This window comes from Dendrobates tinctorius, unplaced genomic scaffold, assembly GCF_039654945.1.
Source record: "Dendrobates tinctorius isolate UK_male_01 unplaced genomic scaffold, ASM3965494v1 ptg000163l, whole genome shotgun sequence".
Taxonomy (NCBI): domain Eukaryota; kingdom Metazoa; phylum Chordata; class Amphibia; order Anura; family Dendrobatidae; genus Dendrobates; species Dendrobates tinctorius.
In genome coordinates, this window is record NW_027361830.1 from 3,594,031 (window position 1) to 3,738,209 (window position 144,179).

A 144,179-nucleotide genomic window follows, 5' to 3' on the forward strand; every position below is an offset into this window, starting at 1 on the left:
GTTTAGGCTTGTTACTCGGTGACTGTGCTATACCAGTGATCTGCATGGGTTCCACGGATTCACCAGCGGCAACCTCACCGACCACTCCCCCACCTCCCAGAGGCAACGAAACCAGCACCCCCTGACGGAGACGTCGGTCTATGCGTACTACAAGTGCCATCGCAGCCTCCAGAGAGGCGGGAGTCTCGTACATTAGGAGAGTCTGTTTAACCCTTCCAGAAACCCCATGCAAAAATTGACTTCTAAGCGCAGGGTCATTCCACTGTGTGTCCACCGCCCAGCGCCGGAATTCCGTGCAGTAATCCTCAGCTGGTCAATCACCCTGTAGCAGTGAGCGTATTTTAGACTCTGCTAAGTTTAATCTATCCGGATCGTCATAGATCAAACCCAGAGCAGAGAAAAAAAAAATCTACAGATTCGAATGCCGGTGAGTCAGAAGGGAGTGAAAAGGCCCAAGCCTGTGGATCACCACTCAGCAAAGAAATCACCAAGCCCACGCGTTGAGCCTCATTACCTGAGGAATGTGGATGCATACGGAAATACAATTTGCATGACTCACGAAACACCGTGAACTTACCACGATCACCAGCAAATCGTTCAGGAAGGGGAAACTTGGGCTCAGCTGCCCTGGCTGCAGCCTCAGCAGGTACTGCAGGAGCTGACAGGCCTTGTTGCTGGACCGCCCCCCTAAGTTCAGTGACCTGTATGGAAAGAGCCTCCAGCTGCTTGGTTAGGGAAAGTATAGGATCCATAGTAAGTAACCCCTATATTCCCTATCTATACCTTTTTTTTTTTTTTTCTCTCTCACTTTATTATTTGGGCCGACTATAATGTCATGGTATGCCTAGGTTACTTTAGGCAAAAACCCCGGGACCACTGCGATGTCCCTCAGACTAGGGGAACCCTGTCTGTCCCTCTACCCAGGGTTTACACTGAAGGTGTGCCTGCCTGAGCCTCCACCCTGTCCCTGTCTCCTGTCCAGCCTTAAGCTGAACCCACCACCCTCCACCCAGTGAGGGGACCAGACACCAGACCCCACAAATACGTATGGACAGGGGTAAAAGAAACACCACACAGTTAATACACAAGGGAATACAATAATGTGCAAGGGCAACCAAATATATATATATAACAGATTGGAGAAAGAACCACTGAGGGATATACTGCACCAGATATCAGACGCTCCAACACCACCACTGCTGACCGGTGTTGCTAGCACTAGGCAAAAGCTATAGTCGGCGACGCCCATAGTCAGGACGAACTATTTAAAGACCAAGGGCGTGGCCCAGCCCTCAGCCAGCATGACAACCTGGTTAACCCTATCCCGACTGGAACAGAATACCCAACAGGGTATTACCGCTGTCTGCCGGACACCCTGGTGTGAACAGTGTCCGACATGACAGCACAACTGCGCATGATGTCATTGCAGAACCCTGACATGGACTTTGCTAAGTTTAAGTTCTGGGTTGTATCCTGGTCACAAACGGAGCGCAAGGAAGGGAGAAGGTGAATTAAAATCTTCTTTTTATTAGTGCATAATCCACAACGCGTTTCAACAGAATCATCTGTCTTCCTCAGGTGGCAGTTAAACATCCAGCAGTTACATACCACCAGGGGGCAGTATCCTCACCCCAGGTGCCTGCAGTACAGCACATGCAGAATCCAGCTGATGATTGTATTGCAGATTTACGGCTGCAAGTACAGGAACTGACTAAAAATATGGCTGGTCTAAGTAAAACTGTTCAGACTCTCCAGACTTATTCCCCCACAGAGAGGATCCAGCTAGCATCAAGCCCTGATGATCTCCCATCGCGATGGCCAAAGAGGATGCCACAACAGCGACGACTGACTCGCTCCAGCAGGAGAACAAAGGATCGATTTGACTCTTCTGGGAGACCCATCTGCAGATGGTGCCATAAGGTTGATCATATTGAAAGGGATTGTCCTTTAAATGGGCTACCCCTGGGGGCGAGGACCACCCCCCAGGAGTAAGACAATCTGGTCCAACTAACTGGAGAGACAGGTATGTTGGAGGACGTCCACTTATACCCGTGGTAGTGGATGGTATCCCCTTCACCGCCCTCATGGACACTGGATTGCAGGTAGCCACAATGCCTCACACACTGTACCAGAGATATTGGACGGATACTGATTTCACCCAACTTCCTGATGGTAACTTGTCATTAATAGCAAGTAATGGTCAACCTCTCACACAGGTGGGGTACAAAGAGGTTGTCATTAAAGTGGGGAAGGTGGAGCTCAAAGCTCAAAGTCTCGTGGTGGTAGAGGTGGACAGAGCAGAGTGTCAACCTATCATAACATTGGGCACAAATGTGATTGAAAATTGTTTAAGTGAGGTCATAACCATTTTGAAAGACATAGCCAAGTCGGCCCCGTACAAAGAACAGCATGCCCTCAATAAAGATGTCAAGGCCCTTGTGCAGCAACAGCAGGTGGTGTTACAGTAACTGTTGGAGAGATTGGTAGCATAAGGGTGAGTGATCCCTACTCCATTATGCTTCCGCCTAGGCGTGAGACCCTCATCTGGTGCAGAGCAGCCATAGGCATCAGAGGACGGGACTACCAAGCTCTCCTTGAACCAGTCTATTCAGATAGCAGACCTACTGTGCTGACAGCCAGGGGAATTGTTGATGTTAAAAGGGGCAGGGTCCCGGTACGTGTTCTGAACTGTGGAGAGGAGCAGGCTTGCTTGCCCCGTTATGCAACAGTAGCCAAACTATTCACAGTCAGCAACAATGATATTCAGGCTGTAGGACCCTTGGATCCATCAGAAGCGACGGATGGCAATGGCTCTTCTGTTCAGACAGAGAAATGGTTCCAAAAGATACATGTTGGCACCGACTCCACTCCTGTACATCAGAAAAATGGAGTGCAGCGGGTGGTGCAAGAATACGAGAGGGTTTTCGGTAAGCATACCTTAGATTTTGGGCAGGTAAAAGGGTTTCAACATAACATCCCCACAGGAGATCACCCACCTATCAAAGAAAGGTATCGTCCTGTACCTCCAGCTCATTATCAGTGGGCAAAAGTTATGCTAAGAGAAATGAAACAAGCAGGGGTAATCAGGGATAGCTACAGTCCTTGGGCAGCTCCCCTGGTGTTAGTCAGAAAGAAAGAAAGATGGTACAATGCTCATGTGTGTAGATTACAGACAACTTAACAAAATTACTCACAAAGATGCATACCCCTTACCCCGCATAGAGGAGTCTCTCCAGCAGCGTTAAAATCAGCTAGGTACTTCTCTACTTTGGACTTAACCAGTGGGTACTGGCAGGTTCCTGTTGCTGAGGCAGACAAAGAAAAAACTGCGTTCACTACCCCTATGGGGCTATGTGAATTTAACTACATGCCGTTTGGATTGAGCAGTGCTCCTGGAACCTTTCAGAGAATTATGGAATGTTGCCTGGGACATATGAACTTTGAGACAGTGCTATTGTACTTGGATGATGTGATTGTATGTGGGAAGAAGGGCCCCCGCTGAGTGTCCGGGCCGGAACCAAAGGGACCGTCACCTAGGTTCCGGGGGAAACTGTTCCCGGGGGACAGAGTCCAGGGACGGACCGTTGAGATGGTCAGATGTGCTGGGGGAGGAGCCAGTATAAAAGGGGCGGGTAACGCTAATCACGGTGAGTCAGCAGACCAGGACAGAAGCAGCAGGAGACCGTGAGAGCCGAAGCGACTTACCAGAGCCAGGAGAGACGTTCACCTAGGACATCAGAGGGACGGCGCCCAGATGACCGTCCGAGAGCCGCTGCCCCACTTCAACCCACGGCTGCTGTCCTGCTTCAACTCGCGGCCGTTGCTGCCTCATCCCAGCCTGCGGCTGCGGCCTGCGGCTGCGGCCTGCCCTCGGTCACTCGCGGCCGTTGCTGCCTCATCCCAGCCTGGGGCTGCGGCCTGTCCGCGGTCGCTCGCGGCCGTTGTCGCCTCGCTCCAGCCCGTGGCTGCGGCCTGTCTCCTGCCACCCGCAGCCGCTCTGCTCTCACCCGTGGCCATGGAAAGTCCAGTGCCTTCAGCGGCCACCACTGTCCCGCTCCAGTCCGTGGCAAGGGCTGGGCCGTTGCTCGGCGCTTATTCCATGTCGCAGCTGTTAGCTGCACAGGTGGCCTGCCTATCGCCACCCCGCATCGCTGCCACTTGCCCCAGTCCGGGGGCTACGGCCCATCCATCCAAGGACTCCTCTGGGGCCTGTGGTGCCCCAGTGTCACCGGAGCATCCGAACGCTCGAAGACTACGTCAACTCTTCAGCAGCTGGGCCCAGCGGCTGCTACGCCGAAGAACCACCGTCCAGAACGCCGAGGGACGTCAGGTGACTATATAGTTAAGGACCCATAGTCGGCCATACCGCGGCCCTATAGTGATCGGCTTTTGCCAGATGTAGTCGTGTTCTACTCTGTTCGTGTTTGCTTGTATTGAGCCCCTGCGAGGGCAACTCTTGTTACCCCTTTGGTTGGTCAGGCTACGACTGAGGACAGTTTCCTCTAGGCCTATAAACGTTATTACTAAAAGCACTAAACCGTCTCGAGCCTCGTCACTGCGTCCTGCGCACCTGCTAGTACCACATTTGGCGTAGTCGGCAGGATGCAGTCTCCGAGCGCAGATGGCGGTGTGCCCGACCAGAGTGGGGCTGCGGGTGCTGCCGACAATGGGGGCCCCCATTCCAGCATCTCTCTGGGGGCTATGCTAAGTAACTTGCCCCAGTTTTCTGGCTCCAATACACTGCTGTGGAGCTGGACGGAGTGCATGCGGGGCCTCTTCTGCATGCATCCGATGACCCCCGATTTAGGAGCTGAGGAAGCCCTCATGGCGCTAGATGGGGAAGCCCGGAGGTCAGTAATGTTGAGACCCCCAGGACACCGCAACACCTTTGCAAGGGTCCTGGAAGAAACCCACGGGGATCCAACAAACGTCAGAGAGTTGAGGACCCGGTTGTTCATTCGGATGCAGGGGGAGAGATAGACCATCACCCAGTATATGAACGCTCTCCAGGAGCTAAACACAGCCATAGAGCAGAAGGACGGAGTAGGGGTAGGGCCCATCGATATTACCCTGCATGACCTGTTAGTGACTGGACTCCGGGACCCGTTAATCAAGCAGGCATTGCGGGAGCAGATCCGAGTGAACCCATGCATAGCTTTCTGTGAGGTGGGGAGTCAGGCCCGGGTACGAGAGCAGGAGCAGGGGGTGTCGGTTCCCATGGGGAAGTCCCGGAGCATGGAGTCTTCCATGGACATTGTCGGAGAACCTCAGTGGATTGAGGAAATGAGACAAGAGCTGAAGAGTATCCGGGGCAAGCTGGCTGAAGTGAAGAAGAGAACGGAACCCGCGCCTGGCCGGTTTGGCTACAATCCCAGGCCCTGGGGGCCTCACAATACCCAGGGTGGCCGGGCCTCACTGCCCCTTTGTTATGAGTGCGGAGAACTGGGCCACTTCGCATGTGGGAGATACCCACCCCGGCGGACATTAAACTAGAGGGCTCCGGGCATGGGGGATGCCGCTCGGAGCCGAAAGCCACAACAAGGGGTGGTGGAAGTCCTGAAGATCTGGTTGCTAAGTGCCCAATAGTGTGGGCCGAAGTCGAGGGTCGTGCTGTATGGTGCCTAGTTGATACGGGGTCACAAGTAACGACCATGCCTGCAACTTACTTTCAGCAGCATTTCCCGGAAGTGGCAAGGCCCCAGTGGGGGCCCATGATGATACGACTAGTAGCCGCGATCCAACTGCCAGTACCTGTCGCCGGAGTGGTGTGGCTCCAGATGACGCTGTGTGGTAAATCCCTCGGCCACCGGGGAGTGGTCCTAACCCAAGGAGAAACTAATGACCACCATCCAGTTATCTTGGGCATGAACATACTACGGGAGTTTGGCAATCTACTCCTCAACGATCCCACGCAGGAGACCCTGAGCCAGTGGGGTTCTCGCTCGGCCCAAGGGCAGGTCTTCCAGCGGTTGGTGTGGGAGGCGCGAGTGCTCCAGGAGTGCCAGGAGGGTGAGGCACTAGGCAAAGTCATCACGCCGGCGGTTCCCCCACTTGTGCTTCCTCCAGGGCAGAAGGTAGTGGCTCTGCCGATCCGTGCCCCGATGCCACTGGAGGGCGTGGAGGTGCAGGTGGAACCATGCTACTTAGAGCGCCTGCACCCTGGCATACTGGTAGCCCGCTCCCTGGCCACGGTGCAGGAAGGAACCGTCCTGGTGCCTTGTGTCAACCTGGAAGACCAAGATATCACTATGAAGCCCTGTGCCGAAATGGACAAACTAGTAAGGCCTTTGGAGGAGATGTTGCCAGACCCCGCGGTCCAGTTGAAGGTGCAGCCTGAAGATCCTTGGGCGGTAACGGTACGAACCCTACAGACTGCCGTTTCCTCGACCCAGGAGAAAGGTCGAGCCATCCTGGAGAGAATGCGGGCTGAACTTTCCGGCCTAGCGCCAGCCCAACTTCTCCAGGTAGAGACACTTCTCGGACAATATTACGGTGTCTTCTCCAGTCATGAGGATGACTTTGGATGTACCACGGCCATCACGCATGGGATCCCAACGGCAGGAGCGGCCCCCATCCGGGAGCGATATCGGCAAATACCACCGCAGCTATACCAGGAAGTGAAAACCCTATTAGCTCAAATGCTTCGGAAGGGGGTCATACGAGAGAGCCAAAGCCCCTGGGCGGCCCCCATTGTACTGGTTCACAAAAAAAGATGACACTCTGTGTTTTTGTGTGGATTACCGAAAGTTGAACTCCTGCACCATCAAGGACTCGTATCCACTGCCCCGCATAGAAGAGTCTCTGTCCGCCTTGGGGAATGCAACGTACTTCTCGACTATTGACCTGGCCAGTGGGTACTGGCAAGTGCCGATGTCGGAGGAAGACAGAGCCAAGACAGCATTTATCCTTCCCATGGGACTGTTTGAGTTAAATCGGATGCCGTTCGGGCTGACCAACGCCCCAGGAACCTTCCAGCGGTTGATGCAGCGGTGTCTGGGAGACCTCAACTTTGAAGCCACGTTGATATACCTGGACGATATCATCATCTATTCCGCCACGTTCGAGGACCACCTGCGGCGGTTGAGGCAGGTGCTCAGCCGGCTGCAGAAGTAGGGGTTGAAGGTAAAGCCCCAGAAATGCCACCTGTTCCACACCCAGATCGAATATCTGGGGCATACAGTCTCGGCGGAGGGGATCAGACCATCCCGGGAAAAGGTTGCTGCCATCCAGGGGTGGCCTATCCCCGAGACAGTGAAAGATGTGCGGGCCTTCCTGGGGTTGTGGCCGGCTACTACCATCGGTTCGTGAAGAATTTTGCACACCGAGCCCGAGCCCTGCAGGACCTGCTGAAGGAGACTCCAGCTGGGGCGAATGGATGGAAGGTCCAGTGGCAGTAACCGCAAGAGGATGCGTTTGAAGATCTCAAAGCTGCACTCTCGTAAGCCCCGGTATTGGCGTATGCAGATTTCTCGCAACCGTTCATCCTGCATACTGACAGGAGCCTCCAGGGGCTAGGAGCTGTGTTGTCACAGGTGCAGGACGGCCAAGAGAAAGTGATCGCCTATGGTAGCCGGTCGCTGCATGACTCCGAACGCAACCTGGACAATTACAGCTCCTTTAAGCTCGAGCTCCTCACGGTAGTGTGGGCAATGATGGAGCGGTTCGCAGAGTACCTGGTGGGCTCCGAGGTGGTGGTGCAGACTGACAACAACCCACTAGCCCATTTGGAGAATGCCAAGCTGGGGGCCCTGGAGCAGCGGTGGGTGGCTCGGATGGCCAAGTTCAACTACAAGATCATCTACAAAAGAGGGGCTGAAAACGTGCACGCTGATGCACTCTCCAGAATCCGACACACCACCCCAGGGAGGAATCTAGACGATGAATTAGAAGGAGAAGCGATGCCGTTTGCCCTTACCACCGCCACGCTTACAGCCAACGCACAAGAAGCGCCTCATCCGGGACCCCTAGGGGGAATGCTGGAACAGCCACGCGACAAGTGGATCCAGCAACAACAGGAAGATGGAGAAATTGGAATCCTGTGCCGATGGGTGGCCACCGGCAAATTGCCCACTGGCTCACAGAGACAGACTTTGACCCAGAACATGATGCTGATGTTGCGCCAGTGGGAGAAACTGGTCATCAAAAAGGGACTTTTATATCGGAAAGCCGTGTCACGAACAACGTCTGCTACAATATGGCAAATGATCGTGCCCGGAACCCATCTCAGCCAACTGGCTCGGGAAGCCCATGAAAAAGGGGCTCACTTTGGTGCTCAAAAGACTTTTCAATGGTTGCAGCAGATAGTGTACCATCCACACTTGCACGCTGCTGTGGAAGAAGCTTGCCGAACCTGCCGCCCGTGCAAGCTCGCTAAACCTCCCGCGCAACGAGCCCCGGTGCAGACAATTGTAGCATCAGCTCCCCTTGAGCTCCTCACGGTGGACTACCTGACCGTAGGTCTTGCCTACCAGGGGTATGAACATTGTCTCATTATGGTGGATCATTTCACCAAGTTCGCCGTGGTCACCCCCACCCGATACCAGACAGCGGAGTCGGCCGCCTATGCGATTTGTAAAAACTTTATCCAAGTGTACGGCTGCCCGCAACGAATACATTCGGAGCAAGGAGCGTGCTTCCTAGGAAGAGTCATGGAAGAACTACATCATCTCTATGGTATCGATAAGTCTCGGACTACACCATACCACCCTCAGGGAAACGGGGCCTGCGAACGATTCAATCGGACACTAATCCAAATGCTGCGTACCCTGGAGAGCGACCGAAAGGCCCGCTTGCCTGAATACATCTCTGAGCTGCTGTGGGTATATAATAACCAGGTGCACCGGGTGACTGGTTACACCCCCTACTCATTGCTGTTCGGACGGGAAGGTAAAGGAATCACGGAGGTGGAGTTAAACCCGGAGGAACCCCAACCCTGGACCGGAGTATCCTCGTGGGTCCAAAACCACCGGCACCGGCTGCAGACCCTCCACCGAATCGTCCATACAAAGCTCCAGGATCTAGAACACCTGGGGGGAGCGCTGCCCCCACCAATTGACTTCCAGACTGGGGATCGGGTACTCGTACTAGATCAGCGCTCCCAAAACAAGTTAGAACCACGGTGGGAGGAGAACCCGTATCGAGTGTGGCGCCGGATAAGCCCCGACGGGCCTGTGTATGAAATACAATCCGAGGGAAATGACACGCCTCTTACTCGTGTTGTGCACGGTAACATGTTACGGCCTTGTGCGTCCACTGATCTTATGTGACCCGAGTCGATCCCTCGGGTCCCCGATCCCCCGCCCATGGTCTGGGACCTGGATGATGAGGAGAACTCCCCAACTGCCTCTGCAGGTCACCCAAGTAATGACACCAAAGTAGACCCGGGCATCCCACCAGAATCGACTGTCCTACCACCGTCCACCATACCTGAACTCAAACACTCAGAGCGATCAACAGCTGGCAAACCCCCTGAACATTATGAACAGGACCAGTTCGTTTGGCAACAAGGACTGTCATCTTGAAAGACTAACCCGAGTCTACCAAAACCCTCACCCGAGGACTGGCGAGCATACAGGATGGGGGAGTGTGGGAAGAAGGGCCCCCGCCGAGTGTCCTGGCCGGAACCAAGGGGACTGTCACCTAGGTTCCAGGGGAAACGGTTCCCGGGGTACAGAGTTCAGGGACGGACTGCTGAGATGGACAGATGGGCTGGGGGAGGAGCCAGTATAAAAGGGGCGGAGAACGCTAATCACGGTGAGTCAGCAGACCAGGACAGAAGCAGCAGGAGACCGTGGAAGCGACTGAGAGCCGAAGTGACTTACCAGAGCCAGGAGAGACGTTCACCTAGGACATCAGAGGGACGGCGCCCAGACGACCATCCGAGAGCCGCTGCCCCGCTTCAAACCGCGGCCGCTGCCCCGCTTCAACTCGCAGCCATTGCCGCCTCATCCCAGCCCGCGGCTGCGGCCTGCCCGTGGTCCCTCGCGGCCGTTGCCGCTTCGCTCCAGCCCACGGCTGCGGCCTGTCTCCTGCCACCCTCAGCTGCCCTGCTCTCACCCATGGCCGCGGCAAGTCCAGTGCCGTCGGCGGCCACCACTGTCCCTCTCTGGTCCGCGGCAAGGGCTGGGCCGTTGCTCGCCGCGGATTCCCCATCGCAGCTGTTAGCTGCACAGGTTGCCTGCCTATCGCCACACCGCATCGCTGCCGCTTGCCCCAGTCTGGGGGCTACAGCCCTTCCATCCAAGGACTCCTCCGGGGCCTGTGGTGCCCCAGTGTCACCGGAGTGTCAGAATGCTCGAAGACTACATCAACTCTTCAACAGCTGGGCCCAGCGGCTGCTACACAGAAGAACCACCGTCCAGAATGCCGAGGGACGTCAGGAAGGCTAAATGGACTATATAGTTAAGGACCCGTAGTTGGCCATACCACGGCCCTATAGTGACCGGCTTTCACCGGATGTAGTCGTGTTCTACTCTGTTCGTGTTTGCTTGTATTGAGCCCCTGCGAGGGCAACTCTTGTTTCCCCTTTTGGTTGGTCAGGCTACGACTGAGGACAGTTTCCTCTAGGCCTATAAACGTTATTACTAAAAGCATTAAACCGTCTCGCGCCTCGTCACTGCATCCTGCGTACCTGCTAGTACCACATGTATATTCCAGGACCTATGAAGAACATCTGCAACACAGAGGTCTTGGAGGCGTTGTCCAACTTTTGGCTTAAAGATAAAACCATCTAAATGTCATCTCCTAAAGCCCAAAGTGCAGTATTTATGCTATGTCGTGAGTTCAGAAGTAGTAGCACCCGATCCAGACAAAATGACTGTCATCAGAGACTGGCAAGTACCCACCAACATCCAAGAGGTCAGACAATTCCTAGGCCTAGTGGGATACTACAGACGCTTTATTAAAGACTTTACTAAATTGGCAGCCCCTCATCAAGATCTCCTAGTTGGCCAACTCATAAAGGCCAGAGGCAAGAGTCCCCTGATCAAGTGGAATGCTAGGTTGGATGCAGGGGCGGACCTACCACCTGTGCAGCCGGTTCATTGAACGGGGTCCTGGGGGAGAGGGGGGCCCCTCCAGCCTCCTGCACCGCATGGCTAATTATTCAATTTTCAAATTAGCCATGTGGAGCGCAGGAGGAGAGGAGAGCAGCGAGGAAGCGTTGGAGGATCTATGGTGACGTCATCGTCATGTGATCAGGGAGCGGAGCTTCCAGCAGGAGCGCCAGGTAAGAAGAAAGTTTTTTATTTTTTAATTTAATTGTTATGTTTGCCCGCAGGATGGAGACACATGGACCATGTGTCTCCATCCTGCCAGGGCAGATTGGAGACAGGGGGGAGGCAAGATGGAGATGGGCAGGATTGGAGACGGGGGCAGGATTGGAGACATTGGGGTCAGGATGCAGATAGGGCAGGATGGAGATGGGGCAGGATTGGAGGCAGGGGCAGGATGGAGACGGGGCAGGATTGGAGACGGGTCATGATTGGAGACATTTGGGGCAGGATGGAGATGGGGGCAGGATGGAGATGGGGGCAGGGTGGAGATGGGGCAGGATGGAGATGGGGCAGGATTGGAGACGGGGCATGATTGGAGACATTGGTGGCAGGATGGAGATAGGGGCAGGATGGAGATGGGCCAAGATGGAGATGGGGCAGGATGGAGAAATTGGGGGCAAGATGGAGACATTGGGGGCAGGATTGGAGACTCCTCTGAACTGCACCTGAACTACAGTAAATGATAGTGACTTTTCTTGTCTCCTGCCTTATTACTCCGTGCCTTCTACTTGCATCACAATCTCTGGGGGTCTCCCCTGGTTGGAGAGGGTTTAACATCTGCGCTGCCAACACCATCTACTCCCCCAGGGATCATCTGCAGTGTCGGCTATACTACAGTTGAACACTCCAACTGGCATCACGAATCACTACATAAACTTTATCCCCATTCTACTCTACCCCTTTTACATGACCGCCTGGGGCCACGGACCGGGTCACCGCCACTGTGACATCTCCCATTGAAGTTAACGGGCTCAGTACCGAGTATCCCATGGCCCCTCAGGCACATCACACACATTCATTCTGACCAGATCTCTAATCTTCTGAACTTGTCTAACAGGCAAAATATTGTGCAAAGACATCCGTACAATATCCCTTTGCTTATTAGATCCCCCATGCATTCCCAAACTCTTCCACTAACACTTCATTCCATTTCAACACAATATTACTCTCCACCTCATTCTTATATATTTTTTTCATCACATTGTTAACCATTCTAAAATCATTCATTGGCACACTCAGTAAATCATGCTTCCTCACAAACCTATCAATCACCTCATACCAGACTGGACACTTGAAAGCAACAAGCACTCTAGCACCTAGGAGGTCTCTTCCAACTCTACCATTCTATGATTCTATCCCTCTTTCTCCAGCATAAGCCATACAACATCCAGCCAGCTGAAAAACTTGAAATATACGCTCTTTTTTCTTTTTATTCAACAACATAACCACCCTTTTAATATACTGAAGCCTCCCAAAAATCTCAATCTTTGGAATGCGCTGCACCATTATGTAGTAGATTGTCAGACTCAGGAAGTGGTAAAATGGAGTGAGTTTTGTCAAGGACACTGCTTAAGTGCCCGGCTTGCTAGGGCGGATACCCGTTCTGTGCCGAAATACGTGTCTGATTTTTGGGATGTGTTCTCGGAGCAGGAGTGCCAAGAATTCCTTCCCCATCGTCCTTATGACAGCGCCATTAATCTTGTACCTGGTGCCAAGCTGCCTAAGAGCAGACTGTATAATATCTCCGGTCCAGAAAAGCAGGCCATGAAGGACTATATCGCTGAAAGCTTGGCATAGGGTTATATCAGACCATCCTCATCCCTCATTGCCACAGGGTTCATTTTTATAAAGAAAAAAGATGGGGGGTTACACCAATGCCTAGATTTCCGCAAACTCAATCAGATCACAGATCGGGATCCATATCCACTCCCTTTCATCCCGGACCTCTTTAATCAGATTGTAGGAGCAAAATGGTTTTCAAAACTGGATCTCAGGGGGGCGTATAATCTCATTCACATTAAAGATGGATATAAGTGGAAAACATCATTCAATACGCCTGAGGGACACTATGAGAACCTCGTGAAGCCTTTTGGGTTGACGAACGCACCAGCCATCCCTCAACACTTTGTAAATGCCATCTTTAGTCACCTGGTAGACAGATTTGTGGTTATCTATCTGAATGACATATTAATTTATTAATATTAATTTATTCACATGACCTTGAGACACATCAGATAATGTCAGGCAGGTCTTACATATAATCAGAAACAATAAATTATATGTCAAACCAGAAAAGTGTATGTTCTCAATTGAGGAGATCCCTTTCTTAGGATGTGTGTTGTCATCCACCAGTTTTAGCATGGATCCGGCGAAAGTCCAGGCAGTATTGGATTGTGATTGTCCTGAGGATTTGAAGGCTATACAAAGGTTTTTAGGTTTCACCAACTACTGCCATCAAAAACTTTTCAGTAGTAGCCAAACCTCTGACGGATATGAACAGGAAGGGGACAGACTTCTCCAAGTGGTCCTGTCCCGCCAAGGAGGTATTTGATATTTTGAAGAGGTGTTTTTCATCTGCGCCAATCCTCATTCAACCTTATGTCTCTCAGTATTTTATTGTTGAGGTCAGTGCGTCTGAGGTGGAAGTGGGGGAAATATTGTCGCAGGGTGCGTCTCCTTGTAATTGGCGACCATGTACTTATTTTTTTTTAAAAACTGTTATCTGGTGAGAAATATTATGACATCAGTAAAGGCCCCGTCACACATAGCAATCTCGCTAGCGAGATTGCTGCTGGGACACAACTTTTGTGACACAACAGCGATCTCACCAGCGAGTTCTCTGTGTGTGACAGCGATCAGCGACCGGCCCCCCGCCGGTATCGCTGATCACTGCAAGAAACCTCTAGACATTTTTTTCGTCACTGATCTCCCGCTGGTCAGCACGCATCGCTGCGTGTGACAGGCGGGAGACCAGCGATCAGCTGTAAAATAATTAAAAAAATTAAAAATATTGTTATTCTCACCTTCAGGCGTCCCGCGCAGTCTTCCCGCCTCTCTCCACGCTCCCGGTCCCAGTAATCCTTTGCAAGAATGACCACGAGACTTCGTGATCCCGTGGGAACGGACGTCATTGCGGTCATTCTCGCAAAGGATTACTGGGACCGGAGCGTGGAGAGAGGCGGGAATGCTGCGCCGGACATCGGAAGGTGAGAATAACAATATTTTTTAATTAATTCTATATTTTACATGGATCCATGGTATCAGCGCTAACGAACACAGCGATGCCGCACGCTCGGCATCGCTGTGCTAATCGCTGGTGAAGCTGTCTGTTTGACAGCTCACCAGCGATCACATAGCGACTTACAAGCGATCCTGACACGTTGATATCGTTGTCGGGATCGCTGGTAAGTTGCTATGTGTGACTCCAGCTTTACAGCGAACTCTTGGAAATCAAGTGGGCATCTGAAGAGTGGTGTCATTTTTTGGAGGGATCAGTTCATCCGATTATGGTAATCACGGATCATAAGAACCTGGTATATTTGGAATCTGCAATATGAGCATTGTTCTTTACGAGGTTTAACTTTTTTGCCACATATAGGCCAGGGAAAAAAAACATTAAGACATATGCCTTATCACATTGTTTTCCTGGGAGAGGAAATAATTATGAACCGGTACCTATTCTTCAAAAAGGGGTGGTTATAGCGTTTATATGCTCCGATCTGGAAATAAAGGTTGTTGACGCTCAGGGAGACGCCCCTGCTGCCTGTCCACTTGGTAAAACACAAGTGCTTCTCAAGTAATTAGAATATCATCAAAAAGTTAATTTATTTCAGTTCTTCAATACAAAAAGTGAAACTCATATATTATATAGAGTCATTAGGGTATGTTTCCACGGTCAGTAACAGCAGCGCTTTGGACGCAGCTCTGCTATGAATGGGTCACCGAGGAGAAAAAAGCAAAACAAGCTAAGTCACAGAAAACCAGAGAGGTTGGTAACTATGCAGATTGCAGATCCCTGATCTTACCACACAACTAGCAGTAGCCGTGGAGCGTGCCTACGATGTTGCTAGATGCCTCGTCATGGACGGAGAACTAAATAAGCCTAAAGCAAGAAAAGGGAAAACTAACTGCCCCAGAGCAGACCCCAAAGGAATAGATAGCCCCCACACATGTATTGACGGTGAAACAAGATGAAGGCACAAACACAGGCAGGTAAATAGGCTGAGCAAATGATGGGGCCCAAGCTAACTAGACAGGAAAGGAAAGGAGAGACACTGTCTACAACCTGCAAAAAACCCTACAAAAATCATGTCCAACATTTCTGAGAGCAAAATTAACCCTGAAGTCACTAGACTTCTCCCACTATATCAGCACTCTGAAATATTCTGAGACAGAGCAAAAGAGACCGAACTAGTAAGGGACAAAAAGCCAATTGGCAAAATACTGATAAACAAGAGTGGAAATTCACACAACCCCCAGCAGGGCCTGGCTGACCACACCAAAAAACTGAATAGACCAACAAAACCAAGTGTGAACATTAGCAGAAAAACTTAGCTTTAGATGACTGGAACAGAGCTGAAAACCAAGAGCTGACAAGCCAAAAGGAATCACCAGCAACTGAATAGGGCGTCGGCTGTCTTAAATCCAATCTGAGACTCCTGAGATCCAATCGTCATCCTCATTCTCAGGTGGCAGATCTCCACTGATCAAATCAGCCTCTCTACCTCCTGTTACCACCAGAAGGAGTCTGGAAGGAGAACTCACAACTGGTGAACCAGAGAATGAACTCACAACAGTACCCCCCCTTTGAGGAGGGGTCACGAACCCTCATCCACGCCAACAGGCCGATCAGGATGGGCCCGGTGAAAAGCACGAACCAATCTATTGGCATGAATATCAGAGGCAGAGACCCAAGAATTATCCTCCTGACCATAACCCTTCCATTTGACCAAATACTGGAGTCTCCGTCTAACCAAACGAGAATCCAATATTTTCTCTACCTCATATTCCACATTGCCTTCAACCAACACAGGGTCAGGAGGTGCTGCCATAGGAACTACTGGCTCAACAAACCTCTTCAACAGAGATTTGTGAAATACGTTATGGATCTTGAACGTAACTGGAAGAGCCAATCAAAACGAAACAGGATTAAGAATTTCCAAAATCTTATAAGGATCAATAAATCTTGGCTTAAATTTAGGAGATGCGACCTTCATAGGAATATTCTTTGATGACAACCAAACCATATCACCCACTTTAAACCGGGGACCAATGGTCCTATGCCGGTTGGAAAATCGCTGGGCCTTTTCCTGAGAGAGTGACAACTTATCCACCACTTGGTCCTATATCTGCTGCATTCTCTTAACCACAGTGTCCACACCTGGGCAGGACGAAGATTCCACTTGCCCTGAAGAGAATCAAGGATGAAACCCAAAATTACAGAAAAAGGGTGACATCAAAGTGGCAGAACTAGCTCTATTGTTCAGTGCGAATTCGGCCAAGGGCAAAAATTAGACCCAATCATCCTGATCAGCAGATGTAAAACATCTCAAATAAGACTCCAAGGTCTGGTTTGTTCTCTCAGTCTGTCCATTGGTCTGGGGATGAAATGCAGAGGAAAAGGATAACTGAATTCCCAGATTGGAACAGAAGGCTTCCAGAATCTGGAAACAAACTGGACTCCTCTGTCGGACACAATATTCTCAGGAATCCCATGTAACCGAACCACCTGTTGTAAAAACAAGGGCACCAAGTCAGCGGAAGATGGCAACTTTGGGAGTGGTACAAGAAAATCTATCACAAATCACCCAGATAACAGTCATTCTCTGAGAGACAGGAAGATAAGAAATAAAATTCATTGAGATATGGGTCCATGGCCTCTTGGGCACTGGCAAGGGCATCAGCAACCCACTAGAACGAGAACAGGGTTTAGACCGAGAACAAGTCCCACAGGACTGTACAAAATTCCTGACGTCACGAGATAAGGCAGGCCACCAAAAGGACCGACTCACCAAATCTCTGGTACCAAAAATACCTGGATGACCAGCCAATGCGGAGCAATGAATTTCAGACATCACTCTCTTTCTCCACTGGTCAGGAACATACAATTTTCCCACAGGGCAACGCTCAGGTTTATCCTCCTGAAATTTCTCCAGGGCGCGTCTCAAATCGGGCGAAATGGCAGAAAGAACTACCCCCTCACCTAGGATGGTAGTAGGCTCGTCACACTAAGAGAATCGGCAAAGAAACTCCTAGAAAGGGCATCTGCCTTAACATTCTTAGTGCCCGGAAGAAAAGAGACCACAAAATTAAAACGCGTGAAAAACAAGGCCCATCTAGCCTGTCTAGGATTCAAGCGTTTGGCCGACTCCAGATAAATCAAATTCTTGTGATCGGTGAGGACCACAACTTGATGTCTAGCTCCCTCCAACCAATGTCTCCACTCGTCAAATGCCCACTTCATGGCCAACAATTCCCGATTCCCCACGTCATAGTTGCGTTCAGATGGGGAGAACTTTCGAGAAAAGAAGGCACAGGGATTCATGTTAGAAGTCACAGGGTCTTTTTGGGACAAAACAGCTCCTGCACCAATCTCAGAAGCATCTACCTCCACCTGAAATGGAAGTGAGACATCAGGTTGCCGTAAAACTGGAGCTGAAGTAAATCTCTGCTTAAGCTCCTGAAATGCTGAGATAGCCTCAGGAGACCAATTCAGCACATCAGCGCCCTTCTTGGTCAGATCAGTCAGTGGTTTGACAATACCAGAAAAATTACCTATAAATTTACGATAGAAATTAGCAAAACCCAAAAACTTCTGGAGGGCCTTCAAAGAAGTAGGCTGAACCCAATCATAAATGGCCTGTACCTTGGCCGGGTCCATTTCAATAGTCCATGGAGATAAGATAAATCCCAAAAATGAAATCCTCTGTACACCAAAGAGGCATTTCGATCCCTTAACAAACAGAGAATTCTCCCTCAAAATCCGGAACACAGTCCGGACGTGTTCCACATAAGAATCCCAATCACTAGAAAAGATCAAAATATCATCCAGATAGATGATCAAAAACTTATCCACAAGGTCACGGAAAATATCATTCATAAAGGACTGGAAGACAGAAGGGGCATTAGTGAGCCCAAAAGGCATCACCAGGTACTCAAAATGTCCCTCTGGAGTATTAAACGCCGTCTTCCATTCATCCCCGTGCTTGATGTGAATAAGATTATATGCCCCCCTGAGATCAAGCTTAGTAAACCAGGAGGCACTCTTAACTCTGGAGAATAAATCAGACATCAGAGGTAACGAGTACTGATATTTAACCGTCATCTTTTTAAGGGAACGATAATCAATACACGGTCTTAATGAACCATCTTTCTTGGCCACAAAAAAAAAGCCCAGCACCTAAAGGTGACGAGGATGGTCTAATAAGACCCTTCTCCAATGACTCCTTAATATAGGATCGCATAGCATCATGTTCGGGTACTGATAAGTTGAAAAGCCGACCCTTGGGAAATTTACACCCAGGCATCAACTCAATTGCACAGTCATAACTCCTATGAGGAGGCAAAGAAGCAGACTTGCTCTCACTAAATACATCAGAAAAATCGGCTAGATAATCAGGAATATCATGAGACTGAGGAGAGGTGGAGAAAACAGGAGCGTCCCTAAGAACACACTGACAACCCCAACTCACCACAGACCCAGATTTCCAAACCAAAACTGGTGTTAGGAATCTGGGTCAGTCTATGCTTATGCAGCAACCCAGATTCTCACATTTGTCTCCAGAGGCTAAGTCCTTTTTCCCTGCTACTGAGCATGCTCACGGGACGAGCTCTCACTGGAGCTCAGGAGTCAGGTGCTCAGGTCCTGCTCCTGATTTGATTGGTTATGCTCGGGGCTCTGGAGATTTCCGGCAGGTCCCGTACGCTATAAAATGTGCGCATGGCCGCTATGCCATGCGCTAGTATTTTCTATACTTGCTGCTGTGTGCTTGGTGATGGATGCTTGGTCTGGTGTATGACTTATTATGAAACCCCTTCCCTCGGATATTACGTTTGTGTGAGTGATTGGGACAGCCAGTATTGCGCTAGCACCAGCGCACTCAAGCATCATTCGTTACAGCAGCCAGCGTTCTGCATTGCACCTGCTAAATTCGCGCTTGCAGTCGTTTTTGGCGTCCGCAGTTGCGACGCCGTGCACACGGTCTGCCACGGTAAGTCTATCCGGTTGTAGTGTTGTCTTGAACTACTCCGATCCCTGGCTACCGCACGTGTGCCGCTGATGGTCTGTGAAGCTGATACAGACTCAGCGTTCTTTGTATTTTTGTTTTGCTTGCAGCTCTGTCTGTGAAACAGCCTGCTTCTGCATTACTTTTCATGTGCAGCTCTGTGACCTCAACAGAGCTACTTTTGTGTACCAGGTGCAGTTAAACCTTGTGCACATTATCGTCCCTGTGTTCTGCCATTTTAGCAGCGGTTATTTCACCTGCCGCACAGTGGACCCCGGGCGGCTAACACGTTTATTTATATTTTTTTAAGCGTGTTCCGCCGTCGTAACAACTGGATTATGAGTTTGCAACCAAGGAAAACCCAGAACAATAGTATCATGCAGATTATGCAGCACCAAAAATTTCCAATTTTCTTGGTGGTCTGGGGCAACTCACATTGTCACCTAGGTCCAAAACTGAGGTTTATTCTCCGCCAAAGGAGTAGCATCAATACCCCTCAAAGGAATAGGCGTCCGCAGAGGTGTCATGGAAAAACCACAACGTTTAGCAGAGTCCAAATCCATCAGATTCAACGCTGCTCCTGAATCCACAAAAGCCTTCTTGGAAAATGTGGATAAGGAGCAGATCAGAGTAATTGCCAAAAGAAACTTAGGTTGTATACTGCCCACAGCAAATGTGTGTGCAAAACGTTTCTCTCGTTTTGAGCAGACAGAAATAATATGGGAGGCGTTTCCACAGAAAAAACACAGCTTATTATGCCTTCTAAACTCCTGACGTTGCGCCCCAGACAAAACCCCATCACATTGCATAGGTTCAGACGTTTGTTCAAAAGGTGGCAGCGCCTCCCGTGTAGTTTTACGTTCACGTAAACGCTGATCAACTTGAATGGCTAATGACATAGAATCATCCAGACCAGAGGGAACAGGAAATCCCACCATAACATCTTTTACGGTCTCTTATAAACCCTTCCGAAAGAGAGCTGCCAATGCATTCCATGTAGTAAGGACCGCCCACTTTTGGAATTTTTGACAGTATAACTCTGCAGAATCCTGACCATGGTTTAATGCCAACAGGGTTCTCTCAGCTTGATCAACAGCATTAGGTTCATCATACAACAACCCCAAGGCTTGAAAAAATGCATCCACATTAGTCAGAATAGGATTTTCAGGTGTCAGAGAAAAAGCCCAATCCTGGGGATCGCCGCGCAGCAAGGAGATGACAATTTTAACCTGCTGCACAGAGCTACCCGATGACTTAGGCTTCAAGGCCAGAAATAATTTACAATTATTCTTAAAATTCAGAAATTTAGACCGATCCCCAGAAAACACATCAGGAGTAGGGATCTTAGGTTCAGCAGCATGTGACTGAATGAGGTAGGTGGAAATTCCCTGCACTTCAGCAGCCAGCTGCTACACACGATCAGACAATTGCTTAATCTCCATTAGGAAAAAGAAAAAAAAATCCTCCTATGGCCCCAGAGAAAAAAAAGAGGAAAAAATATATAAAAAAAAAAATTCTGACACTTTTTTTTTAACAACTTTTTCTTGCTTTTGAGTACCCTAGAATCTGTGGTATGGCTGGTGATTCTGTTATGAATGGGTCACCGTGGAGAAAAAAGCAAAACAAGCTAAGTCACAGAAAACCAGAGAGGTTGGTAACTATGCAGATTGCAGATCCCTGATCTTACCACACAACTAGCAGTAGCCGTGGAGCGTGCCTACGATGTTCCTAGACGCCTCGTCACGGCCGGAGAACTAAATAAGCCTAAAGCAAGAAAAGGGGAAAACTAACTGCCCCAGAGCAGACCCCAAAGGAATAGATAGCCCCCACACATGTAATGACGGTGAAACAAGATGAAGGCACAAACACAGGCAGGAAAATAGGCTGAGCAAATGATGGGGCCCAAACTAACTAGACAGGAAAGGAAAGGAGAGACACTGTCTGCAACCTACAAAAAACCCTACAAAAATCATGTCCAACACTTCTGATAGCAAAAAAAAAATATTCTGAGACAGAGCAAAAGAGACCGAACTAGTAAGGGACAAAAAGCCAATTGGCAAAATACTGATAAATAAGAGTGAAAATTCAGCACAGCCCCCAGCAGGGGCTGGCTGACCACACCAAAAACTAAATAGACCAACAAAACCAAGTGTGAACATTAGCAGAAAAACTTAGCTTTAGATGACTGGAACAGAGCTGAAAACCAAGAGCTGACAATCCAGAAGGAATCACCAGCAACTGAATAGGGCGTTGGCTGAGACTCCTGAGATCCTATCGTCATCCTCATTCTCAGGTGGCAGATCTCCACCAATCAAATCAGCCTCTCTACCTCCTGTTACCACCAGAGGGAGTCTGGAAGGAGAACTCACAACTGGTGAACCAGAGAATGAACTCACAACACAGCTCCGTCCAAAGTCCAAAGCGCTGCCGGCTTTTCTATGCGTGTGATTCCGCTTGTGTTCATTGAACCATCCGGAATCACTGCATCCTATACATAGACTGTGATATTTATCTTGCGGAGACTGAGCATCTCTGTAAGGGCTCATACTCACTTGCGATTCTCGTGCGAGTCTCTCGCTTGAATACCCGGCACTGCAGCCGGCACAGGGACCGGAGCATGCGGCTGCATAGAAATACATGTAGCTGCACACTTTGGTCCCAGTGCCGGCGGCAGTGCCAGGTTTTCATGCAAGAGACTTGCACGAGAATCGTGCGAGTCTCTCGCAAGTGAGTATGAGCCCTAAGATAAATAGACATGCTGCAGTCTAGAAAGAGACGCCGCATGTCCGGTTACGCAGAGAAGCCGAGGGTGTCTCTGCACGCAGAGTGGAGATGGGATTTCATAAAATCCCATCTACTTTGCTGTAACATCTGGCTGCTGCGGATTGGACGCTGTGGCTGTATGCAGCATCCAATCCGCAGTGTTTACTGATCGTGGAAACATACCCTTACAAACAGAGTGATCTATTTCAAGTGTTTATTTTTGGTTATGATAATGATTATGACTTACAGCCAATGAAAATCCAAAAGTCACTATCTGAGTAAATTAGAATATTTTATAACACCAACTTGAAAAATGATTTTAAAATCCAAAATGTTGGCCTACTGAAATATATGTTTAGCAAATGCACTCAATACTTGGTTGAGGCTCCTTTTTCATCAATTACTGCATCAATGTGGGGTAGCATGGAGACGATTAGCCTGTGGCACGGCTGAGGTGCTATGGAAGCCCAGGTTGCTTTGATAGCAGCGTTCTTCTTTGTTGGGTCTGATGTCTTTCATTTTCATCTTGACAATACCCCATAGATTCTCTATGGGGTTAAGGTCTGGCAAGTTTGCTGGCCAATCAAGCACAGTGATACTGTTGTTTTTAAACCAGGTATTGGTACTTTTGGCATTGTGGACACGTGCCAAGTCCAGCTGGAGAATGAAATTTCCAACTCCAAAAAGCTTGTCAGCAGAGGGAAGCATGAAGTGCTCTAAAATTTCCTGATAGACAGCCGTGAGGCCTTTGGTCTTGATAAAGCACAGTGGACCTACACCAGCAGATGACATGGCTCCCCAAACCATCACTGATTGTGGATTGTGTGCCTCTCTACTCCATCTCCAGACTCTGGGACTTTGATTTCAAAATGAAATTCAAATTTTACTTTAATCTGAAAATAACACATTGGACCACTGAGCAACAGTACAGTTCTTTTTCTCCTTGGCTCAGGTAAGACGCTTCTGGCATTGTCTATTGGTCATGGGTGGCTTGACTCAAGGAAGGCGCCACTTGTAGCCCATGTCCTGGATACGTCTGTGTATGGTGGCTCTTGAAGCAATGACTCAATGACTCCAGCAGCAGTCCACACCTTGTGAATATCCCACAAATTTTTGATTGGCTTTTTCTTAACAATCCTTTCAAGGCTACGGTTATCTCGGTTGCTTGTGCACCTTTTTCTACCACACTTTTTCCTTCCACTCAACTTTCCATTAATATGCTTGGATACAGCACTCTGTAGACAGCCAGCTTCTTTAGCAATGACCTTTTGTGGCTTACCCTCCTTGTGGAATGTGTCAATGACTGCCTTCTGGACATCTGTCAAGTCAGCAAGTCTTCTTCCCCATGATTGTGGAGCCTATTGAAACAGACTAAGGGACCTTTTTAAGTGCTTATGAAGCCTTTGCAGGTGTTTTTTGTTAATTATTCTAGTTTACTGAGAAAATGATTTTTGAGTTTTCATTGGCTATAAGCCATAATCATCAGCATAACCAGAAATAAACACTTGAAATAGCTCACTCTGTTTATAATGACTCTATATAATATATGAGTTTCACTTTTTGTATTGAAGAACTGAAATAAATAAATTTTTGTGATGATATTCTAATTTAGTGAGAAGCAATTGTATTTGTTCCTGTTAATCTTAGCCTTAGAGTCCATAGTGAACATCACGATTCGGTCTTGGACAGACATCCTGGTAACAAAGCCACCACTTATCTTCTTGCTCTGCGTTTTTAGTGGCCAGGGGTACATCGGGATGTCCAGGAGTATGTAGCCGCCTGCAATGTCTGTGCGCATTCAAAGACCTCTCATACTAGTCCGTCAGGGCTCTCCAACCATTGGAGATTCCCAGCAGACCTTGGACTCAGTTGTTTGATCTATTTTATCACGGACCTACCCATGTCGGTGGGGAATACTGTAGTTCTGGTGGTGGTAGATAGATTCAGTAAGATGTCTCATTTTATCGCTTTACTAGCTTTACCGAACACCAAGTCCTTGACGCAAATTTTCGTCATGGAAATTGTAAGATTATATGTGATCCCGACCAATATTGTTTCTGACCAGGTGGTACAGTTTGTTTCCAAGTTTTGGATGGCATTTTGCACCTGTCTGAGGATCCATCTGTCATTTTATTCTGCATTTCATCTGTAGCCTAATGGGCAGACTGAATGAGTTAACCAGAATCTGGAGACATATCTTAAGTGTTTTGTGTCTGAAAATCAGAAGGATTGGGTTACCTACTTACCGCTAGCCGAATTCGCTGTAAATAATCGTTGTCATGAATCTACTGGTAAGTTCCCATTTTTAAGGGCATATGGGTTCCATCCACAGTTCAGCTCATTTAATAAAAATCATCCTTCTGGATTACCTGAAGAGGAACGGTTTTCCTCATCTATTGCGTCCATATGGCAGGGAGCTACTAATAATTTGAGGATAATGGGATCCAAATATAAGAGTATGGCTGATCAGAGACGTTTGGTGGGTCCGGACCTGTGTGTTGGTGACTTGGTGTGTTTGTCCTCTAGGAACATTAAGTTGAAGGATCCATCTTGGAAACTGGATCCCAGGTTTATCGGTCCTTACAAAAAATGCATTACATCTTAGATACCATAAAAACTACCACTATCTCCTGTCATTGTCGATGGAAAGTTTGAGTTACAGATAGCGAAAATTATGGATTCTCGTTTAGTTCGTCTGGTACATTGGAGGGGTCCTGAGGAGAGCATGTGGGTAGCAGCATCTGATGTTCATGTGGTCAGACTGATCCGGTCTTTTCACATGGCACACCTTGATTAACCCAGTCTGAGGTTCCGGAGGTCCCTCGTACAAGGGGATACTGTCACGACATTACCGCAACAGAGAGGAGCCAGAAGTCCGCAGCATCTGATTGCTCCTACTCCTGCTCTGAGAAGAAGCATTTCTCCTTCTTTTTAATGGTGTTTATTTCGTTTGGCAGAACAGGGGTTAATGGGCCATGTTGGAAACTCTGAGCTCTCAGCTGAGTTCAGTAAGCCACTCCCATCCCCTTTATAATCTTAGCCCTGATTCAAGCCCATGTCAAAGCTAGCTTTTGCTGCATGGCTTAGGAGTAGAGATGTTCATATGAGAGGGAGTTTGGAGGAGTTATATGTGACTGTTGCGTGGTTTGTAAGTGTGGTAATTCCCTTCCCTTCTCCTACTTTGCTTTTTCCCCATCATCCACTACCCAATGCATTCCTCTGTTATATGTGAGTGAATATTTGTATGCTTGGTATTTTCAGTTGCCCTTGTTTGTGTTGCCTTATTTGTCGGGTTGGTGTACAGAGGCACACTCTAGCGCCCCTCTTCTCTTGGTGGGGGAAGAAAACATCCAAAATCACATCCTAATTCAGATTACAAAGATATACATCTTTCCTGTATCCTAATTCAGAATATCACATTCAACATCCAACTTATTCTCTAACCTATTCAGCACTTCTGTAACAAGACATTCAATCAAAATTTTTATCATATAACTTTCTATAGAACCCATTCACTTCCTTTATCACTCTCACCTGACACATATAAACCATTCCTATCCAGGAGTTGATTCATATCAGCGTTCCTCCCATTCATTTTCTTAATACAGAACCTCTTGCACCTCTCATTTTTCTCAAGATGTTCTATTTTGGTATGATAAATGTTTTCTTTCCCTTTTTCATCAAAAAACACTTTAATTAATTATTTGTCTTAACCAGAAAGTCAGACACATCTATCCCACTTGATTCACACAGTCTATCCACCTGTTTAAATCATTAAATCTGCTCCGATAAATAGCACCTTCTTCAAAGTTCCATTTTTTTAATGAATTTTTTGCAACACGCCTTAACCCAGTCCCACCATTCAAGCATACATGCAAAATTCCTTGTATATGTACTCTCTCCACTCTTTATACTTTATTTTTAATTAAGTCATCAGATGCTCATCTTCTAACAATCTTTCATTCAACTTCCATATCCCACCCCCATACACACGGTCATCAATTGCACTGAACGCACCTCTCAAACTCTCATGATCAGAAAATGGTACATTTTGTTCAAAATACATACACAACATATTTTTGAAAAATAACATTTTATCGATTCTGGTTACAATACCATCCCTATTAGCATGGTATGTTGGTGGTGGTGGGTTGCCAGATTCAAGAAAAGCAGCATCTAGAAGGGAGAAATCAGAAATAAGGTTGGATAACTTTTTACCAGTTATGACACAATTCCCTTTTGTGATGCAATTAAAGTCCACAACTAAAACTGTGGGCATTTTGCCCAGGAGAAACAGACTTAGTTTTTCCAAATGAGCCAGTTGTCCCTTTTTTTGTCCTTACCTTATGGAAAGTACACATTAATAATCCTAATTCACCACCCCCTATAGCTATTATGTTCAATTATTCATCTACACAACTCTAGCTACTATCTAAACTAATCTCTCTGTTAACCATTAATATCACTCTAACCATCATTTCTACTAACACATGAGCCGGAGCAGACATCATATCCGTAAGGCCATTCCTTATTATTTAGAGAGTCCACATTCCCACATTCCTGAAGACAGAAGATATCAGCATTCATCTGTGTGATATAATAAAGTACAGTTGCCCTCCTGGATTTGGATCTAATTTGCCTTTCATTCAGGAACGCAATGCCTCAATCAGTTTGGGGAGCTATAACATGATGGTATTAGATACATAACGACAAACAGGCCACTTCCTCTTCAACCGTTTTCATTTTTCGTCTAGAACTGCAACTCCCCTAATCTGTTTACGTCTGTGAGAATGCCTAAAAAAGCATTGGTGTCAGGAGAAAAAACATTCTGGGGGTAACTACATTCACTCAGTGAACTTGCATAATCTTCACCCACATCTGCCCAATCTCTTCTGGGCTTCTTACAGGAAGTTACGGGCTCCTCATCCTCAGAGGACCGTGCCAAAGTGAAGTCATCTTGACCTCCAAAACTGGCCAACTCTTTCTCAGTAGCTATCCAAGATACACTGCTGGACTTACCAAGAGAACTGTCTAAAGGGGTTCTACACATAGCGATATCGCTAGCAATATCGCTAAAACGTCACTGGTTTTGTGACGTTATAGCGATATCGCTAGCAATATCGCAATGTGTGATACTTACCTCCGACCGGCTCCCTCGCTGTCCATCGCTAATCGTGCGAGATCGGGCGGCTCCATTTCTCGTCGTCTGCTTCCTGCTGGGCTTCCTGCTGTGTGCGACGAGCGACGCTGGAAGCGGACGGGAGGACGTTAGGATCACTGTGTGTGAAAGGTGAGTATCGTGCGCTGCATCGCTGTGAGATCTTTCTGTATGAAAGCTCACTAGCGATCATTTAGCGATGCACCAGCGATCCTGACTGGGTCGGATCGCCAGTCGGATCGCTGGTGCATCGCTAAATGTAAAAGGGCCTTAACTCCCCCTCCCCACAGACAACAGTCTGCTGAGGTAGCTCACATTCGACTTCAGCAAGTTCCAAACTTGCCACCTGTAGGCTGGATTATTTTTGGAAGGACCTCCTCATGTTCATCCATATTTTCAGGAGGCTCAGGTTCCTCATTAAAATCTGATTAAGATCTGAGACTGTAGCCTATGGAATGTCAACAACAGTAGCAGGGGGCGCTGGCACCCCATCTGAGATGTCAGCATAAGACCTAGAACAGATCCTGACCTTTCAGTCCCAATACTTATTGCCCTCCACACCACAAGCATTGAACCATTGCAATTCCTTCAAGTTGGCATCTCCCCGCAACTATACTGGGTATGACCAAAATTCTTACACCCAAGGGCGTGGCCAGCTCTGAGAGAGAACGGATGTGGTTGACAGGAGCTCCTGCTAGAAACAAGTATAACTAAAGACAGAGCAGACTTATCTACGTGAATACATTCTCAGAATTGTGACAAGACTATCTTGCTCATCCTAGGAGTGAAGCTGGGACTGAGAAAAAACCTCCTGCTGGTCCTTGCTGGGAGCCTGGACTGAAGAGGGAGGCCTGAGAAAAGAAGCGGCCGCCATTTTCATACCCCTGGAGCCGCGGCCGTCAGGTACCCTCAATCATCTTTTCACAAGGACCTCCAAGGTGGTATTTTCGGAAATACTTTCTGTACCACGTGCCACACCAGAGAGGCAACGGGAGATTAGGGAGGTTAATAAGTGGCTCAGGAATTGGTGTAGGAAGGAGGGGTTTGGGTTCCTGCAGAACTGGGCCGACTTCTCAGTTGGCTGCAGGTTCTACGCTAGGGACTGGCTGCACCTCAATGGGGAGGGTGCAGATGTGCTGGGGGAGAAAATGGCTAGAAGGTTGGAGGAGTGTTTAAACTAGGGACGGGGGGGAGGGTATTCCTTTTACAGGAGGGGAAGACAGTGCAGATAGAGACCTGGGCACAAATAATGACATTGGGGGTGGGGGTGGCATGGGGGGGTGGGGTTAGAACAGTTAATAATTTAAGAAAGAATAGAGGTACAGAGAGATACATAAAGTGCATGTATACTAATGCCAGAAGTCTTGCCAACAAAATGGAGGAATTGGAGTTAATGTTGTTGGAGCATAATTATGACATGGTGGGGATAACTGAGACATGGCTGGACGAGAGCCACGACTGGGCGGTTAATTTACAGGGCTATAGTCTGTTCAGAAATGACCGAACAAATAAGCGAGGGGGAGGTGTGTGTTTATATGTAAAATCATCCTTAAAACCCATCCTTCGTGATAATATATATGAATGAGTCCCTGTGGGTAGAGATAAGGGGAGGGGGGAAAAATAATAAATTACTGATAGGGGTTTGTTATAAGTCTCCAAAAATAATGGAAGCAACAGAGAATATCCTCATAAAGCAAATAGATGAAGCTGCGACTCAAGGAGAAGTCATTATTATGGGGGACTTCAACTACCCTGAAATACATTGGGGAACCGAAACCTGCAGTTCCAGCAAAGGTAATAGGTTTTTGACTACTATGAGAGACAATTATCTTTCACAACTGGTTCAGGACCCAACAAGAGGGGGGGGCACTGCTAGACCTAATATTAACCAACAGGCCAGACCGCATATCAAATGTAAGGGTTGAGGGTCACTTGGGTAATAGTGATCACAAATTAATAAGTTTTCATGTATCCTTTAATAAGATGTGTAGTAGAGGGGTTACAAGGACACTAAACTTCAGGAAGGCAAATTTCCAACGGATGAGAGATGATCTTGGTGCAATTAACTGGGACGATATCCTGAGACATAAAAATACACAAAGAAAATGGGAGACGTTTATTAGCATCCTGAATAGGACCTGTGCACAATATATACCATATGGGAATAAACATGCTAGAAATAGGAGGAAACCACTATGGCTAAATAGAGCTGTAAGGGACGCAATAAGAGATAAAAATAAAGTATTTAGAGAATTAAAGCAAGTAGGTAGTGATGAGGCATTAAATAAATACAGAAAATTAAATAAATTCTGTAAAAAGCAAATCAAGACTGCAAAGATTGAGACAGAGAGACTCATTGCCAGAGAAAGTAAAAATAATCCCAAAATATTCTTTAACTACATAAATAGTAAGAAGCTAAAAAATGATAGTGTTGGTCCCCTTAAAAATAGTCTGGGTGAAATGGTGGATGAGGATGAGGAAAAAACCAATATGCTAAATGACTTTGTTTCAACAGTATTTACACAAGAAAATCCCATGACGGATAACGTGATCAGGGATAAAAAATTCTACGTTAAATGTCACCTGCTTAACCCAGCAGGAAGTACAGCGGCGTCTAAAAATCACTAAAATTGACAAATCCCCGGGCCCGGATGGGATACACCCCCGAGTACTGCAGGAATTAAGCACAGTCATAGATAGACCATTATTTTTAATCTTTAAAGATTCCATAATAACAGGGTCTGTACCACAGGACTGGCGTATAGCAAATGTGGTGCCAATATTCAAAAAGGGGACAAAAACTGGACTTGGAAATTATAGGCCAGTAAGTTTAACCTCAACTGTGGGTAAAATCCTGGAGGGTTTTCTAAGAGATACTATACTGGAGTATCTGGAGAAGAATAACCTTATGACCCAATATCAACATGGGTTTACAACGGACCGTTCCTGTCAGACTAATCTGATAAGCTTTTATGAAGAGGTAAGTTCCGGACTGGACCAAGGGAATGCAGTGGACATGGTGTACATGGACTTTTCAAAAGCTTTTGATACGGTGCCACACAAAAGGTTGATACATAAAATGAGAACAATGGGGATAGGGGAAAATATGTGTAGGTGGGTTAAGAGCTGGCTCAGGGATAGGAAACAAAGGGTGGTTATTAATGGAGCACACTCGGACTGGGTCACAGTTAGCAGTGGGGTACCACAGGGGTCAGTTTTGGGCCCGCTTCTTTTTAACATATTTATTAAAGACCTTGTAGGGGGCATAGAGAGTAGAATTTCAATATTTGCAGATGACACTAAACTCTGCAGGGTAATCAATACAGAGGAGGACAATTTTATATTACAGGAGGATTTATGTAAACTAGAAGCTTGGGCTGATAAATGGCAAATGAGCTTTAATGGGGATAAATGTAAGGTCATGCACTTGGGTAGAACAAACAAGATGTATAATTATGTGCTTAATTGTAAAACACTGGGCAAAACAGTCACTGAAAAAGACCTGGGTGTATGGGTGGACGACAAACTCACATTTAGTGGCCAGTGTCATGCAGCTGCTGCAAAGGCAAATAAAATAATGGGATGCATTAAAAGAGGCTTAGATGCTCATGAGGAGAACATAATTTTACCTCTATATAAGTCACTAGTGCGACCACACTTAGAATACTGTGTACAGTTCTGGTCTCCGATGTATAACAAAGACATAGCTGAACTGGAGCGGGTGCAGAGAAGAGCGACCAAGGTTATTAGGGAACTAGGGGGTCTGCAATACCAAGACAGGTTATTACACTTGGGGTTATTTAGTTTGGAGAATCGAAGGCTTAGGGGTGATCTTATTACAATGTATAAATATATGCGGGGACATTACCAAGACCTTTCTAATGATCTTTTTACTCTTAGACCTGTGACGGGGACAAGGGGGCATCCTCTACATCTGGAGGAAAGAAGGTTTAAGCATACTCACAGATGCAGATTCTTTACTGTAAGAGCAGTGAGACTATGGAACTCTCTGCCATATGATGTTGTAATGAGTGATTCCCTACTAATATTTAAGAAGGGACTGGATGCCTTTCTTGGAACGTATAATATTACAGGGTATATACACTAGTTTCCTTAATATTATGTTGATCCAGGGAGCTAGTCTGATTGCCGTATGTGGAGTCGGGAAGGATTTTTTTTCCCCAATGTGAAGCTTACTTTTGCCACATGGGTTTTTTTGCCTTCCTCTGGATCAACATGTTAGGGCAAGTTAGGATAGGATATGGGTTGAACTAGATGGACTTAAAGTCTCCCTTCAACCTTGATAACTATGTTACTATGTTACTATGTTACACCACGTGGGTACAACCAAATTGTCTCATCGGATCCCCTCGCTCCTTCCTCTCCTCCCTGCTCACCTTGATACCGGTGCTGCTCGCGGCTGCCCCCTGCTATTCCGCGGGTAACACAGGTGGCGGAGGATTCCACCGGTCCCACTTCTTGCTCCCCCTTCGGCTCCCTACCCTCCTGGGTGGACAGAGGGGCCCTGCGGGAAAGCTGTGAGCGGTGATCGTCTCCCGCTGCAGCCACGGTGCCTCCTCACCGCTCTCCACTCGGCGGCTTCCTGTAGTATCTGGGACGCTGGACCCCTGGCTCAGTCAATGGAAGAAGAGCCTGGGAGTTTCCCGCCTTTAGCTGCCGCCATTATAGGCAGCATATAGAGGAGTGAGAAGGACCTTGTGATAGTAGTGGAGGGGGATACATAACTGGGGAGTGTACCCTGCCCGGGACCTTGCTGGACAGAAAGCCACTTGAGCTCCCTCATCCAACTATTTGAAGGGGGATAAAAAGAGGCCATTCTGGATTAAATACAAGAATAGAGCACACATTAAAAGTTATTCTGAAGCGCTCTACTGACACCTGCTGTTGACTGAGGAGAAGTGCTACTCCAACATGCTATAGAAATATACTAAATGCCACTATTAATCTCCTCTAATCCTAACTGCCTCTTACAACTCTTAGTCAAGTTGAAAGCTCTTAAAAACCCTCTTTCTCCTACACAAGACCCTGTGTTTGGAGCTATTGTGAGACTTGGCCTCTGCCCTCAATGGTTAATTAAATGACTTTGAAACATGGAAGGGGTTTGCTGATGGGGGACGGGAACTGATGGTTTAATTACTTTTACCCCTCCCGGTCCCCCCAGATATATGTGTTAATGACAGATGTGATCACCTATGGGAAAAACCAGACGGACAGTCAGGCAGAGCGAAACAAAACGTAAGGAGTCTTCCTCAGAGGATATGAAACGTTTTTTCAATTCAGCCCCACAGGCCAGGAGGACACGATCCTCATCTTCGCAAGCCATGTCCCGAGACAGCTGTCCCCTAACAGACTCCTCGAGCTCACACGGTTCTCCCACGAAATCTATGGGAGACTGCGACGAAGACCATGTTGTCAATGATGAAATTAGCATAATTGAGCTGAGTAAATATATAAAGGCTCTGCCTACCAAATCCGACTTGGAGGGGTTTGCTTGCAGACTGGAAAAATCATATAAAAAAGAGATAAATAACTTGAAGGCAGAATTTACTTCTCGAATTGAAGATGCAGAGAAAGCTCAGGATGATGTTAACCACGACTTTCAGGCCCACAGAGAAGTTATAACTGAGCATACCCTCAAAATAGAGGAGCTTACATCCGGCTTGGAGGACTTGGAAAATCGTAATAGGAAAAACAACATCCGTATTCGTGGTCTTCATGAATCAATTGGTTTCTCTGACCTAGACAACATGGTGCAAAAGATTTTCTTGGAGACTCTTGATGATACTGGGGACGGTTCAGTCGAATTTGACAGACTCCATAGGTCCTTAGGGCCCAAACCCACCTCTGAAGCCCATCCTTGTGATGTCATTTGTAGAGTGCACTACTACAGAGTTAAAGAGGCCATAATGGCCGCTGTAAGGAAAAAAGGGAACTTTAACGTTGAAGGCCACCATATCCTGATTCTTTCAGATTTATCCAGACATACTTTGTCACTACGCAGAGCTCTCAGACCCTTACTAACTGAATTAAAAGAAAGAGACATTGCATACAGATGAATTGATGGCTTTTAAAGGAGGCAAAACGGCCATCTTCCGCCGCACTGGAGATCTATCTAATTTTCTGGGAACTTTTGACCTACCAACGATCGATCTTCCGGATTGGCCTCAGACTCCTGCTCTCCCTGAGGCTCCACCCAGATGGCTCACAGTTCGACATTCCAAGAAGAGAAGTAGTGGTGGAAACTATTCACGCATCACCTGATAGCTCAATAGTTTTTTTTTGTGCATTTTTTTCCACAGGGTACAGGACTGTTCCCGATTGGAAGTTTCACCTGACTGTCCTTATTATGTTTAATGTCTTTTGTTTCACGTTTGTCTTAAAGCTATTACCAGGTCTTGATTGATGTTCTCTTTCATCTTTGGATAGGTGGAATTTAGATGAGATACCCTTGTGTTCACAATTAGAAGTATTATGTAATCTCACCCATTACTTTCATGCAATGTTTTATATCGACCTGGGAAATGATCACGTTCATACTCTACATAGAATGATTTCACATTGGGACTCACCCCCATGTTTGGGGGAAGTTTTAAGTTTTAATGAGTATTCGACCTGTTAATTTGGGGGGACCCCTAGAGGGGGGGTTCCTGTCCGGCTTCGGCTTTCTCCCTCCTGGAGTGATGCATGGGTAGTAGACTACCAATGCTGGCACCGGTAGTTAACACTGTAAGAAATGTTTATTTCTGTAAACTGCTTTTTTCTTCTGCTCTGTTTCTAACCTCTTTGATCTTCATCTATCTCTCTCCCTTCCCTTCCCTTCCCTATGTTCCCTCTCACTCGACCATCCATCCTGGATGGAGATACTTAACAAACGTAGACATTTAGAGGTGGTTGGTGTAAGTGAGAATTTAGACCATGGATAAAATCAGGTTCTGTTCTTTCAACGCTAGAGGACTTAATGTTCTGGAAAAAAGGAGGCAAATAATGTACTCTAACCATAAGCAATGAGTCTCGGTTCTCTTGTTACAGGAGAGCCACTTCAAATCTGGATCCATACCTCAGTGTTCGTCTAAGTACTACCCCAAATGGGTCCATGGTCCGAACCCGCACTTCAAATCCAGGGGGGTCTCTATAGCTTTTCATAGCTCTTTTTTGCCAGAGATTGTCGACTCAGTAATAGACTCTGAAGGTAGATTTATCTTCCTGATGATCACATGGGGATCCCGTAAACTTGTGATAGCTAATGTGTATTTCCCGAATCAGGGCCAACAGAAATTTGGAGCAGAGTGCAAAAGACGTTATGCGGAGTTCGCTGGCTCCTCTCCTGTAATCCTGGGGGGAACTCATCAATACTCCCATGAATCCCACTGTCGATGCTTCTGCGGGTAAGTCTTCCTACTCCTCTTCTTCCATTACCCAAATAAAAAAACAGTTGTTCAGTTTGAGATTGGTGGATGTGTGGAGGGCTCTTCACCCTGATTCCAGAGATTTCAGGTTTTTCTCGCGGGTCCACAATACTTACAGCAGAATTGATTATTTTTTTATTTCACATAGTTTACTGGACTTGCCAATTGAGGCTGATATAGGGTCAATATTATGGTCGGATCACATGCCAATCTACTTCTCGATTGTCCTCCATACTCCAGTAAAATCAGGTTTCTCCTGGCGTTTAAATGAGAACCTTCTTCAGGACCCCTTGTGTAGGTCTGATTTGGAACGTGTAATCATCAACTTTAACGCAGACCATGCTACAGACCGCACTTCCCCTTCGGTTAAATGGGAGACATTAAAAAGTGTCTTGAGGGGGGTTTTTTTTCTCATGGGGCGCGTCTTAAGAAAGCCAGAGCTGCCGAAATAGTGTAGTTATCTAGGCAAATTCAAAAACTAGAAAACAAATATAAATAGGATCTAGAAGCCGATACCCTAGCTCACCTATCTACATTGAGGAAGAAACTATTAGCTATAATTGACGAGAAATCACGGCAATTCAGAGAACGTCTCAAAAACCGTTTTTATCAATATGGCAATAAGAGTAGTAAATTAACGGCGAGAATCATTAACCCCCATTTATCAAACACTTACATCTCATACATCAAAAATAAAGAGGGGAAAAGGTTCATAGCATGAAGGACATATTATCAAGCTTTAGCGACTATTATAAAGAGCTTCATAACATTGGTGGCCACTACAAAGATTTACCAATCAATCTACTCTGGGATAAAATTAAATTATATCTGCAACAAGCCAATATTCCTGTAATACCGGAGGACAGATTGTTGGATTTAGAGAGAGATTTTTCATTGGAGGAGATATCTGAGACCATCAAAGAATTGAAACAGGGGAAGAGCCCAGGTCCTGACAGATACACTGCAGGATTCTATAAACATTTCTCTGCCCTATTGAGTCCAATACTTCTCAGCATGTGCAATTACATCTCATCAGGAGGATCTTTTCCTTTACACTCCCTGGCTGCTCATATTACTGTTAAGGGCCTGTCACACTAAGCGATATCGCTAGCAATATCGCTATAACGTCACTGGTTTTTGTGACGTTATAGCGATATTGCTAGCGATATCGCTATTTCTGATACTTACCTCCGACCGCTCCCCCGCTGGTTATCGCTGATCGCGTGAGAACGTCCTGGACCGTTTCTCGTCGTCAGCTTCCTGCTGGGCTTCCGGTGGAGAGACGAGCGACGAGCGTGGACGCGGGCGGGAGGACGTCAGGATCGCCTAGTGTGACAGGTAAGTAGCGACCCCCGTCCTCTGCTATGTCGCTGGTGAGATCTGCCTGTGTGGCAGCTCAATAGCGACCACTTAGCGATGCACCAGCGATCCTGACCGCGCCATATCGCTGGTCGGGATCGCTGGTGCATCGCTAAGTGTGACAGTACCTTTATTCCTAAACCTGGGAAGGACCCATCCTTGTGCAGCAGCTACCGCCCAATCTCACTGATAAATCTAGATATTAAATTGTATGCAAAAATGATTGCAAAGAGGTTTGCCCACTGTTGTCGAGCCTGATCAATCAGGACCAGGTGGGGTTTGTTCCAGGTTGAGAAGCCAGGGACAACACCATATGAACTATCTCTCTGATAGACAGGGCCACTAGGGAGGGGGATCCCATGTGCATACTGTCGATTGACGCTGAGAAGGCTTTCGACAGGCTGCACTGGGAGTTCTTGTTCCAGACATTGGAAGGACCGGGTCTGAAAGAAAACATGCTCTGTAGAATATCCGCCTTGTATACATCCCCAAGTGCATAAGTTAAAACCAACGGCACATTATCAAATAATTTCCCTATTTGCAATGGCACAAGGCAGGGCTGCCCCCTTTCGCCCTCACTCTATATACTTACGATGGAGCATTTAGCAGCCGCAATTCGTCAATTAAAGACCCAAAATTACAATCTGGTGAACACAAAATTGCACTCTTTGCTGATGATGTTCTTCTATATATCTCCTCCCTGGTTATAAGTCTTCCAAATATTACTCAAGAGCTACATAGATTTGGTCGCCTAAATAACTTTAAAATCAATTCTCATAAATCCGAGATCTTAAATATTTCCCTGAACCCACCTATGATAGAGCAGTTAAGTGCCTCTTTTCCTTTTCGCTGGCGCTTTGACTCTCTCACATATTTGGGAGTTAAAATTACAGCCAAGACGTCGCAATTATATGATGCCAACTTTAAGGTTGCCTTATATAAAGCTGAATTAGACTTAGAAATTTGGCATAGACTACAGCTTTCATGGTTGGGCCGGGTCAACGTGATTAAGATGGACTTACTGCCCCGTCTCCTGTACTATTTCCAAACAATCCCTATGTGTCTACCTGCCTCCTTCTTTTCACAGCTTAAAAAAGCGATTACTAGATTCTTATGGTCACATAACCGAGCTCGCATTTCCTATTTTCTGTTGAGCAGGCCAAAGTCGAGCGGGGGAGTGGGTTTGCCGGATTTTTCTTTGCATAGTCACGCATCGATTGAAACATGCATTTTGGATCTTTTCCATAGCAAAGGACACAAAAAGTGGGTAAGATTAGAAAATGACCTCAATGGCCGTGACTCCCAAATAATCATTTGGTCCCCAAAAAAGGATGGTGAGTGCAACATATCTATACCTTTTCTTACCAGGAATATTCTTTTCTCAATCGAGGAGGCCGAATACTAGAGATCTCCTCATCTCCTGGTCCTTTTACTCCCATTTAAGATAACCCGCTTTTTCCGGCAGGACTACATAAGAGAAAATTTCTAAATAAAGATAAAAGCTCCCACCCCATAGTCAATGATTATATGTGACTCGATCGGGGATGAATTCGCTTCAAGATATTTTCTCTGGTGGTGAACTCTCCGGCGACTCCTGGTTCTTTTTTGAACAAATGAGAAGTTTCATAACAAAATTGGCTAATTGGTCTAATCTTTTTAGAGCATTAACACCATTTATTATTATTATTATGCATTTATATAGCGCCATTTGTTCCATGGCGCTTTACATGTGAAAAGGGGAAATATAGACAAGTATAATAAACATGTGTAAGACAAGGGACACACAAGTACATAAGGAGAAGGGACCCTGCCCGCGAGGGCTCACAGTCTACAGGGATGGGTGAGGATACAGTAGGAGAGGGTAGAGCAGGTCGTGCGGTGGTTCAGTAGACCGAGGATCATTGCAGGCTGTAGTCTTGTCGGAACAGGTGGATCTTCAGGTTCTTCTACTTTGAGACCCTTTGCTTGTCTAAGAGCCCTCCGAATCATACTGTATCTCTGCTGTACAAAATCTTTCAAGAGGGACAAACCTATCTTCATGACTTTCCTCCATTGTTCTCTAAATGGGAGGCTGACCTGGGAAGATCTTTGTCGACCGAAGACAGATCAAAGATCCTTCGCTTTACATTTAGATCTTCACTATGTTTTACTTCACAGGAGAGGAGCTACAAGATTCTTGCAAGATGGTACAGATGCCCTTCAGCTGTACACTCTATATTCCCAGTAGTCCCGGATACCTGTTGGAGATCTCTACAGGAGGAGGGCACATTTATTCATATATGGTGGCACTGCACGCCTATCAAAAAATTGTGGACAGCAATTTTTGATTTACACAATAGATTGACCATTACCAATATTAGACTCACATTGGAAGCGGCATTATTGTCCTTGAGCGAAATTTCAGTCTCTAAATTGAAAAAAGGCCTTTTTAGGCATTTTCTAACAGCCACCAGGAACTTGATCCCTAGGTATTGGAAACAGGTAAAGTCACCTTCTCGCTCTGAGTTTGTCGCTGAGCTTAACATGATTCATAGAATGGAGCAAATAATAGGCCAAATAGTTGGAGATACAGACAGAGTCTGCAACACTTGGGCTCCCAGGTTTGCTTTTAGGGAGACCTCTCGGTTGGAGGAGTGGATATTGGGACACTGATGATACCTTTCTATACACAAACACCCCTTTGATTTGACTGGATGGTTTTCAGGACGCCCTAGATGCCTGGATTGTCATCCCAAATCCTGACTCCTTTTGAAATGGTCGAGGGATTTATGGCCTTCCTGGTCTGGGGAATGCTCGGATTCCATTTTCAATTAGTACATTCTACTACACATGATTTTTTACCTCCCTCCCTTTCCCCCTCTTTTCTTCTCTTCTCCCCTTTCTTTCTTCTTTCCTTTCTCTTTTCTTTTCCTCCTTCTGCTAAGGTTACATAAATAACTTCACTTCACAAGCTTCTTTACATGTTATTACTCTTTTATTGATTGCTCCGTAAACCCATCAGCTCTGCAAGCTTATTTACAACAGAATCGACGCAGTTCTCTTCTATATCCAACAGTTGATAGCTTCATGATGGTATGGCTTATGTGTTTGCTCATATACCTTATAATTTGCTTGAATTTTATATTGTATTGTATCATTTCAATAAACTTGATTTACACAAAATTCTTACACCCACTGCAGTACATTGGGGCATCCATGAAAAACAAAAAACACTATTCTTTCCAAATGAAAAATTAAGAGGGTGGTAATGGACTTTGGGCATCCATCCCAAATCTCACAAAAAATCTGTACTTCCCAGTCCAGAGCCCTTCTCTATTCAGGACCATGTGGGAGTACTGAACATAAATGAATGTCTCTTTAAAAATAAAGTAATGTCATCCAGGGAAACAAAAGGGTTGCGCATAAGAACTACAAGTGGGGCATCCACCTTAGAGTAAAGCACAGTAAAGGTAAGCTCTTCCAGCAATGGATTTGCAACTCCATTTTTCAGGGCAGTAAACAAATTCTGGCAAGCAGCCATAGAAGATAGCACCTATCTTCTCCCCTGAACTCCTGCAGGCATATTGTCACAGACTTCAGAATCTTCTCAATGTCATAAAACACTATCTTGTGAAGTATAGCGTGGCACTACCGTGAGGTGCTCAAGTAGGATACCAAAACCAATGTGCAATAAAATACAGAACTTGGCACTCAACTTAGTATGTCATTGCAAAAGGATTTTTTATTGTTGCAGTCTGTAAACGTTTCGGTCTTATCTAGGCCTTCATCAGTCCGACTGCTTGTCACAGGTTGATTAAGGTGTAAAATTGTATACACGGGATTGGAGTAATGGGCTCCTCAAAATGTTTATGAAGTTCGGTAAAGGAGTTGCTCCTATCAGAATTCACGTGTAGAAAATAGATATAACTATAGCTTGATAGCATATAGTAGACCTTATTGGGTTGCAGTCTTAGTACTGGCATAGAATGTGCCTATAATAGGATTACAGTCCTGGTGCCACAGGGGCTTAATGTGCTCCGTATAGAGGGTCCCTTCTGTGGAAATAGGGTGAGGGCACAGTCGACCTATAAATATATGTCTGTCCTCCAGAGGCTGCAGTGGTGGTCAGGGGTAAATGTGTGCCAAAGAGACGCAGTATCCGCCGCAGTTGAAGGTCTAGATAAGACCGAAACATTTACAGACTGCAACAATAAAAAATCCTTTTGCAATGACATACTAAGTTGAGTGCCAAGTTCTTTATTTTATAAAACACCATCTTGACCAAAGATTCCAGAGAAAAATGCATCTTGTTATCTTCAGCTATGTCAATCCTGAATCCATTTCTGACCTGGGTATCACCCGCCCCAGAGAATTGAAGCTGGACTCCCATCATCCACAGCTTCCAGGATCTCCCTCCTGATTCCTCCTGGCTGTCCCCAAAAGCAGCAACCGGCTTAAGCCCCTGTAGTGGCAATGCCGGAAGGCCAAGAGACAGCACTCAAGATGTTTCGGAGTCTTTGCTCTTCGTCATTGCAGAGAAAGAGAACTGATTTTGCTAGGTGAGAGCCCCTGGACTGAGGTCTAAGAGGTAACATTTCTCTTTGCAGAGACTGACATAATAACTCTGGCATGCCAAGGTAAGGAGCCTTATTTGCCATGTAATGCTCCTCTGGGAAACTTAATATGCAATTGCCTCTTCATAGAGGAAGAGGACTACTTCCAACCGGTGGTCCTATAGAGTTCAAGTCCTCTGAAGAGGCAGTTTGCATATTAAGTTTCCCAGAGAAGCATTGCATGGCGAAAAAACCTCCTTACCTTGGCATGCGAGATTAGACAATTTAAAAAGACAGTTTTGATGTCCAAATGTCTGACAAGCATCTTTTGTACAGCAGATATTGCCATTAGAGTCATGAATGTGGTCTGCTTAGCAACTGGAGAAAATGTGGCTTCATAATCTTCACCATTTTTCTGAGGATATCATTTTGCGACTAATCTTGTTTTAAATCTGTGAACCTTGCCTTCATAGTCATACTTTGACTTAAAAAACCTATTTACATTTGATTGCTTTCTTGCCTTGTGGTAGTTTGGTGAGTTTCCAAGTTTGAAGTTGATGAAGGGACTTAATTTCCTCATTAGCAGGATTAATCCACTTCAGTTTTTCATGGACAAGAAGTTGTTCCATCTCACCCATGACAGCGGCTCTGACTCAGGTATTGTTTTGTCAAAGTAGGACAGACATTTAGCGGGTACAATGTTATTTGATCTTGACGGTCTCCTGACTTCAGAATCCCCTGATTTTTCTGTTGCTTCTTCAGTGATTGAAGAATCTAACCAAACTTCTACATCCTTTTCCTTATAATTTTGAAATTGTGACTGAGATTGTTGTTGCTTTAGCTGGACTACTGGTATGATGTCATGAAACTTGAGCAACATGAAGTTCTCATCAATCATTACATCTTTGCTTATTGTGACATTGTTTGTTTCTGTGTGCAGGATTCTGTATCCTTTCTTGGTTTCAGTGTATTGCATGAGATTCCCACTTGGTACGATTTTTGTAGGGAAAATGTACAAATACTTTTCTTCCAAATATTCTTATGTGTTGTTCCATTGCTCAAATGGGAGTTTTCTCAGTTGCTTTACCTTGTAGTCTGTTTTGAAAATAGCAAGATTGCTTTGCCCCAATGTGTGGTTGCCAAATCTGTGTGAAATGGCATACTTCTTCCACTTTCACAAAGTGGCCGGTACCTTCTTTCCGCTGCACCATTTTGTTCAGGATTGTGTGGTACAGTGGTTTGAAACATGATTCAATTTTTCCTTAAAATACTTTGTGTCTCATTACCTTTATCTCCAGGTCCATTATCTGCACGCAAAAATTTTGGCATTCTCCCAAATTTGTTATCTACTTCAGCAAGACATATTTCATGCTTTCCTGAAACTTCATCTTTGCTGTGAAGCAGATAGTCAACTGTATCTCTTGAATAATGATTAATAAATGTGAGAAAATCTCTCTTCTTTCCAGGAGTTTGTACTCATTGTACCACAAACATCTGTGTGAATTAAGTCCAGAAGCTGTTCTGATTTTGTAGTACTGTTTTTTAGGAAAAGATATTCTTGACATTTTCCCTTTAACCCCTTTCTGAAATCCGGCGTACTATCCCATCCACGGCACCCGGGCCAGTATGACCGTGGACGGCATAGTACATCAAGCCCTTTGATGCGATACCGCGAAGTCGCAGTGATCGCATTAAAATTCAGACACCATCTCACCTTAGGGAAGCTGGCGTCGGCCTCCCGGTCTGTGATCCTGCCCCCCCGCATCCAGAGCAGTGTGATTGGCTGTTCAATTCTGAACAGCCAACTGCAGGGTTTCTCATTGTTTCAGCCAATCAGATTGCCTGAAACAATGAGGTCCTAGGCTAGGATCGGTGTACCGATGTACTCGATCCTAGCCCCGGTGCCTGGCAATGACAGGTAACAGTAGGGATGTGACCGCTCTGTGACCTGTCTCTGGCCTGCAGGTGACCTGTCTGACGTTTCTGCAGGGTTCCTCACTCTAGCTGAGGATTCCTGCAGAGAGGTCAGATGCAGCAAGAGCTCCTGTGCTGGGTATTGAGGTGCCACAGCAACCTGTAGCATCACAATCCCTGCAGAAGAAAGAAGAGAGAAGAAAGAACACTGCAACTGTAAGTGTTAACTGATTTGTGATCCCTGATCCCTTGCCCAATCTATCTTCACCCCCAATCTATCTTCATCCACACATCCCCCCTTCCCCCTCTTTTTACCCCCCTCCACCCCCCCTATTGCGCCGCCTCCATGCGCAGCCGCTGAGCGTTGATCGGTGACGCAGTTCACCGATCAAAACTCGTGCTCGCTTTTTTTCCTTAGCCCCCTTTGCGCCACCTACAGTACGTACACACATCCCGCAGCCGCAAAACTTTGATAAGTGACACAAGTCTTTTTCTCTGAGGATTTTATTAACCTCATGGTTGAGCAAACTAATTTGTACGCTCGTCAATTTTTGGAGTAAAACCCGCGTTCATCATTTTCAAACTGGTCTCCTGTAGACGCAGTTGAAATGACGCAGTATTGGGGCCTGGTCCTCCTTATGGGGATCCTGAAGAAGCCTGAACTTCGGCAATATTGGAGTGTTGATATTTTATATAACACTCCAGGGTTCCGAATGGTCATAGCCCGGATGCGTTTTGAGGCCATCCGCAAATTTCTGCATTATACTGATAATGCACAGTGTCCTGCACGAGATGACTCCAACTTTGACCGTCTTTTCAAAGTTCGGCCGGTCATCGAACACTTCAACAAAAAGTTTGCTGAAGTATACGTGCCCAAAAGGGACATCTGCGTTGATGAGTCCTTGGTTCATTTCAAGGGAAGGCTGCGATTCCGTCAATACCTGCCCAGTAAGAGGGCCAGGTGCGGAATCAAACTCTATAAGCTGAGAGTACCTCAGGGCACACCCACAGGTTTAGAGTGTACGAAGGGAAGGACACCAGAATTGAACCCCCCGAGTGTCCTCCTTTCCTGGGAGTGAGTGGGAAAATTGTGTGGGATTTGGTGCAGCCACTGCTGGATAAAGGTTATCACCTCTACACTGATAACTTTTATACCAGCGTCCCACTCTACAAATCCCTCTCTGAGCGAGGTACCACAACCTGCGGTACTGTCCACAAAAATAAGAGGCCTTTCGAAGATGCTACTTGGGCAGATGCTCCGAAAAGGTGAGAGCAGAGCCCAATGTAGCGACCACCTGCTGGTGGTCAAGTACAAGGACAAGAGGGATGTTGTTCTGTCCTCTTTATGTGTAAGGCGTACATAAATCGACATAAAGCTAACTCCCTTCACGCAACTCATTGATTGGAGAAGTTTCCGTATTCAACTTTTATTGCAATGAAGCAGAGTGAAACTGTGAAACAACAATAGGAGCATTTAGTACATGGTACATACATAGCAAAGTAATACATGAACTGAAATCACAGGTATGTACATAAGTAGTTCCTATTTGAACGGAAACGAGATCTAACTAATGCTGACAACAAAGGAGAAACACAGAAGCGCTGACGTATAGATAGTCCTAAGTCAAAACCTGAATCTCCTTACCGACGGTGCTTCTGTAAGCCGGGAGGCAGAGAGATGCTTCAGTACCACATGGAATGAAAAACTAAAATGGCTCCTGGAGAATAAGGTTATATGATGTCTCCCAGGGGTTAAAGGTAGAGACTACGGTGGCCGGATAGATCAAACAAGAGAAGTAGACTAGAATGAACTCCAAAGCTGTTTGTACAGACAGCCAGTAGGTGGCGCTGTTGCATTATAAATGACAAGCATAAGAAATCACAGAAGGACAATAAATAAACAATTATGAAGAAAGCTGTTAAAGGCTTTACACTCCCCGTCTGATGTCTTGAAGATATCACTTTAACACACTTTAGGGGAAACTAACAGGATCAATTCAGTAACGGGTCTAGCTATGTGACATAGATGGGTTATAGCTCTACACAATGAAAAAGAAAAAGTTCCAGCTTTGCAAATTCAAGTCCAATTTATTGTTAAAAACAAGTCCAAAACAGAGCAAAAAATGGTGTGTTCACATGAGTAACAAGTAGTAGATTACGCGTTTCGAACAATAGCTTGTTCTTTCTCAAAACTACTTCCCTTGGGTGTTCCTGCAATATATACTCTTTACACCCAGTAAATTACAAACACATGGTGTGAAGGGAGAAAAAAAAAAAAAAAAAAAAAAAAAGGGGAGAGGGAAACATGTGTGAGATATAAAAAAAAACAACATTACAAAGTAAAACACATTTTTTGTGAAAAGAGGGGGGAGCCAAAAAAGAAAACAAAAAAGAATAAAAAAAACAAACAATTTTTTTAAAAGTTTTTTTGTGCATATATATATATAAATACAATTATAATAACATCAATAATGAAACATAATTTCTCTTCTGGCATTCAATCCATTTGGAAAGCATGTATTTAGATAGAAAATCCAATATGCTTCGCGTGTTAGAAGACGTTTTTTCAGATCTCCACCTCTTATATGTGGTGTTATTCTCTCAATGCCCATGACACGAAAAAATTCAGTACTTCTTTGGTGTTCATTAATGAAGTGTCTGGATGCAGATGAGATGGAGCGATTAATACTGGAAGGAGATAAGATGTCAGTTATATGTTCAGATATGCGAGTCTTGAGCATGCGAGATGTGCAGCCCACATATCTCAAGTTGCATTTGGAGCAAACAATCACATATACTACATTTTTACTATTGCAATTAATATATTGTTTTATTTTATGTTCATTACACTTAGTACCATCAAAAAAGGAATGAACATTATTAGAATGTGCACATGTTCTGCATCTGGATGTACCGCAGCGGTAAAAACCGCAGCAGTGTAGCCATGTCCGAGATCCAGTTTTAGAGCTAAAAAAGCTAGGAGACACTATGTCTGATAAGGTGTTGGCTTTTTTAGCAACCACTCTGCAGCCGTTAGATAAAATGCTAGACAAAACCTCATCTTCAAACAGAATAGGTAGATGTTTCAAGAAGAGTGCTTTAATGGTGTTAAACTGAGAACTATATTGGATAGAGCAAACCATCTTATCTGGATTTTTATCATTATTATATACCTTTGGCAATAACAAATCATGTCTTTTTTTCTTTTGTACAATTTTCTTTGCTCTATCAAGACACCAATTAGAGTAACCCCTCTTGCTCAGCTTGTTGCAGCATTACTCAATTTCTCCTTTCAGGGCATTGTCATCACTGCAATTTCTAGTGATTCTAGTGAGCTCCCCCACTGGTATAGATTTAATAGTGTGCCCGGGATGGCTACTAGATGCATGTAAAATGGTGTTACCAGAAAGTGGCTTGCAGAATGTAGCAGTGCTGATGACAGCACCTGCAATACCTTTTAGTTTAAGATCCAGAAACGAAATTACATGTGGATCCGTCATAAATGTAAATTTGAGATTGAAATCATGAAAGTTGAAATATTCTATTAGTTCTGGTATGGCAGATACATCACCACTCCAAATAAGGAGTGTATCATCAATGAATCTGCCATACCAAAAAATACTAGACAAAAATGGATTATTGTCAGAATACAAAATTACCTTCTCCCAGTGCGACATAACAAGTTTAGCCACCGATGGCGAATGTTTGCCGCCCATTGATACTCCTCTGCATTGTAGAAAAAAATCTCCATCAAAAAAGAAATAATTGTGAAGCATTAGGAAATAAATAACCTGCATGATATAATCACACAATTCATTAGTATAGTTACTATATTTATGCAGGTGAAATTCCAATGCTCTGATTGCAACATCTTGAGGAATAGAGGTGTAAAGAGCAGTAACGTCACAGCTAATCCACTGAAAATCACTATTCCAAACTACATTAGAAAATTGATGCAATATGGCTTTTGAGTCCCTCAGGAACCCCGGCACTCGTGTAACCAGAGGCTGTAGCAAAGAATCTACCCACTGGCTGAGGTGTTCCGTGAGAGACCCAATGCCTGAAACAATTGGGCGCATAGGAGGTGGTGATATATTTTTATGAACCTTAGGAAGCCCATAGATTGTAGGAATAGTTGGAGAATCAATTTTTAAAAAATCTACCTGAGCCTTTGTCAGAACACCCAATGCTGCCCCCTCTTCAATTAGTTTGAAAATTTTTCTTTGAAAATCCTTTGTAGGATCATGAGGCAATTTTCTATATGTAGAACTGTCACTCAGTAGAACATTCATTTGGTCTCTATATTGCGCAGTGTCCATGATCACAATCAAGCCGCCCTTGTCTGCACTTTTGACTGTTATTTCAGTAGTTTTCTTAATTTCATCAATAGCTTTTTGTTGTTTGTAGCTCAAGTTGTTATTTTGTTGTTGAATTTTAATTGAAGCATCCAATTTTCTAAGTTCACGCTCCATAACGCTCTGAAACTTATCCATGCATTCTGCTCTGGATTGGATGGGATAAAAACTCGGATTTTTTATGCATAAATTTTCTGCTTGAAAAATATCCTTAGACACAATGTTAGTAGAGTCTAGTTCATTCAAATTTTTCAATGCCATTTGCTCAGAAAAATTAAGACCATTGTATTCATTTTGTGCAGGGATTTTCATAGCAATAGAGTCAGATTCGTGTGCAAAAAAATGCTTTTTAACGGTTAGATTTCGTACAAATTTATTTATGTCCAAAAGTGTATTAAAAAGATTGAAATATTGATCTGGTGCAAAACTTAATCCCAATGTCAATACCTGAAGTTGTTCCGTTGTAAGATTGTAGCCAGAGATGTTTAAAATATTAGAAAAATCATTTTGAGAGGTTGAAGCTATTTTTTGTTCTTGCGGGTTGTCATCCGTGTATTTATTGCGGTGCTTCCGGCCCCCCCGCCTTTTGCGTTTTTTTGAAAAATACCTTTTAGGTTTTCTATAGTAAGAATTGTTGTTACTCATGCCATTCATGCTGGTGTCACTCTGAATATCATTTGAGCTAATATCAGTGGATTCCACATCTGAGGAGCTAAAGGAAACCCGTCGTTCAGGTGTGTTAGAAAAAACATAGCTGCGTTTTAAAATTGACCTGGGAGTTTTTTGAGGTTTCTGCCATCTTCCCCATTCATAAACTTGATTCATCTGATAATCATCCAAGTCACGCTGGAACTTATTCCGCTTACGTTTTATAATAATTTCTTCCAACTTGGAGATAGATTTTTTTATGTTGGCAAGTTCTTCCTCAAACTTAGCATTATTATTCAACTCCAACTTTGACTTAATTTGGTCAATTTCAGTTTGAAAATCCTTTAGCTTGGTGTACTCATATTTCATGATTAATTGCATGAGCTGTATAGAGCAATTGCTGAGAATCAGATTCCATTCTTTGACAAAGTCTTGGGAGTACACAGTAGTTGGAACCTTTTTTATGCGTAAACCCCTTGGAATCATATTTTTATGGACATAGTTCTCAAGGGTTGTATAGTCCCACCATACTTTGGTTTCATTAATCATTGTTTTCTCTAACTTGCTAATATCTGTCACAAATGGATCAGATTCCAAGCAACCTGCAAATGTGGATCCATCTGAAATAAATAATTGAGCCGCTTTGCGCACTCTTTCTGGACTTGCATTCATTATGATTTATTCAAAAAATAGGACTTTAACACATACACAATGCCTTGTAGCTATTAATTATTATAGAGCATTCCTTAAAAATATAGCTATTGGTGTGCACGGCCAAAAAACTGTAAACATTCAAAAAGAGAAAAAGAAGCCAGCTCACCTGAAGGCATGTGTAGTGGATAGCCCGGACCACGTGCAGTCTTCACGCAGTAACCAAGGAAAAAGAAAAAAGGTCCAGCTTTGCAAATTCAAGTCCAATTTATTGTTAAAAACAAGTCCAAAACAGAGCAAAAAATGGTGTGTTCACATGAGTAACAAGTAGTAGATTACGCGTTTCGAACAATAGCTTGTTCTTTCTCAAAACTACTTCCCTTGGGTGTTACTGCAATATATACTCTTTACACCCAGTAAATTACAAACACATGGTGTGAAGGGAGAAAAAAAAAAAAAAGGGGAGAGGGAAACATGTGTGAGATATAAAAAAAAATAACATTACAAAGTAAAACACATTTTTTGTGAAAAGAGGGGGGAGCCAAAAAAGAAAACAAAAAAGAATAAAAAAAAAAAAAAAAAAAAAAATTTTTTTAAAAGTTTTTTTGTGCATATATATATATATAAATACAATTATAATAACATCAATAATGAAACATAATTTCTCTTCTGGCATTCAATCCATTTGGAAAGCATGTATTTAGATAGAAAATCCAATATGCTTCGCGTGTTAGAAGACGTTTTTTCAGATCTCCACCTCTTATATGTGGTGTTATTCTCTCAATGCCCATGACACGAAAAAATTCAGTACTTCTTTGGTGTTCATTAATGAAGTGTCTGGATGCAGATGAGATGGAGCGATTAATACTGGAAGGAGATAAGATGTCAGTTATATGTTCAGATATGCGAGTCTTGAGCATGCGAGATGTGCAGCCCACATATCTCAAGTTGCATTTGGAGCAAACAATCACATATACTACATTTTTACTATTGCAATTAATATATTGTTTTATTTTATGTTCATTACACTTAGTACCATCAAAAAAGGAATGAACATTATTAGAATGTGCACATGTTCTGCATCTGGATGTACCGCAGCGGTAAAAACCGCAGCAGTGTAGCCATGTCCGAGATCCAGTTTTAGAGCTAAAAAAAGCTAGGAGACACTATGTCTGATAAGGTGTTGGCTTTTTTAGCAACCACTCTGCAGCCGTTAGATAAAACGCTAGACAAAACCTCATCTTCAAACAGAATAGGTAGATGTTTTTTTTTTTATATCTCACACATGTTTCCCTCTCCCCTTTTTTTTTTTTTTCTCCCTTCACACCATGTGTTTGTAATTTACTGGGTGTAAAGAGTATATATTGCAGTAACACCCAAGGGAAGTAGTTTTGAGAAAGAACAAGCTATTGTTCGAAACGCGTAATCTACTACTTGTTACTCATGTGAACACCATTTTTTGCTCTGTTTTGGACTTGTTTTTAACAATAAATTGGACTTGAATTTGCAAAGCTGGACCTTTTTTCTTTTTCCTTGGTTACTGCGTGAAGACTGCACGTGGTCCGGGCTATCCACTACACATGCCTTCAGGTGAGCTGGCTTTTTTTTTTCTTTTTTTTCTCTTTTTGAAAGCTCTACACAATGACCGCCAGGTAGAAAACTTGTTGAAACGTCCAATACCGAGTTGCTTGTCTGAAACAACTGTATCAAGTGTAGAGACTCGAGGACGAATCTCTATGTCAGATTCTGGTTCTAGCAACTCAAATGAATTTCTTTCCAGAGTTTCAGGTTTTGTCTCGTATAACGATACTGGTCCTGTGAGCCACATAGTGTCTCTGAGGCGAGACGCTGCTACACCTCTCGTGGCGCAGTCTGCTGGGTTTAGGTTAGTTGACACATAGTGCCACTGGGTAGGTTGTGTTGACTTTCTGATCCTCTGGACCCTATTACTTACGTAGACGTAAAACCTCCTGGTCTCATTGTGAATGTAGCCTAACACTACTTTACTGTCTGTATAAAACATTGTATCTTCGAGATCTACGTCTATTTCTGCTGAAATCAGTTCAGATAGTTCTACTGCAAGGACGGCAGCACAAAGCTCTAGTCTCGGTATCGTGAGTTCCAGACGTGGTGCCAACTTCGTCTTGCCCATTACAAAGCCGATATGAGCTTGATTTCCAATGTCTGTAGTTTTGAGGTAACCTACCGCAGCAATTGCCTTTTCGGAAGCATCGCAGAAGATGTGTAGTCTCTTAGACTGGACCTCATCAAGAGGGACAAGTGCGTATGGTCTGGGTATGCGCAAGCTCGACAATACCTCTAGAGAATCTCTCCACACTATCCACAACAGTTCCTTTTCAAGAGGGAGTGGAGTGTCCCAGTCACACGTATCTGTAATTAGCTCTCTGAGCAGAGCCTTACCTTGGATCGTCACTGGTGCTGCAAACCCAAGCGGATCGTATAAGCTGTTTATCATGGATAAGACGCCACGTCTTGTGAATGGTTTTTGATCACGGACAACCTGAAAAATAAAGGTGTCAGTATTGAGGTCCCAATTGAGCCCCAGACTCCGTTGAACAGGGATGGAATCTGTAGGCAAGTCTAGATCTTTCAGATCGTTAGCGCGATCTTGCTTGGGGAAAGCTTGCACAACAATTTCGCTATTTGAAGCAATCTTATGTAGTCTGAGATTTGAATGGGCTAACACGTCCTGGGTCCTTTTGAGCAAATTGATAGCGGCTTCTGCTGATGGAAAAAACTTTAGGGCATCGTCCACGTAAAAGTCTCTTTCTACGAAGCGCCTGACGTCTTCCTCTCCTTTCTGTGCAGACAGTTTGAGTCCATAAATAGCAACTGAAGGGGAAGGGCTGTTGCCGAAAACATGTACTTTCATACGATGCTCTATGACGTCTTTGGTAGGATCGTTCTCTCGGAACCAGAAGAATCTTAGGAAGTTCCGATGCTCTGATTTCACTAAGAAACAATGGAACATCTGCTGTATGTCGGCGACGACGGCAACTGCTTCTTTACGGAATCGGATGAGGACCCCAAGGAGGGTGTTGTTAAGATCTGGCCCCGTTAAGAGAACATCATTAAGGCAGACGCCTTCATAACGGGAACTAGAATCAAAGACTACCCGAATCTGTCCTGGTTTCTTAGGGTGGTAGACTCCGAAGATTGGTAGGTACCAGCATTCTTCCTTTTCCTTTAAAGGTGGAGCTACTTCTGCATGCCCTCTCTCAAATATATTTTTCATGAACAGTAAAAAATGTTCTTTCATGTCTGGTCTCCTCTGAAAGTTGTGTCTGAGAGAAGTAAAGCGTTTTAGTGCTTGACTCTTGTTGTCAGGGAGGCGACGCCTCTTTGTCTTGAAAGGGAGTGGTGCGACCCAGCTTCCTGTCTCATCCTGGAGAAACTCATGCTCCATTATCTTTAGGAAGGCTTTATCCTCGATTGAAGGGGCTATCTTGTTATCTTCCTTTGTTCTGTGGAAGACTGTACATCCTAGATGGTCGTTGACTGTACCACCAGAGTAGTCTTCTCGCTCGTTAAAGGTAAGATGCACAGGGCCACTAAGATTCTCTTTAAATAGGAACTTGTTAGGGCAGGGTGGCAAAAAGGATGGGCGTCCACTCTCTAGCGAGTTTGTGTACAGAGAGCTCACGGTGGTTGGTTTGTGAAAATCCCTTAGGCAGACGTCGCCTATAATGACCCAGCCTAGGTCGAGCTTCTGCGCATATGGCGAATTATGAGGGCCGTTTACTTGCTGCCTCACCTTGTGTAATCTTATAATGTCTCTTCCTAGCAGAAGCATAATCTGAGCTTTTGGGTCTAGTGCAGGAATGTGGTCGGCTATGGCTCTCAGGTGTCTGTGATGTAATGCCGCCTCAGGAGTAGGGATCTCTTCTCTGTTGTTTGGGATTTGATTGCACTCAATCAGCGTAGGCAGAGGTAGAGATAGTTCTCTATCTATAGATTCAATTTGATAGCCTGTTGCTCTTCTCCCCGCCGTCTCACTCACACCTGTGCACGTCTTGAGCAGATACGTAAAGGTGTTTCCTTCAACTTTGAACATGTCGAAGAAAGCTGAGCTAGCAAGAGACCTGTTGCTCTGATCATCGAGGATGACGTATATTCTTACCGCTTTTTCTCTCTGTCCAACGGTATAGACTATAGCAAGACAGATCTTGGAGCATGATTTGTTACTGAGGCCTTCTCCACAAACCTGGGTACATTGGGGCGTCACTTCGGGAGATGCTGTGGCGTCTTCCTCCCCGCCGTGGTCCGTAGCCTGGTCTAGAGGAGTAAGGAACTTAGGAGCTGATCCTGGATGTAATACTGTGTTGTGCTCTCTGCTATCACATTCGGCACACTTGACTTCTGTTGTACAGTCCTTTGCCAAATGAGCAGTTGTTATACAGCACCTGAAGCAAATGCGGTTTTCTCTAAGAAATATCTTGCGGTCTTTCAGGGGTTTGCTCCTGAATTCTCGGCACTTTAGTAGTGAGTGGGGTTTGTTGTGTAGAGGGCACTCTTTGTTTAAGTCTCTTGCATGGGGCTTCTCTGGGTCCTCTAAGGGTAGAGGATTGTGTAAAGAGTCTGATGAGGATACACTAGTTTTGTGGACAGCTATTGGCATGCCCTTCCCGCTGCGAAGTAATGTGGGTTTACCTACTTTAAGACAAGCAGCGTCAAGCGGAGACAGATCAAAGCTAGGATCGTTTCGGGTTTTTGCTTGTTGATTCACAAACTCTACGAAGAAGACAAAGGGGGGAAACAAAACACCATGTCGTTGTTTGTACTTTGAGCCTTGGGTTATCCACCTCTCCTGTAAATTATAAGGTAACTTTTGCACTAGGAGGTTGACCCCACGTGAAGTGTCTAACAGCGCGAGACCTGGTAGGTCACCTTCAGATTTGGCGACTTGGAGCTCCATTAACAGGTCCCCTAGTTCTCTCAGCTTCTGGTACCCTTTGTTAGAAATCTTAGGGAAGTCTTCAACCCTTTTGAAGAGAGTGTTCTCTATCACTTCTGGTGATCCAAAACATTCATCGAGTCTTTCCCATATAAGGGCTCGCCCTCTACTAGGGTGGTTGATGCAAATGTCTCTAATTCGCTTTGCGTGCTCTGCGGAGTCTTTACCTAGCCATTTGATTAGGAGATCAACTTCTTCACTTGCTGACAGCTCGAGATCTCTGATAGCGTTCTTAAATGAAGAACGCCAAGCTCTATAACCTTCTGGACGGTCGTCAAATTTTAGGAGGCTCTTGGTTATAAGCTCTCGTCGTGCGTAAAACTTAAGAAAGTCAGGCATACCTTGATCTCTACTTATTGAGTTGTCATTTGTCAGGGCTGGTCGACCGTAGTAATCTTTACATTCATCTGCATAGTAAACATCATCTTTCTCTTTCTCGAAACCTGTGCTCATGTTGTGGAAGTTTGTTGATCTAGGTGACGTCCGCATTGTGGGTTCACGGTATACGGGATGATCATATTGGTCCATATAAGGAGTTTGGGTCATAAGAGTTGCGTTCAGTGCAATAGGTTTCTGTGTGAATTCATCGGCAGGAATTGGTGTAGTTCTTGGGTGCAAGTTGTCGTCTATCTTAACGTGTTGCGTTACATAGTCTAGAACGCGCTGTGAGTGACAGGATATGCTTTCACGTTCTTTCTCTGATGCATCTGCGGCCTCTTGTAAGGCCTCTGCTTCAGCAATGGCGGCTGCAACTTCTTTCTCGGCTGCTAGTTTGTCTAATGCCATTTCTAGATGTGCTTTTTCTAATTTCAATCGTCTTTCCTCTTCTGAAAAGGTCGCTCGTGCCTTTGCGGCTTCGACTCTCGCGCGAGCTCTGGCGACTGCGGAGCTGGTCACTGACCTAGTCGAGCTTCCGGAGTTGACAGAGACGTGTGACCGTGTCACACATTGGCTTCCCTCTGCTGCTGACATGTTGGTTCTAACGTCACTGATCTATAGTACTGATTGGGTTCGATGCACTGCGTAGCTTCTAGAAGCGTCGTTTCACTGTTCTGTCCTCTTTATATGTAAGGCGTACATAAATCGACATAAAGCTAACTCCCTTCACGCAACTCATTGATTGGAGAAGTTTCCGTATTCAACTTTTATTGCAATGAAGCAGAGTGAAACTGTGAAACAACAATAGGAGCATTTAGTACATCGTACATACATAGCAAAGTAATACATGAACTGAAATCACAGGTATGTACATAAGTAGTTCCTATTTGAATGGAAACGAGATCTAACTAATGCTGACTACAAAGGAGAAACACAGAAGCGCTGACGTATAGATAGTCCTAAGTCAAAACCTGAATCTCCTTACCGACGGTGCTTCTGTAAGCCGGGAGGCAGAGAGATGCTTCAGTACCACATGGAATGAAAAACTAAAATGGCTCCTGGAGAATAAGGTTATATGATGTCTCCCAGGGGTCAAAGGTAGAGACTACGGTGGCCGGATAGATCAAACAAGAGAAGTAGACTAGAATGAACTCCAAAGCTGTTTGTACAGACAGCCAGTAGGTGGCGCTGTTGCATTATAAATGACAAGCATAAGAAATCACAGAAGGACAATAAATAAACAATTATGAAGAAAGCTGTTAAAGGCTTCACAGATGTCCTTCTCATGACCGCCATACACGGTGATGGCAGCACCCTCTGCACTGTACGGGGTACCTCTACACAGGTCAGCAGACCTGACTATGTACTGGGATACAATAAAAACATGGGAGGCATTGATCTCTCCGATCAACTCCTCAAACCGTACAATGTTTTGAGGAAGGCCAAGGTGTGGTATAAAAAGCTGGCCATGCACATCGTCCAAATGGCAATGCTCAACGCATTCCTGCTGTCACGATGTGCACGCCACACCGATATGTCGTACCTTCAGTACCAGGAGGTAGTGGTTAAGGCCCTGATGTTTGACACTCAGGAATGGAGCGTGCCCCAGTACTTCTGGAACTGAAGGTGCTCGTATTGTACCAGGTCAGCATTTTCCAGGGTTGGTCCCACCAACCCAAAGAAAAGGTAAGCCGCAAAAAAGGTGTCAAGTGTGTTACAAAAAGGGAATACGCAGGGACACCATTTATCACTGCGACTCCTTCCCCGAAAAACCTGGCCTGTGTATGAAGGATTGCTTCAAATTGTACCACACCTCCATGCACTAATAATTTACTTTACTGGAAACATTAGATTAGTTGGGGGCACATCTAGATTTGTTCTTTGAGGGTCTAGTATCCAAAATGATGTCACATGTGGGTTTTCTCCTGTTTAGGCACATCAGGGGTTCTGCAAACGGAACATGATGCCCGCAGACCATCAAAGCCTGCATTCCAAAACGTCACTACTTCCCTTTCGAGCCCCGACGTGTGCCTAAACAGTTTTTTCCCACATGTGGGGTACCAGCGTACTCAGGACAAATTGGACAACAACTTTTGGGCTCAAATTTCTCCTGTTACCCTTGGGAAAAATAAAAATTGGGAACTAAGAAATCATTTTTGTGGAAAAAAAATTATTTTTTTTTAGGCCCAGGCATTATAAACTTTAGCAAAACACTTGGGGGGTCAAAGTGCTCACTACACATCTAGATAAGTTCCTTAGGGGGTCTAGTTTCCAAAATGGGGTCACTTGTGTGGTGTTTCTACTGTTTAGGCACATCAGGGGCTCTGCAAACGAAACATGACGCCCACAGACCATTCCATCAAAATCTGCCTTCCAAAACGTCACTACTTCCCTTTCGAGCCCCGACGTGTGCCCAAACAGTAGTTTTCTCCCACATGTGGGGTATGAGCGTACTCAGGACAAATTGAACAACAACTTTTGGGGTCCAATTTCTCCTGTTACCCTTGGGAAAATTAAAAATTGGGGACTAAGAAATCATTTTTGTGGAAAAAAAAATTATTATATTTTTTTCACACCTGGGCATTATAAACTTTAGCGAAACACTTGGATGTTCAAAGTGCTCATCACACAACTAGATAAGTTCCTTAGGGGGTCTAGTTTACAAAATGGGGTCACTTATGGGGGATTTCTAGTGTTTAGGCACATCAGGCGCTCATCAAACACGACATGGCGTCCAATCTCAATTCTAACCAATTTTAGGTTGAAAAAGTCAAACGGCGCTCCTTCCTTTCTGAGTCCTGCCATGTGCCCAAACAGTGGTTCCCCCCACATATTGGGTATCAGCGTACTCAGGACAAATTGGACAACTTTTGGGGTCCAATTTCTCCTGTTGCCTTTGGGAAAACAAAATATTGGGGACTAAATGATCATGTTTGTGGAAAAAATATGATTTTTTATTTTCATGCCCGGGCGTTATAAACTTCTGTGAAGCCCTGGGGGGTTCAAAGTGCTCACCACACATCTAGATAAGTTCCTTAAGGGGTCTAGTCTCCAAAATGGGGTCACTTGTAGGGGGTTTACACTGTTTAGGCCCATCAGGCGCTCGTCAAATGCAACATGGTGTCCGATCTCAATTCCAGCCAATTTTAGGTTGAAAAAGTCAAATGGCGCTTCTTCCCTTCTGAGCCCTGCCACGTGCCCAAGCAGTGGTTCCCCATCACATATTGGGTATCAGTGTACTCATGACAAATTGGACAACTTTTGGGGTCCAATTTCACCTGTTACCCTTGGGAAATCAAAATACTGGGGACTAAATGATCACGTATGTGGAAAAAATATGATTTTTTATTTTCACACCTGGGCGTTATAAACTTCTGTGAAGCACTTGGGGGTTCAAAGTGCTCACCACACATCTAGATAAGTTCCTTAGGGGGTCTAGTTTCCAAAATGGGGTCACTTATGGGGGGTTTCCACTGTTTAGGCACATCAGGCGCTCGTCAAACGCGACATGGCGTCCAATCTTAATTCCAGTCAATTTTAGGTTGAAAAAGTCAAACAGCGCTATTTCCCTTCTGAGCCATGCCATGTGCCCAAACAGTGGTTGCCCCCCCACTTATTGAGTATCAACGTACTCAGGACAAATTGGACAACAACTTTTGGGGTCCAATTTCTCCTGTTACCCTTGGGAAAACAAAATATTGGGGACTGTTCCACAGGACTGGCGCATAGCAAATGTGATACCAATATTCAAAAAAGGCTCTAAAAGTCAACCTGGAAATTATAGGCCTGTAAGTCTAACCTCTATTGTTGGTAAAATATTTGAAGGGTTTCTGAGGGATGTTATTCTGGATTATCTCAATGAGAATAACTGTTTAACGCAATATCAGCATGGGTTTATGAGGAATCGCTCCTGTCAAACCAATCTAATCAGTTTTTATGAAGAGGTAAGCTGTAGACTGGACCAAGGTGAGTCATTGGATGTGGTATATCTTGATATTTCCAAAGCATTTGATACTGTGCCTCACAAGAGGTTGGTACACAAAATGAGAATGCTTGGTCTGGGGGAAAATGTGTGTAAATGGGGAAGTAACTGGCTTAGTGATAGAAAGCAGAGGGTGATTATAAATGGTATATTCTCTAACTGGGTCGCTGTGACCAGTGGGGTACCGCAGGGGTCGGTGTTGGGACCTTTTCTCTTCAACATATTTATTAACGATCTGGTAGAAGGTTTGCACAGTAAAATATCGATATTTGCAGATGATACAAAACTATGCAAAGCAGTCAATAAAAGAGAAAATAGTATTCTGCTACAGATGGATCTGGATAAGTTGGGAACTTGGGCCGAAAGGTGGCAGATGCAGTTTAACAATGATAAATGTAAGGTTATACACATGGGAAGAAGGAATCAATATCACCATTACACACTGAACGCTAAACCACTGGGTAAATCTGACATGGAGAAGGACTTGGGGATCCTAGTTAATGATAAACTTACCTGGAAGAGCCAGTGCCAGGCAGCGGCTGCCAAGGCAAACAGGATTATGGGGTGCATTAAAAGAGGTCTGGATACACATGATGAGAGCATTATACTGCCTCTGTACAAATCTCTGGTTATACCGCACATGGAGTACTGTGTACAGTTTTGGGCACCGGTGCTCAGGAAGGATATAATGGAGCTAGAGCGGGTACAAAGGAGGGCAACAAAATTAATAAAGGGGATGGGGGAACTACAATACCCAGAGAGATTAGCAAAATTAGGATTATTTAGTCTAGAAAAAAGACGACTGAGGGGCGATCTAATAACCATGTATAAGTATATAAGGGGACAATACAAATATCTCTCCGAGGATCTGTTTATACCTAGGAAGGTGACGGTCACAAGGGGGCATTCTCTGCGTCTGGAGGAGAAAAGGTTTTTCCACCAACATAGAAGAGGATTCTTTACAGTTAGGGCAGTGAGAATCTGGAATTCCCTGCCTGAGGAGGTTTTGATTGGCCAACTCAGTCGAAGGGTTCAAGAGAGGCCTGGATGTCTTCCTGGAGCTTAACAATATTGTATCTTACAGTTATTGTTAGGTTCTTTAGAAGGACGTAGATCGGGGGATTTATTCTGACAGAATTTTATAGGCTGAACTGGATGGACTATTGTCTTTTTTCGGCCTTACTAACTATGTTACTATGTTACTATGTTTGGGGAAAAAATATGATTTTTTATTTTCACGCCCGAGCGTTATAAACTTCTGTGAAGCCCTTGGGGGTTCAAAGTGCTCACCGCACATCTAGATAAGTTCCTTAGGGGGTCTAGTTTCCAAATTGGGGTCACTTGTGAGGGGTTTCCACTGTTTAGGCACATTAGGCGCTCGTCAAACGCAACATGGTGTCCGATCTCAATTGCAGCCAATTTTAGGTTGAAAAAGTCAAATGGCGCTCCTTCCCTTCTGAGCCCTGCCATGTGCCCAAACAGTGGTTCCCCCCCCACATATTGGGTATCAGCGTACTCAGGACAAATTGGACAACTTTTGGGGTCCAATTTCTCCTGTTACCCTTGAAATAATAAAAAAAGTTGCTAAAATATCATTTTTGTGACTAAAAAGTTAAATGTTTATGTTTTCCTTCTATGTTGCTTCTGCTCCTGTGAAGCACCTGAAGGGTTAATAATCTTCTTGAATGTAGTTTTGAGTATCTTGAGGGGTGCAGTTTTTAGAATGGTGTCACTTTTGGGTATTTTCTGCCAAATAGACCCCTCAAAGTGACTTCAAATGTGATGTGGTCAGTAAAAAAAATGGTTTTGTAAATTTTGTTGTAAAAATGAGAAGTTGCTGGTCAACTTTTAACCCTTATAACTTCCTAACAAAAAAAAATTTTGCTTCCAAAATTGTGCTGATGTAAAATAGACATGTGGGAAATGTTATTTAGGAACTATTTTGTGTCACATATTTCTCTGTTTTAAGGGCATAAAAATTCAAAGTTTGAAAATTTTCAAAATTTTTGCAATATTTCCATTTTTTTCATAAATAAATGCAAGTTATAGTGAAGAAATTTTACCACTAAAGTGAAGTACAATATGTCACAAGAAAACATTCTCAGAATTGCCTAGATCCGTTGAAGCGTGCCAGAGTTATAACTTTATAAAGGGACAGTGGTCAGAATTGTAAAAATTGGCCCGATCATTAACGTGCAAACCACCCTCGGGGGTAAAGGGGTTAAGACAGCTAGTACATTTCATTGTCTGATTACACAGATTGACAGTAATACCATCGGCAAGTTGTTTTTTAACTAATTTTCTTATTGCCTCTTGGCCTCTATGTGCAAGACACCGATGTAATACATGGATACAATTCTTGTGCTGTTCATGTTAGCAGTGTATACACTTTCCTTGCATTTTACCTGGTACACCTCATCTTTAATTTTTCTTTCTGAATTTGTTTACTGACCACTAGCCAAGATTACTTTCTATGACTTACTTTGGTCAAGGTTAGAGAAGAAGCTTGTTAAAATGCTATGTTTTTGTCATGTAAAACAATCATAGAAATAAGATTAATTTCAGAACTTTTTCCACCTTTAATGTCACCTACGATAAACTCCTTAGTGACCGAGCCAATTTTGACCTTAATGACTAAGCCAATTTGTATAATTCTGACCACTGTCATTTTATGAGGTAATAACTCTGGAACGAATCAATGGATTCCACTGATTCTGAGATTGTTTTTTTCATGACATATTGTACTCCATGTTAGTTAACCCCAACACAGCCTCAACCCTAACAACGACACTAACTCCAACTCTAACCTAACTGCAAAGAAGAAAAAATAACAATTTATTTATTTAATTGTTTTTTTTATCTAACTAAGGCTGGTTTCACATTCGCGCTTTTTAAGCGCACGCACGGCCGGGGGTAGCCCGGCGTGCCCGCCCCTTCCTTGTAGCGCCGCCTCCTAGCGCACAGCGGCGCCTGCGATCGGCGCACCCTATCTTTAGCATAGGGTGCGCAGATCGTGCGCAGGCCGTGCGCTAGTTGCGCTTTGACCTGCGCTGCGCACTTTTGACGGTGCGCCGTGCGCGCCAAAATCAAACTTTTCGGATTTTGGCGCGCACGGCGCACCGTCAAAAGTGCTAAAGATAGGGTGCGCCGATCGCAGGCGCCGCTGTGCGCTAGGAGGCGGCGCTACAAGGAAGGGGCGGGCACGCCGGGCAGAGAGCCGGCTCGGGGGCGGAGCTACCCCCGGCCGTGCGTGCGCTTAAAAAGCGCGAATGTGAAACCAGCCTAAGGGGGTGACAAAGGGGGGGTTGATTTACTATTTTGTTTATTTTGTTCACTGTGATAGGTTCTATCACAGTGATCAAAATTAACCAATAGGAAAAATCTCGTATTGTTGCCAGGTACCGGCCGGCAGATCTTGGCGGGCGCACTGCTCATGTGCCCACCATTTTCTACCAGGAAGATGACGTGAAGGGCAAGGGAACGGAGCTGGAGGATCCGGGGATGGCGGAGGTACCGGAGGGACTTGGGAGAACCCATTTCTCTGTCTTCTGGTATGCTAGATCATATCAGAGGAAATAGAAGTGAATGGAAAACCAGATGGTTTTATTTGTGCTCGCCGTTATTAGTAAAAACCAACCTGAATCATGTTCTCCAGGGTCTCGGCTATCGGGGGTAGCTGAGACCCCATATATTTTCCAATGCTGGGAGGCGCTATACACTTATTCCTCAGCGCCTTTAAGTGCCGCTGTTAAAAGGCGTATCGGCAGTCGTTAAGAGGGTAATAGCATTCAACTGAAAAATAAACTGAAATATTTTGAAATGGAAAAGGAAAATTAGGAACTAAAATACTATGGTTGTAAATACTCTGTGTGCAGAATTATTAGGTAAATTAGTGACCAAATAATAATTTTTATTCAGATTTTTTGACTCCAAGATGTATAAACCTGAATGCTTATTGGATGAAGCAGATTAGATGATCTGTATTTGTGTAATGAAGAAAGATGTGGCCTAAGGATACAATTCTGTTTATCAAGGTGAGCAGAATTATGCATCGTCCTTTCCTCTGGTAAAATGGGCCAAGAGATTTAACTGACTCTGAAAAGTAAAAAAGTGTTACAAGTCTTACAAAAGAGGTCAGCACTGTCGAAATTGTTAAGATATTGGGGCGTGATCACAGAACCATCAAAAGTTTTGTTGCAAATACTCAACAGGGTCACAAAAAACATGTTTAGAGAAAAAGAGGAGCATTGCAAGGCTTAAAAGTCTCCTCACCTTAGCATCTCAGGCTTGGCATGTCAGTCTCCGCAAGGAGAAACATTAGCCCTTGGATTCCAGTCAGACACCTCTCACCCACCCAAACCAGAGCTCACACTTTGCAGTGACGAGGGGCAGTACCCCGATTCACAGTGTCTGTACATTGAGATTTTGGTTTTGGCTTTTATCCTAAGTCATATGGCAAGGTTCGTTAGAGAATCAATATTGCCTTTTAGGATTGCTACTTCCAATAGGTGGCACTAGAGTTCTAGTCTTCTTCCTCTTCGAAGAAACAATTTGCATATTTCCCGGAGGAGCATTGAAAGGCTTAAAAGTCTCCTCATCTTGGCATGTCAGGCTTGACATGACAGTCTCTGCAAGGAGAAACTTTTCTCTTTGGATTCCGGTCAGATGCCTCTTACGCCTCTCACCCAGCCAAACCAAATCTTACACTTTGCACTGACGAGGGGCTGTACCACAAAACACAGTGTCTGCAAATTGAGATTTTGGTTTTGGCTTTTATCCTAGGTCATGTGGCAAGTATCGTTAGAGGGTTGATATTGACATTTATGATTGCTATTTCCAATAGGTGGCACTAGAGTTTCAGTCCTTTTCCTCTCTGAAGGGACAATTTGCATATTTTCCAGAGAATTATTGCAAGGCTTAAAAGTCTCCTCACTTTGGCATGTCAGGCTTGACATGTCAGTCGTCGCAAGGGCAAATGTTACCCCTTGAATCCCGGTCAGACACCTCTCACCTAACCAAACCAGGTCTCACACATGGCACTGTCGAGGGGAAGTACCCTAAAACACAGTCTGCAAATTGAGATTTTGGTTTTGGCTTTTATTTTAAGTCATGTAGCAAGGCTCTTCAGACGGTCGATATTGACTTTAAGGATTGGTACTTCCAATAAGTGGCACTAGATTGCTAGTCCTCTTCCTCTCTGAAGAGACAATTTGGAGAAAAAAAGGCACTCATTACCTGCCAAAGATTTTAGTAGAATCAAATTTGAAGTGACCAGAAAGCCATTATCCTCCAGTGCTGTCATATTCCAGAAATACAACCTCCTTGGAGTGTCCAGAAGCACAAGATGTTCAGTGCTCAGAGACATGAACAAAGTAAGCAAGGCTAAAACCTTTCCACCACAGACCAAAACACAGAAGTTATAATGTGAAGATTGTGCCAAGAAAAATCTAAAGGTAGATTTTTCAAAGGTTTTATTGACTGATGAGATGAAAGTGATTCTTCACAGGACCTGATGGATGTGCCCGTGGCTGGATCAGTAATGTCCACAGACCTCCACTTCGACTCAAACACCAGGAAGGTGGAGGTGGTGTACTGCTATGGGCTGGTATTATTAAAAATGAGCTAGTTGGACCTTTTGAGGCTGTTGATGGACTCAAAATCAACTCCCAAACCTGCTGACAGGTTTGAGAAGATACTTCAAGCAGTGGTGCAGAGAAAACTCTGCATTTTTCAAGAGAACTATGATTTTTAATGCAGGATAATGCTCCTTCGCATACAATAAAGTACTCTACTGCTTGGCTAGCCAGTAAGGGCTTTAAAGATGAAAGAAAAATGCTGTAATCTGCTTCCTCACCTGATCATAACCCAGAGGTGCAAGTTTTCCAGAAACCAGGGCAAGAATTTAGTTTGGCGCACCCACCCCACCCAAGCACATACAGTATATATTTGATTTGTACACTTACAGTCATGTGCCAACTAGCTGCTCTTCCTAATTCTCTCAATGTTCAGTGAAAAACTGATAGAAGCTTTATGGTTTTATCATGAAATTATGTGAATAAAACTTATCGTGGATTTTATCAAGTCTCCAGTGCCGGATCTTCCTTCTCTCTTCATGTTTGCAACACATGGTGGTCAGCCATTTGATCCCTAGGCACGACCGGCTTATAGGACTATTTTGGTGAGCACAAATTTCCCTTTCCCCTTCCTAATTTTCTAAATATACTGACTAACTGTGCTCCCATTAAGCCGCACATTTGTTAACATGCAAGCCGGGACTAAAAATATTACAGCAACTTGCTTGTTAAGAAGAAAAAAAGCTGATGAATTATTTGGCATTTCCTCTGATAATGAGGATAAGATTAGTATGGACATGCATTCACTTTTCTCTGAGTTGGAGAGAAAGATGACTTCTCACCTTAAAACCTGGTGGGATTCAGTGACTCTTGAGAAATACGTCAGTCATAAGATGATACCGCGAGGTTTGAGATTAAAGAAGGTACCGACTGTGATTTATAATGATACCTTTTTACAGAAGTGGAATGATATCTTGAGTGAATGCTCTTTGAAACTAATGTCTCTTATTGTGGAGGAAGAATCTGTCAAATTGACCAACATTGAAGCTTCCATCAAAGATTTGGAGTCTAAGTTGGATGTATTTTCTGATCATATGACATTTTCTAAGAGCTATGAACGATTACATGCTAATATTGATAATTTGGAAAGCGGCATTACCAAGTCCAAGAAAAATAAGTTCCTGCGTGATTGCAGGGACTATGACTCTAATATGGTTTATGCTTGGAAACAATTCACTCCGTATAAGCCTAGATCTATTCTCAAGAGGAATCAATCATTCCGTAGTAACAACGTCAGTTTTTCCTCATGTGAACAGTCATTTAACTCACCTACTACTTCTGAGGGTTCAATGGACTCTAATCCCGATTAGAGTCCATTGAACCCTCAGAAGTAGTAGGTGTTACCTTTAACATCACACGCAAAAAACGATCAAAGAAAACAAGGCGAGGTGGACGCCGACGTAAGAAGAAAGCATCAATATGGTCTGCGGAATGTGAATCATTGGAGGAAATAAACGGTAACATTGCTGCGTATGTTGAGTTTACAGTTATTAACATTTCAGCTACCATACTGAGTGAAGCTCAGCTGAGCGTTTTGAAGAGAGGACTTTCCTTTGTTCCTACATGTAGAGGGGATTTGTTTCAAACATTATGTGATGTCAATCGATTCGTGCGATTATTAACAGTTAAGAGACATTTCTTTACTCCTGAGTCTGGTATTGGTAATCAATTTTCTGATATATCATCCTTGAGTACAAACAATGTTGATTTGTTACCACTTGCTGCTCCTGTTAGAGATCAAATTATGTTTGACATGTTGTCTAGTTTGGAGAATACAAATCAACATACAGCAGTACAATGTGATACAAATGTACAGATATCTAACCCCACTTTTTATCCCCTGATATCTAGAGTACCCATTATGGATACTTTCCAGAGGGCAATAGAACGTGATGTTAAATCTCTGTTGGATTCAGATGTGCAGTCTTGTATGAATTTATCTGCGAATGAGCAGCATGCGCTTCATTTACTAAGTAAGAACCAACATATAGTGGTCCGCCAATCAGACAAGGGGGGGTCAGTGGTGATTCTAGACTCACTACTATATCGCAATGAAATTTTATCCATGTTATCTGATATTAATACATATCATCCTCTCAACAATGATCCTACAAGCTGTATTCAGCAGGGTTTATCTGTGATTTTGCAGGAGGGTCTTGCTTTGGGAGTACTGGACAAGCGCATGGCTGATTTTTTATATGTGGATAAACCAGTGTGTCCTGTATTTCACGCCTTACCCAAAATTCATAAAAGCGTGTTTCCTCCACCTTTCAGGCCCATAGTGGCCGGTATTGGAGGGGTTAATGAAAAACTCTCCGAGTGGATAGATAGAAAATTACAACCTTTGGTTTTGAAAACACCAGGTCACATTAGAGACACCAAACAACTTCTGCAGGCACTTCAGGAGGTTGCATGGGGGCCTCACCACACATGGATAACATGTGATGTTGTTGCTCTATATTCATGTATACCTCATGATTTGGCATTATCTGCTGTTTCCACCATTTTGACTGAAGAAAGTAATTTCAGTTTTGATCTTAAAAAATTTATCATTATGGCGTTACAACATCTTTTGAACACCAATTTTTTCAAATTTGACACTAAATACTATCTTCAGGTGTGTGGCTGCCCGATGGGGTCAAAATTTTCTCCTACTCTGGCCAACTTATATATGTCCTTTTGGGAGAACAAATATATATATACTATGGATAATCCCTATTTAGACAATGTATTGTGGTGGGGGAGATACATTGATGACGTGATCCTATTGTGGTTTGATCGTTGTGATGTATCTCCCTCTCCTGGCATGCTTGAGTTTTTTAAGTATATTGGGACTAACTCTTTGAATATTAAATTCACCCACGAAATACATGGCATTTGTGCCACATATCTAGATGTTAAAATTATGGGAGATGTCAAAACAGGGAATATATATACTTCCTTATATATGTACTTCCCTATATAGAAAAGATACCAGTGGTAATGCCATATTGCATGCGGATAGTTGTCACCCGCCACATGTGATACGAAATTTACCGTTGGGTAAATTAATCCGTGCCAAAAGATCATGCTCTATTGACGCTCTTTATGAATCCGAGCGTCGTAAAATTTGCACCAGGCTATCAAAAAGGGGTTATAAGAACTGGATGTTAAATAGGGCTATTAAGAAAGTGGATAACAAAACTAGGAGTAGTTTATTGCAGAATGACATGGTACACACTAATCAAAATAAAAATATTCCCACTTTTTCTACCGCTTTTAGTTCAGATTATAAGGGTGTTATTAAAATCATAAATAAACATCTTCCCTTACTGCATCAAGATCCAGTCTTATCGCAGATATTGGCTGGTGGACATAGGTGTGTTCCAAAGAGAGCTAAAAATTTGAGTCATTTTTTGTCCCCCTCATTGTATTTGTCTGATTGCACTAAACCTACGTGGTTAAATTACTTGGGTAATTATAAGTGTGGTGAAAAATTGTGTGGTTTGTGCCGCTATATGGATATTACAGATAAATTTGTTAATTTTAGTACACAACAAACCTACAAAATTAAAACCTACATGAATTGTAACACCACACACTTAGTGTATATGGCAGAGTGCACATTGTGCAGTTTATATTACATTGGCTGTACCACACGCAGCCTGAAGAGGAGACTAAGTGAGCACATCACCGCTTCTAATCCAGAGTCTATGTCCAGTCGTAGGAATGTGTCTGGCTTGTCCAAACATTTCCTTGAAATACACAAGGGTAATTTATACAGTCTTAAAGTTAAGGGAATAGAACGGGTATTGAAACCCCCCAGAGGGGGTGACTGGGAACATTTACTACACTGTCGGGAAGCCTTCTGGATACTTGCGCTTGATGCACGATATCCGCAAGGTTTAAATTATAGAAATGATCTTATGTATTTCTATTGAGTGCTGAGATTTTTATTTTTTTTTATATTTTTTTTATAATTTTTTTTTTTTTTTTTTTATGTCATTTGAAAGTTGCTATGTATTTATGCATTTATACGTATGTATTGCACATGTTTTTGTATATTTTATGTCTTGTCCATTGCTGTTTAGGTCTTTTCTTTTTTTTTTTTTTTCTTCTTTCTTCTTGCAAGGGAGTGACTCCACCAGTGATTTGAGGGCTTAGTTGTCTGCCTCTTTGATTATACACATGTGTGGAGTCCCTCTGCTGATTAGGAATGTTTATAATCATTTTGTGAACTGTTTTGTTTCATGTCTCTGAGGAAGAACCTGGTTAAGGTTCGAAACGCGTCAGGCGTGGGGGTCTGTTTTCCCCTTTATGGTTTTATCATGAAATTATGTGAATAAAACTTATCGTGGATTTTATCAAGTCTCCAGTGCCGGATCTTCCTTCTCTCTTCAGGAAGAAAAGCTAGTTGTCACGTGACCATAAGTATGAAAATCACATATGAGTGATGTGGCCATGTGATGATTACTTGAAGCAGCAAGCAGAGAGGAATCCTGACAGTGAGTAATTTACACATTGTTCGCTTCAGCATACTAAAGTATTTCATTTTATAATTCAAGCCATATAAATGAATAGGTGGCACTCAGTAATCCACTAAAACAATTCTTTATTTAGAAAAATAAGTGCATGGATGCAGGGAAGCAGGTACAACGGTGGACGACAGCCATTTTGCATCGATCAGCGGCTTCAATGGATCCAATACTTGGACCCATTAAAGCGTCGGATCGATGCAAAATCGCTGTCACCCACCAATGTACCTTTGTAAGCAGGTAAGAGGATGCAGTAATGCAAGGATGCAGAGCAAGGGTTAACAAGAGTGCGGTTTAATTTACAGCAATAAATTCCTCTCAGGGAAATAACAGAAAGGGGACAAGCAGGTGAAAACAGTGTTATTGTGATACAACTGCTGTCCTTTAGTCACGTTCAGTCTGATGGATGATGGAATGCCGGTGGAGGCTCACACTGCATCTTCAAGCTTCCCCACCCAACACACGGTTGCACTTCTGGCAGAAACAGGCGGCCACCAGTTCTGCCCGTTGAACCCCTGTCCTTTATTCTGCAGAGCCAAAGTGTGGAGCTCTAAACAATTCTCTACTCAGCATGTGCTCTGCTGCGCATCCGCCGATAGCTGGATACACACCCCACAATGCTGCTCCTGGTGCTCGTTCCTCAGTGCACTGGCGCCGTGCTACTTCGCTTGGCGGTCGTCCATCTGCACACTCACTGGTACTCAAGCCCTCACTGAACCCCTCCCGGGTCTCTGCTCCTTACTTCACAGAGCGCAGTTGGCCCCTGCCTTCTCCTTCCTCCAGCGGGAACTCTCTGGATTTTCCCATGCTACACTGTCTGTCATCCCCCTGCTTACCACGCCCCATCTCTCCAGGTCAGTGGTCCTGTTGGGTTCCCATTTCCTTCACCTCGCAACACTGGATGCCACCTCGGCAGTTCTGAACCCAGCATTGCACAGGTACCCAGAGCCCGGTCTTCCTCCCTACACCCCCTCCTTTAACTTGCCATTTCGTGGTTGAGAGCTCCTTCACCAGGCGTTCACATTCTTCCACTCCTTGTATGATTCGTTGCCAGATGAATTGGTCTTGTTCATAACGGGTGGGAGGCACTACAGCTGTCATCTGCTCCGATCTCCACAATCCAGGTTGACTGATAGAAGACAAGGGGATATTTTGGTCTTATCAGTCTGCCATTTCTGTTGCTTCAGGTGTAATAACGTGCAGGAGGAATATGTCACCACGGAGCAGGCAGACCAACAGTAAAAGGGGAGGTTTATTTACGTGGAGAATATCTGGTGAACATATGATATAACAGAGAAAATGCTTTAACAGGTGATATCAGAGACTGAAGAAATAACAGAAGTGCAAAACAACAGACAGTTATTCTCTTATGGGGATGAAACTTATCAGTTCCTGGAGATCTTGCTTGTAGAGATCACTCTTCTCCCACGTAGGCACCCAGGCACCAGGGGTGTTTGATGTCGTCTGTCTCTGGGATCCTAGGTATAGTGGGTCGCCCCTCACGCCCAGGGCAGCGGGGTATTCGGTACCGGGCCGGTGTCAGAGGGAATGTGTCACAGCAGCGGCGACCCGGTCCGTGGCCCTGGGCGCCCAATATCAATGGCGGTGATGTTAATGGTGTTAAGGTTTAATTGAATAGTTCGTGACGCCACCCGTGGTGTTTGGCAAGGTAGATGGTAAGCCAACGCTGCATGCAGATCTGCTGGGACTGATGGTGTGGTGCAGCAAAGATGGTATAGCTCCCCACAGGTGGAGCTGTAGTCCCAGGGCAGTGTAGGTGCAAAGGATGAGGAGAGGCGCAGAATGGTATAGATGCTGGTACCCAGATGTAGCGGTGCTGAAGGTGTTAGCGGCGAATGAATGGAGGACACCAGGGCTTGCAGTTTCAAAGCTTTACTCACAGTTAGTGGTACCCACTGGTGCCTGCCTTCGTGCCGTGTCCTCCGGGGTGGAGACTCAATCAACCTCCCGGGCAAGTCAGGGTTCTCCTCTCCAACACTCCGCCAACATGTGCCTTTCCTGAACGACTCCTCTATTGCACCTTTTAGTGTGAAGAACTCCAGTACCGTGGTTCTCTAGAATTCCTCCTGTCAGATGTTCCTAGAACCTTACTTGTATGACAGACAGTTGTAGCCTCTATCGGGGACTCCTCTCAGAGTCCTGGCTCGCTAATCGGTTGCTGTTGTGTCCCAAGTCTTGGATGGGAGTAGTGCATTTACAGCCAACTACTCCACCGGTGTCTGCTGCAGAACCATAAGTGTCCATACAACCTCATTGACCGGGCCCCGGCCTTGCGCTGAGAACCTATAGGCAGGGTCCCTCTTCCAACCCACAACTCCTCTCTGTTCTCTTACTCCTTCGTTCCGCGCTGTTCCTTCTCTCTCTTATGGAAGCTTAGGTTGCAGGTCTATGTCTTTCTCCTTCTCGTCTCTTTCCTGTGCCAGCTGGCTCAGATCACTGAGGCAGCTGCAGCACTCTCTTTCTAAACTAAACTCAAACTGAACTCAAAACTGAACTTCAGAACTGAACTTCTCTGGGACTCACCCCAGACTGACCTTCTGTCAGACTGACCGAACTAACTAACTAACCTAAGCTTTCCCCCTCTTTTATACTAACTCCATCCACCTCCCAGCACATCTCGTGTTACGAAGCAGGGTTCCACGAAGGGTGCTCTGCTACCCCCAGCCTGAAGCTGCTAGGCGGACCTACTGAACTATCTTGTGTGTGGGATGAAGGTGTTGGAGTGTGGAAAGGAGTTCCCAACTTACGTAGTTGGTGGGGCACTACAACTTAGGAGAAGGTGCAGTACCTCTGTGGCGACTAAGCCTCAGGGGCGCCACAATAGTCCAACTGGCGTATGGGGGGTTAACGTGAGAGCTCAAGGGGTATGCGGATGGCGGTATCCCCCTGTATGCAGGGTTCTTCCCTCTGCTGCGGCAGAAGCGTTCTCTCACCAGGGTCAGGGGCTCTGCCTGGGACAGTCTCTCTTGGCAGGCCAGTGTCACGTTACAGTATGTTCCTCGGTCACAGGGAAGCGTTTCAGGATAAAGCAGGGTCTCACTGCAGGGGAGCGTCTTAAGGTGCGCAGTCTACTGGTGTGACAAAGTCTCTAACAGGAGGGGAGTGACCAGCCCTCCAGGCGGTGCAGTGACAGGCTTCTCGTGCTCACCGCCTGTGACTGCGGTCCCTCAGTGTTCAGTCGCTGCGCCTGTCTCCTGTCCTCTCCTCTGTCAACGTCCTCTCTGCTCCCGTCCCTGCGCTGCTCTGCTGAAAGCGTGCCCAATTCTCCCGCTCTCCGTCCTGCCCTCTTCCTGTTCCTGGTGCTCGCCCAGTCCCCTAATGCATCCCCCGGGGAACCTAATGCCCTGCTCGACGGAGCTAGGAAGGCAACTCCCCCTCGGCTCCTTCGGTGCTTCACCCCATTACACAGGCATTGGCACTTTAGTGCTCACTTCCCTGGTGGCGGTAGACAGTGAATTATTCCATGACTTTTTCCTTTCAAATTCTCTTAACCTCCTGGCTCTTACTGAAACCTGGATCCAGCAGTCAGACACTACCGCTGCTGCTCTTTCCTTTTGGGGTCTACACTTTTCTCATACCCCAAGATCAGACAAAAGACCAGGTGGAGGCATTGGTCTGCTCCTATCACCAAAATGTACCTTTCAGGTTATCCCTCAACTACCCTCACTTGTCTTCCCTTCTTTTGAGGTCCATGCAGTCAGACTCTACACCCCCCTTCTCCATATGAGTGGCGGTGGTGTATCGTCCTCCTGGCCCCTCCCATCAGTTCGTGGATCATTTTGCCACTTGACTTCCACATTTTCTCTCCTGTGACATCCCTACCCTCATCATGGGTGATTTCAACATCCCCATTGCTCTTTCCCTCTCCCCATCTGCTACTCACCTTCTATCTCTAACCCCCCCCGTTTGGCCTTTCACAGCTTACTAATTCATCAAACGCATGAAGACGGAAACTCCCTCGACCTGATCTTCTCTCGGCTTTGTGCAGTGGATGATTTCACAAACTCCCCTCTCCCGCTCTCTGACCACAACCTTCTTTCATTCTCTATCAAGAACTGCCAGGCAGCTCAGGTCACCCCCACTGTCCATATTTATAGAAACATACAGACCATTAACACCCAGAAACTTATGAAGAACTTGCAGTCTTCATTGGCCCCTATCTCCTCCCTCTCATGTCCTGATTCTGCACTGAAGCATTACAATGAAACATTTCAACGTGCCCTGGATGAATTTGCACCTCCTTTAAATAGAACAACATGACACAGATGGCGACAACACTGGCACACCCTACAAACACGTTTCCTGCAGCGGTGCTCAAGGTGCGCCGAACGTCTGTGGAGAAAATCCAGTCTACACGAAGATTTTATCCATTATAAGTTTATGCTTAGAACATACAACACTGCCCTTCACCTCTCCAAACAAACCTATTTCAACACCCTCATCACCTCACTATCCAATAACCCTAAACGTCTCTTTGACACTTTTCACTTCCTGCTCAACCCAAGAGTGCAGGCTCCAACCATGGAGCTTCGAGCTGACGATCTGGCCAATTACTTCAAAGAAAAAATTGACCATATCCGACAGGAAATTATCTCCCAATCACCTCATACCATGCACTGTCCTCCCTCCCCCACTGCATCTAGCTCACTCTCTGATTTTAAACCAGTCACAGAAGAAGAAGTAAGCAGGCTCCTTGCATCTTCTTGCCCAACCACTTCCACCAGTGACCCATTTCCGTCACATCTCCTCCAGTCCCTTTCCCCTGCTGTCATCACTCACCTAACTAAAATATTTAACCTCTCTCTCTCTTCTGGTATCTTTCCATCCTCATTTAAGCATGCCCTCATACATCCACTACTTAAAAAACATCCCTCGACCAAAACTGTGCCACTAACTAAAGACCTGCCTTTAATCTTCCCTTCATCTCTAAACTCCTGGAACGCCTGGTCCACTCCCATCTGACCCTCTATCTCTCTGATAACTCTCTTCTTGACCCTCTCCAATCCGGTTTCCACTCTTTACACTCTACTGAAACTGCCCTCACTAAAGTCTCTAATGATCTACTAACAGCTAAATCTAATGGTCACTATTCCATGCTAATTCTCTTGGATCTCTCCGCAGCATTTGACACTGTGGATCATCAGCTCCTCCTCACCATGCTCGGCTCCATTGGCATCAAGGACACCATGCTCTCCTGGTTTTCCGCCTATCTCTCTGACCGCTCCTTTACTGTATCTTTTGCTGGTTCCTCCTCCTCTCATCTTCCCCTTACTGTTGGGGTTCCTCAAGGATCAGTCCTAGGCCTCCTCCTCTTCTCTTTGTATACTGCCCCTATTGGTCAAACAATCAGTAGATTTGGTTTCCAGTACCATCTCTATGCAGATGACACCCAATTACAGTATATGCTTCTTCTCCTGATATCACGCCTGCCTTTTTAGAAAACACCAGCGATTGTCTAAACGCTGTGTCTAACATCATGTCCTCACTATATTTGAAACTGAACCTGTCAAAGACTGAACTCCTTGTGTTTCCTCCCTCTACTAATGTACCTATACCCAACATTGCCATTTCTGTGTGTGGTTCCACTATTACTCCCCAGCAATATGCCCGCTGTTATGAATGGGTCACCAAGGAGGAAAACAAGACCAAGCTAAGTCACAGAAAAGCAGAGAGGTTGGTAACTACGCGGATTGCAGATCCCTGATCCTAACCACACAGCTAACAGCAACCGTGGAGCGTACCTACGATGATTCTAGCCGCCTCGTCACAGCCGGAGGACTAAATAAGCCTAAAGCAAGAAAAGGGGGAATCTAAAACTGCCCCAGAGCAGACCCCAAAGGAATAGACAGCCCCCACACATGTATTGACGGTGAGACAAGATGAAAATACGAACACAGGTAGGAAAATAGGCTGAACAAACAATGTGGCCCATACTAACTAGAAAGGACGGGAAAGGAAAGATACTGTCTGCAATCATGCCAAAAAACCCTGCAAAAATGTCCAACACTTCTGATAGCAAAAAAACCCTGAAGTCACTAGACTTCTCCCACTATATCAGCACTCTGGCATATTCTGAGAACAGAGCAAAAAGAGGCCAATCTAATAAGCCACAAAAACAAACTGGCAAATACAGTGACATAAGAGTGGAAATTCAGCACAGCCCCAACCGGGGCTGGCTGACAACACAAAAAACTGAATAGACCAAACCAAATCAAATGTGAACATTAGCAAAGACAACTTAGGTTGAGAAGACAGGAACTGAGCTGGAAACTAAGACCTCAAGAGGCAGGAAAAAATCACCAGCATGGGAATAGGGAGTCAGCTGTCTTAAATCCAGTCTGAGACTCCAGATGTCCACTCCTCTTCCTCATTATCAGGTGGCAGGTCTCTGTTAATTAGATCAGCTTCATTACCTCCTGCCACCACCAGAGGGAGCCCGGAAAGAGAACTCACAACTCCTCTGTCAGCACAACCAGCTCCCTCACCAGAAACCAGAGGCAGACCAGAAAATGAGTTCACAACAGCCCGCTGTCTGGGGTCATACTTGACTCCAAACTTTCATTCGCCCCCCACATCCGATCACTGGCTCGCTCTTGTTATCTGCACCTCAAAAACATTTCTAGAATTTGACCTTTTCTTACTTTTGATTCTGCAAAAACTCTTACTGTTTCTCTTATTCATTCTTGTCTAGACTATTGTAACTCTTTTCTAATCGGTCTCCCTCTTACCAAACTCTCCCCCCTCCAATCTGTCTTGAATGCTGCAGCCAGGATTATATTCCTCGCCAATCGTTACTCCGATGCCTCTACCTTGTGCCAGTCATTACACTGGCAACCCATCCACTCCAGAATCCAGTACAAACTTATTACCCTCACCCACAAAGCTCTCCATGGCTCAACACCACTCTACATCAACTTGAAGGAACTGTAATTGTCCGGGTTCCGTTCCAAATCATGAAAAGACAGGCTTGCATAGGCTATCATTCATTCCTTTCCTTCCTGCATTTGTGATAATACAGTCCCCAGACCATGTAGACTTCCATCAGTGTGAAGCATGAAGGGCTGTGAGAAATCCGCATAGGCGAGTATTGGGGAATCTGTCAAGACCAATTTCAATGAATGAAGAAAAAAGTAAAAAGTGCGGTCAAGCGGAGCACTGGGCATACAGAAAAGGGGCAAAGGGTTAATATAAATATACAGACCTAGCATTCTAAATAAAGGTCTGTATATTTATATTAACCCTTTGCCCTTTTCTGTATGCCCAGTGCTCCGCTTGACTGCATTTTTTTCTTCATTCATTCACACTCCCCTTGACAGCTGCGGATGGAGCAGCATAGGCATCATCAATAGGAGATCTGCAGGACCTTCTGTCTTGTGTTTCAGTCACATGTCAGCTTGGACTCCATGCTCCATAGCCCAACGGCTGGCTACTTAATAACTACAGGCTTCGTCTGAGGTTGTGCAAGGGTGCACAACACGGATAGGTGAGTGGATCCCCATTTTAATAGACATCTCATTAGACCACCAGGTATTACTCTATGAGCTCCCCCCTGCTCTTTTTTTTACTCTTTGTTACAAGACCATTTTCAAGGCTCTGAAGGCTTGAAGGCTTCTTCCTGGCTGCCTCCCCATTGAATAGCTCGAGTCTTCGAAGCAGATGGCACTCCCTTTAGTAGTTTCAGCAGCGGACTAGTGAGACTGGCAAAATTTATTACGAACCTTCGGTAGTGTTAGGAGAGGCCCTGGGAGATGGTTGGCATGGACTTTGTGGTGGGTCTACCCAAGTCCGGTGGCAGCAGTTATTTGGGTCATCATCGACCATTTTTCTAAAATGGTGCACTTGGTGCCTCTCTCTTGGCTACCTTCCACACAGGGTCTAGTAGTGTTGTTCATTAAACACGTTTTCCGGTTACACGGCATGCCAGACAAGATTGTCAGTGACCGGGGTCCCCAGTTTGCGTCTCGGTTCTGGAGAGAGCTCTGTCGCTTGCTCAGTATTGAGCTGAATCTCTCCTTGGCCTATCATCCCGAGACGAAGGGATTGGTAGAGAGGGCCAACCAGACCCTGGTCACATATCTCCGACATTTTGTCTCGGCCAGGCAGGATGACTGGGCATCCTTGTTGCCGTGGGCAGAGTTCGCCTTGAACAACACTGTGGCCGATTCCACCAGCCAGACCCCATTCCTCCTGGACTACGGCCAACATCCTTGTGTCCCTTTGCCCATGCCCGTGTCATCCACCGACTCTAGGGTGGCACACTGGGCGGTGGAGGCACGTGATATTTGGGACCGCACCCAGGATGCTATTTGGGCCTCTAAGGAGAGAATGAGGGCCTCCGTGCACGCACACCAGCGTCCTTCTCCAACCTTCTCCCCTGGCGACTTAGTGTGGCTCTCCGCCATAACATCAGGCTGCGAGTCAAGTCCACTAAGTTCGCTCCTCGCTACATTGGTCTCTTTAAGGTCCTCAAGCAGATCAGCTCTGTGGTCTATCGGCTGTCCCTTCCACCACACACTTGGCTACCCTGACACCTTCCACGTGTCCCACCTTAAGCCGGTCCACAAGTCCCGGTTCTCCGAGTCATCTGCCAGAACATCAGACCTGTCCTCAGACAAGTTTGAGGTTAATGGTTCTGTGACCACATACTGAGCGCTCTCTTGCCGAGTGCTGTGAGTTTAACAGGCTCCAACATTTATGTTCAGCGGTAGTGCGGTTCTGTGTCGTAACAGAGTTCGCTTCTGTTCACACTGAGTGACGCTAATCCACGTGTGACCTTTTGTATACCGTTTTATATTTCTGCCATTACTAAGCAGCAGTTTAACACCCCTGCACGGTGTACCCCGGGCTGCAAACGCACCTTACTATTATTTTATTATTTGGTGCGTTCCGCCAGCCCTAACAGGTAGTACCCAGTAAGCCACAAGAAAGCCCGAACATCTTTCAATATTATCGGAGTGGGCCATTCTTGCACAGCCGCTATCTTTTGACGCGCAGGCCTCACTTATTCAGGAGATGCGATGTGGACCAGATACTCAATTTGTTTGCAAAAAAGGAGACCTTTTTGGGGCTTCACTTTCAGGCTGTGAATCTGCAGCTGACTCAACACTTGCTCCAGTCGCCGAAGATGTTCTTCAAAGGTGGCCGCACAGACAATGATATCGTCGAGATACAGTGGGTAAAAAAAGTATTTAGTCAGCCACAAATTGTACAAATTCTCCCACTTAAAAAGATGAGAGAGGCTTGTAATTGACATCATAAGTAGACCACATTTATGAGAGTCAAAATGAGAAAACAAATCCAGAAAATCACCTTGACTGATTTGGCAAAATTTATTTTGCAAATTATGGTGGAAAATAAGTATTTGGTCATTAACAAAAGTTCATCTCAGTATTTTGTTATATATCCTTTGTTGTCAATGACAGAGGTCAAACATTTTCTGTAAGTCTTCACAAGGTTGGCACACACTGTTTGTGGTATGTTGGCCCATTCCTCCATGCAGATCTCCTCTAGAGCAGTGATGTTTTGGGCCTGTCACTGGGCAAACCAGACTTTCAAATCCCTCCAAAGGTTTTCTTTGTGGTTGAGATCTGGAGACTGGCTAGGCCACTCCAGGACCTTCATATGCTTCTTACATAGCCACTCCTTCGTTGCCCTGGTGGTGTGCTTGGGATCATTATCATGCTGAAAGACCCATCCACGTTTCATCTTCAATGCCTTTCTGATGGAAGGAGGTTTGTACTCAAAATCTCATGATACATGGCTCCATTTATTCTTTCATGTACTGTACATGGATCAGTTGTCCTGGTCCCTTTGCAGAGAATTAGCCCCAGAGCATGATGTTGCCAACCCCCATGCTTCACATGCTTCACAGTAGGTATGGTGTTCTTTGGATGCAACTTAGCATTCTGTCTCCTCCAAACATGACAAGTTTTATTTCTACTAAATAGTTCTACTTTGGTTTCATCAGACCATATGACACTTTTCCAATACTCTTCTGGATAATCCATATGCTATGTAGCAAACTTCAGACGGGCCCGGACATGTACTGGCTTAAGCAGGAGGACACATCTGGCACTGCAGGATCTAAGTCCCTGGCGGCGTAGTGTGTTACTGAAGGTAACCTTTGTTACGGTGGTCCCAGCTCTATGCAGGTTATTCACTGGGTCCCCCCGTGTGGTTCCGGGATTTATGCTCACCGTTTTTGTGATCATTTTGACCCCATGGGGTGAGATCTTGCGTGGAGCCCCAGATCGAGGTTGTTTATCAGTGGTCTTGTATGTCTTTCATCTTCTTATTATTGCTCTAACAGTTGATTTCATAACACCAAGCTGCTTGCCTATTGCAGATTCAGTCTTTCCAGCCTGGCTCAGGGCTACAATTTTATTTCTGGTGTCCTTCGACAGCTCTTTGGTCTTCACCATAGTGGAGTTTGGAGTGTGACATTTTAAGGTTGTGGACAGGTGTTTTTTATACTGATAACAAGTTGAAACAGGTGCCAAGTCTACATGTAATGTGTGGAGGACAGAGGAGCCTCTTAAAGAAGAAGTTACAGGTCTGTGAGAGCCAAAAATCTTGCATGTTTTTAGATGACCAAATACTTATTTTCTACCATAATTTGAAAAATAAGTCTTGCCAAATCAGACAAGGTGATTCCCTGGATTTGTTTTCTCATTTTGACTCTCATAGTTGTGGTCTACCTATAATGTCAATTACAGGTCTTGCTCATCTTTTTAAGTGTAAGAACTTGCACAATTGGTGGCTGACTAAATACTTTTTTCCCCACTGTAGATGAGTGTTGCTTCGAAATTCAAGTCCCCCAAGCATCTTTCCATCAACCGCTGAAACATCCCGGGAGCGTTGGTCAGGCCAAAGGGCATCCTATTAAACTCAAACAATCCCAAGCCACTTCACTCTTAGGCGGCGGGGTGAGATTGTCTCCCAGGTTGACGCACCATACCACAACGTTACCATCATGGACTGTGGCTAATATCGAGCGACAAGGAGTCCCGAGGGTACTTGATCCACCTATGTTGGTTCTATCTGCATCCCCTCAAGGGGCAACGTGAGCACAGTCTGAACAGGCGGAATAATGTGTTTAGCAGCTGTGGGAAACATCACCTTTCCCAGAAGTTTTCCCTCGCTACAATGTCCCCAAATGCTACCCCTCACACTATTCAGTCTCTATTCTGTTACCACTCACACTTTTCTCCTCCATACTGTTTCCTCACACTATTCCCCTTAATTGTCTTCTTACACCTTTACCGCTCCCTTCTCTTATATTATAATAATAATAATAATAATAAATTTTATTTTTATAGCGCCGACATATTCCGCAGCACTTTACATTTCAGAGGGGATTTGTACAGACAATAGACATTACAGCATAACAATAATCACATACAGTAGATTATAACACATACCAAGAGGAAAGAGGGCCCTGCTCGCAAGCTTACAGTCTATGAGGAAAGAGGGAGACACGAAAGGTGGGTGGTAACAGTTACCCTGAATTGTATGGACCAGTCATAATGTTAAGTGTGTAACAGTACAGACACAGAGGGCTAATGGAGGCATAAAGCATGTGGGAACATGATGCGGGGAACCTGGTTATGGTAAAACTTTTGGCTCTGCCACACAGGGATAGATTAGGTTAATGTGTTGGGGTGGTAGGCCAGTCTGAATAAATGCGTTTTCAGGACACGCTTAAAATTGTGGGGATTGGAGACTAATCGTATTGACCTGGGAAGTGCATTCCAAAGAATTGGTGCGGCACGTGTAAAGTCTTGGAGACGGGAGTGGGAGGTTCTGACTATTGAGGATGCTAATCTCAGGTCATCAGCAGAACGGAGGGCGCGGGTAGGGTGGTATACTGAAACAAGGGAGGAGATGTAGGGTGGTGCTGAGCCATGGAGGGCTTTGTGAGTGAGGGTAATAAGTTTATACTGAATTCTGGAGTGGATGGGTAGCCAGTGTAATGACTGGCACAAGGTAGAGGCATCAGTGTAACGATTGGTGAGGAATATGATCCTGGCTGCAGCATTCAAGACAGATTGGAGGGGGGAGAGTTTGGCAAGAGGGAGACCGATTAGAAGAGAGTTACAATAGTCAAGACGAGAATGAATAAGAGAAACAGTAAGAGTTTTTGCAGAGTCAAAGGTAAGAAAAGGTCGAATTCTAGAAATGTTTTTGAGGTGCAGATGACAAGAGCGAGCCAGTGATCGAATGTGGGGGGCAAAGGAAAGCTCGGAATCAAGTATGACCCCAAGACAGCGGGCCTGTTGCTGGGGAGTAATAGTGGAACCACACACAGAAATGGCAATGTCGGGTATAGGTACATTAGTAGAGGGAGGAAACACCAGGAGTTCAGTCTTTGACAGGTTCAGTTTCAGATATAGTGAGGACATGATATTAGACACAGCGTTTAGACAATCGCCGGTGTTTTCTAGAAAGGCTGGCGTGATGTCAGGAGAAGAAGCGTATAATTGGGTGTCATCAGCATAGAGATGGTACTGGAAACCAAATCTACTGATTGTTTGACCAATAGGGGCAGTGTACAAGGAGAAGAGGAGGGGACCTAGAACCGATCCTTGGGGGACCCCAACAGTAAGGGGAAAATGAGAGGAGGAGGAACCGGCAAAAGATACAGTAAAGGAGCGGTCGGAGAGATAGGATCTCCTCCTATCTCTCCAGGAGAGAACGGTATCCTTGAGGCCAATGGAACGGAGCATAGTGAGGAGGAGCTGATGATCCACAGTGTCGAATGCTGCAGAGAGATCCAAGAGAATTAGCATGGAGTAATGACCATTTGATTTAGCTGTTAGCAGATCATTAGAGACTTTATTGAGGGCAGTTTCAGTGGAGTGTAAAGAGCGGAAACCGGATTGGAGAGGGTCGAGAAGAGAGTTTTCTGAGAGATAGCGGATAAGACGGGAGTGGACCAGGCGTTCCAGGAGTTTAGAGATGAAGGGAAGATTAGAGACAGGTCTATAGTTAGCGGCAAAGTTTTGGTCGAGGGATGGTTTTTTAAGTAGTGGATGTATGATGGCATGCTTAAATGAGAAGGGAAAAATACCAGAAGAGAGAGAGAGGTTAAATATTTTAGTTAGGTGAGGGGTGACAGCAGGGGAAAGGGACTGAAGGAGCTGTGACGGAAATGGGTCACTGGTGCAAGTAGTTGGGTGAGAAGATGCAAGGAGCCTGCTTACTTCTTCTTCTGTGACTGGTTCAAAATCTGAGAGTGAGTTAGATGCAGTGGGGGAGGGAGGACGGTGCATGGTATGAGGTGATTGGGAGATAATTTCCTGTCGGATCTGGTCAATTTTTTCTTTGAAGTAATTGGCCAGATCGTCAGCTCGGAGCTCCGTGGTTGGGGCCTGTACTCTTGGATTGAGTAGAGAATGAAAAGTGTCAAAGAGACGTTTCGGGTTATTGGACAGTGAGGTGATGAGGGCGTTGAAATAGGTTTGTTTGGAGAGGTGAAGGGCAGTGTTGTATGTTCTAAGCATAAACTTAAAATGGATGAAATCTTCGGGTAGATTGGATTTTCTCCACAGACGTTCGGCGCACCTGGAGCACTGCTGCAGGAAACGTGTTTGCACCGTGTGCCAGGGTTGTCGCCATCTGCGTTGTGGTGTTCTATTTATAGGGGGTGCAAATTCATCCAGGGCACTTTGAAGTGTTTCATTGTAATGCTTCAATGCAGAATCAGGACATGAGAGGGAGGAGATAGGGGCCAATGAAGACTGCAAGTTCTTCAGAAGTTTCTGGGTGTTAATGGCCTGTATGTTTCTATAAGTATGGACAGTGGGGGTGACCTGAGCAGCCTGGCAGTTCTTGATAGAGAATGAAAGAAGATTGTGGTCAGAGAGCGGGAGAGGGGAGTTTGCAAAATCATCCACTGCACAAAGCCGAGAGAAGACCAAATCGAGGGAGTTTCCGTCTTCATGCGTTGGAGAATTAGTAAGCTGCGAAAGGCCAAATGAGGAGGTTAGAGATAAAAGGTGAGTAGCAGATGGGGAGAGGGGAAGAGCAATGGGGATGTTGAAATCACCCATGATGAGGGTAGGGATGTCACAGGAGAGAAAATGTGGAAGCCAAGTGGCAAAATGATCCAGGAACTGATGGGAGGGGCCGGGAGGACGATACACCACCGCCACTCGCATGGAGAAGGGGGTGTAGAGTCTGACGGCATGGACCTCAAAAGAAGGGAAGACAAGTGAGGGTACTTGAGGGATAGCCTGAAAGGTACATTTTGGTGATAGGAGCAGACCAACGCCTCCACCAGCTCTATTGTCTGATCTTGGGGTATGAGAGAAGTGAAGCCCCCCGTATGAAAGAGCAGCAGCAGCGGTAGTGTCTGACTGCTGGATCCAGGTTTCAGTAAGAGCCAGGAGGTTAAGAGAATTAGAAAGGAAAAAGTCATGAATGAAGGAGAGTTTGTTACACATTGAGCGAGAATTCCAAAGTGCACAATTAAGAGAGACAGATGGCATGCAGGGAATATTAATAAGATTAGAGGGGTTTCTGAGTGTAGCAGTCGGGAGGTTTGACTTTCTATAACATGGGGACCAGGGTTGGGAGCAATGTCTCCTGCGACTAGGAGAAGGAGGATAGAAAGAGTGAGCAGATGGTTAAGTGATTTGTGAGAGCGTCTCTGATGTTGAATGGTGGGACTGACTGGATCTGTGCAGTTTAACAACGTGAAAAGAGCATGAGTGCTATACATAGGAGAGGAAAGAAGCGAGGGGCCAATGTGGATGGAGTGTAGAGAGTTAATGCCAGGGCGGTTGATGTGTGTGAATGCAGCGGCCAGGATTAAAATTACACAAATGCATATGGTATATATTTGTTGTCCTCCAAATGTACAGGGAGTAGATGTATATAAATGTCTTACCTGTCTCCAGCCCTGTCTAACTGGCATGTTATAACTGCCAGTACTTTGATAAATTGTACTTGGATAAAGTGTGCATAAATGCCCCCTGCATAAATGCTATCCCCAAGCTATGTCTGAATATATAGGAGGATAAGACTTAGAACTTTTTTTTTTTTTTTTTGGGCTCTCTCTCTTCTCGTTAATCAATCACACTAAATTGAGACACCAGGACCCAATAAAATGTTGTGGTCAAATAAACACATGTCCAGCACTACATGGATCATAAAGCACTTTGAAAAGTTTCTTGACCTCACAACATAAGGGGACAAGCAGAGTAAGTTGAAAAAAAACTATATACCATATAGAAGCTTGCAGAGTTGAAAACACAGAGATAGCATTCAGGATTAACTGCTTGCTGACATTGAATGGAGACACAGGAGTGGATTCAGAGCAGAGATTGGAAAAGCTGGTTACCATATAGAAGCTTGCAGAGTTGAAAACACAGAGATAGCATTCAGGATTAACTGCTTGCTGACATTGAATGGAGACACAGGAGTGGATTCAGAGCAGAGATTGGAAAAGCTGGTTACCATATAGAAGCTTGCAGAGTTGAAAACACAGAGATAGCATTCAGGATTAACTGCTTGCTTACATTGAATGGAGACACAGGAGTGGATTCAGAGCAGAGATTGGAAAAGCTGGTTACCTGTATGAAGAGAATAGAGATGCGTGTCACATTCATCCATGTTATAACTGCCAGTACTTTGATAAATTGTACTTGGATAAAGTGTGCATAAATGCCCCCTGCATAAATGCTATCCCCAAGCTATGTCATATTATCTCTTCTCACATCCTTCTGCAAAACATGGTGTATCTTTACATATTTACCCCCACACTCTCCATACTCCTCTATACATCCCCCGACTCTCCATACCGTGTCTGCACCCATACCATCACCCTCACTACCATACTGTGTCTGCATACATTCTTTGGCTCACTCCTCATAATGTGTCCACATACATTCTTTCACTGTCTCCTCATAATTCGTCCGCATACATTTCCACCCTCACTACTCATACTGTGTCCACACTCTGTACCCACCCACCCAACTCACCATCCTCTGTCTGCACCCTTATCCTCCATCACTCCCCATACTGTGTATGCATTGATCCCCTCCCCATACTGTGTCCAGTGTCCACATACATTTTCCCTTTGTTCCCCAGACTGTGTCTGCAGCCATTCTCCCTATTTAGTGTTCACATACATTCACCCCTTCGCTCCTCATACTGTGTCTGCACCAATCCTCCCCATTCTGTATTCACATACATTCCCCCCTCGCTCCTCATACTGTGTCCACATCCATCCCTCCATCGTTCCCCATACTGTCCCTACCCATCCTCCCAATTCTGTGTTTACATACATTCCAACCTTCACTCCCCATACTGTGTCTGCTCCAATTCTCCCCATTGTGTGTTTGCATACATTCCCCTCGTTTACTCCCCATACTGTGTTTGAACCCATCCTGTGTCCGCATATATTCCCCCCTCGCTCCTCATATTGTGTCAGCACTTATCCCTTCCTCACTTCCCAAATTGTATCCTCAAATCTTTCCAACCCCCATTACATTAAATCTTCAGTGTCTTCACCTCCACTGGAACACTTACCACCAATGTTGATTGTGCTTTTGCGGCGCTGGCGAGTGACGTCAGCAGTATGATCACAAGACCTGCTCTCACTGCTGGCGGTTAGGGCTTCAATTTTACTAACATCTGAAAGACACAAGTACAATTGATTTGTCACGATCTGACAGTTTTAAATTGGACAAAGTGAATTTTTTTTACTTTGTCAAGTGCAATGTGTGACGTGATTGCCCCCGGTGGCCATTGGAATTATCACACGTGGTGTCTTTCATTCTAAGTTGCCCGGTGGTGGGGAGTGGTATCGCACCTTAGTGGTAGGTTTAATTGTAATTATAAATCAGGTGTGAGGCTCTATAAATGAGTCTCAGGGTATTCAATCATGGTTGGTGATAGTTGTTCATTTGCAACCAACCTTGGTGGTGGAAGGAGCTGGAGAGATTGCTCAGCTCAATCTGAGTCCTGATGTGGAAGGAGTCACCGAAGGGAGTTCTTTGCAGCGCTTACTGAACTTGGTGGCAGCTATTCAGGAGGAAGGCTGCAGTCGGTTGCTGGACTCTGTGCTGGAGCATTTGCACAGAGAGAGCTAAGTTTTCTATTTCCCCTGTTTGTGACTTTCCTTATGTGTGATCTAGTGCAGTGGTGGGATTAGTTTCCGCACCGGCCAATGCCCTAGCGAGGGACTAGGTTCAGGGCGAGTCAGGGCATAAGGTTCGCGTGCGGCGACAGGTGCAGAGCCTGTATAGGGAACGTAAGGAGTGCAGGGACGCTTCCTCAGGGGAGCTTAGGAGGTCTCCACATCCCTATTTCCTATTACAGGGCCCACTACTGTAATTGTTCCTGTGTTTCCCCTTATTATTTAAATTCGCCAGCTGGAGGCGGGGTATCCAGTTTTACGTGTACTTTTTAAATTCGCCAGCTGGAGGCGGTGTATCCGGCTGCACGTCCCGGTATTATTTAAATTCGCCCCGCTGGAGGCGCTGTATCCAGGGTCACGTGTATCATAAATTCGCCCTGCTGGAGGCGCTGTGTCCAGTCACACGTTGACCATTACATTATCACCAACCATAAAAAAATTTTTCTGCTGAGCCATGGACCTAATGCAAACCTTTACCCAGGTACTGCAGACCTTTACTGAAGAGATCAGGGGGCTGCGCGGTGAGATGGTGCAGCAACTGCAGCTGTTGGTGGGCTTTGGAGATTTGATTCAGGCACAGGCTCAGCCAGAACCCAAGATATCTCTCCCTGACCGGTTTTCTGGAGGGAGAGATCAATTCTTGGTATTTCAGCAAGCCTGTAAATTATATTTCAGGCTGCGTCCTTGTTCTTCAGGGAGCGAAGAGCAACGGGTGGGGATCATTATATCCCTTTTGAAGGGGGATCCCCAATCCTGGGCCTTCTCCCTGCCGGACGATTCACCATCTTTAGAGTCCGTGGACGAGTTTTTTGCGGCTTTGGCGCTTGTGTATGGGGATCCTGATGGCGTCTCTCTGGCGGAATCTCGACTCCGTAGGTGTAAACAGGGAGCCCGGGTTGCTGAGGAGTACTGCTCCGAGTTTAGGAGATGGGCCACTAACACTCAGTGGAATGACCCTGCACTTAGGAGTCAATTTGTGCAGGGTCTGTCTCCAAAATTGCAGGACACTCTGGTGCAGTACGCCGCCCCCAGGTCGCTGGAGGCCGCCATGTCCCTCGCCATCCGGGTGGATAGACGCCTTAGGGAAAGACATACACAAATTGTGCCCCCTGTAGTCCTCTCCGGGGGGGAGGACCCCCCGGTACGGTTGGTGGAACCCAGGCAGCCCGGTGTTGTTGGTACAAATAGGGGGTTGCCTGGGGTTCGCCGTGGTGGGGGGGTATGCTTTTCCTGTGGGAAGCCGGGCCATTTCATGGGAGCCTGCCCAGGGCGTGCCAAGTCTCCGGACGAACCTATGCAAGTAGGAGGTGTTAGGTTGTGTTCAGGCCTGCCTACGGTTCAGGGAGTGGTGTCGGCATGTTTTTTCTGTGGGCAGACTGGTCATTTCCTTAAGGCGTGCCCATTACGTGCCAAAATATCTGTGTCATCTCAGAAGCCGCAGACCCCTGGTTGTTTGGAGGAAGGCAACCAGGGAGTGTACATTTCCTCCATTTTGCCCTCCCAAGGTATTATGTCAGCAGAAGTGTTTGCTGGCGGAGTACCGGAGGTGGTACCGGTGCTTGTGGACAGTGGAGCAGGAGTTAGTCTGGTGGATGCTCGTTTTGTCCAGACTCATGGCCTGAAGTGTAGGACGCTGGCCCAACCTATAAGCGTCCAGGCCATTAACTCTGTTCCACTGAGCCAGGGGAGCCTTACCCAAGTCGTAGAAAACATCCATCTGCGTATAGGACATCATGAGGAGTCCTTGTCATGCTACGTCTTGGAGGGAATGCCAGTACCTATCGTTTTAGGCTTCCCCTGGCTGAAAAAACACAACCCGGGGATAGATTGGCGAGCAAGGGAAGTAGTCAGCTGGGTGCAGTCGTGTGAGGGCTGCTGCCTTGGGACTACTGTCTCTGCCGTCTCTCTTCAGGGGACCCCTTCCTCTCCAGTGAGAGCAGCGATGGTGCGGCGGGAGAGTAGGGGCAAGTTTCAGCCCTCGCCGCTAGCTAACCCTGTGAGAGGCAGACCTCATGGTGGAAAGGGTTGGAGTGTGGTGTACCCTATGGTGTAGTTCGGGGGTGTGAGAGTGGTGACACAGGGGGACGCCTCTGTTATCAGGTCCAGAATGAGTTCACCAATTTTATGACATAACGAATGTGTGCAATAAACGTTCAGGTCCGGACCTGTGTGTGAACGAGCATGTATGGGTGGCCACCAAAAAGACATCTTGTGGAAGAGTGTTGTGGAGCCTGATCAGCTCATAACAAAGATACTCATACATAAACTCGTTCCCCAGGTTGGCGCTGTGGAGATGAGTGATTCCTCCAAAATAAACTTTATTGCCAATACCAGCTGTGTGTTTGTCATAAATTTGAATTCAGGTGATGGTGGGGTGAACTCAGGGTCTGGCCGTCCCCGCTGTAGGGGTTTCCCTAATGAGGGGTGGTCTTGAGGGTCCAGAGGCCCCTCATTAAGGAGGGGGTACAGTCATGATCTGACAGTTTTAAATTGGACAAAGTGAATTTTTTTACTTTGTCTAGTGCAATGTGTGACGTGATTGCCCCCGGTGGCCATTGGAATTATCACACGTGGTGTCTTTCATTCTAAGTTGCCCGGTGGTGGGGAGTGGTATCGCACCTTAGTGGTAGGCTTAATTGTAATTATAAATCAGGTGTGAGGCTCTATAAATGAGTCTCAGGGTATTCAATCATGGTTGGTGATAGTTGTTCATTTGCAACCAACCTTGGTGGTGGAAGGAGCTGGAGAGATTGCTCAGCTCAATCTGAGTCCTGATGTGGAAGGAGTCACCGAAGGGAGTTCTTTGCAGCGCTTACTGAACTTGGTGGCAGCTATTCAGGAGGAAGGCTGCAGTCGGTTGCTGGACTCTGTGCTGGAGCATTTGCACAGAGAGAGCTAAGTTTTCTATTTCCCCTGTTTGTGACTTTCCTTATGTGTGATCTAGTGCAGTGGTGGGATTAGTTTCCGCACCGGCCAATGCCCTAGCGAGGGACTAGGTTCAGGGCGAGTCAGGGCATAAGGTTCGCGTGCGGCGACAGGTGCGGAGCCTGTATAGGGAACGTAAGGAGTGCAGGGACGCTTCCTCAGGGGAGCTTAGGAGGTCTCCACATCCCTATTTCCTATTACAGGGCCCACTACTGTAATTGTTCCTGTGTTTCCCCTTATTATTTAAATTTGCCAGCTGGAGGCAGGGTATCCAGTTTTACGTGTACTTTTTAAATTCGCCAGCTGGAGGCGGTGTATCCGGCTGCACGTCCCGGTATTATTTAAATTCACCCCGCTGGAGGCGCTGTATCCAGGGTCACGTGTATCATAAATTCGCCCTGCTGGAGGCGCTGTGTCCAGTCACACGTTACCCGTTACATGATTACTGGGGACAGGTGCGCTGCACCTTAACTCAGTGACTTACCTACTCCCACTACAGGGTTCTGCAAAATGCAGTCACCTGGGAGACACCTCGGACTGCCATGTCATTCGGCCCGACGTTGCCTCCCCAACGGATGCATCAGTGCACATGCCCCACCTGCCTCCCCCCTAGAAATGCCTCTGCATAGCCCGATTGAGAACTTATGGGCCCTTCTTAAATGGGAGATTGCTGGTGAAGGAAGCAGGACACCTCTGTGAACAGTGTCTGCTACCCTGTAGTTGGTGGTGCCCAAAAAGTTGATCAACAAAAGATTATTAACCTGACACACTTCATGGATGGAAGGTTCATGACTGTTATTGAATTAGATATATTGACATTGTGGTTTGTTTGGTTATTATTCTCACTTTACCAGATGAAAATAAACAATTGAGATAGTAAAGTTTACATTTCTAATTTAGTTGCATAATAATTGTTCACACTAATACTTGCTAAATAAATATGAGCACATAGATATTCTCCTTCAAAGAGACAAAACCTCACTTTACTTTCTTAAATATTCAGAGTTCAGATTTATTAACTTTTTCATAGACCAACAGTAGTGTAGTTGCTCAATAATAAAATTAATCATCAAAAATGCACATTGCCTTATAATTATATGCATTAAATTAATGCTTTGTTGCAGTAATCTTTGAAATTATGATATGATTTAGTCTTTTTGGGTAAGACTATGACAGCATGGCACATCTATACTTGGCAATTGATGCCCACTCTTGCATGTAATAGTGCTCGAAAGCTGTCTAATTCCGAGGGCCATTCCAAAACGCTGATCATTCTTTTTGTTGATTTGGAGTTGTGCTTAGGGTCGCTGTCACTTTGAAATGTGAAATTCTTCTGTATCTTCAGCTTTTAAGCAGGGCCTGAAGGTTTTGTTTCAAAATCGACTGATATTTTGCTGAAAAACAGACTCAAAGCATATTACTGCTTTCACCATGCTTCACTGTGGATATAGTGTGTTCCTTTGGTGATCTGCAGTTTTGACTTTGTGCCAAACATACCTTTTGGAATAAGGCAATCAAGTACAACTTGGTCTCATCCAGTCATAACACATTTTCCTGCATGCTTTTAGCTACTTGATATAAGTTTTGGCAAAGCTTAGCCAGGCTTGGAAATTTTTTCTTTTGTAAGAAAAGGCTTTCTTCATCCTACCCAACAAGCCAAACAAATGAAGAATATGGGAGATGTTGTCATGCCCAGTACACAGCCAATAATCACCACAGATTACTGCAGATTCTTTAATGTTGCTGCAGGCTTCTTGGCAGCATCATGACCAAATTTTCTTCTTGCCTTTTCACGAATTTTTGATGGATTTCCAGTTCTAGGTAATGTCACTGTTTTGACAAATTTTAGCCACTTCGTGATAACCATCTTCACATTTTATCAAACCCCTTGGAAAATTAACTCTCATCATGCCAGCTGGAACACACTGAGCTGAGCGTGAGAAGCGCTGCCTGTGACTGGCAGTAACCTTAATGTCATCACCTCCGGTCACACGCAGCCGCATTCTCACTCTCAACTCAGTGTGTTTTGGCTGGCATGGTGAGAGGCTGCATCACTGATGTGATCTCACACCAAACTATCCGGATTATCGTGGGACATGGGCATTAATGGATTATTAATGGAAAGTTGAATATAACTTTGCTTTATTATTTTTGTGGAATAGATGGGTAAAAGAGGCAGTTTTTATTTTAAATAAAGGACTCTGTGTGTTTATTTCAATTAAAGGGCTCTGCGTTTTTATTAAATTTCACTATGAGGTTAGTAATGGGGCTGTCTGATAGACACCTCTCCATTACTAACACCTGGGCTTGATGACAGCAGCCATAAAACAGCTGACATCGACCCCACAACTATTACCCCACTTGCCACTGCACCAGGCCAAGTGGGAAGAGTGGTGGCTATGTGCCAGAATGAAATCCCATGCTAGTGATTTCCTTTGAGTTACCTTCAGAGTGCTTATTTCCTTGGCACAGTGGATGACCCATTTCTGGGGTGGCTGAGGGCTGATGTCCTTAGTCTGGGAGAGTACAAATTTCAAAAACTGACCGTCACATCCAAGCATAAACATTGTGTGAACAGGTGCTTAACCTAGAGTCACCAACTCATATACATTCAAGCAAAAAAGGAAACACACTCTAGCGCCATAACATGCAAATATGAAAAATTAATTGCATTACTATATTGGAAATATGAAAAATTGAGAAAGTTTAGCACATAAAATAGCCAAGTTATGTGTACCTGGAAGCCATGTTAAGGCATTTCTCATTTTCCAGGTCCCTGTCTATGCCAATCCTCACTAAGACTGAAGTCTCCATCTGAAAGGGAACCTATGAAAAATCCTCTGTTTAGACTGAAGTCTATATCTCTGTGGAGGGGAAGTGGCTCTGCTTTGATTAAAAATGCCTGCGGCTAACAGGTGGAGTGCTCAGTCAGAAGGTAAATGAATACAAATTTCAAAAACTGACCGTCACATCCAAGCATAAACATTGTGTGAACAGGTGCTTAACCTAGAGTCACCAACTCATGTACCGTTAAGCAAAAAAGGAAGCACACTGTAGCGCCATAACATGCAAATATGAAAATTGAAAAATGAATTGCATTACTGTATTAGTCTGGGAGAGGGCCAATATCCATGGCCTCTTCCTAGGCTATTAAAATCCCACAGCTGTCAGTTTAGCCTTTGCTGGTTAGTAAATATAGGGGAAGCTCCACATAATTTTTTAGGGGGTCTCCTCTATATTTACTAACCAGGAAACCTAAACAGACAGCTGTGAGATTATACTAATAGCCTGGTAACCTTTATGGCTATTGGCTCCTTCCCAGAATATTAACATGAGCCCCCAGCTGTTGGCTTTTTTCAGCTGGTTATAAAGCTTAAGGAGGAGCCTATGTCATTTTTTATTTATTTAACAAATAAATACAAGTACAGAAAAATAAACACGCAAAGCACTGATTAGAAATCACACTGACATATTCTATCTATCTATCTATCTATCTATCTATCTAACCATCTATCTATCTATATCCAAAAATGGATATGGGCAATTAAATTGCACGTGTTTTTCATCTAACTGGTGTGCTACTTCAATTTTTGGGATATATTTACAAGGTTTGGTATGTACCCGGGAAGCTTTTCCACCCTACAAATATTTTTTGTGCTGCTTTTTGTTTTCTTTATCTATCTATCTATCTACAGTATATATCTACTGTATCTATGTATCTATCATTTATCATGTTGCTCATCGCTATCAATCTCTATAACTGAACATCTTTAATACAGAAAACTCTTTAATTTCTATGCTGCATTTCATTACATAAATCTCACACGGCCAGCAACTTTCCACCTCTCCTTATGAACAACTCAGATCACTCTTCCCAGGATAATGTAAGGCAATCAACATGAAGTAGCCTATTGGGCACACTGCAACTGACTGATATGTCCACCTTCCACATACAAGTTGCAGGCTACTCAGCCCTCAGTTTTAAATGTAACCCCTATTAACCTGTAGATATGGGGTTAATCTGCAGGTTACTGGTGTTCTGACACCATGTGGCACCAGCACTAAAAACTCCACTGCCAGCAGAAAATTAAATTTATTTCCCCCAGCAATGTTCAGGTTTCACAGCCACCATGACTGAAACAGATTAATACCTTATTTTACGTGACCAGATTGCTTTAACCTGCTGTTGTCTCCAATTGAGCCAGTAGTAGGTTGGTTTTCAGCTGTAAAACACAGCCATCACAGTTACTGTATGGAATTTGCTCCATATATTTCTAATATTTCTAATATGACGGGAATGTACATTACATGTTGCCAAGGGTTTTGATGCAAAATAATGATCAATTATGCAAGTGTGAATGAAGCCTTTGGATAGAAGTTATAAATCTTGAGACATAAATCTCCACCCAGAATTAAATCACACTATCTGTCACAGCATTTCAACTATAATATATATTTAGATACATTAAATATTTTTTGGAGTCAAAAACATCAAGTATGAAAGGAAAAGATGATATGTTTGGTGCATTATGAGAAAGAACCACAAGATGGAGCTCAACACATTGTTAAAAAATGTTCCTATCTTGCTTTTTGCTAAGTTTGAGTAAATTACTGTTTATTGCATCATTTGCTGAAACATCACTTTTAGCGGTTCAATATGTCTCAAAACAGGTTTAGAGAAAATGAAATGTACAGAAGCTAATGAGAAATTTCACTGTCAATAATAATTTAAAAAAATCTAATTTATAAAATCCTTAAGCCCCAATCAGTAATCATATAGAACAAAAAAAGTACACCAGAACCAAAATTACAATTATCACATTTTATTTATTGAAATGAAAAAAATTCACATACTGATTGAAATCTATAAAATAGTGGGGAAAACACAAGATGGCACCACACTCCCACAAAGGAAATTAGTACAGGCAACAAATGTGTGAGATCATCCAGACCATCCAGTGATCTCACCTATATGTAATGTATCCATGTCCTGCCAATATTATGTTCATTGAAAATAACACATGGATAAATAGTCCACTGTAATATGTCAGGCCTTCTTCACACGTCCTGGTGATTCCCATACAGGAAAAAACAGTACTGGTGAGATCCATGTCCATGTGTACATATGTGACAACCATGTGCAGTCTATGTGCTGTCTGTGTTTGCTGTCTGTGTTTCAGTGTGTTACATCCGTGTGCCATCCTTGTGTCTGTGTGACACGTACTGGCACCTGGGAAAAGCAATACAGTTCATGCTGATCCTAGGCGCTGACCGGCTACTGAATGTAACTGTCATTGTTGTCTTCTGCACATGCTGAGATCAGCGTGGCCAGGAGACAATGATGGGAGTTGTATCCAGCAACAGCTGTGTAACTCCTGTGGAAAATAAAGAATAAAAAAAAATAAAAAACTGTGTGGGCTTCCACCCAATTTTCATAGCTAGCAGAGAGAAAGCCCATGGCTGGGGACTGATGTTAATAATCTGGGACAAGGGACAATACCCCATAAAGTTCTCAGGCTATCAATAACAGTTCTGTTTAACTGTTTGCTTAGCTTTCCTGAATTTATGAGGGACTCCAGAAAAAAATGACGCAGGGTCCTCCTATAAATTCAAACCAGCAAAGGCTAAACAGGCAGCTGTTTGTTGATATTAATAGCCTGGGAAGGCTTCAGAGATATTGCCCCCTCCACAGGCTACCAACAACAGACCTCAGATGCCCCAGAAATGGCGCATCCTAAATCTGGCGTTTAGCCTCGCTCTTCCCACTTGACTTGTTGCAGGTGCAAATGGGGTAATATTTGTGGGGTTGATGTCTCCTTTTTATTGTCAGGTGACATCAAGCCCAGGGGTTAGTAATGGAGAGGTGTCTATAAGACACTCCCATTACTAACCCCATAGTAAGTTTGGAAATAAACACACAGTCAGAATAAAGTTTTTATTTGAAATTAAACATCAACACTGTTCAACACTGTTTTACACATTTATTTAAAAATAAAAAACACAGGTATGCTTACCTTATGTCTAATTCACCGATGCCCATGTCCTCTGTAAAAAAAGAAAATAAGTAATACTGTCCTAAGCCGCAATCTATCTGCTTTTCAACATGATAGAGGTCACTGACGGTCATTGAATCTGCTTTTCCACACTTCACTGTGAGCCAGGAAGATGAACTGCAGTGACGTCAATGAGATAATCACTGTGCTCAAGGTGATCTCATTGAGGTCACCGCAGTTCATTTTCCCAGCTCACAGTGAAGTGGGCACACAGCCACAGTGACCTGCAGTAACATCGATGATGTCACCGCTTGCAGCATCTCATTCACCCATGGTTTTCAGCCTGGACGGTCGCACAATGCCACCTTTCAGGTTGTAAACCACATATCACAGATATGTATTGGGGCATGGAATAGTATTGCTAATTATAACTTTGGACAGGTGAGGGTTATGGTTTGTGGAGACACAGGGGTCAGTGAGTACTCTGATCCACTAGCTGAAGCTGCATGGACCAGGGATCATCCCACCAAACGCCCGCTCTCCCTTCTCCGTGGGTGTAATACTACTCAGACAACACAGTGTGAGGGTAAAACAGTGTGGCAATGCTTTACTGAACCACAAAAACAGGCAAATAACACATATAATGGTCCCAGCACAATACCCAAGATGATACAAAATTACAGAGTATTACTCTTCCGATGACTCACCGGGATAAGAGCAGCTGTGACTTCACAGCTTCCAGGGCCGGCTACCCCATGTACAGAGAGGAGGTAATGACAAGCTTATGAAGATGACAATCCATTGAGGTACAAGGCCAGGTAACTGGAGGGACACAACCTGGCTTCTCCAAACATCCCAATGGAACCAGGTGACCAGTGGATCCAATTCCTGGCTTTCCCAAATGTATCAATGGGGCTCAGGTCACCTCTTACAGAGGCGCACATATCATCTTTTTATAGTTATCAACTATCCTTCAAACCAGCATCCAGAGGCAAAGGGGAAGAATGGTGATGAGATCAACTCTCATTGTTTAATTATTTAATCTATTTGCATAGTTTTTCCTCCTCTGATTTCCAAGCCATCGAGCTAGCTGGCCTGGACAATGTGTAATCAACACAACAGCAAACATCATTGTTCAATTATCCTGCGTCTCTAGTCATCCAGGATAACAGTACAATATGTTACAGAAAATGTCAACTTACAAGTCAATATTACAGGTTTATACAAGCAAAAGTCTGTGTCTTCTTGACCAACCAGAAAGAAACACATAAATTCAAAAGTCAATATATAGATAACAGTCTATTTTTCCTGGCTTGCTGAAAATAGACATCTGGTTAAGTAAGATAAAATGCTGTGCCGTCACATGGTTGTTTTTTATTTTTGCATTTTTTTTTTACAGGAGACTAGGGCTTCAATGTAATCGGCATAAGGTGAGCATCATTGTTGTTTACTGTTGTTTACTATTTCCTGTCTTTTACAGGGGACAAGGACGTCAGTGGAATGGGCATAAGGTGAGTATAGCTTTGCTTTTTAATTTAAATACATTTTTAAAAAAGGGTGTGGATTTCTATTTCAAATAAAGGAATTTATTTTGGGAGTTTTTTTATTTACTACATGACTAAGGGGTTAGTAATGGGAGCATGTTATAGATGCCTCTCCATTACTAATCCCCGGGCTTGATGTCAGATGCCAATACAAGACTGACATCAACCCCAACCCTATTACCCCACCTGCTACAGGGCAAGTGGGAAGAGCAAGGCTAAGCACCAGATTTGGTGCATTTTTTGGGTGCTGATGTGGGGGGCAATATCTCTGACCCCTTCCAAGGCTATTAATATCAACCCACCACTGTCTGTTTAGTCTTTGCTGGTTTTAATTTATAGTGAGACACTATTTCAGTTTTTTCCAGGGTTCCCCCGTAATTTCACCAAGAAAGGCTACTGTTATGATTAGGTTACCAAGGAGGATAGCCGGGGAATAAGCTAGACAACCAGAAAACCAGAAAGGTTGGTAACTTAGTGGATTACAGACCCTTAAAACTAACAACACAACTAGAATTAGCTGTGGGACGTACCTACGATGCCCTAGACGCCTCGGCACAGCCAAAGAGTTCACTAAGCCTAAAGCAAGAAAGAGGAAAGCTAAACTGCCCCGGAGTAGAACCCCAAAGGAATAGATAGCCCCCAAACATACAGTTGTGGCCAAAAGTATTGACACCCCTGCAATTCTGTTAGATAATACTCAGTTTCTTCCTGAAAATGATTGCAAACACAAATTCTTTGTTATTATTATCCTCATTTAATTTGTCTTAAATGAAAAAACACAAAAAGAATTGTCCTAAAGCCAAATTAGATATAATTCCACACCAAACATAAAAAAGAGGGTGGACAAAAGTATTGGCACTGTTCGACAAATCATGTGATGCTTCTCTAATTTGTGTAATTAACAGCACCTGTAACTTACCTGTGGCACCTAACAGGTGTTGGCAATAACTAAATCATACTTGCAGCCAGTTGACATGGATTAAAGTTGAATCAACCTCTGTCCTGTGTCCTTGTGTGTACTACATTGAGCATGGAGAAAAAAAGAAGACCAAAGAACTGTCTGTGGACTTGAGAAACCAAATTGTGAGGAATCATGAGCAATCTCAAGGCTACAAGTCCATCTCCAAAGACCTGAATGTTCCTGTGTCTACCGTGCGCAATGTCATCAAGAAGTTTAAAGCCCATGGCACTGTGGCTAACCTCCCTAGATGTGGACAGAAAAGATAAATTGACAAGAGATTTCAACGCAAGATTGTGCGGATGTTGGATAAAGAACCTCGACTAACATCCAAACAAGTTCAAGCTGCCCTGCAGTCCGAGGGTACAACAGTGTCAACCCGTACTATCCGTCAGTGTCTGAATGAAAAGGGACTGTATGGTAGGAGACCCAGGAAGATCCCACTTCTTACCCCAAGACATAAAAAAGCCAGGCTGGAGTTTGCCAAAACTTACCTGAAAAAGCCTAAAACGTTTTGGAAGAATGTTCTCTAGTCAAATGAAGCAAAAGTAGAGCTTTTTGGGCAGAGGCATCAACATAGAGTTTACAGGAGAAAAAAAGAGGCATTCAAAGAAAAAACACGGTCCCTACAGTCAAACATGGCGGAGGTTCCCTGATGATTTGGGGTTGCTTTGCTGCCTCTGACACTGGACTGCTTGACCGTGTGCATGGTATTATAAAATCTGAAGACTACCAACAAATTTTGCAGCATAATGTAGGGCCCAGTGTGAGAAAGCTGGGTCTCCCTCAGAGGTCATGGGTCTTCCAGCAGGACAATGACCCAAAACACACTTCAAAAAGCACTAGAAAATGGTTTGAGAGAAAGCACTGGAGACTTCTAAGGTGTCCAGCAATGAGTCCAGACCTGAATCCCATAGAACACCTGTGGAGAGATCTAGAAATGGCAGTTTGGAGAAGGCACCCTTCAAATATCAGGGATCTGGAGCAGTTTGCCAAAGAAGAATGGTCTAAAATTCCAGCAGAGCATTGTAAGAAACTCATTGATGGTTACCGGAAGTGGTTGGTCGCCGTTATTTTGGCTAAAGGTTGTGCAACCAAGTATTAGGCTGAGGGTGCCAATACTTTTGTCTGGCCCATTTTTGGAGTTTTGTGTGAAATGATCAATGTTTTGCTTTTTGCTTCATTCTCTTTTGTGTTTTTTCATTTAAGACAAATTAAATGAAGATAATAATACCAAAGAATTTGTGATTGCAATCATTTTCAGGAAGAAACTGAGTATTATCTGACAGAATTGCAGGGGTGTCAATACTTTTGGCCACAACTGTATATTGCTGGTGAGACAAGATGAGGCATAAACACAGGCAGAAAATAGAGTAAGCAAATGATGGGACCCAAACTGTCTAGATGGAACAGGACAGGAAAGGATACTGTCTGCAATCACGCAAAAAACCCTAAGAAAAATCCAACATGTCTGATATGCAAAAATACCGAGGCCACACGACCTCTCCCTCACTAGATCAGCATTCTGGTGAGAACTGGAAGCAAGCAAAAGATACTGATATAACAGGGGACTAGCAATACTGAACAGACTGACATAAGTTGTGGCATATGGAACGGGGTCCAGCACTGGTCCCAGCACGGAACAATGCTGAACCCACACAGCAAAGCAGAAAGCAGAGAAAGGCAAAAACTGGATCAAATGCAAAAAGATTCCAGCAAACAAATAACTTAACTGAACGATGCAGGACCAAGCAGGGGGCAAGCGGACTTCAAAATGCACAGGAAGAAAACCAAATCACCAGCAACAACTGAAGGAAGCTTGCTGACTTAAGTCTTCCCAGTCTGTAACACCTGACTTTGAATCATCATCATCAGGTGACTGACTTCTGTCAACACAACCAGCTCCATTACCCTTGGAACCACCAGAGGGAGCCCAAACTCATAAGTCAGGTCTAAAGTGTTCACAACAGTACCCCCCCATGAGGAGGTGTGACCAAACCCTCATCCAAGCCACCAGGCCGATCAGGATGGTCCCGGTGGAAGGCGCGAACCAATCTTTCGGCATGAATGTCAGAAGCAAACACCCAAGAATTATCCTCCTGACCATAACCTTTCCACTGGACCAAGTACTGGAGTCCCCATCTAGCCAGATGACAATCCAATACCTTCTCTACCTCATACTCCAGATTACCTTTAACCAATACAGGATCAGGGGACGCAGCCATGGGAACCACTGGCTCCACAAACCTTTTGAACAAAGATTTATGAAAAACGTTGTGAATCTTAAACGTTCCTGGAAGAGCCAAACGGAAAGAAACGGGACTAAGGATTTCCAAAATCTTGTAAGGTCCAATGAACCTTGGCTTGAATTTTGGAGATGCAACTTTCATAGGAATATGTTTTGAGGACAACCAAACCATGTCACCCACTTTAAAGTGGGGACCAATGGTCCTATGCCGGTTGGAAAACCGTTGGGCCTTCTCCTGAGAGTGAGACAACTTATTCACTACTTGATCCCAAATCTGCTGCATTCTCTCTACCACAGAATCCACACCTTGGAAGGCTGAAGCTTCCACCTGCACTGAAGAAAATCGAGGATGAAACCCAAAGTTGCAGAAAAAAGGAGACATCAAAGTGGCAGAACTAGCTCTATTATTTAGAGCAAATATAGCCAAGGGCAAAAATGAGACCCAGTCATCTTAATCAGCAGATATAAAACATCTCAAATAGGTTTCCAAAGTCTTTTTTGTTCTCTCAGTCTGCCCATTGATCTGAGTGTGAAATGCAGAGGAGAAAGACAACTGAATTTCAAGTTTAGAACTAAAAGCTCTCCAAAATCTGGAAGCAAACTGGACTCCTCTGTCAGAGACAATGTTCTCAGGAATCCAGTGCAAACAAACCACCTGTTGTAAAAACAAGGGCACCAACTCCGAAGAAGATGGCAACTTCGGGAGTGGTACAAGATGGACCATTGGACCATCTTAGAAAATCTATCATGGATTACCCAGATAACAGTCATTCTCTGAAAGACAGGGAGGTCAGAAATAAAATCCATTGAGATATGGGTCCATGGCCTCCTGGGCACCAGCAGGGGCATTAACAAACCACTAGAACGAGAACAGGGTTTGGACCGAGAACAAGTCCCACAGGACTGCAGAAAATTCCTGACATCACGAGATAAAGCAGGCCACCAAAAAGACCGACTCACCAAATTTCTGGTACCAAAAATACCAGGATGACCAGCTAACGCGGAGCAATGAAATCAGACGTTACTCTTCTCCTCCACTGGCCAGGGACATACAATTTCCCCATAGGGCATCATTCAGGTTTGTCCTCCTGAAATTCCTCCAGGGCAAGTCTCAAATCGGGTGAAATGGCAGAAAGAACCACACCCTCATTTAGAATGGTAGTAGGCTCGGTCACATCAAGAGAATCCGCAAAGAAACTCCTAGAGAGGGTTTCCGCCTTAACATTCTTAGTGCCCAGAAGAAAGAAGACCACAAAATTAAAATGCATGAAAAACAAGGCCCACCTAGCCTGTCTAGGATTCAATCGCTTGGCTGATTCAAGATAGATCAAGTTCTTGTGGTCGGTGAGGACCACAACTTGATGTCTGGCTCCCTCCAACCAATGTCTCCATTCTTCAAATGCCCATTTCATAGCCAACAATTCCCGATTCCCCACATCATAGTTACGTTCAAATGAGGAAAATTTTCGAGAAAAGAAGGCACAGGGATTCATCTTAGAGGTTACAGGATCTCTTTGAGACAAAACGGTTCCTGCACCAATCTCAGAAGCATCTATCTCCACCTGAAATGGGAGTAAAACATCAGGTTGCCGTAAGACAGGAGCAGCAGTGAATCTCCGCTTAAAGGGGTTGTCCGGGCTTTTCACATAATCTCAGTACATATCTGGGCTGCAGAATTATGACAATAAGTAATTTACTTTATGTCACTAGTTTGCACGGTTTTCTAGATATTCTGAACAGAACGTCCAAGGGGGGGTGTTATGGCATTGAAATGAGAACTAGTCGTAACCTCCTACTCTACTCCAAACATGCCCTCTATAGCAACAACCCCACCCTCCATAGCTACAGGCCCTCCCCGTCCACATGAAGCAGCCCTCATGACACAGTAACGAGTTCTTCCCCTCCAGCAGCCTCACTGCAGAGAGCTGCTCCTCCCCCAGACACACACTGAACAGTTATCTATGGAAAGTGAAACTAGTGAGGAGGGAAAATCGTCCTGTATTCTGGGCCACTCCATGATTACAATACATAACTCATTATCAGTAATTCCTTCCCTCACTGTCCCAGGCTGCTGGCAGCAGTGAGAACAGACTGTGTGATGGCCAGTGATGGGGGTCTGCAGCTTCTAATCTGCACAGGGGATGGCAGTCACTGATGTAATCTGTTGTGTGACAAAGCCTCTATTGTGTGAATGAGACAGCTCTGTGTCACTGATGTCTTCACACAGCAGCAGATTTGGTGCAGTGTATGTGCGAAGCTCCACCAAACTCCCAGCAAGCTCCAGTGACCAGCACCACCCACTGCCCACTCAATGGCTGGCAGTAAACTGCACCAGCACTCATCTTTTTCATCATTCCAGCATTGGAAAGAACACAACAGTGATCCTGTATTTGTGAAAGCAGCACAATACATACACCCCCCAACACTTCACACTGTTACAGCTGCTGATTGGACAGGCTGCTCCCATCAGTATTTGTGTCATTAGAGACACACTGCTCACACATACACTGCACCAAATCTGCTGCTGTGTGAAGACGTCAGTGGCACAGAGCTGTCTCATTCACACAGCAGAGGCATTGTCACACAACAGATTACATCAGTGACTGCCATCCTCTGTGCAGATTAGAAGCTGCAGACCCCCATCACTGGCCATCACACAGTCTGTTCTCACTGCTGCCAGCAGCCTGGGACAGTGAGGGAAGGAATTACTGATAATGAGTTATGTATTGTAATCATGGAGTGGCCCAGAATACAGGACGATTTTCCCTCCTCCTCACTGGTTTCACTTTCCATAGATATAGATAACTGTGTGTGTCTGGGGGAGGAGCAGCTCTCTGCTCTCTGCACTGAGGCTCCAGGAGGGGAAGAATTCGTTAAGGCCCCGTCTCACTAAGCAATCTCGGTAGCGAGATCGCTGCTGAGTCACAACTTTTGTGACGTAACAGCGATCTCACCAGCGAGATTGCTGTGTGTGACAGCGATCAGCGAGCGGCCCCCCTGCCGGTATCGCTGATCGCTGCAAGAAATCTCTGGACATTTCTTTGGTCGCTGGTCTCCCGCTGGCCAGCACGCATCGCTGTGTGTGACAGCGGGAGACCAGCGATCAGGTGTAAAAAAACAATAAAAAAAATAAAAAATATAGTTATTCTCACCTTCCGATGTCCCGTACAGCCATCCCGCCTCTCTCCACGCTCCGGTCCCAGTGATCCTTTGCACGAATGACCGCGAGACTTTGTTATCCCGCGAGACCGTGACATCTCGCGGTCATTCATGCAAAGGATCACTGGGACCGGAGCGTGGAGAGAGGCCGGAAGACTGCGCGGGACATCGGATGGTGAGAATAACTATATTTTTTATTTTGATTCTATTTTTTACAGGATGGCCAGCGATGCCGGGCGCTCGGCATCGCTGTGCTGATCGCTGGTGAAGCTGTCTGTGTGACAGCTCACCAGCGATCACATAGCGACTTACTAGCGATCCTGACACCTTGATATCGGTGTCGGGATCGCTGGTAAGTCGCTTAGTGAGACGGGGCCTTTACTGTGTGATGAGGGCTGCTTTATGTGGATGGGGAGGGCCTGTAGCTATGGAGGGTGGGGTTGTTGCTATAGAGGGCATGTTTGGAGTAGAGTAGGAGGTTACGACTAGTTCGCATTTCAATGCCATAACACCCCCCCCTTGGCGTTCTGTTCAGAATATCTAGAAAACCGTGCAAACTAGTGACAGCAAGTAAATTACTTATTGTCATAATTCTGCAGCCCAGATATGTACTGAGATTATGTGAAAAGCCCGGACAACCCCTTTAAGCTCCGGAAACGCCGAGACTGCTTCTGGAGACCAATTCATCACATCAGCGCCCTTTTTACGCCAGAAATTAGCAAATCCCAAAAACTTCTGGAGAGCCTTCAAGGAAGTGGGCTGAACCCAATCATAAATGGCCTGGACCTTGGCCGGGTCCATTTCAATAGCAGACGGGGAAAAATGAATCCCAAAAACAAAATATTTTGTACTCCAAAGAGACAATTCGATCCCTTAGCATACAGAGCATTTTCTCTCAAAATCCGGAACACAGTCCGAACATGTTCCACATGAGAATCCCAATCACTGGAAAAAATCAAAATATCGTCCAAATAAACAATCAAAAACTTATCCACAAAGTCAAGAAAAATATCATTCATGAAAGATTGGAAGACGGAAGGGGCATTATTGAGCCCAAAAGGCATCACTAGGTACTCAAAATGTCCCTCAGGAGTATTAAACGCCGTCTTCTATTCATCACCATGCTTGATACGAATAAGATTATACGCCCCCAAAGGTCAAGCTTGGTAAACCAACTAGCACCTTTCACTCTGGAAAATAAATCAGAAATCAGGGGTAACGGATACTGATATTTAACTGTGATTTTATTAAGGAGACGATAGTCAATACATGGTCTTAATGAGCCATCTTTCTTGGCCACAAAAAAAACCCCAGCACCTAAAGGTGAAGAGGACGGTCTGATATGACCCTTCTCCAATGATTCTTGATATAAGATCGCATAGCATCATGTTCAGGTACAGATAAGTTGAAAAGCCGACCCTTGGGAAATTTACAACCGGGCACTAACTCGATCTCGCAATCTTAACTCCTAAGAGGAGGCAAAGACGCAGACTTACTCTCACTAAATACATCAGAAAAATCAGCCAAATAGTCAGGAACATCATGAGACTGGGGAGAGGTGGAGAAAACAGGCGAGTCACCAAGAGCACATTGACAACCCCAACTAACCACCAACACAGATTTCCAATCCAGAACAGGATTATGCATCTGCAACCAAGGAAAACCCAGTACAATAATGTCATGTAAATTATGCAACACCAAAAATTTACAATTCTCTTGGTGGTCCGGGGCTACCTGCATTATCACCTGGGTCCAAAACGGGGGTTTATTCTCTGCCAAAGGGGTAGCATCAATACCCCTTAAATGAATAGGAGTCCACAGGGGTACCATGGGAAAACCACAACACTTGGCATAGTCAAAATCCATCAGGTTCAGGGCTGCTCCTGAATCAACAAAAGCCTTAGCAGAAAATGAAGATAAGGAGTAGATCAAGGAAACCGCCAAAAGGAATTTAGGCTGTACACTGCCCACAGCAAATGAGTGAGCAAAACATTTTTCCCGCTTAGGGCAGGCAGAAATAGTATAGAGGCGTCCTCACAAAAATAGCATAAGTTATTATGCCTTCTAAACTCTTGACGTTGCTCCCTAGACAAAATCCTATAACATTGCATGGGCTCAGAAGTTTGTTCGAAAGGCAGCACCGCCTCTCGCATAGTTTTATGCTCACGTAAATGTCGATCAATTTGAATGGCAAATGACTAGTGTTGAGCGATACCATCCAATATTGTGAAATATCGGATCGGATTGGATCAGACCGATACCCAAAAAGTATCGGGTATCGCCGATTCCGATACCGGAAACCAATGCAAGTCAATGGGACAGAAATATCGGAATTAAAAAAAACCCTTTCTTTCCTTGTAGGTTAATTCTACATGAAGAAAAACAACTAAGAATAATGTAGAATGTATTGGGGGGGTGGAGGAGACATTAAAGGCATAGAGGTTTAGCCCAATCAAATGGAATAGCAGGAATAAAAAAATTTTTTAAAGACGTTCGGAGTTACAAAGATATTGACTATGTTAACCTTTTTTTATATTTTGTCAGATATGTATGTTTCACTACTTCCATGCTCTTCACCTTCTTTTTTACTTCTCCCACACTTTCTCCTTCATGATCCTCAGCAGAAGCAGCATCTTTTTCATCAACTTCTTCTTCACCTTATTCATCTTCTTCTTCACCTTCTTCCTATTATTCTTTTTTTTAACATTCTTCATATTCTTCTTTTTCAACTATTATTCTTCTTCATATTCTACTTCTTCATCTTCTTCCTATTCTTCTTCTCAATCATCTTCTTATTTAAGACAGTCATTCCTGTAGTTGTTATCTATAAAAGTTTGAAGATTACACCTTCTGTTCTGCCTGTCACAAAAGATTTACAACAGGATTTGTCTGCGTTCAGTTTGGCCTGCAGCAGCAGGCATTTTCCAGGGGCACCACGAGGAGGAATGGACTCACCCCATACACTGCTTAGTCTTCTTCTGCTTATAATTTAGATAATATCCTTTGCTCTGATTTTTAGTCTTATGCTTAATGTTCTTCTGCTTTTTGTTCTTCTGCTTCTTGGTTTTCTGCTTCTTGGTCTTCTGTCTCTTGTTGTTCTGTATCTTGGTGGTTGTCTTCATGTTCTTTGTCCTCTTGGTCATCTTCATCAGGGTCATCTTTTTGGTCTTCGGGGTGGTCTTCCGGGTTGTCGTCTTCAGGGTCATCATTTTCGTGGTCGTCTTCTTCTTCGGGGTGGTCTTCAGGGTCGTCGTCTTCAGGGTCGTCATCAGGGAGATCCAGAGTGATAACCAAAAACCATTTCCAAAAGCTTGAACTTGGAAATGTAGCAGAAGGTACAAGAAGGCTGAGAAACTGCCGAGAACCAGCTGACGGTGCTGGAACCTGGATGGGTAGCAGAAGCTGCAAGAGCCAATGGGACTAGCGAGGACCAGCTGACGGTGCTGGAACCCGGAGGGGCAGCAGAAGGAACAAGAACCAATGGCACTACCGAGGACTAGCTGACGGTGCTGGAACCTGGTTACTAAGCAGGAGGTACCTGTGCTAGAAAGCACTACCAAGGACCAGCAGACGTTGCTGGAACTCGGATACCGAGAAGGAGGCACCTAAGCCAAAGGCACTGCCAAGAACCAGCTGATGGTACTGGAACCCGGATGGGTAGCAGAAGCTGCAAGAGCCAATGGAACTAGCTGGGTACCAGCTGATGGTGCTGGAACCCAGATGGGCAGCAGAAGGAACAAGAGCCAATGGCACTACCGAGGACCAGCTGATGGTGCTGGAACCTGGTTACTAAGCAGGAGGTACCTGTGCTAGCAGAAGGTACAAGGAGGCTGAGAAACTGCCGAGAACCAGCTGACGGTGCTGGAACCCGGATGGGTGGCAGAAGCTGCAAGAGCCAATGGAACTAGCGAGGACCAGCTTTCTAGCACAAGTACTTCCTGCTTAGTAACCAGGTTCCAGCACCGTCAGTTGGTCCTCGGTAGTGCCATTGGCTCTTGTTCCTTCTGCTGCCCCTCCGGGTTCCAGCACCATCAGCTGGTCCTCGCTAGTTCCATTGGCTCTTGCAGCTTCTGCTATCCATCCGGGTTCCAGCACCATCAGCTGGTTCTCGGCAGTGCCTTTGGCTGACGGTGCTGGAACCCAGAGGGGAAGCAGAAGGAGCAAGAGCCAATGGCACTACCGAGGACCAGCTGACAGTGCTGGAACCTGGTTACTAAGCAGGTGGTACCTGTGCTAGAAAGCACTACCAAGGACCAGCAGACATTGCTGGAACTCGGATACCAAGAAGGAGGCACCTAAGCCAAAGGCACTGCCGAGAATCAGCTGACGGTGCTGGAACCCGGATGGGTAGCAGAAGTTGCAAGAGCCAATGGAACTAGCGAGGACCAGCTGACAGTGCTGGAACTGGGGGGGGGGGCAGCAGAAGGAACAAGAGCCAATGGCACTACCGAGGACCAGCTGACGGTGCGGGAACCTGGTTACTAAGCAGGAGGTACCTGTGCTAGAAAGCACTACCAAGGACCAGCAGACGTTGCTGAAACTCGGATACCGAGAAGGAGGCACCTAAGCCAAAGGAACTGCCGAGAACCAGCTGACGGTGCTGGAACCCGGATGGGTAGCAGAAGATACCCATGAAAAACAAAGTTGCAAGGCCGCGAGCCGGCCACAGTTACCGAAACCCACAGTCCTACAGGGGGTGCTTGTCCTATTGGCACTACGGAACCAGCCTTTGTTGCCAGATCCCGCAGCCCACATAGGAAGCCCATAAACTGCAGGCACCATAGACTCGGCTAACCCGACCGCAACACGACAGGACAACGTATTGGTGGCAAAGTGACGTTGACACTACCCGGGAACAGCAGTCGTGCTGGAAACAGGCTGGGCAGGAGGGAGTACCCGTGCCAAAGACACTGCCGAGAACCAGCTGACGGTGCTGGAACCTGGAGGGGCAGCAGAAGGAACAAGAGCCAATGGCACTACCGAGGACCAGCTGACGGTGCTGGAACCTGGTTACTAAGCAGGAGGTACCTGTGCTAGAAAGCACTACCAAGGACCAGCAGACATTGCTGGAACTCGGATACCGAGAAGGAGGCACCTAAGCCAAAGGCACTGCCGAGAACCAGCTAACGGTGCTGGCACCCGAATGGGTAGCAGAAGGTACCCATGAAAAACAAAGTTGTAAGGCCGCGCGCCGGCCGCAGTTACCGAAACCCACAGTCCTACAGGGGGTGCTTGTAATGTTGGCACTACGGAACCAGCCTTTGTTGCCAGATCCCGGAGCCCACATAGGTAGCCCATAAACTGCAGGCACCATAGACTCGGCTAACCCGACCGCAACACAACAGGACAACATATTGGTGGCAAAGTGACGTTGACACTACCCGGAAACAGCAGGCATGCTGGAACCAGGCTGGGCAGGAGGGAGTACCCATGCCAAAGACACTGCCGAGAACCAGCTGATGGTGCTGGAACCCAGAGGGACAGCAGAAGGAACAAGAGTCAATGGCACTACCGAGGACCAGCTGACGGTGCTGGAACCCGGTTACTAAGCAGGAGGTACCTGTGCTAGAAAGCACTACCAAGGACCAGCAGACGTTACTGGAACTCTAATACCGAGAAGGAGGCACCTAAGCCAAAGGCACTGCCGAGAACCAGCTGACAGTGCTGGAACCTGGATAGGTAACAGAAGCTGCAAGAGCCAATGGAACTAGCGAGGACCAGCTGACAGTGCTGGAACACGGAGTGGCAGCAGAAGGAACAAGAGCCAATGGCACTACCGAGGACCAGCTGATGGTGCTGGAACCTGGTTACTAAGCAGGAGGTACCTGTGCTAGAAAGCACTACCAAGGACCAGCAGACGTTGCTGGAACTCGGATACCGAGAAGGAGGCACCTAAGCCAAAGGCACTGCCGAGAACCAGCTGACAGTGCTGGAACCCGGATGGGTAGCAGAAGGTACCAATGAAAACAAAGTTGCAAGGCCGCGAGCCGGCCGCAGTTACCGAAACCCACAGTCCTACAGGGGTGCTTGTCCTATTGGCACTACGGAACCAGCCTTTGTTGCCAGATCCCGCAGCCCACATAGGAAGCCCATAAACTGCAAGCACCATAGACTCGGCTAACCCGACCACAACACGACAGGACAACGTATTGGTGGCAAAGTGACGTTGACACTACCCGGAAACAGCAGGTGTGCTGGAACCAGGCTGGGCAGGAGGGAGTACCTGTGCCAAAGACAATGCCGGGAAACAGCTGGCGGTGCTGGAACCCAGGGAAAATACTACAAACAGAGTGGAGACAGAGGCCTAATTGGAGCAAGTTTAAAATCTGTAGTTGTGTGAGTGTGGACAGGGCATGAGAAATTGCCGGACACACAGCTGGGGATCAGATGACATTTCTGAACCCCAATAACACTGGAGCATATGTTGACTGTGCAGACGGCACTTCTGAGCAGCAATTGGCGATGTTGGAGCCCAGGGTCAATCAAGGAGTAGGCTGAGGCCTACTTGGAGCAAGTGTAAAATCTGATGTAGTTTGAATGTGGAGGCAGCAGGAGACTTTGCCGGACACACAGCAGGGGAGCAGCTGGCGTTACTGAACCCCACTAACACAGGAGCTAGTGTTTTTTTCTGTGCAGACAGCACTTCTGAGCAACAACTGGTGGTGTTGGAGCCCAGGGTCAATCAAGGAGTAGGCTGAGGCCTAATTGGAGCAAGTTTAATATCTGATGCGGGGTGAATGTGGAGGGAGAAGGAGATATCGCCGTACACACAGCAGGGGAGCAGCTGGCGTTACTAAACCCAACTAACACAGGAGCTAGTGTTTTTCTCTGTGCAGATGGCACTTCTGAGCAACAACTGGCGGTGTTGGAGCCCAGGGATTACAGTTCAGGTGGTAGAAACATGAACACAACAGGAGACATGGATACTGTTGCCAACCAATTATTTATTCTGGAAGAGGACTGGCAAATTCCGGCGAGATCCAGGCCTTGTTCATTTTCAGAAAAGTAAGCCGGTCAACGTTATCGGAGGATAGTCGCGTGCGACGGCCTGTTAGTTCACCACCTGCGGCACTAAAGACGCGTTCCGATAATACACTAGCAGCAGGGCAAGCCAGCACCTCCAATGCATACTGGCTAAGCTCTGGCCATGTATCCAGCTTAGGCTGATTTCACATTTGCGTTTTTTAGCGCTGGAAAAAACCGCATATGTGCGCATGCGTTTTTCCCCTATATTTAACATGGGTGCGCATACCTGCGCGCTTGTAAGGGCATGTATGCGATTTTCATGCGCTGCGTTTTTTTGGGGTGTGCGTTTGTATTTTCCAGACGCAGCATGTTGCATTTTTTGGCCCTGCAAAAAAGCGCATGCGCACATATGCGCACGTTTTGCGCTAAAAATGGCCATTATAGCCTATGGATGCGCATATGTGCGCACTGGCATGCTCATGTATGCGTTTTTTTGCACATGCGGTTTTTTTTGTTAACCATGGAATTTAGGGGTTTGGGTTAGAGTTAGGGTTAGTTAAGGGGGTTTAGGGTTAGGGTCAGGGTCAGGGTTAGGGTTGGGGTTTGGGTCAGGGTTAGGGTTAAGTATGGTTTGGTTAAGGGTTAGGGTCAGGGTTAGGGTTAGGGTTAGGGTCAGGGTTAGGGTTAAGTATGGTTTTGTTAAGGGTTAGGGTCAGGGTTAGGGTTAGGGTCAGGGTTAGGGTTAAGTATGGTTTGGTTAAGGGTTAGGGTCAGGGTTAGGGTCAGGGTTAGGGTTAAGTATGGTTTGGTTAAGGGTTAGGGTCAGGGTTAGGGTCAGGGTTAAGTATGGTTTGGTTAAGGGTTAGGGTCAGGGTTAGGGTCAGGGTTAGGGTTAAGTATGGTTTGGTTAAGGGTTAGGGTCAGGGTTAGGGTCAGGGTTAGGGTTAAGTATGGTTTGGTTAAGGGTTAGGGTCAGGGTTAGGGTTAGGGTTAGGGTCAGGGTTAGGGTTAGGGTCAGGGTTAGGGTTAAGTATGGTTTTGATAAAGGTTAGGGTTAGGGTCAGGGTTAGGGTTAAGTATGGTTTGGTTAAGGGTTAGGGTCAGGGTTAGGGTCAGGGTTAGGGTTAAGTATGGTTTGGTTAAGGGTTAGGGTCAGGGTTAGGGTTAGGGTTAGGGTCAGGGTTAGGGTTAGGGTTAGGGTTAGGGTCAGGGTTAGGGTTAGGGTTAGGGTTAGGGTTAGTTAGGGTTTAGGGTTTGGGTTAGGGTTAAGTATGATTTGGTTAAGGGTTAGGGTCAGGGTTAGGGTTAGGGTTAGGGTTAGGGTCAGGGTTAGGGTTAATAAAGTCATGGTTTGGGTTAGTGTGAGGGGCCACCTAATGTTGGAAAAAAACGCAAACGCGGTAAAAACGCACTAAAAACGCATACAAACGCATAAAAACGCTGCGTTTTTTTCATGCATGCTCATAAAAATGCTTGAAAAAAACGCAGCAGTTGTATGCTTTTGTATGCGTTTTTTCAATGCGTTTTTTTGCGGGAAAAACGCGCTGCAAAAAAAGCAAGTGTGAAACTAGCCTTAGAGACCCAAAACTTGAAGGGGGAAGAGCCATCTGGGAGTACACTGACAGGGCAAGACATGTAGTCTGTCACCATCTGACAGAAACGTTGCCTCCTGCTGACTGGAGCTGTCTGTGATGGTGTAGACATTTGTGGCGGGCACACAAAACTTTGCCACATTTGGGCCATACAGGTCTTGCCTTGTGCTGAGGCGCTGCCTCTGCTCCCTCTTTGTGCAGAGCTTCTTCCACTGCCTCGATGCACAGAGCTGCTTTGTAAAGCACTAGCAGCACTGCTCTCGGGTGGAATGGAGAACATGATGGAATGCACCAGTGTGTTTTGGTACTCCCGCATTTTACGCTCCCGGTTCAACGGTGTAATGAGGCTTTGTAAGTTGTCCCGGTAGTGAGGATCTAGGAGGGTGTACACCCAATAATCAGCCGTGTTGAGAATGTGGGCGATGCGGTGGTCGTTTCTCAGGCACTGCAGCATGAAATCAACCATGTGCTGCAGACTCCCAACTGCCCAAGAAACGCTGTCCCCTGCTTGAAGCGTCATCTCTGCCTGCTCTGCATCACCCCACCCTCGCTATACATACTGACTACTAGAGCATTGTGTACCTCCCTCCTCTGGAGAGATGTCTTCCTCCTCCATTGACTCCTCCTCATCCTCCTCACAAAGTGTCCCCTGCCTAGGCCTTTGTGAGGAACCACGTTGCGCAGACTGTCCAGAAGCAGATGGCATTTGTGACTCCTCATCCTCCACCTCTTCCAAAACCTCCTCCCTTAGTGCTTGCAGTGTTTTTTGAAGCAGGCAGATAAGGGGGACAGTCATGCTGACTAGTGCATCATCTGAACTCGCCATCCGCGTGGAATCATCGAAGGCACGCAAAACGTGGCAGATGTCCTTCATAGAGGCCCACTCAGTGGTGCTGAAGTGTGACCAGCGCACAATGCGACTTGTTTGCTCCTGATGCAGCTGGTACTCCATTACTGCTGCCTGCTGCTCACACAACCACTCCAACATACAGTATGTAACGTTGAATTCCACCTGCTGGGTAGATCACATATGATGCGATGTTCCGGAAGGCGGAATCGGCGCTCCAGAGCTGCAATGCACGATCTTGCCATGCTGGAACGCCGCAAGTGAGCGCACTCTATGCGGACCTTGTGCAGCAGTGCATCAAGATCCGGATAGTCCCTCAGAAAGCTCTGTATGACTAAGTTGAGCACTTGTGCCAGACATGGGATGTGAGTGAGGTTGCCTAGGCCCAGAGCTGCCACCAGATTTCGGCCATTGTCACACACTACCAAGCCTGGCTGGAGATTTGCTGGCACAAACCACACGTCGTTCTCCTGCTTGATGGCATTCCATAGCTCCTGCGCTGTGTGGCCTCGATTCCCCAAAGAAATTAATTTCAGGACAGCCTGTTGACGTTTGGCCACGGCTGTGCTCATATCGGTCGTAACAGGCTCCTGCAGCGCTGATTCTGAGGAACTGGATTAAGAGGAGGAGTCAATGTGCACAGACTGGATTCCTGCAATCCTTGGAGTTGGCAGAACACGTACAGTGCCGCTCTCAAGATCTGTACCCGGCTCCAAAACATTGACCCAATGGGCAGTGAGGGAAAGGTATCATCCCTGTCCATGGTTACTGGTCCACGCATCGGTGGTCAGGTGGACCTTGCTACTGATGGCATTTAGTAGCGCATGTTTAATTTTTCCCTCCACATGCTTTTGAAGGGCAGGGACAGCTTGCCTGCTGAAATAAAAGCAGCTGGGCACGGTGTATTGTGGGACTGCCAATGCCATGAAGTTATGGAAGGTGTCAGTCTCCACCCGCCTGAATGAAAGCATTTCAAGGGCCAGTAGTTTTGCAATGCCAGCATTCAGAGCCTGTGCTCGGGGATGGTTTGCCGAGTATGGCCGCCTTTTCTCCCATGCCTGTGCTACCGATGGCTGTAGAGTGGCCTGGGAGTGTGAGGATGACAGGGAACGTGGTGCTCTGGGTGGAATGTCACTGGGTCTCTGGACAACAGTGCCAGAGGTTCTTCCATGGCGATCCTGTGAGGAAGCCGAACCAGCTGTGTGTGAGCTGGAGGAAGAGGCTACAACATGAGCTGAAGAGGTGGCAGGTGGTGCTGTAGGTTGGCCTACGTCTTCAGTGTGTCTTTGTAACTCCACCACGTGCTTGGTCCGCACATGTTTCCACATATTTGTGGTATTCAGGTTGCTGACACTTTTCCCTTTTGACTTTATGATGACACAGATTGCATTTGACAAAGCAAATGTCATCTGCAACTGTGTCAAAAAAGGACCACGCACTGCAAGTCCTGGGAGCGCCCATTTTGGGTCTTGGAAGAGGAAGGCTGGAGTCACACTAGCGAAAAAATCGGACGAATGCAATGCGATAAAAAATCGCATTGCATTCGTCCCAATGTTATTCTATGGGGCAGCTCCCATCATCCGATTTTTTTATCGGAACGTTTCCTCGGACCGAGACTATCGCAGCATGCTGCGATTGTCACCGATTTTCGGATCGGACTCGCCAATGCAAGTCTAGGGGTACGATTAAAAATCGGATTACAAACGGACCACAAGTGTAACTTGCGATAAAATCGCAAGACTTCTCCAGGTCAACAGGAAATTGCATCAGGCATTGGTATTGGATGTCAAATGGATGCTTAGATGCAAATAAAATCGGTTCATCGCCGGAAATTCGGATGACAGACAGATCCCTGGACAAGAAATCTTTGTGCGATTTAGTACCATAAAAATCGGACAGATTTTTTAATGGTTGTGTGTGACTCCAGCCGAATGCTCCTAAGGGTGCCGAAGTGGAGGCTACAGACAACCAAGTCTTCCCCCTCCCTCTCCCTCCTGTTTTGGCCGTTCGGGGAATCTCTTCCTCAGAGCTGCTCCCACCACCTTCCTGTTCCTCACGCCATGATGGGTCAAGGACCTCATCATCTACACTCCCCTCTTCAAACACCTGCTTCTCCTGGGTAGTCTCGCCAGCACCGTGCGCACCAGAAAGTGGCACCTGAGTCTCATCATCTGATGCGTACTGAGGTGTGCTGACCATAGGCACTGGCCCACCCGCCTCTTCAGATTCAGAGGGACAAAGCAGTTGCGCATCACTGCATACTCCCTCTTCTTCACATTCTAGAATGCTGCTTGGATGGCCCCCTCTTTCCAAGCCAACAGATTCATAGAACAGAAGTAGAGAATGAGATGGCTCCTGTCCAGGGCTCTCTGACTGCCTGGGCAATTTGGCAGGTGGTGAAGAGACAGATGGTTGCTCTTCAGTGCTCTGGCCCTGAGAGGATGTGGAAGTCATTGAAGTCGATGCGTTAGCTGCCATCCATCCGACAACGGCTTCAATTTGTTCGTCCCGCAGCAGTGGGGTACGGTGAGGTCCTATAAAGCTGCGCATAAAGGACTGTTACCTGGTAAAACTGGGGGATGCCGACTAACTGGTGCCCGCAGCAGGCACAGAATCCCCACATCCTCTCCCTGCTGAAACTCCACGCCCACGACCACGTGCCTTACTCCCTGCCTTCTTCATCTTGGTAGACTGATAAAGATAGGCAGAAAAGTACAAAGGGGGGGCTTAGTGTGCTTATTCCTGAACAGCTGCTAACAGGTATAAGAAACACCAATTTTATAAAGTGTGTGGACTACACTTTAATATGAGCTAATGTGGCCTACACAACTGTCAAGTGGAGTGTTTGGTGAACTTTATTTACGTGGTTTTTTTTTTCAAAAAAAACAAAAAGGATGTGAACAAAGATGTGAAGGCGATAGTATCACAAACTTTTTGGAGCTATTACAATGCAGGAAGGTAACCTACAATGCAATAGATGAGGCTCCAAAAAATAGGCTCATACTAATCTGGCTGCGGCTGCAGGGCACAAGCCAGCAAAAAGGCTCCTCTATCTACTCCTATATAGTGTTTGCAACCAACCAATGTAGATGGATACAGATGGAAGCACACTAATAGGAGAAAAATATCAGGAAAAATGAGCTGCAATAAAACAAAAAAAGGACTATGTATGAGGCAGTGACGCACGCTGAGCGCACTACAACCAGAGGTGGCTGCAGAACACACTACAACGTGAGCTGCACTCACACACAGAGACCTCACAGACAACTGTGAACAGTGCAGAGAACTGGGCACTAGCACTGAAAGGCTGCAGAAAGGCTCCGCTGTCTACTCCTATTGTGTTTGCAACCAATGTATATGGATACGGATGGATGCACACTAATAGGAGAATTAATGAATAATGAGCAGCAATAAAACAAAAATATGTATGAGGCAGTGACGCACGCTGAGCGGCCTACAACCAGAGGTGGCTTCAGGACACACTACAGCGTGAGCTGCACTCACACAGACCTTGCAGACAGCTGTGAACAGAGCTGCAAGGCAAAAGAAAGCTACAGTGATTGATAATGTAGCCTGGGTAAAGCACAATATTATTTTGCAAATCGCTATCTCTAACTGTCCCTCAGAGTCTTGAACAGCAGCCTGTCCCTAACTGAATTCACAGCAGAGTGAACCCTAAATGGCGGCGGCGGCTTTTATAGTGCATCATGGCATCATTTCGGCAGCCAATCACAGCCATGCCATTAGTTAATATGCCTACATGCCTAACAGGATGTGCCCACACTTCTGAGGATTCCTCACTGGCTGAATCAAATCAAACTGGCTCATAGCATTATGGGAACTTCCGATTCCGGTATTCGATATGCTTAAAGTATCGGAACTCAGTATCGGAATTCCGATACCGCGAATATCGGCCGATACCCGATATTTGCGGTATCGGAATGCTCAACACTACTAATGACATAGAGTGGTTAAGACCAGAGGGGAGAGGAAATCCCACATAACATCTTTTACGGTTTCTGCCAGACCTTTCCGAAAAAGAGCTGCTAGGGCATCATCGTTCCATTTAGTAAGGACCGCCCACTTTTGGAATTTTTGACAATATAACTCTGCTGCTTCCTGACCCTGGTTCACTGCCAATAAAGTTTTCTCAGCTTGATCAATAACATTAGGTTCATCATACAACAACCCCAGAGCTTGAAAAAACGCATCCACATTAGCCAGAATAGGATCCCCAGGTGTCAGAGAAAAGGCCCAGTCCTGAGGGTCGCCGCGCAAAAGGGAGATGACAATTTTAACCTGCTGCACAGAGTTCCCCGAGGAATTAGGTTTCAAAGCAAAAAACAGTTTACAATTATTCTTAAAGTTCAAAAATTTAGACAGATCCCCAGAAAATACATCAGAAATAGGAATTTTTGGTTCTACAGCAGACGATTGAGCGAGATAGGCAGAAATTCCCCGAACTTCAGCAGCATGGTGCTCAACACAATCGGACAACTGCTTAATCTCCATTAAAGAAAAAATCCTCCTACGGCCCCCAGAGAAAAAGAGGAAAAAATTTATAAAAAATTCTGACACTTTTTTTTTTTTTTTTTACAATTTTTCCCTTCTTTAGAGTACTGACGCTCCACAGAGGCAATGGGATACTCAGCATCGGGCCCATTAATTTCAATGGGAAATGTCACAGTGGCAGTGACCCGGTCCGTGGCCTCAGGTGGTCATGTAAAAGGGGTAGAATTAAATGGGGAAAAAAGTTCATGTAGTGGTTCATGACGCCAGTCACAGTGTTCAATTGTAGTATAGCCGGCTCTGCAGATGATCTCTGGGGGAGTAGATGGTGATGGCAGTGCAGATGTTTAACCCTCTCCAACCAGGGCTGGCCCCCAGAGATTGTGATGGAAGTAGAAGGCACGGAGTAATAAGGCAGGAGACAAGGAAAGTCACTTTATCATTTACTGTAGTTCAGGTGCAGTTCAGAGGAGATATTATAACTCTCACTAGGTTACAGCCTGCTCTGCAGAATGGGAGTTATTCTTCTCTCTGCTGTGACTCCGTGTAAGCTTCCTGCTATTCTAATCCCTTCAGGGACCAAGGCTTCCCAGAGTTTGGAACTTCTAGTATAGCCTCTACTCACTGTGTTTTCCTCCTCGGGCAACTTGCAGCTTGGTTCCTGTGTGAAGCTCTTCTTGCACAATCCTTCACTAATCCTAGTTTTCTGCAGTCTTTCCAGGGGAAACACTCTGCTGGTGGTTGTATAAACTCACACAGTCTCTCAGCTTACCACCCTGCTCTGCAAGCATGGATGGCCTAGGGGCTGATTCCCTGATGCTTCTTATTAGCTTTACTCCTGGAGGGACCACATGTCATCATGGCTTCCAGGAGCATTCTTCCACCCTTCTTCTTCACTGAAACAACAACTCTGCTCCTTCCCCTCCCAGTTAGGGTGTGTCTGCAAATCGCTAAGCTCCAGATAAGTGAGGGAGTGAGGTGAATTGTGTGTGTGTGCTGTGGTCTCAAGCAGCGAAAGCATAACTCCCATAGCTCACAAAACACATACAAAACAGTACATATTTAACCCCTTTGTGGCGGTAAAGATGTAGGGTGCCACAGTACCATAGAATCAAGTTTAGGCTGGTGATTCTGTTATGATTAGGTCACGAAGGAGGATAGCTGGGGAATAAGCTAGGCAACCAGAATAAGCTAGGTAGCTAAGCAGATTACAGACCCCTAAAACTAACAACTCAACTAGAATTAGCCATGGGACGTCCCTACGATGCCCTAGACGCCTCAGCACAGCCAAAGAGTTAACTAAGCCTAAAGCAAGAAAGGGGAAAGCTAAACTGCCCCAGAGTAGAACCTCAAAGGAATAGATAGCCCCCAAACATATATTGCCGGTGAGACAAGATGAGGCACAAACACAGGCAGAAAATAGACTAAGCAAATGATGGGGTCCAAACTGTCTAGATAGAACAGGACAGGAAAGGATACTGTCTGCAATTACACAAAAAACCCTTAGAAAAATCCAACACGTCTGATATGCAAAAATACTGAGGCCACACGACCTCTCCCCCACTAGATCAGCATTCTGGTGTGAACTGGAAGCAAGCAAAAGATACTGATATAACAGGGGACTATCAATACTGAACAGACTGACATAAGCTGTGGCATATGGAATGGGGTCCAGCACTGGTCCCAGCAGGGAACAATGCTGAACCCACACAGCAAAGCATAAAGCAGAGACAGACAAAAACTGGAACAAATGCAAAAAGATTCCAGCAAACAAATAACTTATCTGAACGATGCAGAACCAAGCAGGGGGCAAGCGGACTTCAAAATGCACAGGAAGAAAACCAAATCACCAGCAACAACTGAAGGAAGCTTGCTGACTTAAATCTTCCCAGTCTGTAACACCTGACTTCCAATCATCATCTTCAGGTGATTGACGTCTGTCAACCCGACCAGCTCCATAACCATCAGAGGGAGCCCAAACTCTGAAGTCAGGTCTAAAGTGTTCACAACAGGCTACACAAGCAGCTGTGAGCTTTTATTAATAGCCTGAGACCCTTATGGGATTTTGTCCCTTGTCCCAGATTATTAAACATCAGCCCCCAGCAATAGGCCTTCCCTCTGCTGGTTATGAAAATTGCACTGGACGCCACACAGTTTTTTTTGTTTAATTATTTATTTTACACATAAGGGACACAGCTGCTGCTGATCTTATCAAGAGCAGTAGACAATGACGAGAGCTGTCTTCAACAGCAGGCAGGTGCCTAAACAGCGTAAACTGTACAACTTCTTCCCAGGAGCTGGTACGTGTCACACTGATGACACTGTCATGTGTGTGTTATACGTTTGCGGTGCACATTTAGTCTGTGCTGCACAAAAACTGACATGTCTACAGGTTTTTCAAATGGACACACGGTCCGTGTGAAAAACCTCACATGTGCACACCACCACTGAATACAATGTGTGTGTGTGTCCATGCAGAGAGATTGATTTGCACATTTTTGTCTGTATTTGTGATGTGACTGTGGACACATTTGATAGCTATAACAATGTAGACTCAGAAAAAGCACTGACAGATTATTACATATCTCATTATCAGAACTGTCATTCCATAAGGAATGGCCCCCCCAAACAACTAGAAATAAGGAGACCACAGAGCAGTGATGTACTCAAGAGACAGTTTTAAAAATACCCCCTTAATGACTGGTGACATACATTTTCATCACAGGTTGCATGACTGTGGTATTTATTTATTTTTTTGCTCACTTATATAGTGTAATTAATTCCACAGTGCTTGTGGTGATTGGTGCTGACTGTGCCAACACATTACTTAAGCCGGCCATGTTTGTTGTTATGTATATGTCATGTCAGACACTGTTCACACCAGGGTGTCCGGCAGACAGCGGTAATACCCTGTTGGGTATTCTGTTCCAGTCCGGATAGGGTTAACCAGGTTGTCATGCTGGCTGAGGGCTGGGCCACACCCTTGGTCTTTAAATAGTTCGTCCTGACTATGGGCGTCGCCGACTATAGCTTTAGCCTAGTGCTAGCAATACCGGTCAGAAGTGGTTGTGTTGGAGCGTCTGATATCTGGTGCAGTATATCCCTCAGTGGTTCTTTCTCCAATCTGTTATATATATTTTTGGTTGCCCTTGCACATCATTGTATTCCCTTGTGTATTAACTGTGTGGTGTTTCTTTAACCCCTGTCCATATGTATTTGTGGGGTCTGGTGTCTGGTCCCCTCACTGGGTGGAGGGTGGTGGGTTCAGCTTAGGGCTGGACAGGAGACAGGGACAGGGTGGAGGCTCAGGCAGGCACACCTTCAGTGTAAACCCTGGGTAGAGGGACAGACAGGGTTCCCCTAGTCTGAGGGACATCGCAGAGGTCCCGGGGTTTTTGCCTAAAGTAACCTGGGCATACCATGACATTATAGTCGGCCCAAATAATAAAGTGAGAGAAAAAAAAAAAAGAGGTATAGATAGGGAATATAGGGGTTACTTACTATGGATCCTATACTTTCCCTAACCAAGCAGCTGGAGGCTCTATCCATACAGGTCACTGAACTTAGGGGGGCGGTCCAGCAACAAGGCCTGTCAGCTCCTGCAGTACCTGCTGAGGCTGCAGCCAGGGCAGCTGAGCCCAAGTTTCCCCTTCCTGAACGATTTGCTGGTGATCGTGGTAAGTTCATGGTGTTTCGTGAATCATGCAAATTGTATTTCCGTATGCGTCCACATTCCTCAGGTAATGAGGATCAACGCGTGGGCTTGGTGATTTCTTTGCTGAGTGGTGACCCACAGGTCTGGGCCTTTTCACTCCCTTCAGACTCACCGGCATTTGAATCTGTAGATTTTTTTTTCTCTGCTCTGGGTTTGATCTATGACGATCCGGATAGATTAAACTTAGCAGAGTCTAAGATACGCTCACTGCTACAGGGTGATCGACCAGCTGAGGATTACTGCACGGAATTCCGGTGCTGGGCGGTGGACACGCAGTGGAATGACCCTGCGCTTAGAAGTCAATTTTTGCATGGGGTTTCTGGAAGGGTTAAACAGACTCTCCTAATGTACGGGACTCCCGCCTCTCTGGAGGCTGCGATGGCACTTGTAGTACGCATAGACCGACGTCTCCGTCAGGGGGCGCTGGTTTCGTTGCCTCCGGGAGGTGGGGGAGTGGTCGGTGAGGTTGCCGCGGGTGAATCCGTGGAACCCATGCAGATCGCTGGTATAGCACAGTCACCGAGTAACAAGCCTAAACGTCCTTGGCACAGAAGGCAGGGGCTCTGTTTTTTTTGTGGCAAAGGAGGACATTTTATTAACGCTTGCCCCCTGGTACCTAAGAAGGGCGCGCCGGCGGAAAACTGATAGGCTCAGAGGGTTTGGAGGAGTCTAGTCTGAGCCTTTGTGTATCCTCCGTCATGGTTTCCCAGTGTATGCTCCCTGCTAGGGTGGTACTTGGGAGGCAAATGCTCTCTATTACAGTATTTATTGATAGTGGCTCAGCTGCCAATCTCATTGATGAGAGGTTCGCGCATACAGCGGGATTTCCGGTGGAGAAATTGCCGAACCCCATCCGGGTGGTTACCATCAATGCTTCCCCGTTGTCTCAAGGGGAGATCACAGAGTGTGTGTTGGATATACAACTCCACATCGGAGTATTACACTCAGAGCGGGTAACTTGTAAGGTGCTTAGTAACTTACCGGCTCAGATGGTTCTGGGCTTTCCATGGTTGTCAATGCATAATCCTGTTATTGATTGGAAGACCCAGGACATAATTCAGTGGAGCAGGGAGTGTCAGGAGAGGTGCCTGGCTACATGTATTTCCGCTTTGACCCCCAGTATCCCGGAGCCGTTGCTGGATTATGCGGATGTATTTTCTGAGAAGGGTTGTTCGGAACTACCACCGCATCGCCCCTATGACTGTGCTATTAGGTTGAAACCAGGGGCCAAGTTACCTAAAGCTAGAATGTTTAATATCTCAGGTCCCGAGAGGCTAGCTCTCAAGGAATACATTGCGGATAGCCTGAGCAAGGGTCATATTAGACCTTCCTCTTCTCCTCTGGCTGCTGGCTTCTTCTTTGTTAAAAAGAAGGATGGTGGTTTACGCCCGTGTCTGGATTTCAGAGAACTCAACCAGATTACGGTCCGTGATCCTTACCCTATGCCACTTATACCCGATTTATTCAACCAAGTGGTTGGTGCCAGGTGGTTCTCCAAACTGGACCTCAGGGGGGCGTACAATCTTATAAGAGTCCGTCAGGGGGATGAGTGGAAGACAGCGTTCAATACCCCTGAGGGTCACTTTGAGAGTTTGGTAATGCCGTTTGGGTTGACTATGGCACCGGCGGTCTTTCAACACTTCATTAATGATGTCTTCTCTCAGTTGTTGGGGAGGTTCGTTATAATTTATCTTGACGACATCCTCATTTTCTCTCGCGACCATGATACACATATAGAGCATGTTAGACAGGTTCTGCAGTTGCTCAGAGAGAACAGGCTCTATGTCAAGCTTGAAAAGTGTGTGTTTTTCGTACAGGAGCTACCGTTCTTGGGTTATATAATCTCCGCCTCAGGTTTTAAGATGGACACCGCAAAGGTGCAGGCGGTACTACATTGGGATCGGCCTGATAATCTTAAGGCGCTTCAGCGATTTCTTGGCTTCTCCAATTACTATAGGAAATTTATTAAGAACTTCTCTATGATTGCCAAACCACTGACTGACATGACTAAGAAGGGTACCGACTTTTCTGACTGGTCTGAGCCTGCGGTACAGGCGTTTGAATTCCTCAAGAATAGTTTTGCCTCAGCGCCCATTCTGGTGCAGCCCGATGTCTCCTTACCGTTTGTCGTGGAGGTGGATGCGTCGGAGGTTGGAGTGGGGGCTGTACTGTCTCAGGGCCCTTCTTGGGCCAAGTTGCATCCGTGTGCCTTCTTCTCCAAGAAGCTGTCGCCTGCGGAGCGTAATTATGATATTGGCAACAGGGAACTATTGGCCATCAAATTGGCATTTGAGGAGTGGCGACACTTCTTGGAGGGGGCTGTTCATCAGATTACTGTGATAACCGACCATAAGAATTTGCTTTATTTAGAATCTGCTAAGCGCCTGTCCTCCAGACAGGCTCGCTGGGCATTATTCTTCACCCGGTTCAACTTCATTGTTACCTATCGACCTGGGTCGAAGAATGTTAAGGCAGACGCTTTATCCAGGTGTTTTCCTGGTGGAGAGTTATGTGAAGAGCCGGTGCCTATTCTCCAAAAGGGGGTGGTGGTATCTGCCATCACGACAGAGATTGAGGCAGAGATTGTGGAGGCTCAGGAGATGGTACCGCCGGGGTTGCCTGCTAATAAATCTTTTGTGCCGCTACATCTACGCTCTAGAGTGTTGGGCGAACATCACGACACGGTACTGGCAGGTCATCCAGGGGTTAAGAGCACTCTGGAACTGGTATCGCGTCGTTTTTGGTGGCCTAAAATCCGGCAGGATGTGGCCTCATATGTGGCTGCCTGTACCACGTGCGCACGGGCCAAGACTCCTCGTTCCCGTCCCGCTGGTAACTTGCAGCCTCTCGGGGTGCCCAGTAAGCCATGGACTGAGATTTCCATGGATTTTATTACTGATTTGCCCGCCTCGGCAGGGAACTCGGTCATTTTGGTAATTGTTGATAGGTTCTCCAAAATGTCACATTTCGTTGCTTTACCGTGTTTGCCCAATGCTAAGACTCTTGCTCAGATATTTATTCGCGAGGTGGTCAGACTTCATGGTGTCCCATCTGACATTGTGTCTGATCGAGGTACGCAGTTTGTGGCAAAGTTTTGGAGAGCTTTTTGTTCTCGCCTTGGAATCAAATTATCTCATTCATCGGCTTTCCACCCTCAGTCGAATGGACAGACTGAGCGGATGAACCAAAACCTGGAGCAATACTTGTGCTGCTTTATTTCCGACAATCAGGAAGAGTGGTCAGCGTTTCTTCCTCTGGCAGAATTCGCAATAAACAACCATTGCCAGGAATCGTCTGGGGAATCTCCTTTTTTTTGTGTGTATGGTCAACATCCTCAATTTTGCACCTTGCGTCAGGGGTGCTCAGTTGGCGTCCCTGAGGAGGACCAGTTGGGAGCTCAATTGTCGTCTGTTTGGAGGAGAGTCAAGCAGCGCTTGTTGAAGGTGGGTTCCAGGTACAAACGGGTGGCTGACTGCAGACGTGTGCCAGGTCCGGACCTGTGTGTGGGTGATTGGGTGTGGTTATCTACTAGGAACATTAAGCTCAAGATACCGTCACTTAAGTTGGGTCCCAGGTTCATTGGCCCATTTAGAATCTCCGCAGTGATCAACCCCGTGGCATTTCGTTTGGAGTTGCCGGTTGAGTATAAGATTCATAATGTATTTCACAAAGCATTGCTAAAGAAGGTCGTGGGTTTGGTGGATGGTTCCCCCGGGCCACCACCTCCCGTCTTGGTGGATAGCGCGTTGGAATTTGAGGTGTCCAAAGTGGTGGACTCTAGGGTTGTGCGTCGCACTCTACAGTACCTGGTCCACTGGCGTGGCTATGGTCCTGAGGAGAGGACATGGGTGCCGGCCTCTGACATTCATGCTGATCGACTGGTTACTATGTTCCATCGTCGCCATCCGGACAAGCCAGGTCCTCGACATGGTGAGGTTCCGGAGGTCCCTCGTAGAAGGCGGGGTACTGTCATCTTGGACACTGTTCACACCAGGGTGTCCGGCAGACAGCGGTAATACCCTGTTGGGTATTCTGTTCCAGTCCGGATAGGGTTAACCAGGTTGTCATGCTGGCTGAGGGCTGGGCCACACCCTTGGTCTTTAAATAGTTCGTCCTGACTATGGGCGTCGCCGACTATAGCTTTAGCCTAGTTCTAGCAATACCGGTCAGCAGTGGTGGTGTTGGAGCGTCTGATATCTGGTGCAGTATATCCCTCAGTGGTTCTTTCTCCAATCTGTTATATATATTTTTGGTTGCCCTTGCACATCATTGTATTCCCTTGTGTATTAACTGTGTGGTGTTTCTTTAACCCCTGTCCATATGTATTTGTGGGGTCTGGTGTCTGGTCCCCTCACTGGGTGGAGGGTGGTGGGTTCAGCTTAGGGCTGGACAGGAGACAGGGACAGGGTGGAGGCTCAGGCAGGCACACCTTCAGTGTAAACCCTGGGTAGAGGGACAGACAGGGTTCCCCTAGTCTGAGGGACATCGCAGAGGTCCCGGGGTTTTTGCCTAAAGTAACCTAGGCATACCATGACAGTATACTTGATAAAGACCTACCGATGGTCGAAATGTCATATCTTACCATGGTGGAATAAAGCTATTTTCACTCCTTCATCTGGATTGGATGCTGTTCGTTCTTTTTCCTGATTGCTCAGTGCACCCTTGTCATGGCCAAACATTTGAGTGCACCTTCCCACCTGCTTGTTTTCTAACTATCGGCTCCTGCCCTCCTCTACTGTATTTTGATTGAGAGCCCTGGCTTCATGGAGCAAGAGAAGGGCAGAGATACTGTACATGGAAAACAAGCTAGTGGGAAGGTGCACCTAAATGTTTTGCCTTGCCACGGTGCACCAAGCACCTGTACTTGTTTTGAAGAGTCATTCTGTGTTGAGAGAATCCTGTTAATTGCACCTTCCCAACTACTTGTTTTCCATTTATCTCCACCCTTTTCTGGTTCTATAAAGCCAGAGCTGTCAATGAAAGAAAAGGAGAGATGGAGATAGAGAGAAAACAAGCTGGTGAGAAGGTGCACTTCAATGTTTGGCCATGCCAAGGGTGTAAGGAGTGCCTATACATGGTTTGAACAGTCATTCTGTTCTGGAATATTCTCTTTAAACAGTATCAGTCAAAAGCACTCTAACATTGCAGCGCTGGGGTTCTGGGTTCAAATCCAACCAATGACAAAATCTGCAAGGAGTTTGCGTGGGTTTCCTTTAGGTTCTCTAGTTCACTCCTACACTAAAAAGACATAATGCTAGGGAATCTAGATTGTGAACCCAAATGGGGTCACTCTGGAATTAAAGGCACCGTATAAGTGATTAAAATAGACAAGTGCCAAAAACAAAATAAAAAATAAATGGCTATAAATGCAGCACTCCTTCCCAAAAAATGCCAAAAAATCAAAATGTAGTCAGCACCCCACAAATTAGAATGAATTGTCTGGTAATTTTCACCATTTTGCCCCACTTTGATTTTATGTTCCTGTTTCTCAGTACATTGAATAGGTAAAAGAATGGTGTCATTCATTGGAAGAAGGGGAGGAAAAAAATGAGAGTGCAAAAAATCGTCAGGTCTTGAAAAGGTTAATCATAAAGGCAAACAAAAAGGTAGTATTATAATTTGAGTTTACGATCCCCTTCCTTCTACAGCAGGAATGCTGCTGCCCTCTTCTGGCTTCCTATGTAAATTTACTAATAACAGTTTACAATGTGCAAATGTAATGGGGGCCAAGGTGATAGGCATGGCGAGGGGCTGCTGTTCTGGCACACCCTGGCACCCCGCAACATAAACACAATGTCTATTCTGATGTGTGCTGTGTATGCAGTGTCTTTCACACACTTGTGAAATAGAGTCCTCCTCAGGTGGCACACAATGACTTCCAGAATCCAGAAGCATTTTTAACATAGCAACTTTATTTAGCTCGTCCAGTTTAGTCACAGACACCGCACAGCAATCTTCACATGCTATGGACATTTCTTTCCCTGAACTGTCCCTGGTCCTCCATGACATCGCGTGTCCATGTACCGTATCCTCCTGCACCGCAGTTCCCTGAGTAGCCGAACTAGCTTTTTCCTGGTGTTCCCCATCCGTTGTCCCCTATCGTGGGCGAAACCAAAGGAAGTCTCTGCCAATCCTTCACAGACCGTAGGTCTTGGACGTCATGGGAATTTCCATAAAGCCTAGCCGCTGTCTCCGTCATGCTGCTCTGATTCACTCATTCTCATGTGTCTTTCCACCCATAGGAACTGGACTTATGAGTTTCTGTCATACACAGTTTCTTCCCACAATCTAAAAGATCTCCATCCTACTCTCAACTACAGTAACTACCTCAGGAATATATTCTCCTCACCCTTCTCTAGCTCCTCCCATTAGCCATTCCCCTTTAGCTTAACTATTTCTTATCTTAACTTAATCTAATCTCCTAATCTACAGTGCCCCCCACTGTTCTAAGTCCTATTGTCCTGCCTTCTTCCACGTATGACGCTGTGTGGATTCCAGCATATGGCTAAACCCTTCATCCACTCCCAGTAAAAAGACTGTATGGGTGCTTAAGTTTATATTTATTGAGATGATGTGAACAACAATGGTAGATGATAATGGATGGTATAGTAGATGAGATTGGTGAACACAATAGTGGATGAGATCGGGTAAAAACTATAAAGAAACAGACAGTACAGTATATCAGTACTGGCAGATAACAACAACAGCAGTAATACAGGGTGCTATTACATCAGTAAAGGCAATGATACAGAGTGCTATTATATCAGTAGCAGACATTATTACAGAGGTTGAGTAATACAACACACAATGCAGTGAAGAAAGATAGCTAAGCAACTTAGGCTGCAGCAGTGCACTACCTGAACAGGCATGCATCTATCTAACATGCAGTGCAAGAGCATTAAAATGAGCTGGAAACACATTGTACATATCACAGGGCTGCATAATGGCTAGCTTACACAGAAGCATTGCAAAAACACATAACTGTATTAAACCCTCACCGGAATCCGCTTGACAGAAGCAGTGATTTGGCAGAGAACAGGACACATGTGTGTAGCTCAAGGATCCAGGGAGAAAATGGCTACAACTTCCTAGCCCAGGAAAGATGAAGGGGTAGTTCTAAACAGAACACCTATTAAAGGGAAAGGATTCTAAATCCATGAACAGGAAAGAGAAGGGCAACTATGACATCTAATGGCCATAGCTGGAACAGCACTTATGAAATTATTTGCTGCACATGAATAGGCAGAACACTCCCTGCTTGGCATCAATGGATGCCACTATTAGGTTCTTTTGGGGACAATAACAGTACAAGCTCAGTAACTGGCCTGAGAAACAGTTTGTTCTCCCGAAGTTTGCACACTTTGACCTCTACTTTGCCCACTTTCCCATCCTTGCTGGGAAAAGACTTAGTGACTAGGCCAAGTGGCCACTCGTTTTGATGTGACTGACTGTCTTTGACAAGTACAACATCACCGGGTAGGATGTTTGGGTGGTCTTTTTGCCACTTTATCCTGGTTTGCAGAGTGGAGAGATATTGCTTCTTCCATCTGTCCCAGAAGACATTGAACACGCTTTGTACTTGCCTCCATTGTCTTCTGTAGAGGTCTTTATCATTGAATTCTCCGAGTGGAGCTCTCAGGACACAGGTTTACTGCGTAAGTAGCATTGCAGGAGTAAGGACTGTCGGGTCTCTGGAATCACTGGAAAGTGCTGTCAGTGGCCTGGAGTTCATGATAGCTGATACCTCGGCCAAGAATGTAGTTAATCTCTCAAGTGTGAGCCTAGTGTTCATTTGTAAGAAGATAGTCTAGTATCTTGCGTGCTATGCCTATCATTCTCTCCCAGGCTCCTCCCATGTGCGAAGAGTGTGGTGGATTGAAAGTCCAGGTGCATCCTTGCTCGCCTAGGTACCTTTCAACATTAGCGATGTCCAGATTGGAAGAGATTTGGAGTTCTCTTGCCACTCCGATGAAATTCGTGCCTCGATCAGAGCGAATGTGCTTCACAGGGCCTCTGACTGTGATGAAGCGTCGAAACGCATTTGTAAAACTTGAAGTGTCCATAGGCTCGATTATTTCAATATGAACGGCTCTGATGGACAGACAAGTGAATAGAACTGCCCAACACTTTGCTTCAGTATTGACCTTCCTAGTGCATAGAGTAGCCATGGACCAAGGATCGAATACATCTAGTCCAAAGTTGGTGAAGGGGGTTCAGTACTAAGTCTGTCGGATGGAAGAGTAGGCATCTTCGAATCTCGGAACGTGCCACGGAGTTTGCGACACATAGCATAGTTAAAGATGACTTTGCTCACTCTTCTCTTTGCACCGACTATCCGTAGACCAGCCGCCCGCAGATTCCCTTCTGTAAACAAATGGCCTTGATGTCTCACTAAGTCATGATGATGCTGAATGAGCAAGGTTGTGATGTGATGATGTCCAGGGATTATTATTGGATATTTCTCTGAAACTTCTACCTTGGTTTCTTGAAGACGGCCACCTACTCTCAGCAGCCCATCTTGGTCGACAATTGGATCGAGCTTTTTTAGCATGCTGTCTCCAGGAATGGGTTGTCCCTTGTTGAGGTTTATTTCTCTGGGGTAGGTTTCCTTTTGTACAACACCAAGTATTGTAACCTTGGCTTTTTCCAGGTTGAGGGCGGTAAATGCATGCTTGCAGTGATGCCAACCTTTACAAGATCCCTGGCTTGCAGGTGATGCTGACTTGTAAGACTGAGCCACATGAAGTAGACAAGCAATGGCTCGAACAAGTGACTTCCAGGTTGAGAACCTGCTGAACCGATGAGTTTCCAGGTGACGACTTGAAATCCCTGTATGCAGAGCAGACACTTGAGGACAGAGCTCTTTGTCGGCATCTGGATCCACTAGTTAGAACATATCAGGCCTGTCGATGTAGGCCATCGAACGGTACAAGGAAGCAGGGCCTGTGAACCATGTAGCATCCTTAAGATAATTTGGAGCAACGGATCTAGTCGCATGGTTTGCAGGAATGAGGATAGTAGGCACATAGTGCCACTGATTAGGGCTGGTGGATCTTCTTATCCTCAGTACCCGGTTGCTGACGTAGACATAAAAGCGTCATGCTTTATTGCAGATGTAACCCAGTACCACCTTGCTATCGGTGTAGAACTCTGCTTCTTTGGTCTCCAGATTCATCACATCTGAAATAAGCTCGGCCAACTCAAATGCAAGGACAGCAGTGCAGAGTTCCAATCTGGGTATCGTGTGTTCGCGGAGTGGTGCCAGTTTAGTCCGGCTCATCACAAACCCGATGTGACTGTTCGTTTTCATCTATGGTTTTGAGGTAAGCTACTGCTGCGGTCGCTTTAACTGATGCGTCACAGAAGATACAAAGTCTTTGTGTCTTGACTTCTGTGGATGAGACAGGAGCATATGGTCATTTCACATGAAGGTTGGTCAAGGCCTCGAGAGAACTCCTCCACTCTTCCCACAGGTCTGCTTTTACTGCTGGAAGTGGATCATCCCAATTAGACGTGTCTTGGATGAAGTCTCTTAGCATCATTTTTCCTTGGATAGTTACTGGAGCTATGAATCCCAGGGGGTCGTATAGACTATTCACAAAAGAGAGAAAACCTATGCGTGTGAAAGGTTTCTCGTCTTTACTGATCTGGAAGGTGAAGGCATCTGTCTTCAGATCCAAAAGCAATCCAAGGCTCCGTTGCATGGGAAGGGAGTCGATGCTTAGGTCTAGGTCCTTTAGATCACTGGAATAGTCTTGAGAGGGAAATGCTTCCATCAACTCTCGGCTGTTGGGAGAAATCTTGTGTAACCTTAGGTTAGGCTGAGCAAGCATTTCTTGAGCCCTTTTTAGTAGACTGATTGCAGCCTCATTTGTCGGTGTGTACTTCAAACAGTCGTCTACTTAGAAATCCTTTTCTACGAAGGATCTGACGTCCGACCCATACTTTTCCTCACCCTCTTTGGCGGAATTTCGGAGGCCATAGATAGCGACTGCTGGGGAAGGGCAGTTCCCGAATATGTGCACCATCATCCAGTATTCTGCGATGTCTTTGTCTCGATTGTTGTCACGGTACCAGAAGAACATCAAGTAGTTTGTGTTCCTCTTTGATGAGAAAACAGTGGAACATCTGTTGTATGTCAGCCATAAATGCCACCATATCGCTGCAGAAAGAGGGTAGTGCTTACAGATGTCTGTTGTTGAGGTCTGGACCCGACAGTAGGACATCATTCAATGAAGCATCTTCATATTTGGCGCTTGAGTTGAATACCACTCTTATTTGACCTGGCTTCTTAGGATGGTATACTCCGAAGATGGGCAAGTACCAACACTCTTCTGAGGGCCGAAGTGCAGGTGCAATCTCTGCGTGGTTGTTCTGGAATATCTTCCCTATGAAGGTAAAGAAGTGTTCCTTCATCTTAGGTGACTTCTGAAGCTTGTGCCTGAGTGAGATGAATCGGCTGTAGACCAGTTCCCTGTTGTTGGGTAGGCGCCTTCTCTGAGGTCGAAATGTTAAAGGTGCGACCCAACTGTTCGATTCGTCTTTGACTATTTGTCTATCCATGATGTCCAAGAACATCCTATCTTCTATGGACATCACTACCTTGTTGTCTTCCTTTGTCCTGTGGAAGACCGTACGTCCCATGTGGTCTTGTTCACCATCACAGGCGTGGTCTTCGTTGGTAGGTACTGAGAAAGGACAGGGTAAGGGAGTGCTGTTTGGCAATTCCTTTACCAGCAGACTATTGTGACATGGCCAGAAGAGAGATGGACATCCATTTTTTAGTGTGCTGGTAAGCATACTGTTGACTGAGGCCGGCTTGTGTGCTCCTCCTAGACAGACGTCTCCTATAATGACACATCCAAGGTTGAGCCTCTGTGCGTATGGAGCATTCCTGGAGCCATTTATACATTCTCTAGTCTTGTGGACTCGTAGTATATCTCTTCCCAGGAGTAGAGCTATTGGGGCTTCTGTATCCAACTCAGATATCAGGTGAGCTATACGCTTCAGATGGGGGTGATGTGTCGCCACCTCCCTTGAAGGTATCTCTGACTTGTTGTCAGGAATCTGGTTGCACTCCAAGATGGTCGGTAACGATGGGCAGGTTTGGCCATCTATAGACTCCACCTTGTATCCGGTTGCTTTCCTCACTGCCGCCTCAACGGTACCTGAACACGTCCTCAGGGTGTAGGGAGAACCAGGGCCTACAATGCTGAAGTTGTCAAAGAAAATGGACCTGGCTAGGAACCTGTTACTTTGGTCATCCAGGATTGCATATATCTTGAGGGCTTTGGCTTTGCGGCCTGCAGGATAGACTCAGACAAGGCATATTTTTGAGCAGGACCTTCCTCCTGTGAGTCCCTTACAGATCTCCATACATTTAGAGCTGACCTCAGGGGTGTTTTCGTCAGTGTCTTTCTGCTTCCCATCGTGCTCCTCTACTTGCGACGACACTCGTGGAGGTGATCCAGGGTGCAAGGCTGTATTGTGATCTGTGCTGCTGCATTCTGCACATTTCACAATAGCTTCGCAGTTCCTGGTGAAGTGAGAGGTTGTGAAACAACATTTGAAGCAGATGTTGCTCTCTTTGAGGAAACCTTTGCGATCCTCCAAAGACTTCTCCCTGAAGGCTCTGCATTTTAGTAGAGGATGTGGTTCCTTGTGTAGAGGACACTGTTTACTGACATCCTGAGGCTTGTTCTCGCCTGGAGGGGGTTTATTCACATTGTGAGGAGGGCCTGTGGAAACAATGTTAGTTTTGTAGACTGCCACGGGTGTCCTACTGGGTTTGACATCGGGGGCAGTGGAACATGACAGAGTGAAGTCAAAACTAGGGCCATTTCTGATCTTGTTGGGTGACAAAATCTACAAATACAGTGAAAGGAGGGAATGGTACATTATAATTTTGTTTATACCGTGAACCATATGTAACCCACTTTTCTTGTAGGTTGTAAGGAAGTTTTTGTATTATCGGATTGACACCCCTAGCGGTGTCTAAGAATGTCAATCCAGGCAAGTCTCCTTCCTTCTGGGCAACCTGCAACTCTATCAATAAATCACTCAATTCTCTAAGCTTTTGACAACCTTTAGGTCCTATCTTAGGGAAATCATCAATTCTTTTGTATAAAGCATTCTCTATGACTTCTACTCTCCCATAGCATTCATCAAGTCTTTCCCACACTTTACGTAGACCTGTGTGTGGATGCTTTATATTGTCTTTCAGTCTTTTGGCATGCTCGACTGACTCACTTCCGAGCCACTTTACCAGGAGATCTAACTCCTCACTAAAAGAAAGGTCTAGACCATGAATGGCGTTCCAGAACGAGGCTCGCCATGACCTATAGTTCTCAGGTTTGTCAGTGAACTTTACAAGTCCTTTTGTAACCAGTTCTCGGCGGGTAAAGAACTTTGCAAAGTCCATGGTGGCTCTGTCAGTGCTGGCATGAGCCGGTGTGTTATAGTGATGTCTAGTGTGTAGAGTTGAGCGATACCGTCCGATACTTCAAAGTATCGTATCGGATGGTATCGGCCGATCTTTAAAAAAAGTATCGGTATCGCCGATTCCGATACCGGAAGTCCCATTCAAGTCTATGGGACTTCCGGTATCGGAATAAGAAAAACCCTTTCCTGCCCTTGTACAGCCTCTCTGGGGTCTGTACGGGCCTTTCGGGGGGCTGTGCCGGCCTGCCAGGGGGTCTGTGCAGGCTCCGGTGGTCTGTGCCAGCCTGCCGGTGGTCTGTGCAGGCTCCGGGGGGCTGTGCCGGCCTGCCGGGGGGCTGTGCCGGCCTGCCGGGGGGCTGTGCCGGCCTGCCGGGGGGCTGTGCAGGCTCCGGGGGGCTGTGCCGGCCTGCCGGTGGTCTGTGCCGGCCTGCCGGTGGTCTGTGCCGGCCTGCCGGTGGTCTGTGCAGGCTCCGGGGGTCTGTGCAGGCATCGTCCGATGGGACTACAAGTCCCATCGGGCGATGCCTGCTACCATGACAGTGATTGACACATTAGCCAATGATGGGACAGTAGTAGTCCCATCATCCGGCTAATGTGTTAAATGTAAAAAAAAAAAAATTACATGCTACATACATACAACATGCATACTACATACATGCTACATTCATACTACATACTACATACATGCTACATTCATACTACATAAATACTACATGCAACATACATACTACATATATACATACTGCATGCTACATACATACTGCATGCTACATACATACTGCATGCTACATACATACCACATATATACTACATACATACTACATGCATGCTACATGCATGCTACATGCTACATACATAACATATATACTACATGCATGCTACATACATACTACATACATACTACATGCTACATACTACATATATACTACATGCATGCTACATACATACTACATGCTACATACTACATATATACTACATGCATGCTACATACATACTACATGCTACATACATACTACATATATACTACATACATACTACATACATACTACATGCATGCTACATGCATGCTACATACATACCACATACATAACACATATATACTACATGCATGCTACATACATACTACATGCTACATACATACCATATACATACTACATGCATGCTACATACATACTACATGCATGCTACATACATACTACATGCATGCTACATACATACTACATGCTACATACATACTACATATATACTACATGCATGCTACATACATACTACATGCTACATACATACTACATATATACTACATGCATGCTACATACTACATGCTACATACATACTACATATATACTACATGCATGCTACATACATACTGCATGCTACATGCATGCTACATACATACTACATACATACTACATGCTACATACATACCACATATATACTACATACATACAATACATACATAGACATACAGTACATATAACATAGAGTAACATACTTACCAATACTTGTCACATTGTTCCCCGAAGCCATTGTCTTTTCCGGAATAAATATTAACATAACAAACCACAAAAATACTCACCCACGATCCGAAGCAGTCCACGAGTGTGTCCCATGACGATCTTGGGTAGAGAACTGCAGCATCAGCTGTTGCTGCCGTTCTCTACGGGCTGCAGGAATCCAATGACGGAAGGTAGGTATCCTTCCGCACTGTATTCCTCCGCCACTTAAAAAAAAAAAAAGTCCCTAGTCTCACTTTATGCCATTGCTGTGTGGGAATTTATGTAGTATATATGTAGTATGTATGTAGCATGCATGTAGTATGTATGTAGCATGTATGTAGTATGTATGTGGTATGTATGTAGCATGTAGTATGTATGTAGCATGCATGTAGTATATATGTAGTATGTATGTAGCATGCATGTAGTATGTATGTAGCATGTATGTAGTATGTATGTGGTATGTATGTAGCATGTAGTATGTATGTAGCATGCATGTAGTATATATGTAGTATGTAGTATGTATGTAGCATGCATGTAGTATGTATGTAGCATGTATGTAGTATGTAGCATGTATGTAGCATGTATGTAGTATGTATGTGGTATGTATGTAGCATGTAGTATGTATGTAGCATGCATGTAGTATATATGTAGTATGTATGTAGTATGTATGTGGTATGTATGTAGCATGTAGTATGTATGTAGCATGCATGTAGCATGCATGTAGTATGTATGTAGCATGCATGTAGCATGCATGTAGTATGTATGTAGTATGTATGTAGTATGTATGTAGCATGCAGTATGTATGTAGCATGTATGTAGTATGTATGTAGTATATATGTAGTATGTATGTAGTATATATGTAGTATGTATGTAGCATGTAGTATGTATGTAGCATGCATGTAGTATGTATGTAGCATGTAGTATGTATGTAGCATGCATGTAGTATGTATGTAGCATGTATGTAGTATGTATGTAGTATATATGTAGTATGTATGTAGCATGTAGTATGTATGTAGCATGCATGTAGTATGTATGTAGTATTTTTTTTTTTTAACATTTAACACATTAGCCGGATGATGGGACTACTACTGTCCCATCATTGGCTAATGTGTCAATCACTGTCATGGTAGCAGGCATCGCCCGATGGGACTTGTAGTCCCATCGGACGATGCTTGCACAGACCCCCGGACATCAGCACAGCCCCCCGGCAGGCCGGTACAGACCCCCACAGGGTGCCCAGACCACCGGCAGGCCGGCACAGCCCCCCGGCAGGCCGGTACAGACCCCCACAGGGTGCACAGACCACCGGCAGGCCGGCACAGCCCCCCGGCAGGCCGGTACAGACCCCGGGCAGTCCACACAGCCCCCCGGCAGGCCGGCACAGCCCCCCGGCAGGCCGGCAGAGACCCCCGGAAGGCCCGAAATGACGGCGCATCATGATGCGCACACACCGCGCATCATGATGACGTCAGTCTGTCAATCAACTTTGAACTTCCGATTCCGATGCCGAATTCCGATATTGAAAAAATATCGGAAGTCGGTATCGGAATTCCGATACAGCAAGGTATCGGCCGATACCCGATACTTGCGGTATCGGAATGCTCAACACTACTAGTGTGTGGTGTATCACCATACCTGTAAGACGCTTCTGACTTTGGAAAGTCTGTGCAGTACCTTCACGGTGAAGAAGGTGGCTCTTTAAGGCGGGATGGGAGCTGTACCTTCTTCTCAGTGGAACGGTAGCTGTGGTTGACATCTCTGTGCTGCATGTCTCCTCGTCTATGGTAGTGAAGTTCGGGGTTGGATCGCTGGTAATCTGCATAGGCTGATCGATATGATGCCTCAGGGCTGTCATCCACGCCGGCATGTTGACGGACATACTCTGCAATGCGCTGCGCTGGATCTTGCTGCTCTAGATCTGGTCTGAGAATGTTGCTGCATCTCTCATAATCAGGATTCTTCATAGCTTCCAAATACTCAGCCTTAGCTATTGCAGCTGCTGTCTCTATGTCTGCCGCAAGTCTTTCTAGCTCTGCCTGCGGGCGTGCAGTTTCCGCCTCTCTCTCTGCCTGCAAACGTGCGGTTTCAGCTTGCAGGCATGCAGCTTCCGTATCTTGTTCTTCTGGTCTCAGTTTCAGATGCATCTCTTGTTTGGCGAAGGAGGATCTCGCCTTGGCCGCTACGGCTTCGGCACGAGCTCTGCTAATAACGACCTGCTGGAGCTTGCTTATGACCTTGTTTTGAGTGAGGATGTGCTGTTTCGAGACATTGTGCATTTAGCTGTGTACTGCTGAGTATACTGGTGGGAAACTGAGTCTATGTATAAGCGGACTTCAGAGTGGCGGGAATGGTGTAGCACGTGTTGGCGTGCTGCACTCTCGTTCTGCGGCTGTATGGCAGCTCCTGTGATACCCGTATGCGGAGCAGTGTGGGTGTTAGTGGTCCAGTACAGTCTATACAATCACCACCTGCAACTGGCGGCCCTTTACTGAGTCCTGGGCTCTGATTCCCTGTGTCTGTATGGCAGCTGCTACAATTCCCATATGCTGTGCAGTCTGGGTGATAGCGGTCCCTTATAGCCTGTGTAATCACCGCGTGCTACCAGCAGTTCCATTTTTACTGTTCTGCCTTCTTCCACGTATGATGCTGTGTGGATTCCAGCATACGGCTAAACGCTTCATCCACTCCCAGTAAAAAGACTGTATGGGTGCTTAAAGGGGTTGTCCACTACTTTACCCCCCAATGTATCCCCCTGGGGCCCCTAATGAATTTTGTAATTACCTTGTGCTGCCAATAATGCCTCTGAGCAGCGCTATGCCGGCGGCTGAGGCCGGGTCACATGACCCCCAGGCTGCAGCTGCCTCTCATATCCGCTGATGTCACATCAATTTCCTGACTCTGGAAATTGACGTGACATCATCAGCAGGCATGACCCAACCTGCACAGACTGGTGGCACTCATCAAGAGTGACAGCAGTCTGTGGACGGTGCTGCACCACACGTCACAGCCCTGTCACTCTGCAGCGTATCTTCTCTCCCATCGAGTGACGGGGCTGTGCGGGCTGTCTGCGGGGGGTCTTCTGGCTGTGCTGTGCGTTGCTGCAGGCTGTCTGCTGGGGGGTCTGCTGGCTGTGCCGGGTGGTGCTGCGGGCTGTCTGCGGGGGGTCTGCGGGTGTATGTGTGTGCATGTGTGCATTGCCTGCTACACTGACAGTGAGTGACACATTAGCCAATGATGGGAGAGTAGTAGTCCCATCATCCGGCTAATGTGTTGAATGTAAAAAAAAACATACATAATGTACAACATATAACATACACAACATATAACATACAGAACACAAAACATATAACATACAAAACATATAACATACATATGACATACAGAACATACAACATATAACATACAGAACATATAACATACAGAACATACAACATATAATATACAGAACATATAACATACAGAACATACAACATATAACATACAGAACATATAACATACAGAACATACAACATATAATATACAGAACATATAGCATACAGAACATACAACATATAACATACAGAACATGCAACATAGAGCATATAACATACAGAACATACAACATAGAACATACAGAACATATAACATACAGAACATACAACATATACCATAAAGAACATATAACATACAGAACATACAACACATAACATACATAACATATAACATACAGAACATACAGAACATATATCATACAGAACATGCAACATATAATATATAGAACATCTAACATACAGAACATACAACATATCCAATACAGAATATACAACATATAACATACAGAACATACAACATACAGAACATGGAACTTATAACATACATAACATATAACATACAGAACATGCAACATATAACATACAGAACATACAACATATAATATACAGAAGATATAACATATGGAACATACAACAAATAACATACAGAGCATATAACATACAAAACATACAACATAGAACATACAACATATAACATACAGAACCTACAACATACAGTCATATGTAAAAGTTTGGGCACCCCTATTAATGTTAACCTTTTTTCTTTATAACAATTTTGGTTTTTGCAACAGGTATTTCAGTTTCATATATCTAATAACTGATGGACTCAGTTATATTTCTGGATTCAAATGAGGTTTATTGTACTAATAGAAAATGTGCAATCTGCATTTAAACAAAATTTGACTGGTGCAAAAGTATGGGCACCCTTATCATTTTCTTGATTTGAACACTCCTAACTACTTTTTACTGACTTCCTGAAGCACTAAATTGGTTTTGTAACCTCATTGAGCTCTGAACTTCATAGCCAGGTGTATCAAATCATGAGAAAAGGTATTTAAAGTGGCCACTTGCAAGTAGTTCTCCTATTTGATTCTCCTATGAAGAGTGGCATCATGGGCTCCTCAAAACAACTCTCAAATGATCTGAAAACAAAGATTATTCAACATAGCTTTTCAGGGGAAGGATACAAAAAGTTGTCTCAGAGATTTAACCTGTCAGTTTCCACTGTGAGGAACATAGTAAGGAAATGGAAGAACACAGGTACAGTTCTTGTTAAGCCCAGAAGTGGCAGGCCAAGAAAAATATCAGAAAGGCAGAGAAGAAGAATGGTGAGAACAGTCAAGGACAATCCACAGACCACCTCCAAAGACCTGCAGCATCATCTTGCTGCAGATGGTGTCACAGTGCATCGGTCAACAATACAGCGCATGCATAACGATTTTTTGGATGACCAAACAACTCAATCTTTGTTTCATCAGTTCACAGGACCTTCTTCCAAAATGTAACTGGCTTGTCCAAATGTGCTTTTGCATACCTCAGGCGACTCTGTTTGTGGCGTGCTTGCACAAACGGCTTCTTTCACATCACTCTCCCATACAGCTTCTCCTTGTGCAAAGTGCGCTGTATTGTTGACCGATGCACACTTTTACTTTTATATGACTGTATAACATAAAGAACATTAAACATACAGAACATGCAACAAATAACATACAGAACTTACAGCATATAACATACAGAACAAATAACATACAGAACATACAACATATAACATACAGAACATACATATAGCATACAACACATAACATAGAGTACATACTTACCAATCACCTAATCCCCGAAGCCCTCATCTCCTTTAATAAAAATAATAAACCAACCTATACTCACTTTTCCGTCGTAGTCCAGTTAATAACGAGGGTCCCACGACGCTCTCCCGTGGAGAGCTGCCATATAAGCTGATGCGACTGCTCTCCAGGGGCTCCAGTGATGAAATGACAGGCAGAGGTAATCCTCAGCTGTGTATCCCTCCGCCGCCGGGAAAGAGGTCCCGTAACCCTAACCCTAACCCTAATTCTCACGCAGTATTGCTGTAAAGTGAGAGCCTGAATTCAGGTAACTTCAGTGATGCACTGCAGGAGGCATTGTCTCCTGTCAGTACATCACTGGGAGGCCCTATAGAGCAGTGACATCACCTGATGTCACTGTTCTATAGGGGATATCGTCATGGGACACTCATTAATTGGATTGCGTCGGACAGAGAGTATATGGTTGGTTTATTTTTTTACTTTTTATTATAGAAGACCGAGGGTGTCGCTTGGACCTGGGCGTGCAATAAAAATATGAAAACCGTGTTGTGTTTTATTTAATTAAAATACTTTATTCTTATGTGTGTTTTTTTAACCCTTTATTAATATACGACTAATAATGAATAGGTGTCTTATTGACACCTCTCCATTATTAACCGGGCTTAATGTTACCTTTCAATAACAAAGTGACATTAACCCCTTATTACCCCATATCCCACCGCTACATGGGAGTGGGAAGAGAGGGGCTAAGTGCCAGAATTGGTGGATCTTATAGATGCGCCACTTCTGGGGCGGCTGCGGGCTGGTATTTGTAGCTGGGGGGGCCAATATCCATGGCCCCTTCCTAGGCTATGAATATCAGCCCGCAGCTGTCTGCATAGCCTTTCTGGCTATAAAATATAGGGGGGGGCCCACATCATTTTTTTGGGGGGTCCCCTTATTTTAATAGCCAGTAAAGGCTATGCAGACAGCTGCGGGCTGATATTCATAGTCTGGGAATATTGGCCCCCGGCCATCGGCTTTCCCCCTCTGGTGCAGAAAATTGCGTGGGAGCCCATGCCATTTTTTTCTTTCATTTGTTTATTGAAACATTGTTCATTAATAATCATGGATATGGGTATATCTATGGAAATATCTATGGATATATCTATAGATATATCTATGGAAATATCTATAGATACAGTATATCTATGGATATACAGTATCTATGGATATATATATGGAAATATTTATAGAAATATCTATGGAAATAACAATAGATATATTTATGGAAATATCTATAGAAATATCTATGGATATACAGTATATATAGATATATCTATGGATATATTTATCTATATCTATTGAAATATCTACAGATATATCTATGGATATATCTATAAATATATCTATGGATTTATCTATAGACAGATATATGGTTAGATCTATCTGTCTGTTGTATCTCTATCTATTTATCTATCTATCCCATATCTATCTATCTATCTATCAATCAATCTATCTATCTATCTATCTATCCCATATCTATCTATTATCTATCTATCCCATAGCTATCTATCCCATAGCTATCTAACTATCTATCTATCTATCCCATATCTATCTATCTATCATATCTATCTATCTGTCTATCCCATATCTATCTATCCATCCATCTATCCCATGTCTATCTATCTATCTATCTATCTATCTATCCCATATCTATCTATCTCATATTTATCTATCTATCTATCTATCCATATCTATCTATCTATCTATCTAACTATCCCGTATCTATCTATCCATCCCATATCTATCTATCCCATATCTATCTATCTATCTATGTATCCTCTATCTATCTATCTATCTCATATCTATCTATCTATCTGTGTGTAATGGAGTGTGGGATGGACATATGTAAAAGAAGAGGTTGGACAAGAAATTACATCACAAATCTTTATTTTTGGTAAATAACAAATCTTTATTTAGCTTACAAAAATGCATACAAATCCGCATGAAAAACCGCATCAAAAACGCACTTGCGTTTTCTGCCAAGAGATGCCGATTCTGTGCGGAAATATCCGCAATGGATTCTGCAACATGTACACATACCCTTATAGCTTTCACCATTATAGGGTATATGCACACATTGCGGATTCTGCTGTGGATCCGCAGCGGATTTGACCCTGCTGCGGATTCGCAGCAGATCTGCAAGTGATGTACAGTACCATTTTAGCCTATATAAAAAAAATGCTGTGCACATGCTGTGGATTCAAAACTGCAGCATGTCACTTCTTTTGTGCAGATCTGCAGCGTTTTTACACCTGCTCCATTATAAAAATCCACAGGTGTCAAAACGCAGGGGAAATCCGCACAAAAACTGCAGAAAATCCGCAGTAAATCTGCACTAAATCCGCAGGTAAAAGGCAGGTCATTTTACCTGCAGATTTAGCTAAATCCACGCAGAAAATTCCACAGCAGAAACCATAACGTGTGCACATACCCTGAAGGTATGTACATGGGTACATATTCATTATTTTTTTTAAAAAGAATGTCTGTGTTTGTGCATGCTCGTGCATGTGTGCTCTAGGTGCTTGCAATGTGTTACAATAAGATGAGAAGGGAGGAGGGAGGGGTTTAGGTGTGTTTAGGAGTGGGTGTGCTTGTTGCTGGCTTACAAGCCAGTGCAATGCATCATGGAACTTGTAGCATTAGAGCACAGTAAGTAAGAAGAAAAGAAGTTGTCGATTAACGAGCTGGAGCCAGCACTGAAAAATGCGCTGTTAGAGCATGACAAAAGGTAATATTGCTAAAATAACCAGAGTGGATGTTTTGAGTGGCACATAATAGCAAGATTTATGAAAAAAAATTATAGTACTGGACTACTTCTTTAAGTCTATATTTACTGAGATGATGTGAACAACAATGATAGATGATAAAGGATGATATAGTAGATGAGATTGGTGAACACAATACTGGATGAGATCGGGTAAAAACAATAAACAAACAGACAGTATAGTATATCAGTACTGGCAGATAACAACAACAGCAGTAATACAGAATCATAGAATCGTAGAGTTGGAAGGGACCTCCTGGGCCATCTGGTCCAACCCTCTGCTCAAAGCAGGATTCGCTAAATCATCCAAGACAGATGTCTGTCCAGCCTCTGTTTGAAGACTTCTTTTGAAGGGGAACTCACCACTTCTCGTGGCAGCCTGTTCCACTCATTGATCACTCTAACTGTCAAAAAGTTTTTTCTAATATCTAATCTGTGTCTCCTCCCATTCTGTTTCATCCCATTGCTTCTAGCCTTCCTTGTGCAAATGAGAATAAAGTTGATCCTTCTACAATGTGACAGCCTTTGAGATATTTGTAGACAGCTATTAAGTGTCCTCTCAGTCTCTTAGAAACCCACTGTTTACGTTGGATACCAGCTTGCTCACTGGTCCTGATCACTGGAGGGGCTGTCTATGTGACAGCTCACGAGCGATCAGCCTAACGATATCCCAGCGATCCCATCCATGTCGGATCGTTGGTGGGATCACTGGGACATCATTATGTGTAACAGGGCCTTTAGGCTGCAGCAGTGCACTACCTGAACAGGGATGCATCTATCTAACATGCAGTGCAAAAGCATTACAACGAGCTGGAAACATATTGCACATATCACAGGGCTGCATAATGGCTAGCTTACACAGATGCATTGCAAAAACACATAACTGTATTAAACCATCACCAGAATCCGCTTGACAGAAGCAGTGATTTGGCAGAGAACAGGACACGTGTGTGTAGCTCAAGGATTCGGGGAGAAAATGGCTACAACTTCCTAGCCCGGGAAAAATGAAAGGGCGGTTCTAAACAGAACAACCATTGAAGGTAAAGGATTCTAAATCCATGTACAGGAAAGAGAAGGGCAACTATGACATCTAATGGCCATAGCTGGAACAGCACTTATGAAATTATTTGCTGCACATGAATTGGCAGAACACCTATATTGCCCCTTATTAATGCCAAACCTTAATTTATTACTATATCTCCCTATTTCTATCTCTAGCACATAAAGGTATATAACTTACACACCACATAAACACCACCGGAGCTTAAACACTATCATGCTCCCAGCCTATAGATATAATAAGGGTTCTGTGATTAATGTATTTGCTCATTCAGATGGGGTATTACACCACGTATGTGCTGTATGTATGCAAATTTGGTAGCATCCAAAATTATAAGAACAATACATGTCAATGTTGCAACTCAGAAGACCATTTGGTCTGTGTGCAAAAATCGCAGCATGCATTATTTTCATCCGAATTTTGGGTCAAACTCATCTATTTTAAGTCAATATATGCAGAAAAACAGATCACGTATGGCTTGCCCTATGTATGCTGTAAATTTTATATGGATTTATTGCAATTATTTCTAGAAGAATTTATAATGGACCTAACATTATATTTTAAATTCTTAACGTATAAAACAGATCATACAAAAGTATTAAATTGACAAAATACAGCAGAGGTGTGGGAGATTAATATTCCCAAGGGAATGACAGTCCGTGACTATTGTGGAGGCCGAACAATAGGCTATAATTAATTCTGCTCAAAATTAATATAATATTAAAAAATTAATAATTGTATGACTTACTATTATCATTATTAATTTATTATATATAATATATATTATATATAATATCTATTATATTGAGTAGAATTAAGTATGCTTGCATACTTACATATATACAGTGTCACCCACCACATCGCCCCAGACAGCCCACTCAAACAACAACCAAAGCATTCAATCTATGGGGCCCTTATGCATGTAAATCATAACAAAAAAAATCTTAAAAAATCTCTCTTTTAGTTAGGTTAAAAAAAATACATAAAGACATAAATGCACACACATGAGCCGAAATGAGGGGACCTAGGGACTTGTTTCACCCTTCACAATTCCCTTCCTGACAGCGGAGGTGGGAACCCTAAGTTGGAACAGTATGGCGTCCTTGCTCCTCGTCGACTGCCCCTTTGTAGCCCTACCACTACTCTGACTGACCAGACATCCCCTTTAGGTGATCAGATAGTGTGTAATGAACATATACAAATATATACAATGTAGATACTAGTGGGTTGATGGGTATGCACATATACTATATATATATATATATATGTATATATATAGATATAGATATAGATATGCACTGCTCAAAAAAATAAAGGTAACACTTAAACAACAGAATATAACTCCAAGTAAATCAAACTTCTGTGAAATCAAACTGTCCACTTTGAAAGCAACACTGATTGACAATCAATTTCACATGCTGTTGTGCAAATGGAATAGACAACAGATGGAAATTATTGGCAATTATCAAGACACCTCAATAAAGGAGTGGTTCTGCAGGTGGGGACCACAGTCCACATCTCAGTACCAATGCTTTCTGGCTGATGTTTTGGTCACTTTTGAATGTTGGTTGTGCTTTCACACTCGTGGTAGCATGAGACAGACTCTACAATCCACACAAGTGGCTCAGGTAGTGCAGCTCATCCAGGATGGCACATCAATGCAAGCTGTGGCAAGAAGGTTTGTTGTATTTGTCAGCGTAGTGTCCAGAGGCTGGAGACGCTATCAGGAGATAGACCAGTACACCAGGAGATGTGGAAGGGGCCATAGGAGGGCAACAACCCAGCAGCAGGACCGCTAACTCCGCCTTTGTGCAAGGAGGAACAGGAGGAGCACTGCCAGAGCCCTGCAAAATGACCTCCAGCAGGCCACAAATGCGCATATGTCTGCACAAATGGTTAGAAACCAACTCCATGAGGATGGTCTGAGGGCCTGACGTCCACAGATGGGGGTTGTGCTCACAGCCCAACACCGTGCAGGACGCTTGGCATTTTCCACTGAACACCAGGATTGGCAAATTCGCCACTGGCGCCCTGTGCTCTTCACAGATGTAAGCAAGTTTACACTGAGCACA